Genomic DNA, 136,625 nt, shown 5'->3' with positions numbered 1-136,625 from the left:
TTTGAAAATATGACATTAACCACTAATCTGCATTGCAAATAAATACACACACACACACCACAAAACCTCATGCTGGAATCCATTTAACTTGAGTGGGAATTTGCTGGTATACTTTAGAATATACTTTAGAGTATTTGGTGTCAAGCTGCCACTTTGAAATTTGAATACAATCATACCTTAGATATTGAACGCCTTGGTACTTGGACGGTTGACTTCTAAACGCCGCAACCCTGGAAGTCAGTGTTCTGGTTTGCGAATGTTCTTTGGAACCCAAATGTCCGACGGTGCTTCCACGGCTTCGAATTGGCTGCAGGAAACTCCTGCAGCCAATCAGAAGCTGCACTTTGGTTTCCGAATGTTTTGGAAGTTGAATGGACTTCCAGAATGGATTCCGGCTGACTTCCAAGGTACAACTGTACTGATTCAAATGTTGATTTGATCCCAGACATGGGCATTTTCGTCCTGATCCACAGGTCCAAAGGAGGACCTATGTGAGTAGTCTGATGAAGGGACACCCCTATTCCTTCTTAAATCTGAGAGACCACAACACAATGACTTGCATTTGCCTCTAACAAATTTGAAAAGTATAGATCAACAAAAAAGCAATTTAAAAAGCTGTAACAATCAAGCCTGAATCTGTATGACAAAATCCCCACTTTTTATTCCTTTCTAATACACTTCACGAAACAGTGTCTCTTTGCTTTTTTACTAAGCTGTTGCGATTTTCAGAGGCTTGGAAGAACATAAAACACTGGGCATGTGCCCAACCAATTTCAGTCTCGCTGAAGACTCAAGCAATTGTAAATCAATTGTATTAAAAATATTGTAATGTCCAGCTAGGGGACCATTCCAAAACCATTTTAATATTTGTACAGCAACATATCCACTTCAGATTTGGAGCAAATGATTAAAAAAAATAAGCTATGTTGTTTACCACATCACGATTTAGCTTTGGGCATGGACCACAAGATTTGCACTGATACAACTCAAACAGACCTGTTAAAGAGGCTGGATCCATCTTTGTGGCTTGATGACATCAGTTTGACAGAGGTTAATGGGACTGCATGCGTTACTTAACTGGTTTTCAGTAATATTTAGCATGAAAGAACCAAATGGTTTGCAGCAGTTGTGACAAACACTTGGAGCAATGGCACACGGCCTCATTTCCCTGGATGATTAGTTTGGTTGGGATTAGCAAGCCAAAAATTCTCTTTTATTAGCTAAAAGCAGAGATGAATGGGAGAACAGGGACATATACTGAAGGTGTATGAGAAGCTGCTGGATGAGCACTTGGCCTAAATCCAGGGAGAGATTTGTGCTTTCAGTATGACCTAAACATCCTCCCAGGAAGAATCTGTATGACCTGAAATGTGTTGGATGTAGATTCTGGCTGCATCTTAGATCTGTTTTCCGTATTTTTTAATACACAAGCCAAAACAGAGCCATCTTTTGAAATTCACGCTTCTCTGAACTTTGCAGTTTGGTTCCCCAACCAAGTAATTTTTCTTTATATTGAAAATGAATATACTTGAGTTAAGTGTCCATGAGATTGCACGTTTTAGCAAAAACAACACAAAGATGTGCTATGTTGGAGAAAAATATTTTTTAAAAATGTATTTTAAGTTAAACCACATACAAATTTGTATATTGTGAGAAATTTGCACAGAAATGCTGATGAATTTTCACGAGGATTTAACACAAAATCACAAATGGATGTGAAAATGTGAAGAGCTGAACTTAAGATGGAGAAAAATGAGAAACTAAGAGAAATCAAAATGGACTGATTCACTCATCATTGGTTGCAATTACACTTACATGAGAGTAAGCCCTATTGAACTCAGTAAGACTTATACCATCTTTTTATAAGAATCCCAAGACAGTTTACAGCTGTGGAAAAACACAGCAAACCATGCATTAAGACAAGTAAAAGCACAGCAGGATTCATAAAAATATTAAAATATAACAATAGCCGTAATAGGCAATCAATCTCTCAAGGTTGGGTTTCCTAAGACATGGAAATACTAGGAAATATATATATTAGGGGGTACCCAACTAAATAGTTTGGCCGGTGCAAGAACATTTATCTCCCCAGTAAACTTGCTCACCCTTTCCTCTTACTGCATACACTGTGCCCCATAAATTATTCCAGAGGCACGGGGACCCCTGAAACAGATTTAGGGGTCACATGGGGAAAGGAGAGGGTAGCTAAGTTCCATAGTGATTTAACTGTTTAGTTGGATACCAACAGGTTGTTTTTTTTTTAATGAATATTCACCATTCAAAGTCCCCTCAGGAAATATAACCTGAAAGCACAGCTTTCAAGCTGAAAACTGAATAGGTGAACATTTGCTACAAGCCAAATATACCAGTATTGGCACTATGACTCCTTCTGTTGTTAATAGTGCCATGATAAATTATCTACTGTGCTTCCCTTTTAACTGCCAGCTTTGCTTTCTTCTGAAACAAAAGTTCTTCAAACATGTCAAAGGCACTTGTCCTCCTTCAGGACAAGATCATGGCAAGTTTGAAGTTTGAAAGAATCTATTTCTGAGTTATCGAAGTGCAAATATAGTACTTTAATAAGAGTTTCTAACATGAGGGAAGGAATCTTTCAGCACTTCTCAGTTACACAAGCATATGATAGCATGAAATTGAGGATGGGAATTAAGAGAAGGAGTGAGAAAAAAGTTTAAGGAAGTTCAGGCAAGTAGAGGAAAATGTTCAAAAACACACACCAGGGATTGGGTGGTGGGACAAATTTTGAGATGCTTAGAAATTTAGATCTTCATAAATTTTTATATTTATTTTCCTAATCTGTCCTTCTCAGACCCAATGTGTGGACCAGAACTTAGCTACTAAATGGATTTCACACATCTCCAGATGTTTTGACAGTTCCTGGCAAATTTTGAGAGAAAATGTATGTCTGAAAATGTATTTTCTGAGGAAAATATACATTGAAACATGTACTTTTAGGGGAAATGCACATTTACATGTGCACTAAATTAATATTTAAATATTATTTTGATAAGATTTCAGATTAATGTAGAAATGGGATAGAATGTTGGGTAAGAACAGGTGACAGAGACACAGACCAGATATAAAAAGTTCCTTCCATCCTTGGTGTGTGTGATGATACCCCACTGATGTCATCAGAAGACTCCCTGTGAATCAACTATGCAGCCTAGAATAGGTGTGAGCAGTGGCGGAGCTTCAAGTTCTGGTGGGGGGATGGAGAGCAGGAGGGGGCATGACTGGTGTGCATCCCAGGGACATGGTGCGACGCCTGCGGGGGCATGGCACCCAGCGTGGGGGGGCAGCCATGATGGCACCGCACCAGGATCGTGCCACCAGGGGCGGGGCGGTCCCTCCGCACCCCTGTTTCTTCGCCAGTGGGTGTGAGGAAACTCTGGCCCTCTAGGTGTTGCTGAACTACAACTCCCATAATTCCTTTTCGCTGGTCATGCTTGCCAAGGCTGTTAGGAGTTGTTGTTGTTTAGTCATTTAGTCGTGTCCGACTCTTCGTGACCCCATGGACCAGAGCACGCCAGGCACTCCTGTCTTCCACTGCCTCCCACAGTTTGGTCAGACTCATGTTTGTGGCTTCGAGAACACTGTCCAACCATGTCGTCCTCTGTCGTCCCCTTCTCCTTGTGCCCTGCATCTTTCCAAACATCAGGGTCTTTTCCAGGGAGTCTTCTCTTCTCATGAGGTGGCCAAAGTATTGGAGTCTCAGCTTCAGGATCTGTCCTTCCAGTGAGCACTCAGGGCTGATTTCCTTAAGAATGGATAGGTTTGATCGTCTTGCAGTCCACGGGACTCTCAAGAGTCTCCTCCAGCACCAGAATTTAAAAGCATCAATTCTTCTGCGATCAGCCTTCTTTATGGTCCAACTTTCACTTCCATACATCACTACTGGGTTAGGAGTTGTAATTTAGCAAAATCTGGAGGGCCAAAGGTTCCTTACACCTGGCCTAGAATATGTCCTCAAATACTCTGTGACTGACACAGAGGGTGTTTCTGGGAGAAGTGATAAAGACAGAAAATGATGAATAATCTCTGTATCAGAACATAAGAGGTGAAGTAATCCTCAGGTGGTTCGTCTCTATTGTTTTTGCAACTTAGTCATGCTCTGTATCTATGGAAGCTGTGGATGTAAGAACTACCTGTTCTCCCCGCTTTCTTGTGCATTTGCAAATGCGTCCAAGTCAAAGGACTGTAATGATAGCAAATCAACATGGCTTGCCAACAAGGAAAGGTCACTCCCCCTGTGAAAATGAAGGCTCGTCATTTTTGTCAGACATATCCACAAAAGTGACACTAGAGTCTTCTATTAGAAATGAAAAAGACTGTGGCATTTACTAAGAATCTGTTCATAAGCAGCTACAGTCCCAGTGACTGTGTGCTATACTCGAATGCATAAGTGAGCAAAATACAGAAGCAAAGGAGTTCTTGTGTGGATGAGGATGGTCTTAAATTACTATACAGAAATAACTTCGAATAAAAATAGGATTTTTCTTAGAAGACAGTGCCTTTATAGCAGAATCATAGTGCAGCTGAAGTTTTTTTTCAAGGAGTAAGGCTTAGAGAATCATAATCCGATGGAAATACTTGAAACAGCATAAAGGGCTTTATAATAATAATAAGAGTTTTATTTAAATTACTTAAAGCATGCATTAAGAAAATCAGGGGAAAATCTTTAAATGAGTACACCTAACAATGATTATTTCATTTCACAACCAAAAGGGCTAATCTTTGCAGTTTTTCATTGATTTTTCCATTTCCTGACTTTTTCAGTGCAGTCAATGGATCTATTTTGGCTGTTGAGAGTGTTCTCAGCCATTCTGTGGTATGCAATGGACATTTCCATTTCCAGTGATTTGCGATACTAATCTTTGAAGCTCCCAATACAGTTCTAACAAGAACCATATGCTCACCTACATCAGGGTGGGGGGTTTTTGTTTTAAAAAATTTACAATATCAGAAAATAATGTACTGTCAGCTCAGTCGTAGTTATTATAAAAATATATGTAACATTTCCACCCTGACATTCATTAAACAATGGGCATTCCCATCACATGTGCATGAAGGTACCAACCTGTGCTTGACATTTCCAGTAAGTAACTCAAGTTATGTTATGCAGCCTATTGAATTTTTATGGTGTCAGGTGCCATATATATACTATCTTGGTGGACCACAAGCTTAGCATGAGTCAACAGTGTGATGCAGCAGCAAAAAAAAGCAAAGGCTGCATCAACAGAAGTATAATGTCCAGATCAAGGGAAGTTATAGTACCAATCTATTCTGCCTTGGTCAGACCACACCTGGAATATTGTGTACATTTCTGGGCGTCACAATTTATGAAGGATGTTCACATGCTGGAATGTGTGCAGAGGAGGGCAACTAGGATGATCAAGGGTCTAGAAGCCAAGCCTTATGAGGAACAGTTGAAGGGACTGGGTATGTTTAGCCTGGAAATTAGGAAACTAAGAGGAGATATGGTAACCATCTTCAAATATCTAAAGGGATATTCACATGGAAGTTGGAGCAAGCTTGTTTTCTCCTGCTCTGGAAGGTAGAACTCAAACCAACGGCTTCAAGTTACAAGAAAGGAGATTCTGATTAAACATATTATAAAACTTTCTGACAGTAAGAGCTGTTCAACAGTAGAATAGTCTCCCTTGGGAGGTTGTGGACTCTCCCCCCCCCTCCCTCCCTCCCTCTCTCTAAATTCAAAAAACATATATTCCAAAGTTACAATACAGTTACAATACAATACATTTTCTATCAGTGTAACACCTCTGTGATGATGGACATCCAACCTCTGCTAAAAACAACCCCTCCAAGACATTAAAATATCCTGTTCTTCAGTAAAATATTGTAATGCCTTGGAGGTTTTTAAGCAGAGGTTGGATGACTATATGTCATGGATGCTTTAGCTGAGATTCCTGCATTACCCTTGGGGTCCCTTCCAACTCCACAATTCTATGATTCTACCAGTCGTCCTAACTTAACCCAAAATGACCTAAGCTGTGAGGGAAGTGCAGCTGGTGTGTACTGCCTCTGTACAGCTCTCTGACTAGTCTGATGGGATGCAGCAGCATCAGGACCAGTAGTGGGGATGCATGAAAGTGATGCCCTCAAGGATGCTTCAATGCATGCATAGCACTGGGTAAAATGTGGTGTCTAGAGGCCAAAGAGACAGGTCCCATTGGCAAGGATACAGAGGAGGATGGCGAATACAGGAGTTGGAGGAAAGCAAGGACATTGCAAAGTAGAGAAGAGGTATAGACAGGGAAGTAAGAGAACAAAGGAAGGAGGCCTGACTAAGAAAGGGATGAGGAACCCGGAAGGGAAGAAAGGAAGGGGGAGGAGGGAAGGGTCTGGGGTGATCAACCTAAGAGGTGAGCTAAGAGAAGAGAAAGGGGAAGAAAGACAGATTATAAGAAGATAGTATGTTGACTTAGAAAGAGATTCTATTATGAACTTAGTAACAAAATTCTCTAAGACCACCTAATGACAAAAAACCACCTGAGGATCTTTGGAACCTTAATACAGGGCAACCTTGACAGCTGCCTCTTGAATCACTGGTGCAAAAAGTGAAACATCTGATAATAATCCTTTTTAATCTTGTTGGAGGAACTCTTTTGGAAATGTTTGTTCTATTTTGTTTTATTCTAGTTGGTCTTAAATGTTTGACACGTTCTTTGGTATTTTATCATTTTAAAATTGCCTTCAGACCAATCCAACCTCCGCCCCCCCCCCCCCCGCCCCCGGGCTGCTCTTAGGAGGAGTTGGATTCAGATGAGGTATCCCTTCACCCAACCCACCCAAACCTCTGCCACCCACCCACCACTAATGGGGGGGGGAGAGATGGCAACAAAACCCTAAAATATCATCTAGGTAAAGGTCAACTTGCATTGGGAATTTTGAAGCACACACAGAAACTGACTTTTTGCCTGTTGGACCCACTATTGGTCTCATCCACTCAATCCACCAGAGCCTGTCTTCACATGCAGGGGAGGTCCCTAACTCACCAAGAGTTTGAGACCCATCAGCTACCCTCACCTAGTTTAGCTGACTAGTTGAAGCCATTCCTAGGTGTGGCTGCTGTTCCATGCTGACAGCTCCTAGGAGCCTCAGGTGAGAGCTAAGCGCAGTGTGGAGACCAAAGGTGGACAATCTACCCCAGAAGGAGCATGATGTGTCCCCCACCAGAGATACTCCCCCTCCCCTAACGCCCCTGTCAGCTGTAAACATGGGGAAATGACTGGGTGGTGATTTTCAAATTAAGTTGAATGCCTCTTTTGTAAAGTACAATATATGTACAATGGCTAATAAACACAGGAATGGTGCAGTGCAGTGGGATGGGGAGAATCAGTCTAAATAAATTACCATTTAACCAAAAAACAGGAGGAGGTAAAAACAGAAGGGCTGATGTTTAGAAGTGGAAATGAAAGTTACAAACTGAGTTTTTCAGACTGGTGAGCTTATCATCACCTAATTATAGCTCATTGTCCTCTGGCAATGAAACTACTGATAAGATAAGAAAACCTAATCAGAATCCTTTCTCCACCCCTGGAGCAACCCATGCTTCTTACATGCTCTCCTCTGCCAGTGTATCCAGTAACTACAATCAGCTCCATCCAGCTTAGTTAAATCCACTTGAATTGGCGATCTGCCTGTGAGCAACGGATATCAGAAAGACTCCTTAATAGTGCATTCCTATATAAGTTTGCTCATAAGTTAATCCTGTTGAGTTCAATAGGAATTACTCCCAAGCCTATATAGACTGGCAGGTCTAAAGCTACACAGCAACTTTAAGGTAAAAGGTAAAGGTAAAGGTACCCCTGCCCGTACGGGCCAGTCATGTCCGACTCTGGGGTTGTGCGCCCATCTTGCTTAAGAGGCCGGGGGCCAGCGCTGTCCAGAGACACTTCCGGGTCACGTGGCCAGCGTGACGAAGCTGCTCTGGCGAGCCAGCACCAGCGCAGCACACAGAAACGCCATTTACCTTCCCGCTATAAAGCGATACCTATTTATCTACTTGCACTTAAGAGTGCTTTCAAAGTGCTAGGTGGGCAGGAGCTGGGACCGAAAGACGGGAGCTCACCCCGCCGTGGGGATTCGAACCGCCGACCATGCGATCGACAAGCCCTAGGCACTGAGGTTTTACCCACAGTGCCACCCACATCCCGCACACAGCAACTTTACTATTCAGCAAAGAATGACTGGTAAATTACCAGAAGGTCTCAAAAGGAATTAATGCATGCATAAGTAACTGGAAGATAATTGGTTGGAAGAGTTGACAGAGTTGTTAATGTAAGTTTTTATTCCCTGTTCTGCTCCTGTTACACTCTGTTCCATCCCCACTGTGTCCTCTTCTGGGTCCAAAAGGACCCGAGCATCAGTGGCTGTGTGTCAACTGGCCGCATGCAAAATTGTTGCCGCCTGCATGTATTTTGCAGTTTGCAAAACAGCAGCTAGAGATGGATGCCCAATTGCATTTCCATGTCTTATTCCAATTCACGAATCTGTCCTGTTTCTGCATTGGTGTGTGATTTATTTTTTGAAAAATAATCTGCATGAAAATTGGTACTTAAACACATCTTTATATAAAACTTTCTCATCAACATATTGTCAACAAAAACGCAAAAGTTAAAATGCATCTCAATACAGTTTTGGAAATGCATCGGAACACTGAAGAAGTGCAAGAGCCAATGCATGGCTATCTTCTGTCCACACATTTGTGTAGATCAGGCCAATTCATACTGGTATCGGTAAATATCAAATTGCTCAAACATCAGTAAAAGGAGGTTTATCAAGTCCCTTTTGGGCCACCATTGAGATTTTGCGAGAACGCCAGCCCCGCAAGAAATTCCATTACTCTTGTTCACATTATTTTTACTTCCCTCAAATTTTCATGCATGTTTCGCCAAATTTGCTGCAGATTTCGCTTTGGAATTTGGTGCGTCTCGCCATGATTTGTACTTGGCTGGTAGCGTGCATTTTTTTGGAGTTGCATGAGTTTTTCAGGCCTGTGTTATTTGCAACTACAGACCATCATTTAAGGAGCTGTCTTTTTTTTAAGTGTTGTGAATGAGCAATATGATTTTTTTTTTGTTTATCAGCTAACAGCTTAACAAAAAAAGAAACCCTTCTGAAAAACAAAGACATAGGTGTCTACCAAAAGATATATGAGCCCATCAGAATTGTGCTTTAGTAATGCATTCTCAAAATATGTATGATACAGAACCACATTTGGATGCTTGTGTGAAAAGATGGATGCCTCTGCTATGCAGGTCTCTTTTGGATGCTTGTTTTATTTCAACAACTAATGGATTTTGGAAAGGTTTTACCTGAAGTAAGCATCTCACTCTAAGCTTTGTTTTATAAATGAGCATCTACTGTGGGCAACCACGCAGAAGTAGCAACCCACGGAAATCTTTCCCTATCATGCGTAAATTTCAACAGCAGAATTTCTTTCCCTATGCCAAGAGAATTAACATGCTGATATAGCACATATACGATTATGGTCGCAGTGCCAACCTATTTTGTACTCTAGGCAAGCCAAACTACTTGCACCCACCCCCAAAATAATAATTGCTAACTTCAGCGTTCAGAAACAGATGTCTCATCTCACAGAAAAAACCCGAAAAGCACAAAATTTGAAAGTGCTAAAGTTAGTTTACTTTACAAGAATATAATACCACAATATTTGATTAGCTTTCACTAATGCAAAAGAAAATGTTTTAGCACACAAATTATTGTGAATAATCTTGTGAACTTTGATGTTGAAATTTAAGTCTCTTAAGTTTCAATTTCAGGCATATCAAAATCTCACTTTGTGTGTCTTTTCCTTTGCAAATTAAGTCACCAATTATTGCAAGTCAATTGCTTATTAAGTACATGTTCAGTTAATACAGTTGCCGAGCCAACTAGCCTGGAACAAGGCACATCAAAAGAAACATTTTAGAAAAATGTTTTGTAAACCTAATATTGGGAAATCACGTTGCCAAAAGACAGAACTCTACAGCACCATCTGGTATCAAAGTGTTATAATGCATTTAAAACACTAATAATAATAATAATAATAATAATAATAATAATGAATTTATTATTTACTAATGTAGCTAAGTCATTAGTCTAATTAATTTGTTGATTAGATTAGATTTGTATATTGCCCTTCATCCAAAGCTTTCAGAGCTATTCACAACAGAAAAATACAAAACTAGAATACAAATTACATTATAAAACAAAAAGAAACCAATCTCCCCCACTCCTACAAACACATTTTCAATGCCATAGTATGTCAATCAGCCCAATGTCTGGTGCCTAAAGATATGGAATGAAGATGCCAGGCGAGTCTCCCTGGAGGCAGCATTCCATAAACAAGGAGCCACCACAGAAAAAGGCCTGTTCTCAGGTTGCCACCCTCTGGACCTCTCATGGAGGAGACACGTGAAGAAGGGCCTCAGATTATGATCGCAGGGTCTGGATTGGTTCATATGGGGAGAAGCGGTCCTTGCAGTGCCATAGTCTTGATCTATTTAGGGCTTTATGGGTCAAAATCAGCACTTTGAATTTGGCCTGGAAACTAACTGGCAGCTATTACATTCAGGCCAGGATCAGTGTAATATGCTCAAACTTTCTTGCTCCAATGAGCAACCTGTCTGCTGAATTCTGCACCGGCTTAAGTTTCTGAACCATCTTCAGGGGCATATAACATATAACATGGGTAGGCAAACTAAGGCCCGGGGGCCAGATCCGGCCCAATCACCTTCTAATTCCAGCCTGCGGACGGTCCGGGAATCAGCATGTTTTTACATGAGTAGAATGTGTGCTTTTATATAAAATGCATCTCTGGGTTATTTGTGGGGCATAGGAATTCGTTCATTTTTTTCTTCAAAATATAGTCCGGTCCCCCACAAGGTCTAAGGGACAGTGGACCAGCCCCCTGCTGAAGAAGTTTGCTGACCCCTGACATAAAACATGTTGCAGTAATCTAACCTAGAGCATAGACAACAAAAGTTAGACTATCCCTGACTATCTAGCTGGGCCACAGGCTGGAGCTAATGGAAGCCAGTCTGCACCACTGAGGCTACCTGGCTAACAGTCTTATCTGTCTTATCTGGTCCCACCCCAGTTTTATTGCTTGTTCTCAATGGGAAATGATGGAAAGTTCAGTCAGATTAAATCCTGAGAAATGGCCATGGGTTGATTATGTACTGTATGTATTAACTTCCAGAACACTGAGAGTAACTGGGGATTGTATATAAGACTACATAAAAGCTGCAAGGTCTAGTCTCAGCCTTACAGTCTAATTGGCCACATAGTAAGAAAAGAGAAAAAATATATATGAAGGGGAAAGATAGGGGAGGAAGATCAGTTTTGAGAGTGAAGAGCTGATCTTTCAACTAACACATGGACTGGTCTCCTTTCCCACACTAGATCCAATCAGTTCATTTTAATCGAAAAAGAAATTTTGCACCAGCTGCTGATACAAAGTGCTGACCAAAAAAATGAACGATAATGAACCATGCAAGCTTCTTAATTTACTTAGCTTACATAATTACATTTCTACCTCCCACTCGGCACAATAATTGCATGGATGCCCTGCTTTGGAAGAAGGAAAAAGAAAACATTTGTGGCACCTTAATGGGAAGGTTTAAATGATGCGGCCCCGCTATGGGACAAGATGCTAATAACAGCGATCAATAACGAAGCTTTGGGCTTGTGTTTGTTTTAGTTAAAACCATACCCCTGGTTGCAAGAGCATTGCAGCTCTAATTTGGATCAACGGTAATTGCCAGCTCTCCCAGGTGTTGCAGGGATGAGAAGAATTGATTCTGAAGATTTGGCAGGTTAACGCAGTCAGGAAATCCTTTCTCAATTTCCTACCTTTTGTTTAGTCTTTGGTCTCTCTATGTGTAACAACAAACAACCCCTGTGGTGCTTTTGTAAATATTTCTCTGGTTGCAGAGTTGCTTTTGCAAAGTAACAGCTTGATGATACACCAGGAGCAGAAGTCATGGGTTCTCATCTTCAAAGCCTTGAATGGCCTGGACCCTGTATCCTACCTACCTGTCCATCCCTTTATCTCAGATGTAAGCCTCCTTTGTGTCATTGTACTCACAAGCCTTGAGATTTGCCTGAGGATGGTCTGCCAGCCTCCAGGAACTAGAGATCTAGGAGACACACCAAGCTCCATTAACTATATGTTCCACTACCAGGTAAATATATTTATATGTAATTGACTGTAACACCCACCAAGCCTTTTCCCTCAAAGTGAGTCATCAACTACAACATATCTGACTTGTGGAAGATTTCCAGCATCTCCTAACTGGTAATCAGAGAAAGCTTTGCATTGTAAGCAAACTCTGAGCAGCTTGCTAAAGCTTTTGACAAGCCTCCTGTTATAGCATTTTGCCAGCCTCCTAATCGACACAAACTGTTTGTGAGAGCTTTCTTCGAACCGTCCTCTGGCAATCCTGCATCTCATCCTCATAATTCCAAACACTATGTCACCTGTATGTCTCTCATGTAGGCTGCACCAGAATGGGTAGAATATATTGCATCAAACATGGCATCGCCTGCAGGTCCCGCAATATAATTTATATCTGTCAGAGCTGCCCCTAGGTCCCAGCTCACAGAGGACCAACGCCCGATCGTCGTTATGTACAAAAGTCTTTATTGAAGTTCAACTTCCATTCCAAAGCCGCAGCGCGCAGCCCTACGTCTTAAACCCTAGACCGGCGAAATCCCGTCTGAATCTCCTCCCCTCTGACACCAGTTTAAGATCCTAGCCCTGCTCCACCTTTTCCGTTGTTCTCTCCTCCTCTGGGTCCTCCTGCCCGCCGGGGCTTTCCCCTTTCTGGACTCTTCCGACGCTGAGTCGGCTGACTCCTCCCCCTGTCTCCGGCGGGCTTTAGGACCCGGTTCCCAATCCTCATTCTCTGCTGTCCCGCGCTCCTGTACATTTGAACTTGCCTCTCGCGCCAACCCAGTGACCTTCCTCCTGACCGTCACACTGCTTCTGTCACTGCTTCCCTCTTCCGGGATACTGCCCGGATCTGACCTCCCCTCCGTTGTCTGGCTCTCCGATGGAGGCGTGGCCAGCCCTGACTTATCTTCACTCCCTGGTGTGGAATCCTCTGCCCTCGATACCTGGGACTCTTCCCCCCCACTATGCTCTGGTGGGGAAGCTGGTCCTGATTTCCAACTGCTACTCTGGGAGTCCCTGCTGGCCCCTTGCTCCTGGAGTGTCCCCCTTGGGAATCCCCTTGCCCTGGCCACTGGCGCCCCCTTCTGTGAATTTTCCGATTCGCTGGAGAGGCTCATGGAATCTCTCGGGCCACTGTCATCTTCTCCTATGCTGCCCTCATATTCTTCCCCTTCGCTCTCCATCTCCCCTCTTCCCTGTGCTTCTGCTCCTGAACCCCTGACAATATCATTGAATGGAAAAATCCCAGGATGATGTTTTGCTTGTCAGTGTGAAAAGGGGAGGAGGAAAGCATTTATGGAGTTTCTGTTAATTTTGCATTTCAGGGGTTTTCTGTTTATTATTAGTTTGGTTGCTACTGTTTTGTAATTTTGATATGTTTTACTTGAATGCTGTTGGTAGCTTTTACATTTTAATATTTGTACATCACTTTGGAGATTTCTTTTATAGAAAAGTGATCCATATATACCATTTGTAATACATAAATTCAAATAAATTATGGTGCTGTTTTTGATTTACACCCAGTTAAGGAACTGGAGGGTCTGACTCCACCTCCAACAGAATATTTATCTGTATTTACCCCACCTGTCATCAGATTTGCATGTTATCCAAAAGTGAGTCAAGTGGCCACATATTTCTGCCATTAGAAAGGAAAGTGAGAGAAACCTGGAAGCTCAATGAATGGGGCAAGACCAGCAAAGGATTTGGGACTAATGCCAAGCTCAGTGAAAGAATCACAGGTTGTATTGAAGAGAGGTGAGGGAGAACAATACACATTTTTCTTGAATTATAATATAACCCACATTTATGGTACCTCTGTTCCTTTTTCATGGACCCTAAATAAGAGAACCCTAAATAAGGGGTCCCTATAGAGTTAGGGGCCAGTCCCCTGTACTTTCAGTCTATTCATTCAGAGTTAATTTCCCAGCAAATTTCATGGTGTGGTCTGCAAAACTATTGGCTGCTTTGAATAAAAAAAGCAAAGTTATGAGGTCACCCTCCTACACATTAAAAGAGCAATCCTTTTGCCTTACTGGCATAGGATGCCTGCCTATTTCTGGCCATCTTTGACTGGTGATTAGAACTGAGAAGTTAAAAGGCGCTTGCAAACCTTGAAGCGTAATGTACTCTGCAGGAGATGTTTATAATTGTACGTCTTCTTGCCTCCAACTCTGCATATTTCACTAGAATTGTTTCTTTTGAAAGCAGCAACAGCCAAAACTCATTCTGTGCTAGGTAAGAAAGGGGAATTGAGAGAGAAGGTAAATTCCACAAGCTCAGGGTGTTTTGAAAATTACTAGCTTTATTAAAAATGAGAGTTATTGTTTGCAGGCAGTGAAAAAACCAGATACTTAATGATGAAGCCACCTCCCTCCTACCCTCCCACAAATGCATTTTCTGTTGTTTATTCCTGCTGTGTTGACCTTTTCCCCCAGCCTCTCTCTTGACCCCTTAAAATCAGGCTTGTGTACTTGACTGAAATTGCCCTCATTAAATTTACTGATTATATTTCCACTTCAATCACTTTCCTGCCCCCCTGCTTTTTGACCTCTGTTTTCTTCCATACAGTTCACTATCCTCTTTTGCTTCATGACTTGGGTTTCCACCATTCTGTTCCAGGCTGCTGCTGCTCCCGCTTTTCAGATAGCTTATTCCATTGGCTATTTAGCAGGTGCAAGATTACAGTTGCAGTCGCCATTTTAACATTGCCAGCAGCACAGTACAGTGGTACCTTGGCTTACAGGCGCTTCAGGTTACAGACACTTCAGGTTACAGACTCCGCTAACCCAGAAATAGTACCTTGGGTTAAGAACTTTGCTTCAAGATGAGAACAGAAATTGTGTGGCAGTGGTGCAGCGGTAGCGGGAGGCCTCATTTGTTAAAGTGGTACCTCAGGTTAAGAACCGTTTCAGGTTAAGAACGGACCTCCAGAACAAATTAAGTTCTTAAGCAGAGGTACCACTGTATCTTTTCCTTTTTAAAATATTTTATTAATTTTCCATTTTATAATATTTAAACACACCTTCATTATCCACTTTACTTATTTTGCTCATGCGAGCCTGTCAACTTCCCTCCCTCCTCCCTCATGATTTTCAAAATTCATTTGTATATCATAGCATTTATACATTTTACGTTTCACTCATTCACAATTTTAAAGTAAATATAAAAGGGTAGTAACAATTATCATTACAAGTCTTTTTATAACCCTGCTAGTGTTGTTAAATGCTTGCAATGGTCCTTCAACTATTGTATAAATTTACTTCAGTCTTTTTGGAAAGCTTGATCACGTTGGTTTCGGATTTTTCTAGTCAGCCTTGCCAATTCCGCAAAGTCCATCATCTTCATCTGCCAGTCTTTTTCCGCTGGTATTTCTTGTTGTTTCCATTTTGGGGCTAAAAGGATTCTTGTTGCATACATAAACAATTTTTTTTTTTTATCTCCCTTTGGTATCTTTTCACCCACTATACCCAATAAAATTGCTCCCGGCTTTTTAACAAAAGTGTACTTATACATTTTCTTTAATTCATTATGTATAATTTCCAGTAGTGCAGCATCTTTTCCAGTGGTTGCTGTGGGAAGCAAGGGAACAAGGCAGACAAAAACATCAGAGCCTGCTCCAGTCAGACTGGTCCCTCCCATTGTAGGGCCAACAGACACTATCTGCCCTGTGGGGATCAAGTGAGGCAGTCAGGCAACGGCCTGTTCTGAGAAACAATGGGAGATACATGTATGGTGGCTTGGCAATGACCTAAGGCTTCCCTTCTCTTTCTGTGACCAATCAGGATGAAGCCTACTATAACAGGGCCAACAATGAGTTTTACTGGAGAATGCAGCTAGCAACCTCCAAGTAGTAAGCAAAGAAGGGATTATTATTTTTTTAGTAACCCAGCTGGAGATTTTCCTCAGGCCACATAGGCATCTTCTTCTTCTTCCTTCTTCTTTGGTGATCACTCATAGCCGAGTAAGATTGTCTTCCATAAACACTGTTTTAACAACGAGTCTGTAAGTGACTGTGGAGGCCAATTCTGGATCCACACATCCTTCCACAGTGGGGACATTGGTTTCTGGGTGGGAGTTGGTCATAGTGTGGATTTGCCAAGCGTGCCTTCCTCTTAGCACGTTTCTCCCTTGCATCCTGAGTTTGAGTGTCTTCAAAGCCCATGACACCTTTGGTAAAGGCTGTTCTCCAACTGGAGAGCTTGCAGGCCAGTGTTTCCCAGTTGTCAGTGTTTATACTACATTTTTTTTTAGATTTGCCTTGACATAGTCATGGACAATTGCTGGCCCCTAGCCTGCAGCATTTATTCAGTGAATTACGTTAATAGTTTCACAAGTTGTACTAAGGAGCTGTTAGCATGAACTGCTGAATTAGAATTGTTTGTACTCAAAACCACCTATTCTAAGGACTCAGCTACATTAGTAGAGCAAAAAAATTCTATGTGATTTTTACATAGCATCCCCACCCCCTTTATGTTATAATGATTTAATTTCTGGGATTTATAGTGGGCTTTTTCTGTGTGTAGATCCAGCCCCAGAGTTTGCATTTAAGTCCCTCTTTGGTGAGATATTTTCTCCTGGAGATATTCACTGGTTCACCAGGGGACAATATCTCATGAAAGAGTGACATAAATGCAAACTCTGGGAATATGTGGTTTTGAGTAGATATATATTTAGTATACTGGATAAAGCAGAAAACCTTCGGTTTGCATTTGCAAGTTTCTATCTTTTTTTAATCAAGTGATTTTCAGATTATGCCTCCTCTCACTTTCTAAACAGTTGATTGTGGCAAAATAGAAAAGATTGATTGCTATTTTAGAAATGGCAAAGTATGTCTATTTTTATGGTGTCCGTAAAGATGTTCCAGTAGGCAGATTTACTCTTGTCTGCCATCCAATGGCTCTGTATCTATTTTTTAATACTATTAAGGTTTAAAAGAAGAAGTGCAACAAAACAATGTGAAAACAACAATACAACTGTGGGGGTGAGCTTGAAGAATCTAGTCTGAAGGACGCCAGATTCCCTGGATCATATTCCCTGGATCTCTAGAACAATCTGGTCAAGGTCACAGACTCATTTTTCATTTTCATATATAATTAACATGTTCTAAATCATTCTACAGATAATTTTCCAAGGTTTTGTTATTGGGCGGCAGTTTTTCAAAATGGCAGTTTACAGGTGAGTAAAACAACCAGAAGTGTGAAATGCAAGATGACTCAGAATTTCTCAAATGTTTTTCTCAAGTTCACTTAAATACCTGGCCAAGAAAATAGAAAAGAGATTAATGACCTTTTATTGTACTGATAACTTTGCCTTCTTATTTTGTGAACTGACAAGAAATTCTACATTAGGAACAGATGAGCTTAGGGTAATAAAATCCATGCTGGTTGTGTGTGCTGTGTCAGTCACAAAAACATACTCCCCATCAACAAATGAAAAGAAAAATCTGTATGTTTTAACTCCATCCTCTTCTTAGTGGTTCTTAGCATTGAGAAAATGTGATATTAACTGAAATGTGTTTTACCTGCAACATTTCTTCTGACCAATGTAACATCACAATGATGCAATTTACATAGCATAATGTGTGCAATTTAAACCACTTTTTAGTGGTTTTAGATTAAATTCCTGGGAATTTAATCATTATTATTAGGGAAGCAATCCTATGCATAAGAAACTGGGATAAAGCGAGCCAGTGTAAATTAAGCTCAAGTAAAGTTACCCTATGGAATTAGCCTCGTCTTGTGTCCCATGATGTAAGAGAAATGTGATATTAATGTTATAAACTTATATTTTATTGCAAAATACACTGGTGTTTGTTTTTTGTTCAAAATATAATATTGAATGTATACATGGACCTTTGGGCCCTTGCTGTGAATCTTAATCCCACCCCAACATTGAAATCTCTTTTCATTTTCATATAGCAAACCTTTTTGGAAGCCAGGAAATGTTGATCCATCTTTTGTATGCATCCAAAATGGAAGCTCTCGGAAATGCATTTCATGGCTGCTTCTAATCCATGAAATTGTTGTGAGTCTGCATGAATGTACCATTGATGCTGGCCAGCTTGTGTGTAATTTTGATAACAGATGTTCCCTAGGATAGATGTTTACAGCTATCCAGGTGCACACAAGCCATTATAGACTTGGTGGAGCTTTGGGGATGGGGAAGAACCTAGAAATAATATAACATTGATACCTGCACGTTGAAAGTATCTGCTTTGCCAGGTTCTCACGATTGCACTTGATCGCACAAGCACCAAACAGTATTTTTGCAAGTATTATGTAAGCAACATGATAGCATACTATAGAATTTGGCTCAGATGGGTGCCTGTAGAGAATTTAGCTTCTACTTCACTTTCAAAGAGCATGCAAGAGAAAACCATGTAGGCGATGTATCTATGGTTGTAGCCCTAGTCCTGCAGTCAGGCCAGGACAATGTTGCTTCTTGGGCTCAAATTGATCTCCTTGGGCAGCTTTCATGGCAGATGAAAAATGATGGACTTTGCAGAACTGGTGAAGCTGACAGGAAGAATTCAGAGTCAGCAAGACCAAGCATTCCAAAAGGACTGGAACAAATTTTATATTTGAAAGACAACTGTAAGCAATTAACATCATTAGCAGGGTTCTCTGAAGGGACAATTGCTACCTATTCAGGTTGAGAAATATAATATTTTAAGCAATGATATAACAAGGACAGGAAACAAAGCGAAATGTAAAGATGTAAAGTTTAATTTTGTAACCCATCAGACGGGAGGGAGGGAAGTCGTTAGACTCAGTCGAGCCAAAGAGATAAAATAAGAGGGTACGGTGTTACGTAATGTGATTATATGTAATGGAAAGTTCTTTTGCTATACATTACAACAATGACCCTTGTTTTGTTTTTTAATAAAAAATAAAAAAATAATGAATGCGTACAAAGCATGACAATAATAAGAATAGGCATTACCTCACCTTTTCTAGGTCACTTCCTGTAGAAACAGTCCAAGAGACACTGGTGCAAGTGGCAGAGTATCTCTGTATCTCTAGACTCCTGGCTCTGACTGGTAGCTCCAGTCCATTTGCTGTGGGAGATAATAAAAACCAACTGGGAGTTGATTTTGCAGCAGTAGTCCATTCAAAACAGCTAGTCAGATTATGAAAACTTGCATCATACGCAGAATATGGAATGATGCTTCTTGGATATTAGGGATAGGGGAGAATTTTGTTTGGTCCACATTTTTAACCAATCCTACTGAAATATACAGAGTCCTGTCATGATTTCATGCTCTTTATTGCAGCTTGTAAAACAGTGATTGAATTGCCCCCAAACCTCAGGCTTTTATATACATTATTTACACAATGAGTCCCATCTGATTGGCTGATTCTGCTTCCCTCCTGGAGCCTGATTGGTCTTTTCCTGCAGGCCAATCAGTTGTTGCATTCTAGGATCCTACTTGCCTATTGTTCTAGGATCCAAGCTTAGTACATAACACCTACCTATCTAATTTGCAGCTCCTGGATTAATACATAGGTCAAAATGCAGTTGTTCCTTTGGACTGCACACTTCTTTAAATATTGTGGTGCAGCTTCTTCTTCTTCTCCTCTTTAAAAAAGCCTACAAAAATGTGTATTTCATGGGGGAACTGCATGCAGAAATGTATGTTTTAGGAGAAAATAAATGCAACTTAAATGTGGATTAACTGCGTGGTTTTTCTTTTTAAAGACTCTGCAAAAAAGGGGGGATATTGAATGGGCTTTTGACTGCATGCTGATTTCTCCAGCCCTATTCAATAGCCCTTGGAGCTATAGGAAACCCTGCTTGTGGACCATCATTCCAGAGTTATGGCAATGGGAAGTTTGGTCTCTCTTACTCTAAGCTTCCCATGAAAGAAAGGGGTCATTCCAAGAGCTAGAAACAATAAAGTGTCTCTCTCTCCCCACTTTTTTTTTCTTGCCACCCTCTGAGGAATTTGCAGAGATGCACTCTGTGAGCTTTCTACCATGCAAAGATTGCTCCTGTGCTGGAGGAATTCCCAGATAACTAGTTAAAGCTGACGTTATGGCCTCTGGGCTCTACAAGACTGGAACGATTGGGGCTTTATTTACAACTGAGAATTGGGCCAATAGTAACCTGGAGCTGTTTTCAGACAGACAGCTCTCTGCGTTTATGCTTGCATACAGCTGTTTTCTGTAGCTCTGGGAGGTATAAACTATGCCCTGCTTGCGCTGTCAACTATTCTTGTTTTAAAACCATGTTTCCTAACAACCGTGAAGGCTACAAATGGCAAAAGAGAGTCCAGAGAAAAAGATGTATAGTGGGAAACTTATAAGCACATCCTATGTTCTATTCATAGGAAATTCATGTAAAAGCATATGTTTTCCCCTTCAGGCACAATGAGATTACGGTCTACAGCAGGCCTGTTCGATCGGTGTTCTTCAAAGATGAATACAGCTCCACTATGCCCATTTTTGGACCTGCCAGGTGCTTAATAATCTCCCTTAGGCAGTCCTTGGTAGGGAGGGAAAACAGCAGAGGCCATGATGCAGTGCTAAGGGACTGTGCAAGGGATATAGATACACCGAAAGAATTGTAGATCAGTGGTAGAATATATCCTTTATATGTAGAAAGTCTGAAGTTACTCTCCTGACAGCTCTTCCAGGTAGGGATATGAAAGGCTTCTGTCTGAAATCCTGAGGTCTGTACACCATGAACTGCAGCCTTAAGCCACCATGCTTACCAGCACAAACCACAGAAGTAGACTGAGAGTTTTTTTATGAGCATGATGCATCAGAGCCCTCTAGCCTCTGCTTCTTGCTTACCCAAACTCCAACTTATTGAGCTGTCCTAAGCTCTGCCTTCTGTCGCCATCCAGGCACTAGCATTTTTGAAATTCAAAGTTCATAGGCCTAGTCAAAAATAAGCAATTGAGCATCAGCTACTGGACCATCTTCATGGCAACACTGATACATTGTACATTACAATGGTATGCCTGTGAGCAAGGGCGGCAGTACTAGAGCAAGGGCGGCAGTACAAAGCAGCACCAATAGGAAAGGGTGCAATTCAATGCAGGAAGTTGACACCCTCCTGCCACCTCCCGTTCTCTAGTTAAACTCAGGGTGTACTCCAACCACATGGGAAGCCATTGTCATTGGTTGATGTCTGGTCAGCGCCTCAATGAGTGATTGCTTAGTTGTCCCATTGTTGGCACTCTGGGTTCCATAATGAAAGACAGGCAATATATAATTATTATTATTTTAAAGAAAATGTAAAAAAAAATCACTATAATAATAATACACAGCTATTAAGATACGGGGCTTAAATAACATTCAGTGCTGCAAGAGCAGAAAATAACCAACTGTCTTGAGTGCAATTTGTCAAATGTGCTTTTTCTCAGTTTCTTATTTTTGAGTTCATTTCTGCAGCCTTCACTTCATTTCTGCATCAGTTGGCATTTTTTTTTTGTCCTCATGAAAATTCATCTGCATTTTAGTTATTTCCCCTAATACACACATTTTCCCAAGCAGTTTCCCAATCATTTAAGGCATTTTATGTTGTTTTTACTAATATATGCTTTTTATGCACACTTTGCTCATCATACACATATTTTTGTACACATTATTTGGTTGATGAACTGCATCATAATATTTGGAGAAGTGCAAATGTCAAAGCAGTGTTTCAGTTTCTAAGTGCAAATCAGACAAATTCTCATTCAAATTCAAATTGAGCTGAATTTCTTCCCCAACCCTACCTGTGGGATAGCAGTATACCAGTGAGGCTTGGGGCAGGGTGGGCAGGTGCTCAACTGATGATGCTGAAATTTAAATCTTCGCTTCGCTTCGCTTCCCAAGCATGATGGATTTCTGAAAGAGTTTAAGCTGCACATCAGAACTACAAATTCTTTCCTTGCCTTCCCTTTGGAATATGCCCACCAGGGAGCAAACATTACATTTTAGTGTTTAGTCTTATTTTTGAAACCAGTCTGAATCTCTTGAGGTATTTGCTGATCCTATCAAGAAGGCAAAGGTAAATGGACAGTGACTGATTCAATTAACCGATAGCATCTCTTACCAACTTGCCAAACAATCTACTTGGGGTAAGTAGCAAGACAAGTAAACAGAGAGATATACGTATGCAATTACTTCTTGGAATTTTCCTCCTTGATTTACGTATCAGTCCAAGTTGAATACTTATATATAGTGGCATAAGGAGGGTGGGTTTTAAACACAACAACACAAAAACAACAACAACACCTTACATAAAAATGTCATTTTCTTCTTTTTATGACACTAGGATGCTCTGGAATAATTTACTGTATTTATCAAGATGTATAGAGAGTCCTGTGGGACACGGGTTGCGCTGTGGGTTAAACCACAGAGCCTAGGGCTTTCCAATCAGAAGGTCGGCAGTTCGAATTCCTGCGACGGGGTGAGCTCCCGTTGCTCGGTCCCAGCTCCTGCCAACCTAGCAGTTCGAAAGCACGTCAAAGTGCAAGTAGATAAATAGGTACCGCTCCGGCGGGAAGGTAAATGGCATTTCCGTGCGCTGCTCTGGTTCGCCAGAAGCGGCTTAGTCATGCTGACCACATGACCCAGAAGCTGTATGCCGGCTCCCTCAGCCAATAAAGCGAGATGAGCGCCGCAACCCCAGAGTTGGTCATGACTGGACCCTTTACCTTTATAAAGAGTCCCACAAATATATCTTTCCCTATGAACTATATGTGTCTAATTGTTTTCTCCCGCTTTAAAGAGCCTGTTAAGTTGTGGGTTGACATAGCAGACGACACAGCGATTTCTCCAAGTAGCTCTTTATTTTGTAAGCTGGAATAGAACTGACTGCAAACAGCTCAGCCGGCCTGCTTTTATAGGCAGCCGGCTGTCAACATTGTAGCAACAACAGCCCAGAGTTCCCGCCTAAAATAACTGACGTGGACCTGAGTGAAAACTATCTACAGACCTGAGTGAAAACTATATACAGTATCCCCCTGCTGGCCCAGGGTGAAACTTCACTACATAACACCCCTCCCCACCGAGATAAGGCGTTAGTTACAATCGTAATTGTCAGGGACTCAGCGGGAGTGCAGGGAGCAGAGGAGATGGAAAGCGAGGGGGAGCAATCCGAGGGCAGCGTAGGAGAATATGACAGCAGCCCGATAGATTCCATGAGCCTCTCCAGCGAATCGGAAGATTCACAGAAGGGGGCGCCGATGGGCAGGGCAAGGGGCGACCCAAGGGGGACACCCCAGAAGCAAGGGGCCAGCGGGGACTCCCAGAGCAGCAGTTGGAAATCAGGACCAGCTTCCCCACCAGAGCGTAGTGGGGGGGAGGAGTCCCAGGTGTCAGAGCCCACATATGCACCACCAGCGAGAGAAGATGAGTCAGGGTTGACCACGCCTCCATCGGAGAGCGAGTTAACGGTCAAGAGGAAAGTTGCAGGCTGGGCGCGCGCGCCAAGTTCAAAGGTACAGGCGAGCGGCACAGAAGGTAGCCCGGATAGGGAACCAGGTCCTAAAGCCCGCCGGAAGGAGGGGCAAGAATCGTCAGGGTCAGCGTCAGAGGAGTCCAGGAAGGATGAGACCCTAGCGGGCAGGAGGGCCCAGAGGAGAAAGGAACTTAGGAAGAGGTGGAGCAAAGCGAGAGTCTTAAACTGGTGTGGAAGGGGAGGAGACTCAGACGGGACTTCGCCGGTCTAAGGTCGAGACGTAGAGCTGCACGCTGCGGCTTTAAAATGGAAACTGAATCGCAATAAAGACTTTTGTACATAACTACAGCCTAGCGTTGGTCCTCTGTGAGCTGGGACCTGGAGGCAGCTCTGACAGTAATGGTTTCCTTATATACAGCACTACGCATAATGGTTCAATTAGGCACAAAAGCATATCGGTTACATTTCCCATACTTAGACCAACAGTGATACATGTCCAACAACATAGTCCTTTAAATAAGTTGGGCTCTTGGGAACTCTGCCAGACCGCCGGGGACTGGTAGCCAAGTCCGGAGGGCCACACAGTTCTTGCTGAGGCTGTGGTGTGACCCTAGGTGGCGTTGGAACCAACTCCCCTGGATCCGCTGCTGTGGGTGGAGCCTCCGCAAGTGGAGTGGTCTGAGTCTGTGGTAAGTCTGGCAGACCCTCTGAAGCGGCTTGGTTCGGCTCCACGCTGGCAGTTTGCGAGGGAGGTGTAGGTGGGGCCTCGCCATCTGTACGTGTCTCTTCTGGAGCCGCAAGCGCAGTTGGGGGCACCTCGGTAGTGTCCAAGTCCCCAACCCTGCGCCTAAGCTGGTCTATGTGCCGTCGCCACAAGCGTCCGTCTTCGAGTGCCACCTGGTACGAGCGAGGTCCAGTGACTCCCACTACTGTGGCTGGCACCCAAGGAATGTCCCCCACATAGTTCCGGGCAAAGACCTGGTTTCCTGGGACAAATGACCGTGGCGCGTTGGCACAGCCTGGGGGTTCAGCCACGGCAAAGTCCGAGTGTAGCCGGTCGAGCGGTGACCTGAGGCGGCGGCCCATAAGCAGTTCAGCAGGACTCCGCCCTGTGGCCGCATGAGGGGTGATGTGTTGCACGAACAAGTATTCGGCGACCCGCTCATGCCAGTCTCCCCGGTCCAGGCGCGCCAGTGCCTCTTTTGCCGAGCGCACCATTCTTTCCGCTTGCCCGTTGCTGGATGGATGAAAAGGTGCCGTTAGGGCATGGCGGATGCCCAGTCCCAAAAGATACCGCTCAAACGTGCCTGACGTGAACTGCGGTCCGTTGTCAGAGACAAGGACATCAGGACACCCATGCGTTGCAAACAGGCCTCGCAGCACCCGGATGACAGCTTCGGTAGTGGTGGAGGGCATCAGGGTGATCTCCAGCCATTTGGAATAGGCGTCCACCACTACCATAAAGGTCCGGCCGTGAAAGGGGACAGCCAGATCGATGTGCACCCTCGACCAGGGTGTCTTTGGCGTCTCCCAGGTGTGTCCCTTAGCTGCCAGTGGTGCAGGCCTCGACTCTTGGCACGCTTGACAGGCGGACACCCAGGCAGTGATGGCATCGTCCATATTAGGCCACCAGACGTAACACTGAGCCAACGCCTTCATTTTGACAATTCCCGGGTGGCCAACGTGCAGAGCCTCCAGGACGCGCTGACGGAGTCCCTGGGGAATCATGACGCGGTCTCCCCACAGCAGACAGCCGCGATGAGCTGAGAGTTCATGTTGTCTGGTTGCGAAGGGCTGGAACTCCGATGCAAAAGGCCCTTGTGGCCACCCCCTCCACACCCAGTTGAGCACCCGGCTGATGGTGCGATCCTGGACAGACGCGGAGGCCACAGTGGCAGCCGATACAGGCGCTGCCGGAAGATCCTCAATCAGAAGGAGCGATGAAGCTGGAGCCGGGTCTTCCACAAATGCTGGAAGAGGGCAACGGCTGAGGGCGTCGGCATGGCCCATCGATTTCCCCGGGCGATGGATGAGCCGGTAGTGGTAGGCAGCCAGGAAAACAGTCCATCGCAGCATGCGTGGCGAGAGGACCGGTGGAGTTGGACGATCACCGGCGAGGAGGCCCAGGAGTGGCTTGTGGTCAGTGATGAGGTCAAAAGTCCTGTCATAGAGGTATTCATGGAACCTCTTCACTCCAGCCACAAGTGCCAGTGCCTCCTTGTCGAGCTGGCTGTAATTCCGTTCCGTCGGAGATAGCGTCCTGGAAAAGTAGGCGAGCGGTGCTTCTCTTCCGTCTGGAAAACGGTGACTAAGGACAGCACCGATGCCAAAAGGTGAGGCGTCGCAGGCAAGGACCAGCGGCCTGGATTCACTGTACTGTACCAGCACACTGTCTGATGAAAGGAGAGCCTTGACCGCGTTGAAGGCCGCCGTCTCCCGATGACCCCAGGCCCAAGGCGTCTTAGTGCTAAGGAGTCGGTGAAGAGGCTCAGCCACTGTGGCTTTGTGGGGCAGGAACATGTTATAAAAGTTCAGCAGCCCCAGGAACGCCTGCAACTCCATCTTGTTCTTTGGGGTGGGGGCCTGCTGGATAGCGTGGATCTTGGATGTGGTCGGGTGAAGGCCGGAGGCATCGATAAGATAGCCCAGGAACTCTACCTGTGGAACGGCGATCTGGCACTTCTCCCTCTTTACCTTGAGCCTGGCCTCTTGGAACCTGGTCAGCACGGCACGGAGGCCCTCGAACAGCTGCTGGTGTGAGTCTGCAGACACCAAGACGTCATCAAAATATGGTACCACACCCGGAAACCCTTGCAGGAGACGCTCCATAAGGCTTTGGAAGATGCCAGGAGCCACACTCACCCCGAACTGCAACCGGCGGCAACGGAATGCCCCCCGGTGGGTGACGATCGTCTGGGCTTCAGCAGTGGCATCATCGACTGGCAGTTGTTGATAGGCTTGGGCAAGGTCCAGCTTAGCGAAGACCTTACCCTCACCCAGGGAATGCAGCAGGTGTTGGACAACAGGAACCGGATAAGCGTGCTGCTGAAGTGCCTTGTTGATCGTGCACTTGTAGTCAGCGCAGATTCTCACCGACCCATCTGTCTTGACAGGCGTGACGATGGGGGTTTCCCACTTGGCGTGGTCAACCGGCTCCAAAACTCCTTGGGCGATCAGTTTGTCCAGTTGTTCGTCCACCTTAGCCTTGAGAGCAAAGGGAACCCGGCGCGGCTTTAGCTTGATAGGGGCGACTTGTGGATCAAGGCTAAAGGAGATGGGTGTACCTGTATATTGCCCCAAGGTGCCGTCAAAAACCTCGGCAAAGTCTTTGACCAGACCCTCAGTCTCTGCGTTAGAGATGCAGTTGATGCCGGTGACTTCCAGGCCGAGGGCATCAAACCAGTCTAGCCCTAGGAGGCTTGGCCGCTGACCTTCGACCACCACCAACCGGAGCAGGCCCTAAAAATCCTTGAAGGCGATCTGGAACCGGCCAACGCCTACCACGGGAATGTCGTTTCCCTGGTAGTCTCTCAGGTGTACGCGGTGAGAGTCGAGTTGCCTTTTGGACACTCTGGGTACCAGTCTTTTGATGGTGCTCCATGACACGATGGACAGGGCAGACCCGGTGTCGATCTCCATGTCACATGGAGCTCCTTCAATGAGCACCGTGACGTTCAGCTTGCGTCGCGTAGGCGAGTCGGTTTGGCCAATCGTGGTTCCAGACGGGCAGCGGCAGTTGGTGAGAGCGAAACAACTTTCCTTGGCAGACTGGAGTGAAGACTTGGACTTGCGAGTCGATGAAGGGGGGTGTCAGACGGAGCCGATCGGCAGACCTTAGCGATGTGGCCCCTTCTGGAACACTTCCTACAGATGGCGTCTCTGAATCGACACTTGGCACGGGAATGGTTGCCTCCGCAGCCGGCACATTCCGGTTGGCCCTTGGACTTCTGTTGGAACTTCCTGCGCTCTCGCTTTGTCTGGTGCACATCATCGTCTTCACTGGAGGATGCCTCATCACTGCTGGCCTCTTCATGATGCACCGGAACTGGCTCCCTAGCAAGACGCGGGCTGCTGGACTTGCGGATCTCCTGGGCGGAGCGTTCAGCAGCTTCTGAGGCCACAGCCTCCTCAATGGCTTTCTGTAGCGTGAGGTCTGGCTTGGCAAGGAGATGCCGTTGCAGATGGATGTCCCGGACCCCGCAGACGATTCGATCCATCAGGGCATTGTCTAAGTCTTAGAATTTACAGTGCATTGCAGCCTGTCGCAGGGCAGTGGTGTAGTTGTTGATTGACTCCCCCTCTGCCTGGTTCCGGTGGTAGAACGCATGGCGGGCAGCAATCTTGGACGGCTTTGGTGCGTAGTGGTTGCGGAGCTTCTCTTGGATCGTGTCCCATGGTGTTGCCTAGACTGCTTCAGGCGCAACCAATGCTCGGGCCGTCTCAAACACCTCAGGCCCACAGAGGCTGAGAAATAGGCCCCGCTTCTGATCCTTTGATACTGCTGTCAGCTCGTTGGCTTGGAGGTAGCAGTCGAACCGAGCGAGGTAGGAGTCCCATGATTCAGAGGCTGGCGCAAACGGCGGTAGAGGCACAAGTGAAGCCATGATTCCGATGCCGGCGTGAAGGGCGATGGATGGAACACAGTGCTCTTAGCCAGAACAGTCAGCTCTGAATTGGTTCTGTCCAGTGATTTCGCTTAGTGATTTCGCTCTGTGATTCAGCTCAGTGATTCAGCTCAGTTCAGAGGCTGGCTGCATCTGGCTGTGCTCTGATGTCCATCAATCCCATCCTCGTCGCCAGTGTTAAGTTGTGGGTTGACATAGCAGACGACACAGCGATTTCTCCAAGTAGCTCTTTGTTTTGTAAGCTGGAATAGAACTGACTGCAAACAGCTCAGCCGGCCTGCTTTTATAGGCAGCCGGCTGTCAACATTGTAGCAACAACAGCCCAGAGTTCCCGCCTAAAATAACTGACGTGGACTTGAGTGAAAACTATCTACAGACCTGAGTGAAAACTATATACAGTATCCCCCTGCTGGCCCAGGGTGAAACTTCACTACATAACAGAGCCATTAGTAACTTTGTGGCATCAGCCTAGCCATCCCATCAATCCCTGCCCTCATCTCACTCTTAATTGTATACTTCGCAACCAACAACCCCTGCACAAAAGAAATGGACAAAACCTGCAAGGTTTGGATTCAAAGGGCCGAGAAATCATGTGCTCTCCTCCAACAGCTGCAAGCATCTCTTGGGCTCAAAAGATCTCCACTCCGAAACTACAATTATTAGGGCTTCCTCGTAAGAGGGAAAAAATAATTCAACATGATTAAGGCAATAGTATAAAGACGCCTGTGCCCAAACACATTTCATTTAACACAATAGCAACAGTGTGCTTGTGAAGTTAAACCATTTTCATAGCAATAAATATTGTAGCTTAAGCACTTGGAATATGCAGCAACTGAAGCATAAGAAGCACGCCTCAAGGGGAAAACCTATTCTTATACCTAGGATTACTTTGTGAGCACACATCACACAGTGGATCAGGCTGTATGCTTTCTGCATTTACTCGACAAGTGACCATCTTGAAGTACAGAGTGGTCCTAACTCTGTCCTGAGCTGGATCTACACTGACCTGTTTAACGTTATTAGAACGATATTAGATGTATCGTTTTAAAACATCACAGGGCATACTTGTGAATTAAATTGTTGAGGTTTTTTTACCTTGGTTTCTTTCTGTTTCCCTGCTGCCGGTTTCTGGTTGCTCTGCAGTGCCTGTCACATTTTAATAATGGACGTTAAAAGCAGAACATAATGTGTCCATCTACATTATGAAAACCAATCCTTAACCCTTCCTTAATGTTATAACCCATGAGTGTAGATCAGCCTCTGGGGTTGTTCGGTTTGGCATAGTAGCATCAAAAGCCTTACGAGCTCCTACCAGTCTCTTTCTCTGTTTCTCTCTCTGTGTCTCTCTCACACACATTTTGCAATGCCTGTTTCAGGTTGCTGCAACAGAAGGGCCAAATTGAGATCTTCTCCAACAAATGGGCTGGCTTAGGGTGCAGCAGAACCTTGGCTGGCCCTATTCTGCTCCTAATTTTTAGACAGCAGCACAGTGACAACTTCAGCAGGTTCAATGAGACTATTCGTGGTGATAAAGCCATCCCCACCCCCCAGCTGGCTGGGCCCATTAGAGGAACACCTCCATTGCATCCTAAACACACCCACCCAGCAGTTGTGGATTGGGGGTTAGGATACCTCCTTTAGCTTCTGCTGCAGCTATGTTAGCAAAATGACCATAATAGTTCTTGAATATGATGTTTCACCTCACTATGGGCCACTATTTATGACAGAGCAGCTGCAGCTCAAGCACGTTCAGCAATAATTTTCATCTACTTATGAGGTTGTGGGTAGTGATCAAACAACAGCAATACTGTAGCTTTTTTTTTTTTTTTTTTGCTTCTGAACAACCAAGATAGGATCTCTTAGCCACAGCCTGGGTTTTGGTAATGTGGTTTAAAAATAAAGAGATGGTTTGGAGGTTTTGTTGGGTTTTGGTTAAAGATATTCCATAAAGTACATAATTACTCCACAATTGCTACTTAATAAATATGAGCATTTTTGCATTGTTGCAAGTGCAATAGTAATTATATCCTAGATTGCATGACACACGTTTTCAGACATCTTCTAAAGTTGCTTTAGTGTTCAGGATTATGTCATGCCATGCATGTGCACTAAAACCTTGTTTGCTTCTCTTTAAATCTTACAGATGTTTTGCCCTTGCAGAAACTTTTAGACTGCAGCCAAACTTTTAGGTATGATTTTTGCAGCAACTATAATTTCACCTCCAAAGGAAGTGGCTTGGCACAGGGGATTGGTTAAGGGCCAAGTTAAGTGTTCTGAGAACTAACAGTCTGAAACCATTCACAGGGTCAGGCACTCTGGGTAAATGTCCCAATTCACTGTAGGCAAGCAGGTACCGCAAAGCAGCACTGATAATTCAGGCTTGTATTAATTCCCAGTAAACACACACACTTTGAGAAACGAAGTTTGGTATCGTGCCAGTTTATCTTTAATGCATTTTATTTCCAGCATTTAAAGCTAAGTATTTAGGAGTCTGAAGGGATTGAAATGTTATTCAATTAGGTTTTAGGGATCAAAGTGTTATTCAATTAATTGGTGTGATTAAACGATTAGTTGATAGATTGCATATTAAAGACTGAATGATTAATTGGAGTCAGCCATCTGGACTTTTAGACTGCTCTTACTAGAAACCTTTCCTGAATATCAGTTTGTACTGCAAGCAATGCACAGTTGCAACATACACTCAAATTACCTCTTTATTCGGGACAGTTGCTATTTTTCTGGAACTTGTTCTTGCTAAATCACTGTCCTCACCTTGTCTTTCTGGACAGATTTTGGGAATGTTTTTTTAGATATTTTATTGTTAAACCTCTTGAACCACAGTCATGTGCATGTCTACTTAGAAGTAATCCCATTGAGTTCAGTGAGCTTTACTTGGTGCTGTGGGTTAAACCTAGGGCTTGCTGATCAGAAGGTCAGCGGTTCAAATCCCTGTGACGGGGTGAGCTCCCGTTGCTTGACCCTAGCTCCTGCCAACCTAGCAATTCAAAAGCACGTCAAAGTGCACGTAGATAAATAGGTACCGCTCCGGCGGGAAGGTAAATGGCGTTTCCGTGTGCTGCTCTGGTTTGCCAGAAGCGGCTCAGTCATGCTGGCCACATGACCTGGAAGCTGTACGCCGGCTCCCTTGGCTAATAAAGTGAGATGAGCGCCACAACCCCAGAGTCGGCCACGACTGGACCTAATGGTCAGGGGTCCTTTACCTTTTAAGTGTTGTATAGCAGGAGTAGGGAACCCCTTTCAGCCTCAGTACTGAATTTCTTTGTAGGCAACCTTCCAGGAGCCACATACCAGAGGTGTATGGAGCATAGCTGTCAGCTGTCAGAATTAAGGGAAATTCCCTTATTCCGAATAGGATTCCTCGCAAGAAAAGGGAAAAGTTGACAGTTATGGTATGGAGCCAGAGGCAAAAAGTATGTGGAGCAATGTTATGCCAATATTAATATCGTGCAGCATGAAGCAATTGGATGCATAAAAGTTGACCCCTTTTGCAATAAAACTTGCCCAGGCCCGTAAATATTATTCAAAACTTTACTAACCAGAACTTCTCCAAAAAAGGTACAAAACACTCATTGATACATCCAGATAATTGCATAAAACATATGTTTATCCATGCATAGGTTCTTCTTAAATATATATAGCATAATTACCATTAGAGTAAAAATCAAATCTCTGTCCCTCCCATAGCTTGCATCCTGATTAAGGTTATGTAGTTCCTGGAGAGGAATCTTATCCATCCTTCTCTCACTGTACTTGGGGATAAAAGAAAAAGGGCAACTCCCTTCAAAATGGCAAAGTTGAAATTGAATACCTTAATCACATCATCTAAGGTTAAACACTCAGGTGAAAACTAGCAGAGAACAGTTAATTATCAACTCAACTAGAAGCTTAGAGTTCTTTCTAGCTGAGTATACTCCAGTGGAATTTTCCAATGTTAAATTTTAGCAACATACATACAGGCATTCTGTGTTTCACTGTGCAATTAAACAATTATACTTAACAAATGTATGTGACTTTTATCTTTGTACAACAGGCTACATTCCAGAAATATAAAAATCAGAGGCCTCCCTTTTGTATACATGGCTCTCCATCCAGGTGAGCAGTTCAAGGATACATTCCATCTAGTCAAAAGCACTTGAGGAAGGTGCAGAGCAGACTAACGAGGGGTGTTTCCTCAGAAGAGAGTATGGGGTCTGTGGTTCTTCTCCCCCTGGTATGTAGGATTGCAGCCTTCAGGTTACATATGCTTCAGGTTACATACGCTTCAGGTTACAGACTCCGCTAACCCAGAAAATAGTACCTCAGGTTAAGAACTTTGCTTCAGGATGAGAACAGAAATCGCGTGGTAGCGGTGCGGCAGCAGTGGGAGGCCCCATTAGCTAAAGTGGTGTCTCAGATTAAGAACAGTGTCAGGTTAAGAACGGACCTCCGGAATGAATTAAGTACGTAACCAGAGGTACCACTGTATGTGAAATTAATTTTGATCCCAAAAGTCTCCTTAAATATTTTTCCCTGTACAAACAAACAAACAAACTTGATGCAAATATTTGGGAAATATTCACCGAAATTTTACTATATTACTATATCTGATCTCTATTTGTTTCTAGTATTAGATATCTGACAGTATTTGGAAGTTGGCATGTAATATTATTGATATCTGATAGAAGATATATACAAGCATTTAGTAGTTGGTAATTGTGGATAGTTATCCAGAAGGCTTTTCTTCTGTTCTTATGACAGTTATTAGCCTTCATGTCTTCTTCTTTGCTCTAGGTCAGGAATAGACAAACTCGGCCTTCCAGATGTTTTGGGACTACAACTCCCATCTTCCCTGACCACTGGTCCTGTTAGCTAGGGATGATGGGAGATGGAAGGCAGAGTTTGCCTATGCCTGTTCTAAGTCTTTCAGATTAATCCCATACCTGTCTACTCAGAAGTAAGTCCTTCTTTGTTCAGTGGGGCTTACTTTTAATGCAGGAGATGTAGACTGACAAACTAAGGTACCTAAAATTTGATACAAAAATTTCACATTCCAAGTATGAAGTTTTGAATTAAAATTTGAATGAATTTGTGGAATGCTGAGTAAATTGTCAAGTTGAAGGGCTCATTATGAATCTGAGAAGAACACAAATATAAGAAAGATAAAATGGTAACATATACAAAGCTTCAGGGGTGGGGGCTTGGGGCAAGAAAATAAAGACTGGGCTCTACACAGAAGACGCCTTTACTCCTGCTTTTTACTGACTGACTGCAACTGACAAAATGGAGAATGAGCGTGCCAGAAGATAAATTTGGAGAGCTATGCACCAATGGCAACCCCCAATGGGTTGCCATACATGGGTTCATCAACTATTTTTGATGGTAGGTTTCAAGCTGAACAGGCCTGGTTTAAACTCTCCTGTCACAGGGACATCAGAAGCTGCCTTAGGCTGAGTCAGGCCACTGCTCTAGCAGAGGGACTTATTGGTAGTGGCACCCACTCTGTGGAACGCCCTCCCATCAGATGTCAAGGAAATAAACAACTATCTGAATTTTAAAAGACATCTGGAGGCAGCCCTGTTTCAGGAAGTTTTTAAATGTTTGATCTTTTATCATGTTTTTAAGGTTCTGTTGGGAGCCACCCAAAGTGGCTGGGGAAACCGAGCCAGATGGGTGGGGTATAAATAATAAATGTTGTTGTTGTTGTTGTTATTATTATTATTATTATTATTATTATTATTATTATCTCAGTATCGTCCACAGTGGCTGGCAGTGGCTCTTACCAGCCCTCCCTGGATCACAGGATTTATTTATGATTAAAAATGACAAAGCAGTATCCAAACAAACAAACCTGATGCAAATAATCCAAAAAATGTTTTAAATATAAAGGGTTTAAAAGAGAGTGCTGTCCTTAAACTGTGAACACTTAAAGGCCTGAGAACCATGGTACATTTGAGTGTGTGTTGAGTCATTTCACTTGGATATAAGTAATTTGAGCACATCATTACTGAAGCAGCTGGGGGCTCGGTTGTCATGGTGACAAACACACAAAATTGTGTATAGTTTCACTGGATCCTGCAAAGCTTGTCAATTAGATGAGTGTTCTTGAAGATTTGAATGAAAACAGACACTTGTCACTTTCTGGCAGCGGTCTGAAATTATGCATTTGAAATATTTTTTGTGGATGTAAGGGTGCTTCAGCCGTTTATTTTAAGTTACTTTCCCTGAATGGATCTGACACAGTGGATTCCCCACCCACCCACCCCATGCCTTCCCTTAGAAAGGAAGAAATCACTCTTGTTGAGAGAAGCATAATTACTACAACCATGAATGATATTAACATTTAGAGGTGTACATAAAAAAAAGGTAAAGGACCGTAGTCAGCACGAAATATTAGAATGTAGGTGTTGCTCTGGGTGAGTGTTCCGGATTCTCAATCATGCACCAAGTTAAGGATACTTTTTATTACTTTTAAAAACTGAACATCAGCATAACTAATAGTTTATCTTCTTCCCACAGTCTTACTGCTGAAGCTGTTCCTTGAACATATGCATATTCAGGGGGGCTCTGCAATGATGGCATGTGTTTAGGATTCTGCCAATGAGCAGTCTAGGACTGTAGATCCATGCCTCAAAGCTCTCTTTGGACACTGAAGCAAAGATCATCCTCTGCTATTGGCAGACAGCCTCTGGATTGGCCAAGTAAAATAAAAAGAGATTGGCCTTTCTCCCTTGCTTGTTCAGTAAAGCAACACCTCTGGTCTGCCAGTTTCCAGCAACTGACCTCAAGGGCCCTGTTTTGAATATTACATGTTCTACAACTTGGTTGGGAGGAAGATGTCTAAAATCCAAGTCTCCGTGGTGGAACCGTAGGAATCCTGTGAACATCTATTTTCTGCTATTGATGACTGCTAATAGCTGAAATGCTGTCATTTAAAGAGCCAGTACATGATGCCAGAATAAAAGTCCAGGTTTCTCAATTAAACTGTCAAGCAAGCAAGCAAGCAAGCAAGCAAGCAAGCGCCAACCTCTTACAGAACTTGCAGCCATTAACTTATCTCATACATACCTTCAGCTACTGGTGGTGATGCTCACCAGCACACATTGGAAGCTGTCATTTATTTCCTGCTCATTTTTAAAAGATTCAGTGTAATTTACAGGAATGAAAAGTTGGCAGTGAATGCCACAACTTTAGGGCAGCCCCTGAGAATGCTTCACTGTGCATTTTTCTGCAGGCATTATGTTCTGCAATGAAGATACTGACAACATGATGCACCCAAGGTTTGGTGGGTTCATGCTAGCCCATCCCTAAGGACCCAGGTTGTGTTAACCTCTAGCAAGCAGCTTGAATTTCAACAAGAAATTAAGGCACCTATGCAGTTGCCAAATCACTGGGTGGCGTTCAACTAACTTTTACTCAAAGCAGACCCACTGAAATTAATGAACCTCAGTTAGTAGTGTATAGTAACTTCAGTGGGTCCACTCTGAACAGGATTATATATATATTTCCCAAAAATTTTACTAATTTTCCACATTTATCACAAAAACAATACGACAATACACACTACAAACACTAAGCAATTCCATTCCTATTATTCCAAGTAGAAAGGCTTCTGGTTTCTTAATAAATGTATTTTTCAACATTTTCTTCAACTCATTATAAATCTTTTCCCAGAAGTCTTTCACCTTGGGACACATCCACCACACATGATAAAAGGTACCTTCTTTTTCTTTGCATTTCCAACATAGATTGTCATTTGTGTGGAAGATCTTTGCTAATTTTACTGGGGTTAAGTACCATCTATACATCATTTTCATAATATTTTCTTTTAATGCAGTACATGCAATAAACTTAACCCCTCTCTTCCACAGCCTTTTCCAATCATCAGACATTATATTGTGTCCAACATCTCTTGCCCATACTCTGAACAGGATTATAGCACCACATACAACCCATTGCTTTTATATGTTCCCTACAGCCTAATGCCATGAGAAGGGTTGTTGTGGCAAATGTACACATTTTCATTTTTTAAAATGTAGTTTTGCCTAATATGCAGGCTCTTACAAAACAATGTTCCCAAATTTAATGCATTTATGTATGTTATTTTTGCTAATATATGCATTCCTATGCACATTTTACCCTGGTGTATGCATTTTTGCACATATTACTTGGCTCGGAAACTGCACTGCAACATTTGGAGAAATGCGAATTTCAAAAGATTGCTGGGTTCAGTTCATGCACTGTTTCAGAAAGTGCAGAATGGGTAGTTTCATATGCAAACTTAATCAAATCTTGTCCCCATTCCTATCCCTGTCATAAATGGAAGTAATAGTACATGCCTGCAAATCCAAAATTGGTCTATACTTATCATTCATATTTTTAAAAGCACAGTCTTTAAAAGCACTAAAACAAGAGGGATTTCCACCTTCTGATTCAGGACTTGTGGCTGCAAACCTAGTGATTTATAAACAACCATGACAACACCACAAAAGCCACCATGGAAATTCAAAACAAGACAATAATGAAGTCCAAGCTAGGGAAACACATTTGTTAGTTGGTTTATTCATGCATGTGCCTCTGATATGTTATTGATTGCAAAATGTTCCTTCCTAGAGCCTCTTCCACACCTCAGCGAAGTTGCTCATGAGTCATGGATCAAAGAAACGTAAGAAAGAACCGACAAGCAATAAGGCTCATATCACCACCAACATATAAATCAGTCAGCAGGAAAACAACAGTTCAGTCTGTGTCAATAACAGCACTTTAAGGAACGTGAAAATGACACATTATCACGGTGAGCGCTGAGGAAGCAAGCAGCATCAGAGAACGTTTCAGTGTTTTTCTACTAAAGACCTTGTTAGAGAGAGCACATGGAAATGAAGGAGCCAACTGCTAGGAATACAGCATTGCCTTCGCTCAGGTCACTTGCCAGTGATTTTATTGCATATGAAAATGGTTTTAGTGCTGGCGATAAAAATAAGGATGTTGCAGAGAGTTCAGCTGGCTTCAAGACACTCAGAGCTATCCCTGATTTCCTGCACGATAAGCAGAAAATTAAAGCAAAGACAGTAGCGTGGAAAGCTTGCCGCCCTGGTAGGTTTATTATCAGGACATGGGCTCTTGCTGAGAGAGCCTTCTTCCTGATTCAGTGTAAGGCAAGATGGATTAATTCAGTGGCATTATTCCTTGAGCTGGTTTTCCAGGAGTATGTTGGGGGTGGGTAGAAATAGATTGCTGTACAGTTGTACCTCGAGTTAAGTACTTAATTTGTTCTGAAGGTCCGTACTTAACCTGAAACTGTTCTTAACCTGAAGCACCACTTTAGCTAATGGGGCCTTCTGCTGCTGCCGCGCCGCCAGAGCACGATTTTTGTTCTCATCCTGAAGCAAAGTTCTTAACCTGAAGCACTATTTCTGGGTTAGCGGAGTGTGTAACCTGAAGCGTATGTAACCTGAAACGTATGTAACCCGAGTTACCACTGTACTAGGGATGTGCTACAGCTTGGTGTAGGGGCTGAAAAATAACACCAATTGTGGTGACTGTGGGGTGTCTTTCTACTCCTGAGTCTACCAACAGAAATATCAGCAGCTCTTCTTCATTCACAACCTGGGCAGACAACAATTAAGGCCAGAGCGGACTTTTAAAAAAGTGCCACGATGCCTATTAAGTGTTTCCCCATATATGAAATTGGGTGATAGCCAATTCTGGAAAGCAGCTTGTCAATATGTTTTAGACTATTCCAGAACAGAGCTCTGCTTTGACCTTGGATAAGTGGCAGCTAAGGAATTGGTACTTCTGGATAGAAACCAGAAGGGACCTACAACTAATAAGAAACACAAAATTTCCCCCTTGGTATCCCCTCTTGAGAAAAGGGATTTTAGAGCTAATTGTCTGACCAAACGCTCACCAATTTCCTCAAGAAATGCCTTTATTGAGCTGTGTTTCCAAGTGATGCCCACAGCAGTCTTGGACGGTCAGTACAAGGTCCCATAATCTTTGTATTTGTGGACAAACTCAGTTGGAAGACATGTTAGCCTGCCCTTATATAGAGAGCCAAGAGATTTCTGTCTCAAACCTTTCTGCACACAGGCAAACAGGCCACCCCACCAGAAATGGTCCAGTTTCTTTTGAGTGACAACACTAGCTTCATAACACACAGGGGAGCTTGTGCACTGGCTGCAAAATGGTGCTTTAGAGGTTTAATCTGAAATCAAGCTGGATTTGAGTTTGTTGATGTCTCTTTTCTCTCTTATATCATGTATGTGCTTATTGAGCTTGGGGAAGGAGGCATGAGGCTCTGACAGGATCTTGGAGCCCTCCTGCCTCCTTCCCAAAGCCAAGCAAGTGCTTATCAGGCGTTGGGAAGGAGGTGTGAGTCCATGTCCCAATTTTTATTAGCAGAAAGTTGGAGGGCATGTGATACAACAATATTGGCCTTTGCACCTTGCAGTAAGGCTATTTGGATGTTATAAAGCCACTGATCTGAAGAGGAATGGGGGAGCTAATGTGCCCCTTGGAAGGCAGATTAATAGCTAGGCCAGGCATAGGCAAACTCCGGCCCTCCAGATGTTTGGGACTACAATTCCCATCATCCCTGACCACTGGTCCTGTTAGTTAGGGATGATAGGAATTGTAGTTCCAAACATCTGTAGGGCCGGAGTTTGCCTACGCCTGTGCTAGGATTTTGTTTCTAGGAAGTGTATGAGATAGCAGAGCCACGAAATTTAGAAGACACGCACACTGCTTCTTTTCCTTGCAAGTGAAATGCAACTTTTTAAAAATTCAAGCATTGATTAAAAGTTGGTAGGTGGACAAGTGGACCAGTAAAATTACCTTGACAGCCACAGCCAGTGTATGGACTGCCTGTTTGTCCATCCCAAACTCTCAAACTCTGAATGGAGTCACTGTTCAGATGTCATGCTTTTTCCCATCTATAACCCCATTTATGCAGCATCAACCTACTCAGTTCTTTACTTCCCCATGCTATAGGATTCCACTCTATTCTTGATGGTATTTGAACATGTCCAGCAGTGACTGAATCTATTTCTGTGTGGGAAGACCATTTCAAAGGTCCATCTAATACAGAAAAAATAGTATCCCATTATATGTTTCATTCTGTTTTGCAGATGGAAAGCAGAGGTTTTTATTCCCAAAAGGAAAATATCTGGATTTGTTAATATTCACTGCAGTTATTAAATACATTGGGTATATTGGAATATCAGCCACACTGGGTACGTGTTATGGGTAGGAATGGAAAAGAATTTTGCCTGAGCCAGATGCAAATATGGCTTTGCCTCATTTTGCATTCTTGTGATCAATGCAGGACTAAAATCTGTAGCTGTAATTGTTCTTTCCTTTCTGGGGCATAGGATTTTTTTAAATTGCAATGGTAATTTAAGAAGTAACAGTAGTTTTCTTTTCTATACGTTCCTATACGTTCCATACTTCTGTGTTCACTTCCTGACTAGCCTGCCACTAGGATGCCAGTGTGCTTAGAAGAAAAGTGTTAAGCAAAATACCTAAACTCTTTGTGTGTGTCAAGTCTACCTAGGGTCCAGTCCCCTCCTGAGTTTTAGATCTTCCTGCCCCATCTTTAGTAGTGTGTTGCTAGATGTGTGGGGGATAAATCATAAAATTATCATTATGGAATGGGAAGTCCCTACTTTCATCAGAGAAATGTTGGCAAGTATGCACTTGGGAACATAGGAAGCTGTCTTATGCCTTCAGACCATTGATCCCTCTAGCGCAGTATGGTCTACTCTGACTAGAAGTGGCTCTTTAGGGTTTCAGACACAGGATATTCCCAGTCCTACTTGAAGATGTTAGGAATTCTGCAATCTTCTGCGTTTACTGTACCTCTGAGCTATGGCCCATATACAGGCCTTGATATAAGAACCCCTCAGACTTTCTACAAAAAAACATAGCTAAGAGGGGAAGTGTCCACACAGTCCACACAGAAAGATGCTATCTACTTATGGTAGGGTTGGGGAACTTGTGGCTCTCAGAATGTGACTGAACTCCAACTCTCATCAGCCAAAGTCCAAATTTACAGTTTTTGATTTGATCCCAGAAGGTCCCACTTTTCTTTCGGATGTCCCTATTTTCATCAGAGAAATGTTGGAGACCCCAGAGCCAAGGAGATAAGTAATTATACAACCTGTAGAAGACATCTGAAGGCAGCCCTATATAGTTTTATTGTGCTTTGATATGCGTTGGAAGCTGTCCAGAGTATCATCATCATCATGGAATAGGAAGTCCCTATTTTCATCGGAGAAATGTTGGAGGGTATGCCAAAGGCCAGGGCAGGGCCAACAGGAATTCTGGGAGCAGGACTGGTGTGTGCACCTCCTTCACACTTCAATCATACATGTGCACTTTGTATGATCCTGTAGGTCCTAAGGTTTAGGTAACATGGTAGACTCTGGCTTCTAATAACAGGGGCAAGGTGTCCATGATACTTGTTGCCTGAGTCAGAAGCCAATGGGTGAGCATGCTCGGTATTCCTTTGACAGTGAAGTCCATGGGATAACAACTAATGCTTATTAACAGGGTAATATCAGACTACATTTTCTCAAGCTATGTTCAGTGCTAGGGACTGAAGTTTTACTACTGGTTTCTCTCTCTCTTTTTGTTACAAGCGGCAAGAAATTGAAACATTCCACCCAGTCACTGCTTAAACCTGGCTGTATGATGGGTGCTGTATCTGCATCTAGTAATTCACTGCTAGATCCCACAGTTTTTCTTCTGAGTGCACTTCCCTGAGCTTTCTGTCATGCCCAACTATCAGTAATAGAAAAACCAGCAGTGCAAAATGTTTCAGAGATGGGAAACTCTGCAGAAAAACACACTGGCTAGGAGAGACCGCTGTTGGAAGAGTGTACGAGAAAATTTGCATTTGATTTGTCAAGATTGACAGGGTATTTTATACTAGTTATTATCACATACATATGATTTCATCATAATGAATTCAAAATCTGCGACAGGCAGATGAAACTAGGATGCCTCTGCCAGTCATGTGCTGTTAGTGCCTCTTGAGCCTCACAAAGCAGGCAAGATGGAATGTCACAAACACATTGGGTGCGTTTGTCTTCTCCTTTTATAAGAGACAAAGCCTTTCTGTAGACTGTCTGAGACAAAGGTTCAGTTCATACATGATAGTTTGTTGGATCCAATGCTACATGTGTCTCCACTCATGGGGCACAGCTTCCTTTTCCTCTGCCTGTGCCCCCCAAACATTTGCTCCACTGAATAAGACCTTGAGGAGGTGCAGGAGAGAGGAGGGGAAGTTCCATTATATAATTAGAAGTCTGTTGTGCATGTGGAACAACAGTGTATCCAGGTGATTTTCTCAGGATGCAAGGCTGCCATCATACCCATGACCAAAGGAACTATTTATGTGACCTGTGTGAGGGATCCATGTGTGGCCATAATTGTTTCTGTTACAGTGGCAGCTCAACGTCCATCAGTGTCATGAGCCCTGTGACCCTGTCAGGCGCCAGTATGGCTTGGCAGGCTCAGACAGGAGTATGAGGAGGAACCGGGGGGCAGGGAATTGTGGGAGCGAGGATGGAGGTTCTCCCCTTTACCTGCAGAGTGAAGAGCTTCATTGGGTGGTGAGGAGCGCATCCATCAGGCTCTGGTCATGGCTGAGCATGAGGCCACAGAGGCCAAATGAGAGCAAGAGTCAGAAGGAGCTGCCACAACTTTGTCACCAAAGACTAGGTGCCACCTATGTAAATAGGAACAGACTCACCCACCCAGACAAAGTGTGTGTCTACAAACTTGACATTGGCAAGAGTGTTGCGGAAATCTGGTGTATCTCCATTGATTCCATCCAGTTTTGATCTTCTGTCCAGACCCGGAACTCTTGACTCCTAAGCCTCCTGCAGAGTCTGTAGCCATTACTTGTCTGGATAAAGACTTCTGTATTACTTGCATGTAAGAGCATCTCTCATTGTGGGAGATAGGGCAGCCAGTGTTCCTGAAGGTTTGGTGGCAGATGCAAGGCTCATGTGGAAGCCTGGGTTCATACCAATGTCACCTCCATAGCTCAACCATGACCACAGCTCTGCCATAAGTGGCAGAAGCACATGGAAATTCTTTGCTTTGACCGAACCAGAAACTGCAGGTGAGGGGTTCCATATTTCCTTGTTTAGAGCAGACGGGAAAGGGGGGGGGAAAGCTTTATTAGTCCATTTATTTCATTACTCAGTCATCAGGATGGCATTCCCTTGGCTCTTGATTCAGAATTCATTTCCATGTTCCCTTTCAGTTTCATTTGCCATTGATTAGAAAGGGAGCCCCGGACAGATTTCTGCCAGCAATTCCATTCTCACTTTTCTTTTTAGAGGTCTCCATCTTGTAATTTAAAAAGTCTTCCAGAATTGAGACTGTTTGAAGGGCTCCTTCTTCTGATTTGGAGTGAAAGTGAAGCACTCCCCCTTTCTCACACTGTCACTGATCTTTGCAGGAAGCCAAAGTGCAGAGTGACATCCAAATGGAAAAATAGTTAAAAAGAATAACCCACTATATTTGATGGAACAGAAAAGAGAAGATTTCCACCATGCTAAGGTGGAAAGAAATTTACAGTTTCACTGATAATGCTAGGAAAATAAATTGTCATCGGTGAAGTTTTTTAAAGCAGGTTGTTGGTGTTTTGTTTTGTTTTGTTTTTAATGTATCCCGCAAAGCTAGAGACGTGGGAGAAAGTGTGTTTTGCCTGCATTTCAGTGCAGGTCTACCAAATTAGCATGTCCCAAAATAATGCATGAACTGAAATATAAATGTTTTTTGAAATTCACACTTCTCTGAAGTTTGTGGTACCATTCTCCAATCAAAACATATCTACTAAAAAAAGGATGCTAGAGAAAACTGTGCCTAAAGATGCATTTGTTTGCCAAGATAGCATATAAAAATGTGTATATAGGGAGAGATGCACACTGAAGCGCTGATGGGTTTTCCTGGGAACTTTTCATAAACAAACAAATCATTCAACAAAGTAAACTGATGCAAAACATTGAATTGATGTTTGGAAAAAGGAGAAACATAAATTGTCAGGTTTACCTATTTCTGCGGAAAACCTTGAAAACAACAATGCGCATACGCATGCAGAGTGGCACATGTTACAGACAACTCCTCTGAATGTGGCTGGTACGGGCAAGAAAAGCCTAAAAAGAGGCAGTTAAAAATGATAAAAATTAACAGAAAAGAGAAACAGGGTAATCCTGTTGCTAATTTGAGTGAAAACCTGAGCTTGGGATATTCAGCTACATCCCCCCCACCACCGAATATATACTGAAATTGTAAGATGTGGCAGTTTCAATAATGTATGTTCTCAATTCATTCTTTGCTTTCTTCCACAAATTCTAGGGGAGAAAATGGAGAATTGGATCTGTTAGCAATGCAAATGAATGCAGAAAGAAAGTGTCAAGCTGACTTCCACAGGATTTCAAAGAGCTGTTTTACAACCGGACAGCATCGAGGGCGTGCTAGTACGTCAGTCGTCTTGCTTATCGCAGAGCAAGTATTATACATGCCACTTAATGCTATCAAAGAAGTATTAATGGAAGTCAGGCCTCCCTGGCATCCAGAGACCACTCAAGCAGGATAGTTTCTGAAAGTAACATGTTGTTAATATGCAGCACTGCCACTTTCTCCTAAAAATTACACCTGAATTGACCCCCTCTGGCCAAATCCCATATCCTCCAACATTTTTTCAATGAAAATAGCAATGTCCCATTCCATACTGATTAAAGGTAAAGGTACCCCTGCCCGTACGGGCCAGTCTTGACAGACTCTGGGGTTGTGCGCCCATCTCACTTAAGAGGCCAGGGGCCAGCGCTGTCCAGAGACACTTCCGGGTCACGTGGCCAGCGTGACATCGCTGCTCTGGCCAGAGCCAGAGCCAGAGCCGCACACGGAAACGCCGTTTACCTTCCCGCTGGTAAGCGGTCCCTATTTATCTACTTGCACCCGGAGGTGCTTTCGAACTGCTAGGTTGGCAGGCGCTGGGACCGAGCAGCGGGAGCGCACCCCGCCGCAGGGATTCGAACCGCCGACCTTTCGATCGGCAAGCCCTAGGCGCTGAGGCTTTAACCCACAGCGCCACCTGCGTCCTCCATACTGATTATTTTACTATTTATACCCCACACATCTTACTGGGTTACCCAAGCCACTCTGGGCACCTTCCAACATATATAAAAACATAATAAAATATTAAACTTTTTTTTTTTTAATCCCCATATAGGATTGCCTTCAGAGGGCTCGGGGTTGGGTAACTCCATAGCCTCCAATTAGAAAAGGGACATCGTAAGGAGAAGTGGACATTCCAGGATCAAATCAGAAACCAGGATGGCTTCTCTAAATCAGGGATGTCCCTGGAAAATAGGGACACTTGGAGGGTCTGCAAGTGAGATGACATAGACATCCTAGTAGTGTGTTCATTGCTGAATGCATCCATAGGTGGTGGGGGAAGCAGGATAATAATAGTAATAGTAATAGTAATAGTAATAGTAATAGTAATAGTAATAGTAATAGTAATAGTAATAATTTATTATTTATACCCCGCCCATCTGGCTGGGTTTCCCCAGACACTCTGGGCGGCTTCCAACAGAATATTAAAATACAATAGTCGATTAAACATTAAAAGCTTCCCTAAACAGGACTGCCTTCAGATGTCTTCTAAAAGTCTGGTAGTTGTTTTTCTCTTTGACATCTGGTGGGAGGATACAGTCTTGTTAGGAGCTGGTAAGTCACCCCACATTTCCATAACACCAGAAAACAAAGACAGATTCTGGTTGTGATTAATTATAGCTTGGCCCAAACTTCCAGGGTGACATGTGATTTCACAGGATGTTCTAGTCATAGGGGCAGCTGTGATAACAATCAAATAGCAGACAAGCATTAAGATATCGCTCTTGTCTGCATGCCTAGATACCCTCCCTGGTTCCAACTGTTTAAAAATGGCTTCTGGTTAGAAGCATATCATATCATAGCATCTGTATCTTATCCTTTGAAAGAAGCACAGCAGATCACAGATGCAATTAAGGTACTTGAATCACCAGCCTGGTAGATTTAAGGGCAGTGATAAGGTGTCTCACTGTCTCCCCGACTGAATTAAGCTGAAGGCCTGCTTTGCTATTCATTTGTGTGTAATTTCATCAAGGAGAGATGGATCCAGTCTCCTTTTGAACACAAGTCCTTTCTGCCAGCCAGTGGGTCAGACGAAAGCATTCATTCAGCTAATACATATGCTAATGATGAAGCTTATATAGAGTTTTAATGCAGTACTACTTGTGGGCTAGTTGGGCTCCAGAAGCACAGAATGTATGTATTATTGATCCAGAGGACTTGCACTGGTAGGCTGACACTCATACTCATGGCAGTAATTGTGCATGTAAGCTATTGCTAAATTTACTCAATTTTTGGGGATCCTGTCTTCTTCCTCACCTGGTAAAAAGCGTACAGTGTGAATTGGACTTCATATGGTCAACATACACTTGAATTCTGTCTATTTCTGTGATTGCAGCAACCTTTTCATTTGGGTAAATTGCAACCTGCTGGAGACGTGGACAATATCAAGACGATTAAGTGTGTCTGTGGTGACATTGTCCTTATATTGACAGTTACTGTGGACAGCTTACAGACCAGATCAAAGAAATAAAGGACATGTCAGTTATAATAGATCTTAAACATATTTGATTATGTCAGTATCTTGGAACAGAACAATAGACTGGATTAGTATATTGGTTATTGATGGCAGCCAAGCGTTTAGTACAGGTATGGGGATTTTTTTGACCCATCAATTTTTGTTATCCCATCAGCTCCAGCAAGCATGACCAATGGCCAGGGATGATGGATGTTGTACTTCCGCAACATCTGAAGGGATAAAGGTTCCCCATGCCTAATTTGGTAGCTTGACATGGGAAGCAGGTGGATAGAATATTGGTTAAAATTTGGTAGTGCGAATGTTGGGGCATTTTCAGAATTTTGAAATTGGCATATCTTATTGGATATGAAGAATTCGGAAACCCTTCCTAAATGTTTTGGTAATGTAACAGACAGATCTCAAATGTAGTTGGATCGAGATGATGATGATGATACAAGCATGAAAATACAGTATAGAATAATATATTCTTACATAGAATCATGGGAAGATTGTTTTAGATTCTGCACAACTGTTTTATTCTGCATGTTTCTTATTGTGCATGTTTAAAATTTATCAATAAGAAGGCAAGGGTGTGGAGAATTTGTACGCTGTGATCGCATGTACAAGAGCCAATAGCTCTCAGCATGAACCACATAACACCGGTCCTGAAAGACCTACATTGGCTCCCAGTACGTTTCTGAGCACATTTCAAAGTGTTGGTGCTGACCTTTAAAGCCTCAGCCCAGTATACCTGAAGGAGCGTCTCCACCCCCATCATTCTGCCCGGACACTGAGGTCCAGCGCCAAGGGCCTTCTGGCAGTTCCCTCACTGCAAGAAGTGAAGTTACAGGGAACCAGGCAGAGGGCCTTCTCAGTAGTTGTGCCCCCCTTTCAGATGTCAAAGAAATAAACAACTATCAGACTTTTAGAAGGCATCTGAAGGCAGCCCTGTTCAGGAAAACTTTTAATATTTGATGAATCATTGTGTTTTAATATTCTGCTGGAAGCCACCCAGAGCGGCTGGGGAAACCCAGCCAGATGGGTGGGGTATTATTATTATTATTATTATTATTATTATTATTATTATTATTATCCCTAAGCAGTGCACTGTAAAGGAGAAGGCTTTGATTAAAAGGTAGAGTGTGTCCTGCACCCAAACTGATGCCTTCCAGAAATTTTGGGCTTCAGCTCCCACCAGTCTCAGCCAACATGACCAATGTCCAGTGATTGTGAGAGCTGTATTCCTGCAACATCTGAATGGCACCAAGTCAGGGAAGGTTGAGAGAGATTGGGAAGGCGAGGGGGTGGAAAGCACTCATTAGGTCATCACTTTTCTCAGGCAGAACTCCTAAACCTTTAGTAGCTACAAGCTCAGTTCAGATTTACTGCTTATAACCATAGGTCATCCCAATATCAAAACAGTGGAGAATGGCACTATAAATATATTGAGAAATAAAGCAAAATTAAGCCTGCATCAATAAAAACGAACTTAATTAAAACCTGGCAGCTGATCCAATGAACAGAATAATTGCTAAGTCCAGCTCAGCCAGTTAGGTATTTTTTGGCCACAGTAAAACACATTAAAAATAAATTCCAAAAGAATCGAAACAAGCAAGCTACCTTTGTAGTGTATTCTATGTTCGCCTTGTAAACTTTGTCTCTGGCCTTGGCTGATGCTAATAAGGAGGTAGCAACTTTTCGCGGTATCCTGATATCCTTGTAAAAAGCTGAGAAACAAAAGTCATTTTGATACACTGGTCAATTGGGGCTGTTATTTTAAAAGATCAGCAAAGTATTTTCCTCTGACACTTTGTGACAATGAACAATTAAACAGATAACGGGAAATAGCTACATGTTGGGTTGAAATAAACGACAGACGAATGACAAGTGTCATATGGGAGGCATCTCTCGAGCATGTCTCGGGGAGTCCCTTTTATTGAATATTACAGCATTGCCACATATGTGCTTGTTGCTGATTGGTTAACACAAATACAATGCAAGGGTTGCATATAGGCATTAATCATCAATAGATTAAAGGTTGGGAAAGGGAACACAGAATTGGACAGGTATGAAAACCTCCTTATTAAACTATTACTAGGGATTGATATAGCATGACTTAAAAGAACATAACTATCGCATTCCGTAGATGTGGTTAACCATGCATTGAGAACAGGTCAGGATACAATGTTTCATGAACTCAATGTGAACTAAACATTCTAGGGTGGGTGAGGAAGGAACGCTTCAGCTTAGAGCGGTTTGCCAGAGTCATGTGCAGAAGCAAAACTTCCCATCAGGGCTGGCTTTTCCCATCAAACAGTACTGAGTTCACAAGCACCAAGAAGTGCATACCTTTCTTGATGTTCTCTTTCTTTTGATTTCCCTCCCCCACAAATACGTCTTTAATTTTATTCTCACAACAAGCTCTCTGAAGTAGGGAAGGCTCGGAGAGAGTGACTTGCCCAAGGCTGCTCAGTGAGCTTCAGGGCTGAGCTGGGAAATCAGCAGTATATTTCACTATTTCTTTTGAAAGAATGTGTGGCTAGACAAGCTATTAAAATAAATCTCTGGCAGAAAATATAAGGAAGGCAAGGACTCAGAAGTGGTTCCAGGGTCCATACAACCTCTCTCTGAGGATTTTGGTATTTTTGCATACCACCCCATTCTCCAGGGCTTCCAGACACTCACCCAGGGTTTGTGTTTCCTTTTGGGAATGATGCACTGAGGAGACTGTGTTGTCTTTATGATATATGGTGTATTTACACATGTATACAACCTGAGCCTTTGATGGAGGGGTTCACAGCATTAACAACCCCAAAAAGGTCTTGCCCACAGCCTGGGATTCAAACAGAAATCAACCATTGTACTGCCTCTCTGGTTCTTCAGCGTGATGCTTTTAGGTCACATTACTGCCAATTCTCCACTCAAGACTTAGGCTTTTGTCCTTCTAACTATCTAAGAGTTGGAGGAGGGGTGCCACCCTTCACAGAGCTCCCTTCATTTTGATCTCTTAATCACCATTTGTTTGTTTACTTAATGGCCCATCATCTCTGCAATTACCTCGTGAAGAAGAACCAGGCAGAGGACCTTTTTGGTAGTGGCACCCTCCCAGTGGAATGCCCTCCCTTCAGATGTCAAGGAGATAAAGAATTACACAACTTTTAGAAGACATCTGAAGGCAGCCCTGCATCAGGAGGTTTTTAATGCTTGGTGTTTTTATTATGTTCTTAGATATGCTGTAAGCCTCCCGGAGTGGCTGGAGAAACCCAACCAGATGGGCAGGGTATAAATGTTGTTGTTGTTGTTGTTGTTGTTGTTGTTGTTGTTGTTGTTGTTATAGCCTGGTTTATATTTTAACACTTGCTAGATCAGTAGGCTGGATTAAATTCAAACTCTTACTGTCTAGGGATTAAAGGTGTCTGATACCCACCAATTAATAACACTATTAATATTACCACAGATCTCTGGACTTAGATGTGTTCAACCTAAAAAATGCATTGATGTGAGTTTTCCCTTGTTATTAGGGACTAACAGGAGAATCCTAAACATGTCTGCTCAGAAGTAAGCCCTGCCGAATTCAGTGGGGCCTATTCCCAGGTAACTGGAATTGTATTGCAGTCTAGGCAATCTCCTGCCATTGACCTGATTTGATACCCTTTGCTCCCCTATGCATTCAAGTTATCCTCAGTTCTATGAAGCTGTATCTGAATCCTTAATTTTGGATTCATTCATGTGTGTGTGTTTTAATCTTGTCCCCTTTTGTTGTTGCTGTCCCTTAGCCATATTTTCAAGATGTTTTCCACTCATCAAGTCCATGCCATTCTCTTTGAATAAATAATGTTCCTCAGAGATTGATGGGGTTTTCTTGGCTAATAGAAGTAAAACTATTCCATTTCAGAAGCAAACACTAGATATACAGTAATTAGAAATGTATACCCCCCCCCTTGTAGTAACAGGAAAAAGGTATGCATTCCAGTGTCATACAAAGTGGGATATGCCTTGGGATAAGTGGTTTTTTGAATCTTTTTATTTGGGCTGCTTTGTATATATTACAGGCAAGTGACCATGTTGAGCATCCTCTTGAAAACAGCATTGCATTCTGACCTTTGCAGAGATGAGCAAGTTGCCCACTTGCACACAGTCTTTGGATGTGTGGGATGTAATCCACAGGGAGCAGTAAAATACAACATTCCTTGTTTTCCTAGAGTGGACAGGCAAGGGGAAGTTTGGTCCAGCCAGTCAAAACTTCCTTGTTCCTCCTGGGCTGGAGCATCCTTCCTTTTGCATGTGACTAGAGGTGGGCGTGACCTTACCTGTCCAGGTAACAAAAGGACAAGGCATGCTGCCACTCTCTCTCTTTTTCACTTCCTTCGTCGTTGGACCAGCTTGTTAGCTAGAAATGTTCTACCAACTTCTCAGCTAGCAGAAGCACTGGGATTATCCCCCCACATGGGGTAGATCCACATGTACATATTTGTAACTAAGTCTGCCTTCAGGGATCCAACTGTGAACTGATGTGAGTCAACTTCTTTTATTGACTTTAAATAAGATTGTTGTGTCTTTATTCTTTTAAGGAGGGTAAAAGGGAACTTACCAGGAACATACAATTCAATACTGAATTGTATGATAGTGAGAGGCTTACACAAGGCTACAACCAGCTATCTGCTGTGCATGTAAAAGGGGAATGTAAACTCTGCTAAGTACAGAAACTCGCTGGCACAAGTTAGGAAGGATATTAATAAACATTATATCCTGTCCTGCACCCCTGAACATTCCCACAGGATGTACAGTGGTACCTCGGGTTACAGACGCTACAGGTTACAGATGCTTCAGGTTACAGACTCCGCTAACCCAGAGATAGTACCTCAGGTTAAGAACTTTGCTTCAGGATGAGAACAGAAATCGTGTTCCGGTGGTGCAGCGGCAGCGGGAGGCCCCATAAGCTAAAGTGGTACCTCAGGTTAAGAACAGTTTCGGATTAAGAACCGACCTCCAGAATGAATTAAGTTCTTAACCAGAGGTACCACTGTACAAGGGGCTTGGAGCAAGGAGCAGAAAAATAAGAAGTCCCGCCATGCAAGGCGATTTCCACTGTGCAGGCAGCAGGGCTGGCCCAAGTCATTTGGACACCCTAAGGTGAACCACAAAATGGCACCTGCTGCTGCCAGGGAAGATTGATGAATGAGGATCTACATTAGGAACAAGGGGGGGGGGGAGAGAATGAAGACCTACATCAGGGTGGGAGGTGACCAGTAGCTTCTCCTATTTGCAAAGAGGCCACTGTAGATGCAGCATGGGGGGGGAGGCCAAGGATGAAGCAGATCCAGCCTCTAAGGAGTGGGCCTCAGTTGTTGCTGCCACTACGGCAGCAGCAGCAGGTGAAGCATTCCTTGAAGGCTGGATCAGCTGTCCTTCTGGATCCTGCCACCAGAGGAGGCTGCCTTAACATGCCTCATGGATGGGACAGCTCTGGCAAGCAGGCAGGTGTCATTGGATGTGCCTGCTCTGGTTTGATATTTTGGTTTAAGTTTGTTATAATGTTATAGAAAAGTCAGCTAATAGCAACAGGAAACAAAGATGGAAATGTGTTTTAAAGTCTGCTGTTGTATATATTCAAAGCCAAGTTGCAAAGAAGACAAACAATTATATCTTAAGAGCATTTGTTGTGACTATTTTTAATAATAAGCACAAATGTGGGAATTTCTTAATGAACGGACTGATACACTGCCCTTGCCAAATGGATCTCCCGGGCGCAGCATTAGCCTTTGGAAACTTCACTATTAATTTATGGTTTCCCTCTGTGTAAGTCCAAACAGTGTAATCTTCCATGCCTGCTGGAATTAAAGATGGCTTCCCTTGTTTCTTCACAGATGTTGCAAGGCATAATTAATATTTGCAAATCACTGCCAGATTCTTTCAGGAAAGGCATATTCTTAATGCAAATGCTTCTACTTTCCCCCCAGTTGCCAGACTTCAAACACTTTTAATAATCATACTGAGAATTAATTAATCTTGTCTACACATTAGCAGCTACCTACCACCCCCTCCCAGTACTCTGTAATCATTGTTAATAGAAACTCAAAGTGGCACAAATACCGACCAGATTCTGCTGTGACCCTTTTATATTAAATGTATGTGTGGCAATAGCAAAGATACACTAGAATCTGGTTCTAAGGAAACAACTATAACAGTTGTCGGGATGGTTACTTTATTACTGCAGTCCTTTCCTTAGGCTGTGTTTGCATATCATGCTAAGTCAAACCATGGCTTAGCACAAAAATGCCAGCTCCTCAAGAGAGATCACAGCCATTTTGCACTTTTTAGGTCAGTGTAAAGGCTCTTCCACATTTGTCCCATGCCTAGAATACACAGCTCTAAGATGTTTTCTATTTGTCCTACTGCTTTCCCTGGGAAAACCTGCTTTTTCCTACTGAATCAGAACAAATATTGATTTGCAGGAAAACTGATGGACATTTGTAGCAATTCAGCAGTAAACAGCAGGTTTTCCCGGGGGAAGTGTTGAGAGAAGCAGAAATGTGGGCACGCCCTCAAAGTATTGCCCAAACCTAGGCTCATGGTTAAGATTTCTCCTCCTTCACCGTGATCTGTATCCAAGGTTTGTTATAGGTAGGTTTTTGTTTTTGTTTTTTTAGTATTTTATACTGTATTTGCTGGTGTTGCTTTGTGAGCCTCTGCTGACCGTTATTGCCTGGAAGCCTCTCTGAGCTGCAGAATGAAACTGTTGCTTAACCAGCGTTGCATCTGCTGAGACTCAGAACCTCAGTTCAATCAACAAGTCAAGCACACAACTCTTTCTGCAAACTGACAAGCTCTTTCCTATGCAAAATGGAAATAAGGACCCAATTTGTTGTGATGAGTTGGCACATGAAAGTCCAGAACACCTGCATTTTTAGCATGGAGCTTAGATTATGTTTACTGAGTAGTGAGTGATGGTGCCAAATGTATCTTTCAATAGAAACTTTTTTAAAATGCACATTTGAATATGTATTGAAATGCATATTTTCATACACTTAAAAAATATATATCACAAATTAATGCAGAATTCTGATGGACTTACAGGTGGGCAAATGTGAAAGTGGTAAGGGCCAAAAACAGACTGACCTGAATTCTCCTAAGTAGGCAAGCTTAGATTTGCAGCCTTATTGTAATTTCCACACTGTGATTCAATTGTCATTTGTATGTGAAATGTGCCTTTCCTTCAATTAACTAAAATTCCTCACAATTATATTTCGAGAATCGAAATAATACTTAATACCTACCGAGTTTTTGTTTCAAACATTTTCCCCACTTCTGTGACCAACTCTGTTTTATTCATATTTTTGTCTTTTTTGTCTCCAGAAAGGGGAGATACGCTATCTACTTGTGTACATTTTGAAATCATTAGGCGTTCTGCAATCAAATGCTTTGTTTGCGATTATAGGTTACAGCAACAAAGACTTTAATGTTTGTTTACGAGGACACATGAAGATATTTATCATGTAGCAACAAGTCCTCCAAAAGCTCAGATGGCATCTTCAATTGCACATGGATTACATTATTGATCTGGTTATACCTGCTGATATAATAGGTGTTGGCCATAGCACACCCCTCTCCTGATCTTCCTTAGATGCATTCTCTGTATCTGCCTTTCGAATATTCATTCTGTGGTTGCTAGATCATCTTAGATAATCATCTCTCTTGCTACGACGCTCTCATGAGAAAATAAATGTCATTATCTTCTCTATCTGATGGAAAGTGGTAGGGGGAGATAAGTCTCCAATGAAAAAAGGCAGAAAAGGAAGACACCTTTGAAAAAGAGCTCTAATGCTCAGAATCCATTTAGCTCTATTGGAAAAGAAAACTAGTTTTCTACAATGCCTCTGGATAGTGTCCTCTTTTCCATGCTACGCATTGGTGCAGCTTTCCTATTTCTGGACTGTTAGGGCCAAATTAAAGTTACATTAAAAACCATTTTTCAAAATGTGGATTCCCCCCCCCCTTTGAAAATGAAAATGATCAGGTTAACGTACAGTCCAAGCTTTCAACTTGTTAGGCTAAAGGAGATTTGGATGAGGCAGTGGTTTGGCTCAGCCTAGACCTACCCAGGTGAGCTCCACCAGTTAGAAACTCCTCAGTGTGCCCACTGAAAGAGCCAGCTGGTGGTCTCCCCACCAGCAGTAGCCACTGGAAGCCCCCTGGGCTGGGGAAGGGGTGGAGCTGGCCAGCAAAAAATCTGTTGTATCCTGAGCTAATCCTGATGGCAATAAGCCCAATCCAGGCATCTTTGCTACACCTGGCAGGGAGGTGCTGCAGCAAAGTGGTTTTTTCCCTTGCCACTTCTACCTCCCCGTTGAATGCAAGCAGCAGCTCCATGGAGATGGCGGTGGCTACAGTGGCATAGCGTAGGTTGCCTGCGCCCAGGGCTGCACGGAGGTGGAGGAGTTGGAGGGAGGGACACATACAGAGTACACATGTACATCCAACTGCCTGTCCATGTCCCCCAGGAAGATAAGAAAAAATAGTCATTCCATTGTCTGGAGAGGTCTCTTCCTGGTTCGCAAAGAGAAACCATTTTCAACGGAGCCCAGCAATGGAAGCACACAGCTGAACTGAGGCTGCACCAGGTGTTGAAATTTTGCACCCCTATCAATTGTGTGCCCAGGGCTACCACCCCTGTGCCCCCACATGCTACGCCACTCGGCAGCTATGTTGCTCCATTAAGTCCCACCAGTGCTAGCCAAGGGTTTTGATTGTTCTGTCTGGCATGCTGTTCAAAATTTGTGTTTAACATGATTGGCAGTTCGAACCTCCTTCCTTTTGCAACCTTGCTGCATACAGAGCAGGGATGGAGAAGGTGTGGCCCACCCAATGTTCCTGGAATCCAGCTCCCATCAGCCCCAGACAGTATGGCCAGTGGCCAGGAATGATGGGAGTTCAACTGAAAAATGTATGGGGGTAAAGCTGAGTATATATAGGTGGGCAAAAGGCCTACCTCTTCAGACTTGCATCTCCCTCCAGTTCCATCAGGCTCTTCTCCCTATTCCTGTTCCAGTCAGGGTTTTTTTAGAGATGCTTCACTGACCACCAATCAACTTTGGAGCACTTTCAGGTACTCTCCTTGACCATAGCTAAAATTTTATTTTTAAAGGGATGGAGCTGAAGATATGGGTTGAAGACAAATTGGGGGGGGGGTCAAGAAAGATAGGGTAGGTATCCAACTAACATGTCCCATCATCACAGGAATGAACCCTTGTATAGATTTAGGAGGTAGGTTGGGATTGGAGAGGAGAGATGTCTCATTGTGCAAGTGGAAATCCTTGCACTTATGGAATGTGTGAGTTGGATTCCGCCCATAGAGTTTATATGTAGATTGCACTGAGGCCCATGGGATCAACTTCAAATCCTGAGCCTCAGGACCAATGCCTGAGATTTGACTGCTAAATATGCATATGATTGTGCTAAACAGCTTGTGCTTAAAAAAAAGCAGCCCTCAAACATGGTGCATTCTGTTTTTTCCGCCTTTTCTTTTAAAAAGTATGTTTTCCCTTATTTGCATCATCACTGGAAAAACCTTTTCAGCTTGTTTCAATAATTCCCCTTCCTTTTACGCACACAAGTTCAGCCATTACAAATCTGCTAAACGGGTATTTATGTCTGACTTTAGATTCTATTTATATCTATTCTGGAAAGCATTCATTTGCTCCCTTTCCCCCCTTTCATTGGCATGAAAGATTGTTGATTAAATGTAATAATAGTAATAATGGAATGGAGCAGAGATACAGCTTCCTTAAATGCCATTTCTGCAGAGTCCAATTTAATCCTTCCCTGATAGCGGCACTTCATTATAACTCTATTTGGCAGTAAATTTCACAGGAAGAGCATGTGTCACAGTTACGAAGGCAAATTTCGGAATAACACATCAGTTATAAAGACCACTCATGGGACACCCACTGCCCATATTCTGTTAGGGATGCAAGCACAGAGTTGGGGAAATGATGTTGACGTCGTTTTAAACCCAGCCTTCAAGTAGGGAGATTCTGAGGATAAAACTCCTGGCCTGGCATTGGGGAGTCCACAACTCCCTTGTTCCCATGACTTGGGCCTTCTTTCAACATGGTCCAACCACCCATTTCTTTAATGTTCTGAAAAGGCAAAGGCAAAGTCTTTCCATGAGGCTTGTCCAATTCAGAGGCTTCAAACTTTCTGGCAATTGCAGGGGCTGATGTGTACACCCCTGCTCCTTTCCCTAACTAAACAAGGGTTTTGAAGCCTAAACACATGCTGTGCAAGGTAAATCAGTCTGCTGGTTCCCAGTCTTAGACCTGTGTTATATACTGAAGTTCTCACCCTGGGCCAGCAGGGGGATACTGTAGATAGTTATGCAAATAAGGGATCGAAAGTGACGTTCAGTGATTGGATAGTTTTAGGAAATTGTTACAGTTACGTTGTACTGGAGCTCTATATAAGCAGGCTGACTGAACCCTTCAGTTCAGTTCTGTTCTGCCTCTGAATAATCAAGAGCTGTTTGAAGAATCTCTGTGTCGTCTGATATGTTCACCCACAACTTAACAACCTGGATGTTTTTTCTTCAATCTCCTGACACTGGGCTACTGGTGTTGGATTGGTCATGACCAATACATACTGGGTCATACTGGAGAGTCATTGTCATCCCATCAGGCAGATGTGTGGAATAAAGCCATGGAAAAGAGGCTACTGAGCAAGTCCACAGACACTTTCAGAAAAGCACCTATGATATGGCCCCAGTCAACTGAAATCAGCACCAGAGCTGGGCTCTATTCATTGAATGGGTGGGGTAAAATTGAGACCTCCTGGAAGACTGGGGGACAATAATGTTTCTTAGATTTTCAGAGTGAGATTGCTGGTTACCCTACATAACCTTACAAGGTAGCCAAAGGTTTTCCATTTTTCTTGCTTTTTTCACTTTATAAGGGAAAGCTACTCTGCTCTCAGCAATACAAGACTGTCCCCAGTTTCACACTGGCTGCATTTCCTGGAATGCTCTGGGAGTGATGCCACCTCACGTTACATCACACAGCTCCACAGACATCCCAGAAAGTGTGGCCAGTGGGAAGTGGCATGAGGCTCTCTCACAGTTTCCGACCAGCACACTTCTTGTGTTGCCAGGCATCCCCAAGGCGTTCCAGGAAGTGCAGGCAGGAGGAATCTGTTGAGAGACTCTCATGTTGCTCTGAGTGGTTCGAAAAGCAAGTGGGAGCACCCACCCCAAAACCCCCAGCCACCTTGTAGAGTTTAGAAAGGCAAGCAGCTACACAGCAACCCTCCTGAGAATTTCAGAGGAATTTCTCCACATCCACCCACCAAGAAAACAACAGAAAATATATGTCTATTTTTGCAAGGGGAGAATATTTTCATGGGGAATTTTAGCCCAGCTTTAGACTGTGCAATCTGTCCCCAAAATTGGTGCCCTTCCCAGAATACCTTCATACACCTGGGATTCCTTTTGAATTGCCTTCCTGTTGTCTTTCGTGCAGCTAACAGTTATGTCTGTCCTAAAGTCACTTCGCTCCAACAAGTCCTCCCTATTACTCAAGTCCCATAAGATGAATTTACATCACATTTCAGATGAGCCTAATGTTTCCCGAGTGTGGGGCGAAAACTCTTCAGACAGCCGACAGTAGCTGTTTGCCTGACATGCTATGTGTCTTGTCTTGGGCTGGTTCCTTTCTGACACATTCAGAAAGGCGCCTTTGATTTGTCCAGCTCTTTTTAGCCTTTGCAGGGGCATTCTCAGCCCTTTTTTCGGGGGGGGGGGAGACATATGGGCTACATTATTTCTTATGTCTGTGCAGGAGACGGAGGGAGGGAGGCAAAGTTAGTAAAGTTTCAGATAGCAACAAACAACAAAATGTGTGAACATCTGTGGCAGCTGTTTTAATCAAGACAGGAAAGATTAGCTTTAACATGCCTTAACCTCTGCATGACAGTGTGCATTTTCTTATATCCTTAGGCTATGTGACCTCTGGGTTCTGGTAGTCGAGAGTGGAAGAAGGAATTTTCAGTCTGCAAGCTGACTTGGCGTTGATCTTGCCTTGTAACTTGGAGCTATTTGATGCAGGGTATTAGAGGCTGGAATGAAGAGCTTTCATTCATGTTCAAGGATACAGACCAAACCAGGAAAAGAAAAGAAAAGAAAAGAAAAGAAAAGAAAAGAAAAGAAAAGAAAAGAAAAGAAAAGAGAGTAAAGTAATTTTGGGTTATCATTGAGTCCACAATATCTCTGATCATTAACATGAATATATTTTCCTCAGAGGTGTACCAGCGAAATGAATGAAACATCTCCAGAACTTACTTCTGAGCAAAGGTACCTTGGTACTCGAACGGCTTGGCTCCTGAACAAATCAGCTCCCGCATGCCACAAACCTAGAAGTAAGTGTTCCGGTTTGTGAACGTTTTTGGGAAGCCGAATATCCTGACGCGGCTTCCACTTGAGTGCAGGAAGCTCCTGCAGCCAATCAGAAGCCACACCTTGGTTTTCAAACGGTTTTGGGAATCAAATGGACTCCTGGAATGGATTAAGTTTGATAACCAAAGTACCACTATAGATTTGCGGTAGGTTTTTAACAATATTTTGTTATACATTTACACCCCATTTTTTGACAGAAAAATCATTTCAGTCAAAATCTCATTAATCATAGCAAATTATTGAAATGTGAACACCAATTAAAATCCATAAAAATCAAAGAAGCCAAATTAAAGCAACAAATTTGCACACGTGCTTAAACACACACACACACACACACACACACACACAGAGCAAGTGACATTCAAAACTTAAGGAAACAGGATGGAGTTTGCCTGATGCCAAAATGATAGCAACATGCCCAGGAAGACGATTCCATAGTTTGAATGCTACCATTGCAAGGCCCTCTTACTTCTTTTAATAGTATCTTTGATCCTATGGGAAGGGGTCCTATGGGATATTTCATTGACTTGGAGCTAAATGTCCCATAAGACCCAATCTCTTTGAGAAATTATGCTCTTCTCTCTTTCCCCTCCACACCCTCAAAACTACTTGGATGTTTTGCCTGAGGAGACATCTCCACATTCGGCTTGAGTTTTGCTGTAGGGGAGATTTTGGCGGCAACTCTAATAAAAATCATCTGTGTCAGATTCACATCACTTCCCTTCATCAATCCTCTTCTTACAGATGTCTTGTAAAGTTGCTAGTGAATTTAGCCCAAGAGAGAGAAACTTCTGCTCAAATAATATTTTTCTTCACTTCTGAGTCAAGTTAAAAGAAATCTAAAGAGATGGTTGAAATTGCTCTCTGTGTGCATGTGCACAAGGACACACTCTAACAATAACAATTGGTGCTAGTCTGGACTATTTGCATGGTTTATTTCTATGGATCATAGCATCAATATAGCCAAATGAGGCCTCCTAAACCTCTCTCAATGCCACATCCCTCACGCGCCCTGCATCCCCCCCCCCCGGTGAACTTTGTCCTTCAACTCTGACCATACCTCCTGGGTACTTGCCTGAATGGAGCATAGGGAGGGATGTTTGTGTATGCACATGTAGAACTAACCTACTATATAAAGGCAAAAGTTACATTTGTTTGTGTGTAGCCCTGCCCATTTCTGTCCCGTGGCCCTTGAAAAGTTGACCTGGAGGAATTGTGTCCCTAAAGCTGAAAAAAGGCCTACCTGAAGTAGGGCTTTTTTAATGTTCTGGTTACAGTGGTACCTCGGGTTAAGTACTTAATTCGTTCCGGAGGTCCGTACTTAACCTGAAACTGTTCTTAACCTGAAGCACCACTTTAGCTAATGGGGCCTCCTGCTGCCGCTGCTGCACGATTTCTGTTCTCATCCTGAAGCAAAGTTCTTAACCTGAAGCACTATTTCTGGGTTAGCGGAGTCTGTAACCTGAAGCGTATGTAACCCGAGGTACCACTGTATTTGTTTATTTTATTTTATTAAGGGGAAAAAACCTGTGGTAGGCGTCAAAATTCAACATACTGTGGTAATTGTTTTCACTGCTTTCCAGACCATTATGTTATTTATTGACACCACCAGTACTAGAGGTGACATGGAAGGAAGGAAGGAGGGGTAAGACTTCAGATGACAAGCCGAAGAAGGAATCTGTTCCACAAGAGTTGCTTCCTTACTACGTCCCTTGATCATGCTTGTCAACCAAATTTCCCTCAGGCCTTTTGATATTTCATTCCACTCTGAGGATCCTTTGGAAGAGAAGGGGTGGCAGGGGTGGAGGGGAGAGAGAGAGAGAGAGAGAGAGAGAGAGAGAGAGATTTGTAAAGTTTTTTGTTTTTTTTTACATGATCACTTTCCTAACACAAGAACGGAAGGAAGGCCACACGAAGCCTTGTATGTGCTTTCTGGGTGAGCTCAGCATCAGGCATGGCTGCAAGGGATGAAATGTAACCTTTGCAGAACATAAGGGATGATGGGAAAAGATGATCATAAAGTATTGTGTAATCCAATGTAAAAAGACAGGCTCCCTGGTGCTGGATCAGAAAACCAGGCTGCAAAATTCATAGAGGAGTCCCGCAAACAGACTTTCATTCTTCCCCTCCCTTTCATGCATGTTCGGCCTTGGCTCCTGTCAAATTGGGGACAGAAAATAGGGAGACAGGAGCAATCTGCAGCTCTATTAAATCCATGCCACACTGTGATTCCTACTGCACAAAAGTGGGCAGCGAGAATGAACCCATTCACCCTGCCCTGTCTTCCATCTCCCTGTTGCCCCCCCTTTTTTTTTTTGCAGCCCCCCACATGTTGGTGTCTGAACTTCTCTTGCTGCACTCAAGAAGACTCAGCACGTGATTCAGAATCTTGATCTTTCAGGGAGCCTATTTGAATAAAAAAAGGCTCTCTGGCTAGAGAAGTTCAGTCACCAAAGTGTGGGATAGAAGGGGCTATAGGAAAGGAAACAGGGATGTGCAGGAGGGGGCAGTGTCAGAATGCTGAGGGAGCTCTGGAGATGAAGAATGAAACCCAGGAAGCATCCAAAAGAGATACAGTAATGGGTAACTTCAGCTGCCCTCACATAGACTGGTGGCATATGTGTTCCAGTCATGACAAAGAGGTATCATTTCTTGATGATAGCCTAGAACAGTAGGTGTTGGAAATGACCACAGGAGCCATCATATGGAAAGCATAACTACTAGCCGTTCCAAAAGAAAGAAACACAACCAACTCTACCCACCAAATGTACAAGCATGGATGTATAAGTAGCAAAACCATCTCACTTCTGATACTACCTATCCAAGTTCACACTCAGATATGCACTCCTTACCCTCGGGATTCTCTGCTCTCACCAGAGAGCATCCAGAATCATTCCTCACCCTCACAATATCCATACAAATAAAGACCAAATTGGTTGCTGTTTCTTCATTGCCCCTCCAAGCCAAAAGAGGGAGCCCCAGGCACAGAGTGATCCATTCACTGAGATCCTACAAGGTCTAAGGCTGGACCTACCCTCAGAAGGAGGTAGCAACCTCGGGCAACTGACTCAGGGAGTTAAGGAAAAGCAGCAAATAGTTATTTGGTTTCTTGTTCTCAGTTGTTAATAAATCTATATATGCCATATTTACTGCCCATAAAACCAAACTCTGCTAAAATTATCAACAAAATTTATCTTAGAAAATGCGCACAAATTTCCCGGCAGCTGTGGCATATAATGCCATCATATAAATAATATAAATAATATAAAACTAGTTATCTAATAATTACTCTGTCATGCTATTTTAAAATATATATAGCCCACATTTCTATTCGTAATAAGCACCCAAAAATAAACAACATTCAAATGAGCAATAAAAATAATATCAGAGCAGCAGAGACGAAAAATTCAGTCAAGTCAACAGAGAGATAACCAGGGCAAAAGCAAATTGATCCTCATAACCCCTCTGAGACAAGAGACCAACATCCACCAATAGCTCAATTTATCACCTGTTTTAGCAGGTTGCAGAAACAATAGCATCAAACCTTGAGTTGTGAACTTGTCTTGTTTCAATAAACCAAAGTTGCGGCCAATAAGCTGTTATAGGAGCACTCATGGTTTCCATTATTTATTTGGTGTATTCATACCAAAGGTGCCATGGATGAGGTTCTCAGATAGTCCCCCATTCACAATTGACCAGACCCAGATCTGTGTAAGTTCAGCAAGGCGTATATATCATGTGTTCTGACCCTGCATGATTGCTGAAAATTTGAAAACATTGCCTCTATCTTCCAAGACTAAGAACATTTGAGAGAGATCCGTACCTGAACACGTTACTTTCAGGTAATAATTCTGAAGAACTGTCTCAAATTGAAGTGCACATCAACAGGAGGGAGTTTCAAAGCAAGTGAAATAAAGCTATCATGAAGACTGAATGAAGTGCCAAAATGTTTTGAAGGATCTTGACCTTGAAATGGCTTTAGCCCTGTGGCATTTTAAGGATTAACAGATTTATTATGGTACAGTTCAGTGGAAGAGCTACAGAAAACACCCAACACAGGGGTGCCAACTGGAATAAAATATTGGGGAGGGGAGGCAGGTAAGCCCCACCCCACATAATTGACCCCATACACCATTTGAATGGCAATGCTCATTAATTTGGGGGCAGGGCTCCTCAAATATTTTATTGGAGTGCTGAAGGGACCTCAGCCCCTAGGAGTTGGCTCCTATGACCCAACATAAGAATAAACCCTAGCATAAGAGGTTGCCAGTCATTTAGAGGAGAAACCCTCCTGTGGGACATTCCTATTATCTCCTTCGTTCAACATCTCCTCTGGAATTCTTACCTCTCAAATTCTTCCTTGTGTTCTGCACAGCAGCATATTGAGGGTTAAGGAAACTGTAACAGGCAAGCTTTAAAATGTATCAAGAGGTCAGTATTTCCTTTTTGCCTTGGGTGCTACTGGTGGTGGAGTAAGAATTTGGAAGAATTGTGCCAAATTTTCTATACGTCTTATGAAAAAGCTGCTGCATCTTTTCCCTAGTGGATCTTTTCTTGGCCTGACAGACTGTATGTTGCTGAGAAAAAGAAAGAAAGATTGCCCTCAGTCTTTCACTTCATTAGTCTGGCTCTCCCTTTTTAGACACTAGGCCTAATTAAAAATTAAACTACAAAGACACTGATCGATCCAATGATTAGAGAACTATATCTAGACTGTATTGCACTTCTCAGATTCCAGAGACATGGTTAGGAGTCTTAATAACAAATACTTTGCTTTTGCTCCATCTTTCCATCCTCACTAATGATGAGGGAGTCAGAAAAAAACCCCTGAGATATTTTTGCTAGCTTTTTTGAAACACCTTGTGCTCCCTTCAAAATCTCTTAGATGTTCACCAGAGGAACTGCCAGTTTGTACCAAATTCCATGTTAGGAAAAATTCTGCACAACTGAGGAGTGTGCAAGTTGTATACTGAGGAATTTAAATTGCCCAGATTTTTCCATACAATTCTTCAGGTGCCTTGCCTGAGGAGGAAACCCTCATTCATCCATACAAGACCTTGTATTTGGAGATTTGAGCTCATATCCTTGATTAGACACGAATCAGGGAATTGTTCACAGCTTATGGTATTGCTGCGCTGTTCCACAATTGTTATTTCCTGTGTAGCAAATCATAATCTCACAGATTCAGTCCTCCATTTGTGAAAATGATTCTGTCAGTAGGGATGAAGGAAAAATTCCATTCAGCTCACATTTAAAGGCAAACTTATCTACTTCACACTTTTTGAAACAAGATGCAGAGAAGAGCACAGCAATCTTAAAAAAAAATCCACTACTCTGAATTTTGCAGTGCAGCTTTCCTGCCGAGTAATGTGTGCTAAAATGCATAAAAAAGTGTAAAATGTGCACATAATTGTACATATTAATGAAACTAGCATACATGTTAGGGGAAAATGCTTGCAAAAATGTGTATATTAATCAAAACTGCATATAAAAATATGTTGGGAGAAAGTCACACTAAAATGCTGGCGAATTTTCATTTTTTATTAATCCCCCCCCCCCCCGGCAAGTGTGTATTCTGCATAGACATGTCAAACTTCTGTGTACCAAGAAAAGCAGCACATTATTTACCTTCATTTATACTTGTGTAGGAACATTATGAAGGATTTCCCTGCAACCCATGGATAATGATAGCCAGCCATCCTCTGTTTTCTGAGATTTACAGGGCAATCCTTTGCTTGTCTAGCCAGACCTAAGCCACATTGAGTTGAGTGGAATTTGCTTCCAGGTAAGTGTGCCTAGAACCACCAATTTGAGCATTATTCTGTCATCATAAGGACTGGAAAGGTGGTTTCAAGAAAGAAGAATGCTAGGATTCTGAAAAGCTGAATGGTGTTGCCCAGTATTACATTCTGTACTTTCCCTCTGCTCCTGCAGAACGAATGTATGCATTTGCAAAGCCCAGCCTGCTGGGGAAATCCGCAAGCTAAACCTTGTTTCTAAACATAATTCACCCTAGTGGGATCTGGAAGATGGCATCAAAACACCACCCACATCCAGACAGATGGAGCTTTGTGAACACTGACAGTTTTAATTTTAGGATTTCCTTTCACATAATAATAGAAATTGGGCTCTTGAAATGCTAACAATGAGCCTCCCTTTCAGACGTTGGAGTGGCAGATTCCTCTTATTGTTCTCTCAGACAGAATACCGACCATTGGAGGAGAGCAGCAGGTGTCACTAGACTCCATCTTTTGCCAACCATTATCACTGAGAAAGGGAATTGCCTCTCTCCAGTCGGTATTTCCTGAGAGACAATGCAGTGACTGTGCACTCAGAAATTTCACCAAAGGAGGAATCTTCTTGTTAACTTCAGTTTCACTAGGAATATGCATAATGAATTCACCTGATGAATTCACGTGTCTTATTGAGGCTATTTTCTCTTTCCTGAATTCTTTAGAGCTTTAATTTCCTAACATCCCTACAACAGATACATAGGAATACATTGTCAGAGTCAACCGCACTGGGTGTCTAATGCAGTTTGAAAAGGCGTTCATTAAACAATTAAACATATTTAATTTCCTAACATCCCTACAACAGAAAGGGATCTAGATGTACAGATCCATAGAAATACATTGTCAGAGTCAAGTGCATTGGATTTCTAAATAATCTTCTCCATGATGCACAAAAAGGATATTTTTAAAAATAAAATAAAATATAGATTCTGTTTATTGAAAACACTGTGTTTGAGGAGAGGGATGTGATGCCTTATGAAAGACATGAAGGTGAAATTGAACAGGAGTGTCTGGACAAAGGAGACCCAAGTGCTGAGGAATTCTATAGCAGAAGTGAACTTTAACCCTGGAGTCAATCATGAAAGCAAATGGCTCAGTGTAAAGATCCAGCAACTACAATACCATGAAAGGCAGAGCACTACCTTCTTTCACTTCTCACTTATGCCCTTTGGTGCCTCCACAATTTATTTATTTTTTAAAAAAGAAAATCTATGAATGGTGAATGCCCATCCTTATCTGCATTCTCTTTCAGAACCGAGAGAAGTTTCTTCACATGTCGAGTTATGGGAAGAGATTCTGTACTTGCATTTGAGAGATCTGGCTCCAAACTCTTGTTCAGTATTGGCCCCAAGTCAAGAACATAAGAACAGCCCTTGTGGGAAAGTTAAGAATCAGGGCCAGATTTAGGTTTGATGAGGCCCTAAGCTACTTAAGGTAATGGGGCACTTTATTTGTCCAGCTGTCCTTTGTCAACAAGAAATTGTCACTGTTTTTTGTGTTGAATATATGCTAGATGGTAATTTATGGACCTAATAGGTATCTAAAGCCATTTGCACATAACAAAATATGTATTTTATCAAAGTAATTGTTGAACTGAAATACAATTAAGAAGTATATTAATAGTGAAATAATTATGAAGCTCTAATTTAAAATGATTTTTTATTCATAACAAACTTAATAATGCAAACACATTGGCATTTGGCAATAACAAAAGTTCCTTTAGAAACACAATTAACAAAGACTCATAATTTTTTTTGGGGGGGGCAAGAGAGTGGGGCCCTAAGCTATAGCTTGTTTAGCTTATTCGTAAATCCGGCACTGTTAAGAATTATAGGAAAGGATATGTTGGATAAGTATTATCCTTCCTTCACTCACACTAGTGAAGTGATGTAGCAGAGCAGATTGCCCTCAATATAGCTGGAAGCTAGTTGGCAGATTCGTTTGAATCTCTTAGTTAAGTTTATTTCCTGGTGTCCCCTTTAATCCCGCTTAAAAGTATAAAGACACGAGTCTTTCTGAGTAAAGTTACAAAAAGTTTACTCACATTTCAGTTCACGATTAGATTCCTGAAAGGCAGACTTTACTTTTCAATTACATAATAAACTGTGAATTCATCTCATATGGAGAGTGGACTCATGTGCTGCTGACTGCAGGAGAGCAGCATGGCAGCAAGAGAGAACAAGATAAGACAAGACAAAACCACAAGACAAAACAGAAAGACAAAATGGCTGCATGACTCGGCTCTTTTATGGAGTCAGCCAGAGCCACGCCCATGTCCCAGATCACATGTAGGGGGAGGAAGCTCCAGACCAGTGGAACAGAAAGTTACACTGACTGGATGTCCCCCTGCCTGTGCCCACTCTAGGGAATTAAGGAATGTTGCGTTTGACTGTATTAATGGATTACATCCCAAAGCCTTGACGGATCAAGCCAAAGGCCTATCTAGCCCAACTTCCTTTTCCACTGCCCCCAGTGTGGGGTGTAGCCTGGGAAAAGAAGACATGGCTTGCGAGGGGATATGGCCTGGGTAGAGTCCCCATGGCCATATTAGAGAGGCTGGGAGGCTCACATGTGGCCACCTGGTTCCCAAACCCTACAGAAAAAAATCAAATCACCGGGCATCTGTGTAGAGATCCACACACAGCAGCAGTTCTGGAGGAACAATCCAGGCTTTCCTCAGCATTCCCAGAACATGACTTGCTCTGCCCAACCTAAAGAGGAATGGAAGATTTAGAAGAGAGGAAAGAAAGCACTTGTTGCTCCTCCGGGAGGTAGTGGTGACCACCACCTTGGATAACTATAAAAGACGATTGGACAAAATCATGGTGGAGATGTCTATCAATGGCTACTAGCCAGGGTGCCTCTACCACCACGGTTGGAGGCAGCAAGGCTTCCCAATGCTGGAAACAAGTGCTCTTGTGCTAATGTTCTGCTCTCTAGTTTCCCACAGGCATCTGGTTGGCCACTGAGAGAACAGGATGCTGGACTGGATGGGCTGATCCAGCAGACTATTCTTATGTTCTTCTATGTGGTGCACCTGCCAAGTGGGGCTGAGCTATTTACCTTGAACCAGCTATTTGACCAGCTATTTCCTGGTCATCAGTTTCCCAGAGGAACTTGGAAGCAGAATGCTGGAGTGGAGGAACTTTTCGTCTAAACCAGGACAACAACTTTTGTGTGGTTCTATGGTCTCTGTCTGAAAGTGTATCTGCATATGTGTATGTATGTATTTGTATTTGTATGTGTGTGTATTCCACTCTTTTCTCTTGATCAGGCATAGGCAAACTCGGCCCTCCAGATGTTTTGGGACTACAACTCCCATGATCCCTAGCTAACAGGACCAGTGGTCAGGGATGATGGGAATTGTAGTCCCAAAACATCTGGAGGGCTGAGTTTGCCTATGCCTGCTCTTGCTAGTAATTTATTTTAACTGATTTTAATATTGTATTTTTAAATTCTTGTAACTCAGTAGGCTGAAGGGCAGGTAAGAAATCTAAATGACAACAACTATGGCGACGACAATGGCTAAAGGTTGCCAAGCAAGCAGTTACTATTTTACTGGATACTTTGCAACCATTGGGACCCTTGGATATAGTAGAGCTTGCCTGTTGGTGACCCCTGCCTTTTCCTTCCCCTTTCCTCCTCCATATTTAACTGTAACAACACTAATAGGGCCCCTGTGTGCTGCTGCTTCCTCTGTGCCCAAAGATGGCTCTGTGCCAGTGGCCTCTGTGGCTTCACACCCAGATGCCAGCAAAACAGCACTTGCTAAAGAGCCCTTACCGGTGCTGCAATAATAAGAGCACTGATTTATAGCACCGGGCTCTATATCAGTCCTTCAGCTCTGAATTTGAATGTCAGTAGTGTGCTGCGTACATATCTCCTCTTACATGTCCTGCCCTGCCATATGACAGTAATCTGATCAGATTGTCCTCTTCTGTATTCCTCCATGATCCCTCTTTGCCTTGGTCAGATAGCCACTGGGTTTGATGGGCATATTTCTGTCTGATCTGCGTGTGTTTGTTTGTGTGAGTGTGTTTGTGAATGTCTCCCCAGAGTCAGACAGACAAGGGACGGCCAAATCACACAGGCAACCCTGCCTTTATTCTCACTTACTCAGTGCTTTGGGCATGAGCTTCTTATCTCATACATCATTATTCCTGGCCTGCCGCAGTGATTCCACAAAGTCAACTCAGGGCCTTAATACAAAGAGAAGTGGAAGCAAAATAGATGTTGTTGTTACTGCTGTTTTCATGGCTTGGCACTTTTGCCGGCTTGAATTTTTTAGTACAGCTGTAACGTCAGCTGCCTTCCTTTGCAAACAGATTTCGATTTGCCCAGTCCCCAGGAGAAAGGAAATTATTTAGGCTGCAATCCTACACATACTTTAGCTCAGAATAACTCTCACTGAATTTAGTGCAACTTAATTCTGATAGATAGGGGCACAGAAAGACTGCTTCATACCAAATCAGACCATTGCTCCATCTTGCTCTGCACTCATGGGCAGTTGCTCTCCAGAGTTTCAGGCAAGAGATTCTCCTAGCCCTGCCTGGAAATGATGAGTAATGAACCTGAGACCTTCTGCCTGTAGAGAAGATGCTCTACCACTATGTTACTGTTTATCCCATAAGAAGGAAAGGTAGGAGGTCCCAGGACAGGGTACACAGGAGACTGCCTTCTACTGAGTCAAACCATTGATCCATCTAGTTAAGTGTTGTCTATACTGACTAGCAATGGCTATGCAGGGTATCAGGCAGGTGTCTCTCCTGTACTTAAGAGGAGATGCTGGGGATGTAACCTGGGAGCTTCTGCAGACAATGCAGATGATCAGCCAATGGGCTACGGCCCTTCCCAATATGATACATGTATGATTGCACTGTTAAAATTCCATACTCTCATTTTCACCATCTGAGATCTTTATTATAATGTTATTCATTGTGCTTCAAAGAGAAAACCCAGTGTGAAAATTGCTGAATTACAATTTATCAGGAAATTCAATTCGGTCATCTGTTGTCAGCCACGTTCCTTCACTGACAGGGAATGAGAACCCTGGCATAGAGACAGAGCAAATAAGAATGGAATGCAGAGGGGAGGGAGAAGTGGCAGGGAGCAGCCGTAACTTGATCTCTGGGCACAGGGATAACGGAAGGCAGTAAAGGTAAAGGTAAAGGTACCCTTGCCCGTACGGGCCAGTCGTGACCGACTCTAGGGTTGTGCGCTCATCTCACTTAAGAGGCCGGGAGCCAGTGCTGTCCGCAAACACTTCCGGGTCACGTGGCCAGCGTGATGAAGCTGCTCTGGTGAGCCAGCACCAGCGCAGCACACGGAAACACCGTTTACCTTCCCGCTATAAAGCAGTACCTATTTATCTACTTGCACTTAGGGGTGCTTTCGAACTGCTAGGTGGGCAGGAGCTGGGACCGAAAGACGGGAGCTCACCCTGCCGCAGGGATTCGAACCGCCGACCATATGATCGGCAAGTCCTAGGCACTGAGGTTTTACCCACAGCGCCACCCGCGTCCCCAATGGAAGGCAGAGCCAGAGTGAAAGAATGCAGCTTGTCAGCCTAGACAGTAACTCAGACCCAGGAATACCGGCAATGCCCTCTCCAAAATCTCATAGGATCACAAGACTTTACGAGAAGCATGGAAAGGAAAGAAAGAGGAGGTGGGGGTTTTCCTGTTAGGGGGAAAGGGAGCGGAGCTTAGTTCCAGCAACTGTGCTATCTGAGGATGATGAAGATTAGCTTAGCTCCGACCTGGTTTGTTTGTTTGAACAATAAATCTGAAATAATTGACTGCCAGAGTCGTCTCACGTTTGTGGGAGAGACCCAAGCCATTACACCTGTGGTCTGAATTAATACTGCAGGTTTTTGTCCCGCTACATGTGCTAATGCCAATACGTCTCTCTTATCACCAGCAAAATTGTGTTAATTGTCACTGTAACTATTTTGATTCTTTGTAATTCTCACTGTCTGTTCCTTATGCAGTTCATTTCCCTCTGATTTCACTTATTTCTATTCCACCACCACCACATACATATATGCCTACCAATCAAAGAATTGTAGAGTTGGAATGCAGGAATCTCACCTAAAGCATTCATACCAGATGACTATCCAACCTGCAGGCTTACAAACCTCCAAGGAAGGAGAGTCCACCACCTCCCAAGGGAGACCATTCCACTTTTCAAGAGCTCTTACTCTCAGAAAGTTCTTCCTAGTATTTAGTAACAATCTCCTTTCTTGTAACTTGAAGCCATTGGTTTGAGTCCTACTCTACAGAGCAGGAGAAAACAAGCTTACTCCATCTTTAATGTGACAGCCCTTGAGATATTTGAAGATGGCTATCATATCTCCTCTTAGTCTCCTCTTTTCCAGGCTAAGCATACCTAACTCCTTCAATTGTTCCTCATAAGGCTTGGTTTCTAGATCCTTGATTATCTTGGTTGCCCTCCTCTGCACCTGTTCCAGCTTGTCAATATCCTTCCTAATTGTGGTGCCCAGAATTGGACACAATATTCCAGGTGTGGCCTGACCAAGGCAGAATAGAGTGGTACTATTACTTCCCTTGATCTGGACACTATACTTCTGTTGCTGCAGCCCAGAATAGCATTAGCCTTTTTTTTTTTTTTCTTTTTTTTTTTGCTGCTGCATCACACTGTTGACTCATGTTAAGCTTGTGGTCCACCAAGACCCCTAGATCCTATTTGCATGTATGACTAGTAAGCAAGGTATCATGGGATTGTGATGTGCAATCATAGGATTGTGTTTCACACATTTAATGAAGTGAACTCTGGCTTGCAAATGCTTAGGCCATAATAAATTTGCCAGTCTTTAAGGCACTGCGAGCCTCCTTGTCCTTTCTGCTGCAACAGACTAGCACAGCTTCCCCCTCTGGAAATTGCTAGAAAGAAAGGGCTCATCCTGCGTTTGCTGTGCATTTGGGTCTCCTCCAGTGGAGCACTTAAATACACTTGTAGTCCCCTGTGTGGTGTCATTCACTCTAATGGGTCTGAGGATAAATCTAATAGCACCATCTGAAGAGAATTTCCATCAGAGTCAAAGTTGATGGGATGTATGATAGTGAAATAGAATACAGGCCGGCCGGTTTATAGCATCATTCTCATGCAGTTCTATGAAGGTAGAGAGATGGAAGACAGCCATTTCCTAAAGCTGTCAGTCCAGCCCCTTTCACGCCATTCATTCACTTTGACCATAAGAAAGCAACTGCCACAAGGAAATCCTTTACTGCACATTGAACTCTTGAGTGATGCTTCAGAATTGCACAAAAAAACCTTACAGTCCTTCAGGATGGAAAAAATCTCCTTATATTTCTACATGTTATTCTCCCGCCTTTGTTCCAAAGCAAGGTCAAGCTAAGTAATTGAAAGCAGTGATGTGCGGTGACTTTTTCAGCAAGGCAAGCAATGAAAAAGACACACACACCCCAATGTACATATAGGCCGCGATCCAGAACAGTGAATGCCATACACAATAGCACATCCATTCCACTCACTCCTGACAGTTTTTACTTCAGCAGCTCCCCCCACCCAATTTTTTAAAATCCTTCAAGTTTTAAAAAGTAGTAGGGACAGAATATCAAAAGCAAAAATGGCATAAAACCTTAATAGACTGGACATAGGTAGTGAAATCATGGGGATATGATGAAATAATTTAAGGACTCAGCTACATTAGTCAAAAAACAGCGTTTTGAATGCATTATAAACATTTCTTTAGTTTGGGGACTGTTGTTCTTTCAACATCCTTGCCAAACAGCAGCTCCTGGGATTTGTTAGGGAAAGCCATGATATTAAACAGGAATAAAACCTGTGAGGCTGGAATGTAGCCATGCCTGTAGAAAGGGCATCACTCAGATGGCTTGCATAGTTTTGTAGAAGCGGACATTTCAGCTTGCATGATAAGCTACACCTGCTGAAATTCCTTCTTCTACAAATCTATTCAAGGTGCAGGAGCCCCATCCTTGTTTACACCTGGCCACCCTAGGCACTACACCAGGATAATGAAAGGATGCTATTGCCTCACCTTTTAAACCAGGAAGTCTTTGTCCACGCACAATAGCCTTTGTGGTACCCAGGTCACAATGCTTTTGTGGGTGTCATAAAGCATGCTCCTGTTCCAACTGTGTCAGCGTTTTGGTTCCAGACAAAGATGACTTTTCCTCTCTGGCATTTGGATGGCACCCACAATGTGATATTGTATTTTTAAAAGCTGTGCTTAACGTTTATGCAATTGTTATTGCATCCCCCTCCTCCCGCTCTGGTTGTGAATCATTTCAACACAGAAGTGTTGTATATATTGAATAAACCTAACCGAAACCTCCCCAGCCCCTTCACTGCAGGTAGATTCATAGGTGGGGGGGGGGATTTGCTTTGTTACAGTTAGGGAAGTAGACATAGCTGATGATTAGAACTTGCATCATGTGACCTGGCCAATAAGAGAAGAGCACCTGTAGGCTATCTAAAGCCAGTAGCCTGTCTCCCTGATGCATCTTTCAGGCACCGAGGGGGCCAGATATGATTTCCTGTCCCCTCAACCCACACTGGAAGTAAGGAAGGGTTTAAAGAATTTATAAGAAGATACTTCTTGATTCTAGCTCTTTGTCTAGTTAGCTTGATTGGTCAAAAAGCTACCCGTGTATGTTTATTTATTACTGCCAGTGCACTGGTGAATCCACTGTATATTCCTGCACTGCAAAAATAGGGATCATAACATGGGACCAGGGAATAAGACAGCAAGATAAATGCTTCAGGTTAAAGCAGGGTTTACCAAACTTGGGCCTCCAGCTATTTTTTGACAACTCCCATAATTCCTAGCTAGCCCGACCAGTAGTCAGGGATGATGGGAACTGTAGTCCAAAAGCAGCTGGACCCTCAGGTTTGGGGAAACCCTGGGTTAAAGCAAGGAACTCAGCCAGCTGAGCAACTACCTTTATGGGGGGGGGAGGTACTGTGGCAAGAAAATGGTGGTGTAGGAGCACCCATATCACCTAAAGTGAACAGCTGATAAGCCACATTGCCATAGCTTCCATTCTCTCCATGCATAACTCTGATATGGCTTGTGTGTCACTAACTGAGCGTACGGCAAATGCTCTTCAGGTGACCAGACTTGGGTACCAGGTCTCCAGCAGCTGAAACTTGCTCTACCCCAGGATGGGGATGCTGTGATCCTCAATATGTTGATAGACTATAGCCCCCATTCTCCATAACCTCTCATGGTGCTGGCAGGGCCTGGTGGGCACTGGGGTCCGACAATGGAAGGTCACCGCTTTTCCAGACCATGGTGGTTATGTAACCCAGTTCCTTCTCCAGTGAGCAAGGAGGGAGGAAATAATTTCCCCTCATCATACAGTGAAAGCACTTCAGCTCTACAAACATAAGCTTAAACAAAATCTGTATGTGTCAGGCATTGTATGCCGGTTTCCAAGGAAACGAGCAAATCGTGCATGGGGTAACAAAGATCCTGGGAGTGTGAGAACGGGTAGAATAAAACCTTGAGAGTAGTCCCTGTTCTTATCAGTTTTCTCACTGATTAGGAATATAAATTAAGAACTTTATAGCTTTCTAATGACTCTATAACTGGGAGCCATTTACCACCAGCCCCTGTGGCTGAAAGCTACCATCATTGTAAGGGACTGATAAAGCGCCTTCCTGTTTGGGAGCATTTCCTTTGATAAAGATGTGCAGTCAAGCACCATATTATGCATCGCGACAAGGAGCAGGGAAATATGCAGAGCATAATGCCACCATCAGCACATAATAGCAGCTCCCAGCAGGTTTTATTTCTGAAAGAGAGATTACAATAGGCCCGAGCATTTAAAGCTGCATTAGCCCTTTATAACAGGCCTAATTTTGTCAACATTCCTTGAACATCACCTTTGGAAAGAACTCCATCTGAACAGTGTGAGTGGAGGGAACAGCAAACTTTTAGAGCTGGAAGGATATCTTAGAGGTCATGTAGGATGCAGAGTGCAGGATGCAACCACAACATCCACAGCATTTTGTTTGCTTTCGGCTGACACAACTTCTGATTTGCTGAGCAGCCCACCAGCCTCATAGCGTGGCCTGCAAAGTGCTTGAAAACTCATCCTGTTGTTCAAGAAGGGACAACGAAAGCAGGTTTATCAAGACCACCAGAAATGACTTGTGAACTGCAGCTTTCATGGTGAGTCACAGGTTGTTAGGGCTGGAGGGGGGGTGGAATCAGTTCAATTCACACAGAAAATAATAACAACAATATAATAATTTATTATTTGTACCCCGCCCATCCGGCTGGGTTTCCCCAGCCACTCTGGGCAGCTTCCAACAAAGATTTAAAATGCATCAAAATGCCACACATTAAAAACTTCCCTAAACAGGGCTGCCTTCAGATGTCTTCTAAATGTCAGGTAGTTGTTTATCTCTTTGACAGGGCGGGTGCCACTACAGAGAAGGCCCTCTGCCTGGTTCCCTGTAGTTTTGTTTCTCACAGTGAGGGAACCACCAGAAGGCCCTCGGCACTGGACCTCAGTGTCCGGGCAGAAAGTACCAAATTTGTACTTTCTAAAACAAGATGCTAACCGAAATGCAGCCATTCCTCGAAATTCACTCTTCTCCGAATTTTGCAATGCAGTTCTGCAGCCATGGAATGTATAAAAAAATGCATATACTAGGGGAAAGTGTGCATATAAACGCATATGCTATTGAAACTAACACAGAAATGTGCCCTACATATGGGGAGAAGGCTTTGCAAAATGTGTATATTAGTCAAAACTGCACATACAAAAACTAAGAGAAATTCACACTAAAATGCTGATGAAATGCAGATTTCTTTTTTCCATGTAGAAATAAAATTATGGTCTGGAAAATGAAAAACTCAGAGAACCAAAACTGACAAATTTATCCATCCCTACAGGTTGTGCAAGTCAATTTTAGAATATCCTGTGAACACATTAGCCACATGTCTAGGACAGGCTTGGAATTGTAGGCAAAATACCAGCTCTGTTTTAGGGCCCCTTCACAATGGTGGTTTTGTTTTTTCAAATGCATTCTGCAAAATGTGCTTGATGCAGTAATGGTGTATTAATGGTGGTTTTACACTGCACCGCCAACACATAAATCCACTGTATTCGTTGTACTGTGATGCTTCTGCAGTGTTACTGCAACATTGTCCTGGAGGGGCGCTCTTGCATCAAAATAAACCAAAAGCAGGACAATATACACCCACACCCAAGAAAAAAAAATATGTGGTGGAAAAATGTACATGATTTCAAGAGGAAGTTGCAAGACATGCACTGATTGAAAATGGAGAAGTATGTCCAACCCAGAACTTTGCAGGGGCAAACAGTATTGACAGAGGGATTGTGTAACCATCCTGATACCACCCTGTACACAAATATTCATAGACACACAATAAAAAGGATGTCTAGAGGGGCTCCTACTGTCAAGTCTGGTGTAATATTTTTACACTGGCTGGATAGCTTTTGGAATGTAGATTTCATTCTGTGTTTGTGTGTGGAAACAATTGACCCAATCCATTTACTCATTCCGGGGGGAGGCAAAATTACCTGAAGATATCGTCATTTACACTATTCAAGGATAATGCTATAAACTTAAATTGGACTAGAACAAGAAGCAATCCTATGTCCTGTTTCCAGAATTACCGGTAATTTGAGCAAGTTGTAGGGATGAACCATACTGATTTATTTTTTAATCCACCAGCATGATGCAGTGCACATCTTTACATGTGTGTGAAACACAGGAAGATGACTTATATGTAGTGCTTTTTTCTGTGGGGTACGCAGGGATATGCATACCCCTAAACATTTTGTGAATCTAATGGGAGAAGAAACTATTTTTTTTATTTTTTTGGTTTCTTCTCTAGCACAGTGAATCCTAAGTTCCATTGAATAGCACGGTGACTGGTCAGTTTCAATGTTACCACCTCCGATGGCGTCTTCATTTCCTTTCCTGGTGTTTCCTGAGTCTGAGATGGAAGCGAGCATTTAATATGTGAAGCAGTGTGGAATGTGGATATGTGGTGTTTTACTGATGGAAGGTTGGCCTCATTGAGGGGCAGTATTTCAATACAGTATGAGCTGTCAGCCATGTAATATGAGGTAATGCATATTCTTTTATTTTGTCCATTTACTGTATTTATTTTCCCCATTTGAAATGGTGATTTTCTTGAGTCAAAATGAGAGCACTCCTAAATATATTTTTTTAGGGGGAAAACCCCCCACTGCTTATATCAAATGAGGTGACTGATTGATCTATCTCTATGCTGAATGTTTCTCCACAAGTTTCCAAAAGGAAAGGTCATAGGTTCAGGCCTTGGCATCTCCTGGAAAAGCAGGGGAAATTTCCTGTCTGAAACTCTGTGGCCCAATTGCCAATGAGCTAAATTGACCAAAGGTCTGGGTAACTATAAGGTAGTTCTGTGTGAACACAACATAATGTGTTTCTCACAAAGACCTGTATGCACAGAGCCTCAGGCCACATTCTTCTCCTCCCCCATAAAGGAACAGTTGTGTGAACCAGGCATGCACCTCTATGTGGTGGAGAAAGGCTAACCCCATCCCCATCTCAAGCATAGACAGAGGCTTGTTGGCTGAGTATGTATGTGAACTAACCTCTTACATAACTCCCTAGAAGGGTTGCAAAGCAAGCAGTGTTGAGTCTGGTAAGGCTATTCTGTCAAAATCACGCCGTCTGATTCCTCTATGTGCCTGTCTGAGCCAACCCTTGAGACAGTGACAGAGGCTTTGAAGCACAGTTCAACAGACGTTACTCCTTTAAATTCCCTCTCCACTACACTGATAGACACCAAGACCCTAAGTCTCTTAACAGATCACTCCAAGTCCATGGTCTGGTGCACAGTTTTTTATTGCTGTGTTTGCTGGCTTTGAAAAGAAACATAAAGAAAACAAAGGGATTGACTGTCTCTAAGCTCCAGTTAAAAGGAAGTCACTATCATAGCTACTTGTTCAGGACTAAAGACGAGTCACTCTAGAGTGTTTTTTAAAAAAGCAAAAAACACCTCTGGCTACAGAGGTTTTGTCACCCCTGTGACATCATATGAGGGAAATGATTTTATCAGGGTTTTCTGCACAGTCCACACATTTGCTTCTATCTGAGGTTGCCAACTTTCTTTTTCTTTTTGCATGTTTTTGATAGCAGCTCGATCTGCAAATTTTAATAGGTTATAATGCTCACCTTGACATTGAAAAGCTTCATCTGATTATTCCTGTGCATCAAGCTGCTGTGAATGGCACAAAAACAAGTCAAACTAGGTGGTGTTTTTTTTGGTCAGTTGGCAGACTGGCAAGGGCAAACTGCATGCAGAACCAGCTTAGTACATGCCCATCTGATGCAAATTCAGTTGTGTACACCTGAAGTTGCAATGCAAACAAGTGAGTAAATAATACCTGGAAAACAAGAGGCAGATGCCTGGTTTTGGTTAGCATTTGCTGAAACTCCCTTAATTCATTTTTGTCCCCCCTCTCCCAGTCCCTTCTCTCGTTTATAGGATTTTACAACATCTGAAATGACAGCGGCTGTGGACATCACGCAACATAAACATCACACAGGATGTTATTGCACCGCAGGAAAAGATGTTGGAAGGAAGCAAGCAGAGAGAGAGGCGGGAGGGGGGGAGGGAGAAGTCAGTACCTCTGCAGGAACACCTTCAAGTTTTATTCTATGATCAAAGCTGAAGGGCCAATGGCTTTTCTTTGCATAAGGATACATCAGTCAAGGTGCCACACCTATGAATGGCAGCAAATTACAAGGTCAGGTTTGCTGAACTAAATGAGAGATGGCTTCATGCAACCTCAGCCTCTTAAGGCAGGGGTGAGGAACCTTTCTTTAAGCTAGAGACCAGAGATTCCCTTCCAGACAACCTTCTAAGAGCCACATGACAATATTAGATTGGTCCTGAGGCAAAAGTGGATGCTGTGTTTTTGGATCCAGGTAGTGCCAAAAGCAAAATTCAAAATGAATGGATGAATTCCTTCTTAGGGAAAACATGTAAGGAGTCTTGAGACAGGACTTATCCACATTTACCTTTTGCCACTCTCTTTCCAGGCAGAGATCTGCACTTTAACCCTCCGTTTCTGAGCATGGGTAATTTTTATTTTTATTTTGCCTGAGTTTTCCCCATAAAAACCTGCTCTTTAAAGCTGAATTGGCGCAAACATCAATTTTGTTTGTCCTGTCCACACCACCTCACCATCTGCTACTGTTGGTGGACTATGCAGATCCTGCTTGATGAGGGAAATGTGCAGCCAGAGAGCATCTCTGACAGATTTTGTTCCATGAAACTGGTTGGTAACAATGCAGTGCACAGAACAGGACCAGTTGACAGTCCTGAATTCTATGCTTTGCTGTTGGCTACTGCACAGTAGAGCATAGAACCAGGGCATTTTTCTATGAGTTAATAATATATATTCATGCAAATCAGGGCTGCAGAATCTGTGGCCTTCCAGAAGTCATTGGAGTACCATTCACATCATCACGGAGTCCTTGACTATTCACCATCCTGACTGGGAGGGCTACAGGCTCCATTTCCCTGATATAGATGTGCATCTATAGTGTTTCCATAGTCTCCAAATATTTTACCCCAATGGATGGCTCCTTCGATACATTTACAAATATGAACTATTCTTTTGCCCATTCAGAGGTCAACAGAAGCTATCTCAGGTGTAGACTTTTGTTATCCATGCTTTCACCTGTGCCCTCATTTTAAGCCCACTTCACCACAACACATTCTCTTTCTCCCTTACCTGACAGTTCTATTTGTAGCCCTGTTCCTTTCCTACTGTAATGTATTTGCTCTTTCTCCCTTTCTCCTGCAACATCTATGGTTGTCACATTATTCCTCAAGCCTGGAGGAGCACAGTGACTTCTGAGGCAGGTGTCACTGCCGCTCTGTGAATCAACCATCAGGAGGTATTTATGGAAGTAGTGAATGCCTGGCTTGAAGCTCTATAGGAAGTACAGCTCAGGTCATACTGCTGGGGGGGGGCAGTGTAACAGGATGCCTAGTGGGTTTCACCTAATGAGTAGATTATCTAAGTCAAGTGGAGCTCACTGGAGCAGAACTGAAACTTCTACAGTTTAGGGTTCATTTTGAGTAGTTCCACCCTCCCATCCCGAAACAACCATCAGATTTCTAAGCATATTTTTTTTAAAAAAGTTTGTTTGACTTTGGCTCATAGCCCCATCCATTAGGTACTACAGAGTCTATATCACTAAGTTTAATTCCCCCTTTTCCATTTAGTGGTCCTGTTATATTTTATGTAGTGCCTGTCCTTTATGTTGTTTGTATTTTCACCTTTATTTCAAAATGCAATGCCATGTTGTTGTTGCTTGTTAAGTCTCTAAACAGTGTGTGCTATTTTATGGACAAATCTCTCACCAGATATCCTTCCGTTCCTATCCCAGGATTTCAAAAATGTTTTTACACCTGCAGTACAGACTCCTTCATCCCTCTTGATTAAAATGAAACACACACAAAATTGACAAGGATGCCATGTTTCTCAGACTTCTGATAGCTATGGAACTCTTCCTTTTGAATTAAAATTGGAGCCACATTTTCCCCAAACACCCTCAAAGTCTTAAATAGAAGCTTTGTTAAATATGGAAGAGTATGAACTGCCAGCTCTCAGATGACTCCCTTTCCCTTGTGTTTCTGTAGCCATTTCCTACTGATTTCCCATGCCAGGGGCACAAAAGTCAGCTTCCCACAAACCCTTGGCCTCCTGCCACTCTCTCAACTGCCCCGCTGAGGTGAGATTCAAGGTTCGTCAAACTAAACTTTGCAATTCTACCATGCCCTCTTCTTAGTCTATACATTTTCTCCTTCCTAATCTAAGAAGCCCCAAACAAGCCTTTCCTTGTAGGGAAGGTGCTCCAACTCTATGACTATTTTATAGCATAGCACATGTCTATTCAGAAGTCCAACTGTATTTAATGAAGCTTGCTTCTAAGGGAGCAAGCACTGGATTGCAGCCTTAGATCCCCTTTGGGGTACTTATCCTCAACCTCATTGCAAGTGAACTCAATATATTCTAAGAAGGGTGCTTGTGGGTTGGGTTACTGATGAAGAACTTGCTCTTATTGGTGTCCCCCAGGCTTCCCCAGAGTGTGTTTCCAAGGAAGATCAGAACTAAGGACCGAGTCATGAGAATCCTGTTTCTCTCAGGGCTACTGATTGACATCACCACTTCACCTGTGGACCTAACATCTTATTTCTATCTAGGATGCTTTTTCCTTCCACATCTGTCTGGTTCCTGGTATGCCTATCAGGTGAAGGGGCCACCTTCCTGAGCCCTACAAGCTGTGATGAAGAAGACTCTTTCCTTCTGTGGTGTGATGAATTGTACTTTTGTTTTGCTTTGCACACTGCACAATTAAGCTGTGGGATTCACTTCCATTGTGTCATGATGGCCACCAGAAGAGGATGAGACAAATTCATGGAGGATAAGCATAACCCTGCTGGTCACTATATCTGTATGCCACCTCTAATTTCAGAGGCAGCAGAAGAACACTGTTGTGGGCCTCACATGGGTGTCTAACTGACCACTGGGAGAAGAGAATGGTGGACTAGATGATAGGCCTTTGGACTGACTACTCTTTGGTTCTTATGAGGGAGCACTGGTCACATCAGAATCTAAGGTGATGAAAATGACCAACCCTATGTGAAAGAAGCATCTGAACACGATCCCAAGGGATATGTGAGCAGTTGACTGTGGATATTTCTGCTTGCTTCTTTTGGTGTTGCAACAGAGAAAGAGACTTTTTCAAGATAAGAAGACCTTAGAATCAATATGGCCCAATTTGTTAGTCACATTCTTCCCTCAGTGAGAAATTGGCTGCAAAGATTGACATCCTGGCTGTATTATTCTGCTCATTACATGTATTTTAATTTGGGGCTAATATAAAATATTTAAGGGAAGCCAGGAAAGCAAAAAAGAAAAAAGAAAAACACAAAAACAAAAAAGACATGGGGAATTTCAGTGGATGGGTCCCCTGACAGAATTCCTTCCAGACATTATGTTCACTTTGATTAAACAAAGCAGCATATTTGCTGATATAAAGAAAATACTTACAAACTGAGAATCATAAAACACACAGTTTTCTCCCTCGGGGCCCCAGGTGTCTTTTGTAGGACACAATTATCTCTTTACTGATGCTTCCCTTAAATAATACATATACCCACTGCAGCTCTTTCTGTGGATAATCAGCTAGTGGATTGGTTGAACTCCACTTCACCTAGGGTGAGAGAAACTTTCTGCCACATGGTTGCAGCAAACAGCACAACTTCTCAACATAAGAAGATTTTCAATTAAAAAAGAATCAAAACATTGGTTTACAACTGCAGAGTTAAGCCTGCACATAAGCCAAACCATAGCTAATGGTAAATGAGTAAGTGTTGTTGTGCACAGAGCAAATATAATGGCTGCTTTGCTTCTCTTCCCTGGTCCTGTTGCTGCTGCACTAGACTAGAACTAGTGGGTGGAATTTGCATGATAGCAGATTTTGGCCAAGCATTATGAGAAACTTCTTGACGGAAAGAGCCATTCAATGGTGGAACAGATTTTCTTGGGATTAAGTGGTGGGCCTTGCAAAAAGTTGGGTCAGATGTTCTCCAAGACCATCTTCCAAGTCTATGATTCTGTAGCACTTATTTCCATATTAATGGTTTCCAGGGGGAAAAAATCCATTTTAAAATCCTGTTAATTTGGAAAATAGCACAAGTTTTAGGTTGTCAAAATTTGGGGTGCTGTGCCAGCATACAGTTCTTAATGGAACTATCTCCCATCTCCTTTTCCTCTGTCCTTCTAGAACTGAGGGTGCTGCATGTGGGCTTGACAGTAGACTTGGGGCAGTATATTGTCCTTCAGGTGGTAAATCAAGCCACAGGCCACCATCTCCTCCTCCATCATATACAATGTCTGTTCTCCCCAGGACAGAGAACAGAATTTCTCCCCCTTGCCTCCACAACCACCAGCATCCACTGGCAACCAAACGATGCCCTGCCCAGTTGAACAGCGGGAGGCAGTATCCCCAGGTCTTTGGGAAGGGAAACAATGTCACACACGCTTGAGCTTTCCTTTAAAAGTGTTTCTCCACAGAAAAATCAACCAGTGATTTTCAATTGAGGAAATCAAGAGGCTTTGTCGCCTCTTGCAAATGAGTTAACTGAAGAGAAGAAAACAATTTCTCTCATAAATTGCTGCAGATGAGAAAGTCTAGACAGTTGTGGGGGGTCATGGAGAAGGATGCAAAACAAAGGTCTCTTTTAACTGTAGCCCGGATTTAACAGATACAAATGTTTGATCCAAGCCAATCTGGGTAATGTTGCAAGAGCAAAGCAGAATACGTTGGCTGCTGATTATTATCTGCTTCTAATCCAGAAGCAGTCAAATCAACAGCTCCTACCAGAGCACAAATGCTAGAGTTTAGCAGTCCCTGAGGGCAATAGCTGCTTGTTGAGAGACCTCATGCATTTCATGGTTGCAAACATAGATTGCCATCTGACTTGCTTATTGTACAAAAATTACAGCAATGTCCTTTTCCATTCTGTTTATTAGTTTTGGAGCCTGTATAGTGCTGACGAATAAGGTAACTTGCTTTCCCCAGGCTTTAAAGCCCTTCAGATGTCTTTGTCTCAAACTCCCATCAGCCCAGGCAGCATGATCAGCATAGTCTGGCAACATAGGTTAGTCCCCACTGACTTAAATCAACCTCGTCAATAGGTCCTCAAAAGTATCAAGCCAACAATATCCATTCAGGCTGATGTATGTGATTTGATGCTCATCAACAGCCTTTTCCCAATTTATGACACTTTCCTGTCTTCCTCACCTCAAGGCAACTCGCCATAAGTGAGTGGGCAAATAGCAATTTCCAAGTTTGCCTTAAAGAAATCATAGGCAATAAGGAAGCAGGAGTCTCTTCTTGACAAGAACTAAATGAAGTTGGCTCCATTGTTTTCCTTCATTGCCAGTTGTCAGCAGTGAATATCCAGTGTTGTCTGGATGTGTGAATATTGGGTGAATATTTGATATTCAACATCAGTATTTGGCTTCTGAAGATCATACAGCAGCAGCCAACATTTGACACTGTATGACAGTTGGCATAATGTAGCAGTCAGCATTTGACAAAGTCCCCTATCAAAGTCTCCTGAGTAAACTTGGCAGTGATAGAATAGGAAGATGGGTCTCTTATGGATCAGTAACTGGTTAAAAATTTGGAAGTGGAGGGCAGAAGTATATAAACAGTTCTCCCAGTGGAGGAAAGTAAGTAGTGAGATCCCCAAAGGATCTGTGTTGGCAGCAGGGTTTGGGGAGAAATTTGGCTGTGCTCACATTTTCATGTGAAAACCCCACTTCCCAAAACAATGTGAAAACCAAAATGTGGTTATCTGTCTAAATTTGTACTTCTCCAAATTTTGCAATACAAGTCTCAAACCAATGTTTATTTCTGTTTTTATTATTTACATTTCTAGCCCATCTTTGCTCCATTGAGTTCAAAGTGGTAAGTTTCCTTCCTTCCTTCCTTCCTTCCTTCCTTCCTTCCTTCCTTCCTTCCTTCCTTCCTTCTTTCTTTCTTTCTTTCTTTCTTTCTTTCTACTGCATTTATAGCCTGTCTTTCCTCTGAGGAGCTCAAAGCAGCGGACAGGATTCTCCCTCTGCACACATACCTCCATTTCATCCTCATAACAGCCCAGTGAGGTAGGTTAGGCTGAAAGACTGTGATCAGTCCCAAGGTTATTCAACAAGCTTCATTGTGGCCAAGTGGGGGTTTTGAACTCTGGTTTCTCATGTCTTAATCCTACTCTCTAACCCCTGTACTACACTGACATATATCTTCATCCAGAGCTGGATCCTAGCATTTTACAGAGGTTTTCTTGAGCTCTTTAGCAGCCAGGGTGTCACTTCTCAGACGTAATACAGTGGTACCTTGGGTTACAGACGCTTCAGGTTACAGACTCTGCTAACCCAGAAATAGTACCTCGGGTTAAGAACTTTGCTTCAGGATGAGAACAGAAATCGTGCTCCGGCAGTGCGGTGGCAGCGGGAGGCCCCATTAGCTAAAGTGGTACCTCAGGTTAAGAACAGTTTTAGGTTAAGATTGGACCTCTGGAACGAATTAAGTTCTTAACCCGAGGTATCACTGTATAATGATCCTGATCCTGATCAAGCTGACAGTGGCAACCAGGTTTTGCATCCCTGCCTCTGTATCTTTTCTCCCAAGAATTGGCCATCATACCCTACTTTGCAGTTTCTCTTCTCCTCTCTCCACTAATTATCTTCCAGACAACTATATTACTGGGCTGGGGTATATCATGATCTGGCTCACCAGGCTGCTCCACCCTTTCCCTTTTTTCAGAGCCTGCTTTCTGTGCATTGGCATGCAGTGGTAAGAGAGTTTGGGGCACTCTGTGGCTACAAGCAGCCGGCACAGTCACAGTAAAACCTTGCCATTGGCCCTGAGGTACACCCCCCCCCCCATGATCCATGGAATGGTTTGGTCCCCTGAGACATACTTAGAGTTCATTGGTTAAAAGGGAAAGGCATTATGACCAGTTGCAGAAGGAGGCCACCAGCTAGGCTGCAAGCCCGACTGCTTTTTCCTTTGATTGCAAAATGCTTCTGAACATCATGCTACTTTCATTGCTGCATGCCAATGTCTGCGTATATTTTGCTTTAAACTTTCATTGCAATCACTTAGAGGTGTCATGTCATGTTACACTACAGTGCATTGTATTACGGAAATGCACAACCTTATAATGGAACAAACATGGTGTTCCCTTTAAACTACTGTTGCCCCCTTTCCATTATTCAGTAGCACTAACTCTGGGTTTTGCAGGAATAATATTTTAACAAGTGAAATTTAAAAGTTTACAGTCTTTCAGGTGCTTTTTAAAGTTTAAGCTAGGAATATAATGCTCTGTGTGTGTCCCCGCGTGCATCTTTCTCCCTCTGAATCTTTATAGAGGTACATTTACCTTGGACTTGATCAATACATATGTCCTACACCATATAGCAATCCAGTATGGATCCTAGAAGTAAGAAGACAGAGGACTTAGAACCCCCTCCAAGATTAGTTGTGGAGCGGAGCTAAACCCCCAGCCCCGATGATTGGAGTTGGAGGAAGATGAATGTTGTAGTCAAGGTTGATCAATGTTGTCTATTAGGGGTGGGCAGATTTCAGACTTGTTGAGCCTATGTGAGTGTGTGTGTTTTCTTTTTTACCATAACCTCAATTTATACCAACCAGAACCAGGTATAAAACAGCTGGTAGAATTTAAATACAAAAGCAAACAAAAACAAACCAACAGCGTGTGTCAGCACATTCCAAGTTTGGGAGTTTGTTTTCAGTAGCAGAACTGAACCAATGCTAGGAAAGTTCATTTTTAAAGGAACTAGTTCTAGTTCATCTTGCCCAACAAGACCAATAAAGACCTAGCTCCAGTTTGTCCTGTTACAAAGCAAACTGGTTTAACGAGGGAGTTTATGTGAAAATGAACTGATTTAATTTCTGTCCCATTCTAAGTGTAGGGCAGGCAGATGCGCTGGGGGGGGAGAACTGTCCTGGGGTTAAATTGGGGCCGATGATGGGCCTAACTACACCTGTGTGCGCCATCTACGATGACTTTTCTGAAACTTGTTTCTTGAGGAATTTAGCACAGTGAATGCACAGGGGAAATGTACAGAACTGAATGTTCCACAGAGAGGAAGATATGACAAATAATGTGCAGACTGCATCTTTCGTAGTGCTGGCCCAATATATTTTGCAGCGTGAGATGAACAAGATGGTGTCTTCCATTCCATGTGCATAAGACAACTGGACTTGCAGTTGAATATTGCTTGGCATCTACTAGCTCTTCTAGCCCCTCAGCATCTGCTGCCTAAGGCAGCTGCCTCACTTTGCCCAACGATAGAGCCAGCCCTGCTCACTCAGCTGCTTCCAGAGGCCTCAAGTGCAAATGCATCAAGGTCAAATGAGCCACTACTCTAAGGAAGCTGTAGCCTAAAGCCTTAATCATACCGGCGCCTTTGTTGTGATGTAATTAATTGGAAATTCCCTGCCGTGACTCTTAGTGGCTGTTTCTTTTCAAGAGGTATAATGCTTTAGGCTGAGTGAGCAGCAGAATATTTATCAGCCAGTGGCCAAAACCTCCAAGGAAAAAGGATGAAGATGGACAGGTAGCTTAGCACTTGTATTTGGGATATGTGCTTGTAATATGTATGAACTCATTCAACATTCTTACATAGATCTGCAGTTATAGCTCCTTACCTGAAGTGTCCCAACTTGTCTAGGAATTCATAGCAATATTAATAAATATAGTTTGAATTTTCCAAACTTAGGGCAGACTCTTAGGTTACCTTAGTGGTCTATTGCTGCTTCCCCATGGCTGGGACGCACACTGCTCTAATTATGTTTGAAATGTGGAGACCTCATGGGAGCGGTGGTTATTTCCCACATCAGCCCCATGCCTCCCCTGGGTAAACTTAACCCCAAATTTCCATCATATAAACAAGATCTAACAAATGTGTCTTCCACTCGCCATAGGCCAACCGGGAAAAGCAAGAGCGCTGTAGTTTGTCCACACAAATCTCATGCCAGTAAGTACCTGTTTTAATGAGGTACTTGCTTTAACATATGCCCAAAACAGGATGTTGAGGGTCAGTCAGGAACAGGAAATGGAATGAAATGCATCCTGCATCAGTTCCTTAGAAGAAGAAGAAGAAGAAGAAGAAGAAGAAGAAGAAGAAGAAGAAGAGGAGGAGGAGGAGGAGTTTGGATTTGATATCCCGCCTTTCACTCCCCTTCAGGAGTCTCAAAGCGGCTAACATTCTCCTTTTCCCTTCCTCCCCCACAACAAACACTCTGTGAGGTGAGTGGGGCTGAGAGACTTCAAAGAAGTATGACTGGCCCAAGGTCACCCAGCAGCTGCATGTGGAGGAGCGGAGACATGAACCCGGTTCACCAGATTATGAGTCTACCGCTCTTAACCACTACACCACACTGGCTCTCACAGTGGCTCTCAGGCTACCCTGAGTGGCATATTGCAAAAAATAAATAAAATAAAATAAATGGGTTGTTAAAAGTGGATATAGTGAGTTGCCAGGTTCATACCCAGTGATGGCCATAGGAGTCATGTGCATTGTTCATGGCAGAGAGAACTGTAAAGCATTGAAGCTGTGTACCCCAGAAGCTCCACGAAAATGCAAAGGCCTTTGACAGGCTTGTGGAAGACTACAGCGGTACCTTGGGATACAGACGCTTCAGGTTACAGACGCTTCAGGTTACAGACTCCGCTAACCCAGAAATAATACCTCGGGTTAAGAACTTTGCTTTAGGATGAGAGCAGAAACTGTGCTCTGGCGGCAGCGGGAGGCCCCATTAGCTAAAGTGGTACCTCAGGTTAAGAACTGTTTCAGGTTAAGAACGGAGCTCCAGAACAAATTAAGTTCTTAACCCAAGGTACCACTGTACTCTATATTTGCAGAGAGACGACAGCAGTGCTTTGAAGTTAATGAGATCCTCTATAAGGGAATGGGGTGTGTGACGCTGCACTGCTTGGTTTATGGAGATTACACACACACACACACACACACACTATAACTTCAGTGTCAGTGCTACAGCGAAGCAAGACTTTCAAACAGATAAATGCTCCTGAACCATTTGTGTGGTTGCCACACACAACCTCCAGTCGTCTTATCCATGCTTATTGCGGAAAGGTTCAGGTTGCACAAATGGAATCAGATTGAAGGTTAATCTCGTTCCTTGTTTGCTATAAGAATTAAAGAGCTCGTCGGAACACTGTGCCTTTAAGGATCAACGTAACGATGCACTAAGAGACACATGGCTTTCAGTGTGCTGCAGAAACTCAGGTTGCACAGTGATTCAGCGGGCAAACAATGGGCAATGTGTCTGCAGCACAACACAGCCCATCTGTGAAACAGTCATAAATCTTTGGCATGGAATGGGATGCCTTGTCCCTGCTCAGGCTTTAAGGTATGTACTGCAGGCGCTCCAGTTATAAAGGGTAGATTAGTTGTACTACTGCATAGAAATCCTAAATCATGGTTCTACCTGGGCATGCGATTTCTTCAAAGATGTTCACACAGAGTGAGAGGTTTTGTTTAGAGTTTGTCTATTCCCACAGATCTGCCTGCCTTTGAAATCTAGTTAGCAAAGCTCTCAGTAGGTTCTCTCTTTTTGTTTGTTTTTTAAAGTAAAAGGAAAAAATAATAATAAACAAAGCTGTGAAGGTCTTCAGGTTCAAACTCTGACATCTCTAGGTAGGGCTGGGAAAGACTTCTGTTTGGGAAAGAGCCCTGGAGAGCCACTGCCAGTCCTAGATAGACAAAGGGTCTGACTCAGTATAAAGCAGGTTTCATTTGTGTTTTCCTTTTGCACACCTTTTATGGAAATCCCTCTCTGCTGTATTTTTAGTCTGAAACACCTATATAATCGTATTTTGGTTTTCGAACAGCTTAGTTCTCAAACATTTTGGCTCCCAAACGCCACAAACCTAGAAGTGACTGTTCTGGTCTGTGAACTGTTTTTGGAAGCTGAACATCCGATGGGGCTTCTGCGGCTTCTGATTGGCTGCAGGGGCTTCTTGCAGCCAATCAGAAGCTGCACTTGGGTTTCCGAATGTTTTGGAAGTTGAACGGACTTCCGGAACGGATTCCCTTCGACTTCCAAGGTAAGACTGTATATCTGATGATTGTAAGTTATAAAAATAATCAACCACAATGTTAAATTACAGCAGGTGGAATTCAATGTTGATCTCTTCCAATTGTTCTGTCTGTGCAAGCATTTCAGTTTCCCAGATGTAGTGCCCCCTCTCTCCTGCTCATGTGTACTGCTTTGGGGCTTCTCCCAACCTCCTACCCTGAGACAATTCCAGGGGTATTGGGGGTCTGTGGGAAGGGGGAGGGGAGGGAGGAGCCCTTGCACAGGGCTTCCACTGATGAGTCTGGTTAGGTGCTGTTTTATTTTGGCAGGGTGACAAATCATATTTAGAATATACTCAAGAGTAGTTCTTTGTTGTCTCCCAGAATATCTTTGCCTCACACCAATGAAATGCTACCTATGCAGCCAATCTGTAACACACACACACCCAGCCCCCCCCCCCAACTCCTCTTATTAAACAAATAAAGTAAAATGGAAAAATACAGGAGCCAGGAACATTGGCTCTTTCAATCTCCCACTAAGAATGAATCATGAAGGAGCGAGATCTGTAAGATGTTGACTTTTCTGTGGTTAACATATAATGAGAGGCTTATTCCATAATGTGCCTTTATTTATTATTTAGCTGAGTTGGTGATCATTTACATTTCAGGGACATAATTTAGCTGCAAACAAGGGATGGCAGAGTTCCCCACTGAGCACTTGCTTTCAAATGTTAACTTCCAGAAGCACATCTAAGCTATATCATTGCTCCCAGGATTACCTTTGCTTAAATTACAGGTTCAAAAGGAGGAAGGGGGAGAAAAGGAAGAAAGACAGAAAGAAAGAGTTTTACATTCATCTCCCTAGCTTCTAGTATTAGTTGAACTTGGTGTCATAATTAGCTGAGTGAGACAATAAAGATAGCAGCAGCTGAAGTTACTTTCTCCCATCCTGGCTAAACTCCCGTCCTTTACTCTCAGACCACAGTTTGACTTGTGGGCATTTGGGATTTATTGCTATTATGGGCTCAGCAGGGTGGAGGTGTCTGTCAGCAATCAAAGGAATCACATAACCCTAATGGGTTGCATGCCAAGGCACCTGAGCCACAAAGTTCCCAGAAGAACAATAAAGCACACAGACACAAAGTATTTTGATTTATGGGTTCAAACAGGCCACAACTTTATTGGTTACAGATGTGAGCGGTTTGGCTTAGGCATTGGGGTGAAGCCAGGCTATAGCTTGACTCCTGCCCATCTGCAGGGAGTCCACTTAAAGGTAAACCACCAATAGGGGCACCCTATGACTTTCATCAAATAGGGGCACCCTGAGGGCTCCCTGTAGGGGCTGTGACATGGCCATAGCCCACGTCCAGGCTTCAGACAAGATTCACACCCCGGATCCCTTTAACAGGGTACCCTTACTGAGGAGGGGCAGGCAAAGGCTACAATTTCCCCCTCCATCCAAACAAAGGCTTACCTAATGCCTAACCTCACAAAAGTTGTGACAATTGCTACTAGGTAGGCGAAAACCAATTGGCCAACTGGGAAAATTCCTACCCGGCCCCAACAATAATGGCGACTGACAATTGTCCATAGCAAGGTCATATGCTCAGCAGGGTGGAGGTGTCTTTCTGCAATCAAAGGAATTGGTTGCAATGGCAGATTTTGGCCTTTCAAATTTCAGCAGCGCCTTGTGCGAGTCAAAATTCGGTGCCCCCTGCCTCTCACTTTACATCCTGCTTTCAATGCATCATAGCTGGGACGTTCTGGGGCGACCCCTAGGCTCAACACCCAGTGCAGCGGAAATGTTCACGCTGCCCTTAAATTCACCTCTGATGTTCGAAGAGTCCGAGCAGACAGAAGGAAGTGCTTCTCCATGCAGCACAAAGCTGAACTATAGAACTCCCTCCCACAGGAGGCATTGATGACCCCCTGGATGGCTTAAAAAAAGGATTGGACAAATTCATGAAGTGTAAGGCTATCAGTGGTTACTAGCAAAGGTAAAGGTAAAAGGTAAAGGACCCCTGGATGGTTAAGTCCAACCAAAGGTGACTATGGGGTTACGGCACTCATCTTGCTTTCAGGCCAAGGGACCTAGCATTTGTCCACAGGCAGCTTTCCAGGTCATGTGGCCAACATGACTAAACTGCTTCTGGCACAACGGGACACCGTGACAGAAACCAGAGCGCATGGAAACTCCGTTTACCTTCCCGCCACCTATTTATCTACTTGCACTGGTGTGCTTTCAAACTGCTAGGTTGGCAGGAGCTGGGACAGAAAAACAGGAGCTCACCCTGTCGCAGGGATTCGAACCGCCAACCTTCTGATCAGCAAGCCCAAGAGGCTCAGTGGTTTAAACCACAGTGCCACCCACGCAATGCTGGTTGGTGCTATGAGAACAGGATGCTGGACTATATGAGCCATTGACTGGATCCTGCAGGGCTTATTATTCTTATTCTTATTAATTATTGTTCTGTTCTTATGTTTGGATCGCTTCTCTTTTTCTGCTGTGTGACATAGACACAAATTCATAAGGAGAAACTTTTCCCATCGCTTTACCTTTATGTTGTGGGGGCGGGGGCGGGGAGCCTCCCTGTTGTGGAGTTTCTAATAATAATATAACCCTGCCCAAAATTTCCTTGGAAAACCATTTCTCCCTTACTTTATTATGAAATGAAAGTTTTCATTTTAACCTCACTCACATTAGTTATGCATCAGGTGCTCTTTTATAAATAGGTGTCTCTGATCTCAATGAAATTTGTAAGGAAGGGAAGTTGGCTTACCAAACATCCTCCCCCCCCCCTTCTCACACAAGGGGTGTCGTTTCAGATGTCTTTGAGAGGGAGCAAAGAGATTTCAGAGAAGTGGGGAAATTCACTGCCAGGTTCAAAGCCATCTATTCTTGGATATAATTGAGATTAAATTCCCAGGGGAAGCATAATCTTATGAAAAAGTGCAAGACAAATAAGCAGGTGAGGATATTTAATTTTAATAGCACACATTGGCATTACTATTTATTGTTCTTATTTTAACCTCATCAGACCTATAAACATTTTGCTGGCCTGATTCTATGCTGATTTTGGGCTGATTTCTATGCTGATTTCTGAGTTTTGTATATTGCTTATATTAGAATTATTTCAATACGATTGCTATGTGTTTCTGTGTTTTTTTGAAGCCACTCAAAGACAATGGTGTGGCTGTGCAACTTTAGGCCAGAACTGGGGAATCTGTGGCCCTCCAGACATTGAACTCCCATCAGCTGGTCAGGGTCAGGGATGATGGGAGTTGTAGTCTAACAACAGCTATACAGACTGCTTGCTCAGAAATAATAACAAATAAATCTCTAACTTGGTTTACATGAAAAAGCATAACATTTTTATTTAAAATTGCAGATAAAGTCAGCAATCTGTTTTCACTAGTCAACTTCTGCATAGGTGTAGACTCTACAGCATAAACCAGAGGTTCAAGAGTTCCTTAGGAATACTAAGATACAACCTGAAAGAATTATCTCCACTCAAATGAATCTGCCCCATTGTTCACCAAGTCTCTGCTCTATGTGAAGCATTGTAGAAGGTGTGAGGTGCAGAGTCCCAGGAACAGGATATTTTCAAGAAAGTAGAACTCTTTGCAGAAGCTCCCATCTTTGCTTGGCTTCCTACAGGCAGGGAAGATATTCTTTCATTCCCCCCCCCCAGGTGTTTTGTTTTTAAAAATCATACAACCCTCACACTTGCTCAGAATCATCTCGACAGAACTGGTAGTTAATAAAGAAATGTGGAAAGTCCTACAATGCACTTTGACAAAAGACTGAAGCAGCCCCCGGCGCCTTAATTGTTGCCTCTGCAAATCAATTCACATTTCTGCTTTGTCTGTTTATATAGATCTGAGAGGAACATCCGGAAAATTAATGAGGTCATTGGTTTCCAGAATCCTAGGTGCCAAACATGCTGAATAAATAGCACTTAATAGCTGAGCTTACGTCCAACAATCAATACAGCAATTTCACCACAGCCACCTAATTTATAGATGCAAGGTGCTACACATTTCAAAATCAAGATGTGAGCTGAGGTTTCAGAGGCTTGCCCTGCCCCAAATAACCCTGGACACACCAAATTATGAACAAGGAACCTTCATTAGGAATGGGTGAAACTTCATAGTGCCTGGAGACAGACAGTCAGGTAGAGCGTCCATAGGAATGACTTCTGAGAGCACAGAGAGAAGAAACGCCATGTTGCATCTGCAGCAGCACAACTGGATGCCTTCATCTGCCCCAGCTTCCACAAAACACATCTTTCCTGTATCAGTCTCTCCAACCACAGCAGGTGCTGTAACCTTAACTTCACTCCCAAAGGCACACTCCTCCATTGTCTCCTGAGGCGGATGGACATCAACAATGTGTTCAAACACATCGGCAGTTCCCAAAGTTATGCTTCCAAAGCTAGCTGCTGCTTTCTTGAGCAACACTGTCTGTTGTGGGACTTTATTTTCTTGAAAGAAAAGTGGGAGGAGGGTTAGGCTAGTAAGAAGCCATCACAAAACATAGGTTGCTTCTAGTCGGCCTATTTATTGAGCAAACAACCTGATTTGCTTGCGCAAAAATTGCCAGTAGGTTAGATGGCACCAGCTGTTTATTGAGCATTCTGTTTTATTTGTTTCTGGGGAAACTATAACACATTGCGTCAAGCAAGTATTATTCCACATTTTCCTGTGCAAGTCCATCTTTCCGGGGAGATGGGTTTGTTGTGCAAGAGCTCCAAATCAACTTTAATCGTGCCACCTGAATTTGCTGGTATGTGACTGAATCTCATCTGAAAATAGCAGCAGTCTGGAAGTGCCCTTAATAAAGGGTTGCATTGGGAAGGGAAGGATCGGCAGTAAGGAAGTTAGCAGACTCCCTTAATAAACAACCAAGAGCACAGGCAGTCTTTGTAGATTCTGGGAAAAATCACAGGGAAATGATATAGATTTAGCTAATCATAAAAGAGGCTGTTAAAACCTCAAAGGTCTCACTAGTGAATTATCTCACAGCCATCAAATATTTAATTGGCATTGCACCCTGCAATCCCGCTGAGCTCTGTACCTCTAGACAGAAATATTCCGGCAGAAATGTTGGGTTTGGACGACTTTGAGGATGATACTAAGTTGCTGTCATGCGGGGGGGGGGGGGGGTTGCCCTGAAAATTCATGGTTGTGCTTTGCGCATAAATCAGCAGTAACAACCTTGGGCAGTAGTATTGAAGATGCTATATCTTCCGTTTTAAAAAGTCACAGCAGAGGATGCAGGCAAAAGAGAATTGCCAAGAAAAGAGGAGGGGATGATTCCCAAATTTCATGACAAGCCTGACTCCAGAGTAATAGCTTAAATGATTCGTGGGTTGATCCTTCGCCATCTGTACCCCCAAAGACAATGGGGGGTAAAAGAGATGCGGTGCAGAGATAGATGCAGATGGAATTCAGACCAAGACATCTTTCTGCCCTCAGCTGTGCACTAAAGACTCCCTTGCTGTGTGGACAACCCACCACAATAATTCAACTGTCATGCTTATGATTGTTTTCTAAGCAGAGCAATAAATTCTCTATAAAACTTGTGAGTTTTGTTCTAACATAAAAATGTTCCAGACAAGACTGAACATTGAACAGAACACTGAAGCAAAGGCAACTTGTATTGCTGGGGGAAGCTGTATAACTCATTCCTTGTTATAATGTACAAGTCATACATGCATTTGGCACCCAGCCTTTCTTGTTTTCTTTCCATATTCCTCATGTTGCTATCAATACAGATGGAGGAGATTTTTTATTTTATTTTTTGGCGGAGGTGTTGCATTTTATTGCAAACCCACCTAATTCACATTTCCTGAAATTGTATGTGAACCGAAATGCCGCTCAAAATTTTTGCTTCTCTGAATTCTACGATGCATTTCTCCAATCAAATAATAGGCTTAAACAGGTTTATAATAGGGAAATGTGAGAGAAATGTTGTTGTTGTTGCTGCTGCTGCTGCTGCTGCTGCTGCTGCTGTTACTGCTGCTGCTGGTGTTGTTACTATTTTACTCATCCTTCATTCTAAGGTCCTGGAGCAGGTTACAACATTTAAACACAATATTAATAACAGTTTTAAACAACTTGCAATCACAGAAATAAGGTGGATCCTAAACTATATACCTCAATGGTCAAAAGCCAGGCTAAAGAGATGTGCCTTCAGCAGGCTCCTGTGGGAATTCCATAACTTTGGGGATGCCACAGAGAATGCTCTCTCCCACACACTGTTGAGCTTCTGAGGGAGGAAGAATCTGCTGATCGGAGCACAGAAGACCATTTGTAGGAAAGGAGGCAGGTATTTGGGGCCTCAGTCATTTAGGGCTTTAAACACTAATGTGAGCACCTTGAATTGCATACCCTCCAACATTTTCATTCCCCAAATCAGGACATCAGGAGGAGAGAGCCTTCTAGCGCATCACTACGATGCTCATCAGCAGAGTATACCACAGCTCTGGCACGACCCTGTGCCCAAGTGAGCATGTTTTGGTCTAGCACTCTGGCGCAAGGACTCACACCAGAGTGTCAGATTTTAAAAATGGGGCATTCTGGGATGCAAACAGAATCCAGGATTGGCTTCTTAGATTCCAGGATCTCTCACTTAAAACGGGACAGTTGTGGGGTATGAAATTGGATATGCAAATGAACTGGCAACCAGTCTGGTTCTTTTGAAGCAGGCATTAAGTGAGATCTAAATTGAACCCCAGCCAGTATTCTGACTGCTGGATTTTGGGTCAATTAACATTTCCGAGTCATCTTCAAGAGCAGTCCCCCACCCAGCGCATTGCACTCATCCAAACTGGAAGTTACCAGAGCATGGAGTATGGTGGCCAAGACATCTCTGTTGAAAAGGGGGTATACCTGGTGAACTAGCTGTAGCTGAAAATGGCACTCCCAGCCACCAAGGCTACCTGAGGCTCCGGTGGCAATATTGAATCCAGGAGCAACCTCTAAGCTGCAAACCTGCTGATGCCAGGGGAGCGCAGTCCTGTCCTCTCAGGCGGCAGAGGAAGCAATTCCCATGGCAGGTTGCCTGGAATGGATAAGACAAGGAAATGTTCTTACCATCTGCTTTTTATTCAAAATTTACAGAGAGAGGCTTGGAACACAGCCTCTTGGAATAATGGTGTTCTCCCGAGTGACTCTCCACCCCCTTTTTCTCCCACTTCCTCACGCGTCATCATCTCCCCTATGGGTGGCGCTGAGGGCCCTTTGCTTCTGAGTTCTTTGCTCTACTACTTAGACACAAGGAATGCTATCTTTCTCACTTTTGGATGGGCAGTATCTACTGAAAGGCTCACTGGCCAGTTTCTTTCACTTTTAGGTGGGCTTCATGACCATGAAGTCCACAAAAGTCAGTATGCTTCAGCTGAGCAGCATCAACATGAGTTCACAATGGCCAGTCTTTGTCCTTCAGTTGGGCATCAGCAACATGAGGTCATAATGGAAGTCTCTCCTTTAGTTAGCAGCAACAACTGAGGTCACAATGGCCAGTCTTCCTCCTTTAGGCAGGCAGCATCAACATGAGGTCACAATGGCCTTGCCTATTCTTCAGGTGGACAGCATCAGAATGAGGTCACAACTGACACAACTGTCAGTGGCTCCCAGCTGTTTGCCCAGGAAAGTGTAAAGACAAGGGAAGGTTTCTTGCTGTCCTTTTTTATTTCAATATTGACAAAGAGAGGCTATAGAACCCAGCCTCTTGGATAATGGCAAGTGAATCTCCTCTACCCATCTCTCCCACTTCCTCATTTGTCACTTCTATGGGTGCTGCTATGTGCCCTCTGTCTTTGTGCGTGTTGTTCCTCCTATTTTTAAGGCTCGCCGGGTTCTGGGAGATGGAAGGTCTGGGATGCTTTCTAATGACACTGTGTCAGCCAGCTGCAGCTCCGGTTCTGCCTCCTCCTCTCCCATGATTTCCTAACTTTCCCCCTCATCTTCCTCTGAGCTGTGACCTCCCTCAAACCCCTGTTGTAATTCTGAACTGCCTTCTTCTTCTCTGGAAGGGTCAGGCTGGGGAGGCGGTCTCTACCATTCCCCCTCTGCCCAGTCCCTGACACTTACACAGAGATTAGTCCATGTCCTTTATTGAATATTTGTTCTGATTTGTTTGCCTAATATACACTTTTCGGCAAACCCATTTCCCCATATATAATGATTTTTTGTATGTTATTTCCACTAATATATTCATCATGTATGTGTATTTTTGTGCACATGGCCGGAAAACTGCATTGCAAAATTTGGAAAAGTGTGAAGGATGGCTGAGCTTCAATTCAGACATTTTGTTTCAAAAAGTTGAGTTATGTAATTTTTTTAAGATTAAATAGAAAAAAGAAAAACAAGAGAAACTGAAATGGACAGTTCCAAACACCTCTAAGAGGACTGAAGAATTTCATGAAACTCTTTCAAGGTAACAAAATGGGTGTGTGGTTATTTGAATGAATCTGTATCAGTGGCTTTTAAAATGGCCTTTGTGGTTTCAGGGTAGACAAACTGGCATAAATAAATACCACAACATCAGCAGTTCACCTCCGAACACATTTTTTTCTGGTAAAGCCAGTTCACAGTTCACTGAGCAGAACTGATTTAAGACAAGAGCCTTTGTATCCCGTAGTTTGTACCACCTGTATTATTTATAGTAATATGAATGGCTCTCAGCTGTTAATTTGCTTGAGATCTTCATCTTAAAATAATCAATTGTTGTTCTGGTAAACCTATTCTAAGCTTGTTTGGTTTTTTTAATGGAAATTTCTGATAAAGCTCTACTGAAGGATTTAAACCACATATTAATGATACTAAGGTTTCTGAATTCTCATGACATTAATTTTTGTTTAAAGATATTAGTATTGTATCTCTTATTTCTAAGCAACAAAACATTTGTATATCAGGAGAGGGGGAACTTTTCTCTGTCAAGGGTCATGTTTCTTCAGAGCAATCTTTCAGAGACCATGTGCAAGGAAAGATTGGGACTGGAGCCAAAACTGGGTAGGGTCAGAGTCAAGAGAGAGGGACGTAAGAGCATAAGAAGAACCTATTTGATGAAGCCAGTGGCCCATCTAGTCCAGTATCCTGTTCTCACAGTGGCCAACCAGATGTCTATGAGAAGCTCCTAAGCAAGATCTGAGCACAGTAGCACTCTGTCCCTATTTCTATTGGAGAAATGTTGGAGGATAGGTCCTTATTTTCTATTTGCAGATTGTTACAGATATCCAGAAGCATGCTGCAGAAAGAAAAGTAAAGTTGGTTGCAGGAGGAATGGAGATGTGGATCACACTTGAGATCTGTGTTCAGCTTGCAAACCAAAACGTATTTGTCTTGGTTTTTATTTCCCCCAGAGACCACATTTCCTTTTTGATTGTAGGAGAACTACCAGCTCTGAATGCTGCAGCTAGATCAAGCAGTTGTTCAAGATGCCTTGAAAAAAGGTCAACATCTTTAACCCTTTCAGCCTCCATAATCATATGCAAATACACTATTGATGTGTTGAAGGGCCTACACCAGATTACCCCGCCTTGAGATCATCTGTGATTTGTTGTTGTTTTTTAAACATTAGTTTTCATTGGGAATGGGTCATGACAAGTCACTCATGCCTTCACTTTGTTCTCATGCATGTAACCACATTTGGTGTACAGAATTTAGGAGGGATGGAGTGGTGTCAGAAGCTCATAAGGCATCTGCTTACCCTTCATCAGAGCAAGTTGCTTGGTAAGAGCTGTCCATGGTCCTGCAATCACCAGTCTGTCCTGCCAACCTTCCTTGCTCCTTTGCCTGCTCATCTCACTGTCTTGCTGCCTGGTGACTGGGTCTCATGAGTACCAACTACAGATAGATTGAAAAGGGAGGAATGGAGACCTGGTGTGGCATAGGGGTAGGGTTAGCCCCTGGGGCCCTCCAAACCCCCCATCATGCATTCCTTGCAACTGTGGGAGTCAACTGAGTCCCCATCTAGCACAAAACAACATCAGTGGCAATGTAGCAGGATGCATACCCCCCATACCCTCCTTTTAGCAGAGGCTTTTAGTCACTGAACAAAATTGCCAGTTTCCCTGAGCTGTTGCATCAGATATTTGCCAGAGCTCCTTCAGGTAAATGAGTCATTCTTCCAAGAAATGATTCTCAGTTGCTTTCTCGAAAATCACCGTTTCATAACTAAAACGGACTCTCTGTGTGCGCAGAATGATGCCATTACAACTTTGGGCTTCTGAAAAATGACAAAGGTGCTCGCAAAGCATGCTTTGGTCCATTAGAGAGATATGGGTTTGGCTCCAAAAGCAGCAGGAAACTTATAATTGTTCATGTTTCCAAGAAGCCTAAGTGGGACAGAAAAAGATGCCAGTTTAGCCTGCACTCTCCTTGAAGACCTGAATCTGAGGCTGCATCTGCACTATGCATTTAAAGCTGTATCATACCACTTTCAACAACCATGGCTTCCTGTATCCTGAGAACTGTAGTTAGTTAAGGGTGCTAAGAATCATTAGAAGATCCCAGTTCCCTTCACAAAGCAACAATTCCCTGAGTGGTATAAGTCAATACCTCTTCCTAGGGAACTCTAGATAGAACAGTTGGGGCTTATATATCTCGGTTCACAGAGAAAAGGGGTTTATCCAAACATCACCCCTTGGGATAGTAGCACTTCAGTTGCATCTATTTCCAACATTTTGCCTTGACACAAAGGATAAACTGTACTGACACTTACTGTCAAAGAGAAAAGCAGCCATTATACCATTTCCCCAAGAAACCTGGCAATGACTTGTTTGCACAGAGAAAGAAACCGATGATGCGAAGGAGCTGATACATTGTGAAACATCTCCCTTCGATATGAACTTTCTCTCTCTCTCTTGTCTAAACGATTGTCTAAAAACATCATCACCATCACTTATACAAAAGCTTAAAGTCTTGTTATTTTGGTTGGTCCTGCTAAGGTTTTACCATTCTGGGGCTTTTAAATTTTCTTCTGCTGGAGCAACATGGCCACCCAAATTTTGGATAAAAATACAAGAAATCTGGGTTGTATCAATGCTGCCTTTCCACTTACCAACTTCTGTGTGCACAATGAAACTTCTACCTTATGTTCTTTTCCGTCAGCCCACCCTCCCACCCTCAAAATCTGCTCCGGAGGGTTGAAGGACACTCTGAAGCAGATTTTTTTTGGGGGGGGGGTGTCAGAGAAAGGAGAAGTCCTGCTGTGTGAGCAGAATACTGCTGACGTCGTATTGGATACAACCCCAGGTTTCTTTTTATAACCTTCGTTTCAAATGATAAATAGACTCCAGGATAGATTTATGTGCTGCTGTTTTTAAAAAGCAAAGGGAACAGAGGCACTATATCATCAGAAAAGGAATGGTTTCATCTGTCTTAGATCCCTCACATGTGTCTAGCAGGCTTTAAGATATCTTGGAGCCCATAGACCTGGCCAGATAGGAGCGTGATTGCTCATAGTACCCCCCTTCCACTGATAAGAGCCTAGGCTTCAGTGATGAGCTGGTTGAGATCCAAGAAACTAAAGTTCAATCCAAACAATCTGGAGGTGCTGTTGGCTGGTGGTTTATCAAGCCGTAGAAGGAGGTCTGGCCTGATACATTTCGGTGCCTGAGGCAAAACATCCCATCACTGCGCCCATGATGTGGGGGACTTGATGCTCCACAACAGCTTTCTTTCAAGTACAAACCCTTGAAAAGCTTTGTGACCAGGCTGGGGCAGGGACCAAAGTCTGCAAAGGCTTCTGGAATGCCTCTCTCTTACCAAGAGTCATTGAGAGGGAGGCATTCAGGAGAGCTTTGCCACTGGCCTCTCTGCACCCCAGAGGTGGAGGAGACCAGCAACAATGCTCAGCAATGGAACAGTGTTGCTCTGCCACCACCTCCCTTACCTGGGTTGCTTCTCTGGTAGAAGCAGAAGCAATGGGGGTGAGATGCCTACAGACAATGCTTTTTTCTGGGGGGCGGACACAGGGATATGCATGCCCCTAAACATTTTGTGAATCTAAGTTTGGCCTCATTGAGGGAAAGTATTTCAATATGAGTAGGAAAATGAGAGTACCCCTAAACATTTTTTTAGAAAAAAGCACTGCCTACAGGGGTGCCATCTCTTGCATTTTTACTTCCTGAGGTTGCTGCTGCACCCTGCCTCATAAGTAGTCCAGCTCTCAATGGCCTTTGACCCGTTCTAATAAAAAATCCTCCTCAAAGATCAGTTTCATAGCTTGCTATTAGGTCCACTGTTGTTGTTGGAAACATATGTAGAGCATGATGCCTACTATCAACTTTAGCTGTCTGTGCTCCTTCTGGGAGAAAGATGCCCAGAACTCTGTTATCCATACTTTAGCAACATTCATGCAGAATTACTGGTTTTCTTGTTTTCATGGAACTAACCTTTATAAATGAATAAAGTCACACACACACACACACACACACACACACATATATGACTTTTTGCACATATCTATGGGGGGGCGTATTTTATGCTTGTTTCATGTTTTAATCAACAAAACAGCAAAGCTATATCATGGATGCTTCGGATGAGCAGTTCAGCTCCTGCAAAGCCCATCTTACTTATGTGATTTGCTAATAATAACCAGCATGTGTTAGAAAGCTTTAGAAATAAACATGTTGAAACCAAGCATTGCCTGAAGTGAAATACTAACGTGAATTTGGAGGTTCCTGATTGGACAAAACATCTACAAAACGTTGAGGGAACTGAAAAGCATTTTGATAAAACTAGTGACATTTCTGCGTTCTGCTCCTCCCTAGGTTGTCACCAGATTTTGAGAAAAGCAAAAAACATTAGGTGACTTTGGAGGTTCCTTTTTAACTGAAAGACTGAGAAGAAAAGTAGAGAAGCAAACAGGGATCAACAAATCACCAGGTTTCAATAAGATGATATCCAGGAAGGGCGTGGTTCCTCAAATCCTGATTCAGAACCGGCATGATTGATCTACACCCGTGAGGGATTTCTGGGACCTCTTCCATGTCTGGGTGCAATGCTTGTTGATGTCTCTGTTAGCTAATTTGTATTTCATCCTGTTTCTCTGCAATCAGGGAATTCCCTCCAGTCAAGAATGGCTTTGTGTCAACAGCATGTCAAATAATAAGCCCTGGCAACCATTTCCCTCTCCAACTGCTGTACTAAACTTGACAGATGGGTGTCTCATCTTGAGGAGAAACAATAAAGAGTGACTTGCTATACAAATATGACTTGTCAAGGTCATGGTTTTTGACAGCCTGAGCAATGCTAAACTGAAGCCCCATTTGCTTTCATACACAGCTCCATTTTTTCCCTTCTGTCCAGCATATTAAAATGTCAATTAAGCATTCTGGACTCCCCTCTGAGCCCCCTCATGGTTGCACATCTATCACACCTTTAATTCTCCTAAGGCTCATCATTGCACACAGGAATATGTACAGAGCAAAACCATTTGCTACTGGTACCCATGACACTTTTATCAAATATGTGTATACCAACCCCTCATTATTATTTCTTACAAATAAAAAATTGCTCACATACATTACAAAATCAAACCATTCTCATCCCTCTTTTTAGTACCTCAAGCCCACTTTAATTTATTTGTCAACCTTTCCACCAAAGCTATACTCCAAACCTTTTAATACCAGAATTCTTTTTAGCTCCTTCCAAAAACAGGCAATCATGAGTTTTAAAGCTCACTTATCCACACCTCAAATTCTTTATTATTGGTTAATTTTTGAAGCCTAGTGCTTGTTTCTTGCCTGGTTAGTCTCTAGAAGATTGTGAATTAACAAACTCACAAGAAGTAGCTACTAGGGCAAACAGAAAAGGTCATAACTTGGATTTTAAAAGATTTGTTTCTACCCCAACTTTCCTCTCACGAGCCGAGAGTAGTGTGCATGGTCCTCTGCTCCCCATTTTATCCCCATAACAACCCTGTGAAGTTGGTTAGGCAGCGAGATCATGCCAGGCCCAAGATCACCCAGTGACCTTCATGGATGGTTAAATGGGGATTTGAACTCTAGCCAACACTCTAACCACGATACTACTCTGACTATAATTGCTTTCATGTTGACATTTGAGCTGCAATCCCAACATTCAGTTTTCAGAATTTTTTATAAAAAATCATATCAACATTTGATTGGATACATGTATGGATAAGTTAACATATTATAAAATTCTGTTCCAAGTCATCTCTTTAATACTATTAAATAGAGAGACTGCTACAATCTATCAGATACCATCAAATGTTGATTGCAATATGTCAAATACTTACTGCTCCTGACCAGATATTGTCAAATGTTGACTGCGCTGTCAAAATGCTGAAAATGAAAATGAAATACTTTCAATATTCAAACATCTAGAGATTATTTGTCATGGAAATTCATGAAGGATAATCTTTAAAGTATATCATTGCAGCAAATTGGTTCCAACTCTTAACAAGGACAAACTACCATTCACACTATTATTCAAATATTATTGGGTATTATTGCCCTTGTCATATTTTAATTCAAGACTTTTTTCATGAATACGCTTTTGAAAGCTTGATATGATTGAGTTGTTTAATAATTTCCTAAGAGTTAGAGTAGTTCTTCATTGACTTATAGATGATAATACTTAGGCTACAATTCTAAGGTCCCTGGGTGGATGTTTAATGGTGAAGAAGACGAAGAAGAGTTTGGATTTGATATCCCACTTTATCACTACCCGAAGGAGTCTCAAAGCGGCTAACATTCTCCTTTCCCTTCCTCCCCAGAGGAGGAGGTAGATTCAGAGGTAGAGTGAGCAAAGAAGACTCATTCTGAGGCATTCTGAACCATAGGATCAACAGTCCTTATATCGCCTGACATGCCATAGGAACGGAGGACAAACTAGTCCACTCTGGAGGTGGTGCTTCACGAAAACAAACTGGTATTTGTTTTCTTTTTTTAATAAATGAAGGGAAGGGAAAGGAAAAATACCCACCCACCTTCAGTGTGGAGGAAGGGGGTGGGGGCAGCTATGGAATACCTTAAAGGCCTGTCTGCTCACATGGTTCCATTCATCATTCTCATCAAAGGGAGTCCTATGCATAACCAACCACTTTCAAACATGATATTCTGCTGTGAAGTAAAGCAATACCTTCCCTGAAATGCAACTACAATTTGAATTTATATATTTCTAACTCCCTGGGGAGCACACAAACACACAAAACAAATAAACCCAATTCCCAATTTTAGATATGGTTGAAAAAAATTTGTTCTATATGTAAAAGTATTAGACTTTACAAGCTGGCACATAATTACATCCACCAATGCATCGTTTTGGGGTTGTTGTTTTTAAGCTTCCCTGGAAACTAAGTTGTTAAAAGCAAGATTTAAAAGTGTCCAAAATGCAGGAGACATTTTGGGGAAATTTCAGATTTCTGCAGTGTTTTCTTTCAGCTCTATTGCTTACTTTAAATATGCTCACATGCTTTCAGGTTCTGCAAACATCTTTGAGACCAAGGAACCGGCTCTTAATTGAAAATAATAATGATTAAAAAAAAAATCCCCAGAGTTACCAGCATTCTATTCCAGAGGCCACATTTTGTCTTCTGGGACTGGTAGTATTTCACCGCATCCCTACAGACCTTTGTAAGCATATCTCCCTTTTCATGCAAAGCACTGCAGAATGATCTGTGATTTACAACCTGCACAGCCCTAATTAATTTTTTAACGCAGTGCCTTCAATGAACTCAATTCTCATTTCTTCTTGTCCATATTTTATTAGACAGCACAGATATTAATTTATTTACTCATAGAAAGCTGAAGTAGATCAGAGGCAACATCTGGTTATTATTTGCAATAGTGTACAATTATTTTTTCAGCCATCTTCCCCAGCTGTGCCTATTTGTACACAGGCTGAAGAAATAACACACGTAAGTCAGGGTGAAGTAATCACTCATCTGCAGTTCACCTGCACAGTCTCTCTTCTAGGTCTTTATTGTGGCTCTAGGATTATGCAATGCCCTCAGATCAAGACTAAGCCTCAGGAGAATTGTTCCCCAGGAGAATAGGGCCAGCCCAAGACAATTTGCTGCCTGAGGCAAAGGGCAAGATGGCACCCCCACTACTGGCAGTTTAATCCTGCTTCAACAATGGATGCCTTCACTATACCTGAATGCAGCACATTAGCTAATGGGCTGCTGGGTAGACAGAGGGTGCCAGCACAATTCCAATACCTTGCCACCACTCCTTGTCCTTCATCATCTCTGACATGAGGCAGGCACCAAACCTTGCCCAATGGTAGGGCCACCTATGGCTAGTGCCACTACTGGTTTGACCTGCTGATGAGAACAGTAGTCATTAACTTTCCACTTCCAGTGATTTGTCAACTGAGGTGCAAAAAGAGCTATGAAGAGATAGCCAGGCCACATCCAATGGACCATACAAAGCCCACAATGCATCAATGGAGACACCTTTCGAGACCTAGGTATAGGCAATTAGTGGTCCAGGGGGTCCTTGAATGTGCCTCAACATTTTTGGAAACGAACCAATGGGCAGAGCCACAATGGTTAGCCCTTCAGTCTTTGCTCATTTTAAAATATAAGGCTTGCAAAATATCATTGATCAGGACTATAAGCCAACCACCAATGTGTTGGAAGCAAAGTAGAGCTCTAATAATTCCTGCAAAACCATTAGCCCTTGATCTTTTAATCTGATAAGACCCACCAACTTCCAAGGCCACACATCCCTTTCTGCTTATAAAATGCCCTTTAATAATAATAAAATAACAATAATCCCCCTCCCCACTTATGGTAAGCAATGCAAATGAAAGCAAAGAGGACTACAACATTTTCAAATAATCTCTACCCTCCTGCTGTGACTATCTATTTTGTGCCACTTCTTGCATGTTTAACTGTTATATACCTGCACCTCTCTAAAATGATATTTCACAAAGTTTATGAAAGCACACTGTCCTTCGGAACCATTGAAATTCACTGCACGCACACAATTCAGAATCCTCAGCACTATACACCCAGCTGCTACGGTCCCTATAATAATTGTGACTCAAAGTAGGAACCTGTGTTTCAAGAGTGGCTGAATTCAGGGGAGCACATCTGGGGAACACCAAGCAACAAAACAGAAACTTAGAGCATTAGTCTTTTGCGATTCTCATCTCAATGTAATACGTATAAGCACTTCAAGAAGAGTCCCTCTGTTGCATACTCTAAAGCAGGGGTTCTCTAAATTTCTAATATCCCAGGTTCGTTTGAGATGGCTGAAAATCGCTGAGGTCCACCAGTCACAAAATGTTGGTGCAGGGGCCGAGCCTGTCACAAAATGGTGGCAAATGCAGACAAGAGTTTGGCATAATCAGCTTCCCTGGCTGTTTGCTTAGATCAGAGTGAGCTATGGTTAGTGTCCAAGAGTGAGATGAAAATGGATTTAATTAAAGACACATACTGGGCATGTGTGGAATCGTTTTTTGCACTCTGTGCTGTAGTGGAACTTTAAGGCAAATTGCATGAAATTTGTAATGCATTGGAATATTTCATGCTGGGCCAATTCCTATTGTGAACCAAGCCCAGACTATCAGATCTCCTGTTTAAGCAAAGGACAGGGGCATAGGAAGGGGGTGCAGTCTGCCCCGGGTGTCACCCCTGAGGGGGTGACAAAATGGCACACCGCAGAGGGTGGCACTTGTCAGGAGTTGAGCCTACACTCGAGTAGGACCCTGGCAGAGACACATGCCCGACTGACATGTTCTCTCCCTCCTGGTCAATCGTTCAGGAGCTTCAAAAGCTTTTTTCTGCCCAAACATCACAGCTACCAATGCCAACCGACACCAGCACACTTAGGGATACAGAGTTTGCACAGTTGCGTAACAGACCTCAGCAACTCAGCATTTTGGCTAATCTACTTTATTTACATATAAACACACACACAGAGAGCACAGCAACATGGCTCCCTCTCTCTCTAGCATCAGACAGCAAAGAGAAAAAGAACAAAGGACAATAGTCCTACTTCACGGAACACAGTAACACAAACATCCTGTTTCCATCACATCCCACTCTGTGAAATCAAAACATACACCGTCATGTGAAAGACAAAGATCCCATGACTGCAATCATAGAGCAGGAATTCTAACAGCACTTACCGCAGGGCCTGACCTGCAGCGCCTGAGCCACGTGTCTCTCCTGGGAGTGACACAGTGGCTCGGGGCCTCACGCTGCCCAAAATGGCAGCGTGGGGCTTGTGTCTGCCAGGCAGACTCTGTAGGCAGCTTGCCGCACCGACACCCTGGCAGGATCAACACAGCGCCCCTATGTGGCGCCCCCTTGCACGGATCGTTGTGGCTTGCCACGCTCCTGCCACGCCGAGTGCTGGAGCAGCTAGCTACGCCCCTAGCACTGGAGCCATTGACACATGCATGCACATGGCATTACTTGAGGTTCCTGTAACCAACTTACGAACATGTATGTATGCCACACCCACACCCTCCTTCATTGCTTTTCGCATGCTTCCTAGGGGTGTTGATGTATCTGAGGCCAGCCTTTGCTACCACCAACAGCACTTGAATTCTCTGGGTGGGTGGACGCCAGCGTTCTCCAAGCTTAAGTGAGCCTGGGCCTTCACGCATGATTCAGTTGTAACTGTGACTGAGAGGCTGTGCTCCACTCTCAGGAGAACGGGGCTAATGGAAATCCAGCTAACCCAGAGAGTAGTCTGATGTAAAACACTTGTACAGCACAAAATGATTTTGCATCACCTGCAAAGAGGGCTGTAGAAGGATATGCTTGACTGGTAAGGAACGACACTTATGAAAAGGAGAGAGAGAGAAAGCGAAGGAGCAAAAGTAAGGACAGACATGCAAGCGCTGCGAGCCCCTAAGGCACAATGCAAACCAGACTTGTTTGCTTTTGGAAACAAGCAGAGTCCAGCCCCTAGACAACTATGCTGGTGTATTATGAATAAGTGTCTTAAATATAGCTCATTGTGTTTGTGGCAAGTTTGCAGAAAGCAGTAGCTAAGTGGATCATGGGCCTCTGTGATAAATATGTGAGTCAAAACATTCCTGCTCAGGATATGGTTAAATGGGAGCTTTTAAAAATATTGATTCATCTCTATCTGGATTGGAAGATTGGATGTGAACAAGAAGAATCCCTTGAAGAAACAGCAAGCCTTTCCCCAGGATGTGGATGCTCCTATACCATAGGCTTAATATGATCCCTGAGCCAAGGAGATAAGTAACTACCATATTGCCCTGAATATAAGGCGCACCTTTAAAATCCAAGGGGGGGAGACAATACCTGAATAAAAGCCACTTCCTTAAAATTCCGCAGGCACTCACACCCATTCCGTTTTACCGTATGTCTGTTTCAGCAGAGATATCGTAAAAGCCAATTTTTGTAAGGTTGCGAATTTAAGCCCCACTCTAACTTTTCACGGACAGAATTTGGGGATGGGGGGAAGGTAATGGTTATATTCAAGCCAATGTAGTATTCAACGTTTAGAATACATATGGAGGCAGCCCTGCATGGGCAAGCTTTTTAGTATTTAATGTTTTATTGTGTTTTTATATATGTTGGAAGCCACCCAGAGTGACTGGTGCAACCCAATCAGATGGGCGGGGTATAAAAAATAAAACTGTTGTTGTTGTTGTTGAAGAAGAAGAAGAAGAAGAAGAGGACATCCGTATCTTCACTGGATAAATGTTACAGGGGATGCCTTTGGTGAGCAGGATACGGCATATAAAATTGCATTCCTGGCCCAGCTCCAGCTGAACTCAGCCTTAAAACCTCCCCCTGCCTTTCAATGCTTTTTGCAAGTTAGATGGATTCAGTGAAAGAGAGAACACACACATACACCACTCACTACTGCTCTGCATGGCTGGCAATAATGCCTTGTGAAGTGCTTTAATTCCTCAGACTTGTGATAACCTTTCCTTAAGAACCTCACACGGAATTTGGGGGAATGACTTGGAGAATGAATCCTTTAGAAGACTCCCTGATGCCAGCTGGCAGACAGCAGCTGGAAAAGCAACAGAAATGAAGATGACTTTGGAGAACTTAGAGACAAAGCTTTCCCTAATGAATCTCTCTCCTTCAAACTATCCTAGGGCTTTAACACAAGAAAGTCTGACTTGTTTTTTTGTTCTTTTGAACTGCTTTTCTGTAAGGTTTTAGCAGCCTAGTTTCTAATAACACAAATGCCTAGGCAAGGAGACTAATTGAACCCTAAAGATTCCCTATTAAGGATTCTTTGTATATGAGGAAAATATCATATTTATCTGTTCTGCAGCAAGAGGCTTGCTCAAGAAGCATTCCTATTGTGCCTTTGTTTATTTTATTTATTCATCTGGAAAATAAAGTTGTGTCCCCAGTGTTTTATATAAACTCCAGGTGGCTTAGAGTAAACTAACAGAATCCAATTAACTCACATTAAAAATAAAGCACCACGGTTATAATGCACAATGTTAAATGACAGAGTTAGTGTTAAGTTCATTAGTATGTCACCCTTCCTCCAAGAAATTCAGGGTGACGTAAATAAGACTGTCCTATTTTAACCTTCAACAACCAGCGAGGGAGGTTTGGGTGCGAGATCGCAACAGGTCCAAAGTTACCCAGCCCTGATCAGAAGAAATTTCATTTGTTACATCACACTTAGATAAAACTTATGGACATTAAGAGCCAGTGGGGTGAGGTGGCCAGAGTTCACGGGAACCAGAGTTCACATTTTCACTCAGCCATAGAACCCACTAAGCTTGGACCAGTCACTATCTTTCAACTTGGCTTACCTGAGAGGGTTCTTGTGAGAATAACCAGGGCATAACCATGTGTGGCATCCTGAGTTCCTTGGAGGAGCGTCAAAGAAACAATTGTAAATAATGAATCATAGCAGTAAATGCTAATATAGTCAGCATTGCATCAGTTTGTGTCAATTATTGGCCTAAAGCAGGCAAGTCCAACCTCAAGTTGGCTGTGATCCAGCAACAATTATCAAAACTTGGCAGTGATCTACCACCCTCTGACGTCATTTAACTTTATAAAATAAATAAATAAATAAATAAATAAATCTTTATTTCGCAGATACAGTAGTTATTTTGGATATCATTGTGACAGATGAAAATAGTTACTAGATGGACAAGTAACTAAACAAGTGAGAAAAGTCAAAGTATATTTTATATTAGTTTGCACAGATCTGAGGAGCTAGCTTCTGTGTGGGTATGTGGGTGTGGGTGTTAACTCTTTCCCTTCCGAGTTGCTTCATTCCTTGCTCCGTGATTCTCCTTCCCTGCTCCCCCCCCACACACGGTATCCTCACTCTCTCCCTCCACCTCAGTCTTTTCTTTCTCTGCCTGCAATCGATGAAAATCAGTCAACATTCCCCAAGTTGATCGCAATCAATGTGTTGGACATGCTTGGTCTAAAGGTTTTCCCTAATTATTTTGGAAACATGGGCAAAAATGTTCAGGAAGGACACACCTTTTTCTTGTATCACATCCACAGGCCCTGCTGGTGAGAGGGCAGGGACAGTAATAACCTGACTTTGAATTTTAGTTCCTTCCCAATCCAGTGTTGCCAAGCTCAGGGCATTGTGCTCATCTTGGAAGTTGCCACATTTTGGTCCTATCTAGACGAATCCGCTCTTTGAAACACTACCAGAACAACTGCATCAGTAGAAACAAATAATTCTGAGAGCCCCCTCCCCCCACTTTTATAGCATGTTATATCATAGAGACTATAAGTAAAGGCCTGAAAATACTAGTGAAAATACTAGAGAAACCAAAGAAACAGCTAGCGTTTTCAGATATCATTTCTCTTCATTTATTCTCCCTTCCTGAGGAGTGACAGAAGCTGGAACATTTAGTCTCCTGGGATACTCCTGGAACCAAGGCCAAAGACCCCAGTTCTTCCTTCTGGAATAACTTGATTTCCAAGAGCACAGTTTGACAGCAACAACTGCTGCTACTACTACATTATTTTTGTTGATGCAACATTAAAATATTTGCAACAAGCTCATATTATAACTTTGCATAAACTGAACTCTAATGCAAGGGAAGAGAGCATGGAAACTTCAAATAGAGGCACAGAGCTTTATAAAGATTAGGTGAGCAATCCTTCTCAATGCTGTATCACGGAAGCAGGGAAGAAAGCCCACTGGCAAACTGCAAGGAAGCATCTATCAGCATGTATCAGGGCTGTAATGATGTTTTCTAAGTGATAGTGTTTGGGAAAGCCGGAGCTTTGATTAGGGATAGATTCATGATGTGGGGGGTGAAGAGGAGATAAGAACCTTGAATTATGAGGAGTCAGATATTTCCAAACTCACAGGGATTGAGTTAATAGACCTATGAATATTTATCAATAGTCAGACAGATAAAACGAAAATTTAGTTGCTTCGCCATGGACAAATTTTGTTAGCAAGATGCTTTTTTTTCTCTCCACAGGCTTCTATTTATAGCTGTAAAACCTGCTAAATAAATAAATAAGGGGCTTCTGGTCTCATCTCTTTATTTTACTGTTTTAAAAGCCAGAAAAGAAACTATGTTTAAAGAGTTAGCAGCGGGAGCTTCTTGTATCAGTTTTCTTCTTCCTCCAGGAGGGTCCAGGGTTGTCTTTAAAGCACCATGGAAGCTACATGCTAGCTGATACTGGAAGCATCTTGTGGGTGAGATGGATGGGCTAAGTTGGAAGTCGGAGCTAAGTCAATGTGAGAGTCTCTTCAACTGTTTATTCCCTATTTTGGTGCATTCCTCTCACATGCACATGACACATCAGCTTTCAGAGGGAAGAAATATGATAAAATTGATGAAAATTTAAATAGAGGAGACACAGAATTTATTTATTTTATTGTTATTAATTTATTAAATTTATATACCGCCCTTCATCGAGAGATCCAAGGGCGGTATTAGTAGTAGTAAAGATATTACCCTGCCCATCTGACTGGAATGTCCCAGCCACTCTGTGTGGCTTCCAGCATATGCACAAACATAATAAAACATCAAACATTAAAAACTTCCCCATACAGGGATGCCTTCTTCTAAAGGTTGTATAGTCACTTATCTCCTTGACATCCAATGGGAGGATGTTCCTCCTTCTACCGAGAAGCCCCCCTGCCTGGTACCCTGTAATCTCACTTCTCGCAGTGAGGGAACCGCCAGAAGTCCTTCAAAGCTAGATCTTAGTGTCCAAGGCATTGTGAGTTTAGGGGCACAGAATAGCAATTCAGGGAAGCTAAAGAACTTCAGGTTAAAATTTAGGTGCTGAAAAGACTTGGAGAGAGACTGTATGCAAGTGTTTATATGCTAATGCTAGAGGCCTGGCCAGGGCAGTCGTCCTCTTATATACCTGCTGGGATTGACAAGGCATCTGGCCCTCACCGGAATCTCATAACTCTCCTGACAGGTGATTTGGTCGGCAGCCACAGTGTGGAAAGAAAAGTATGAGATTGCCCACCAGATACCAGGCACTCAATTTTAATCTAGAATTTAAATTCTCAGATCTTTCATTGTTCATTTGAGCAAGTAAACTACTGCTCTCACTTCATTACAAACAGTGTTTCTACCTGCAACACACTTGAGCAAACCTGCTACTCTTCCTTTCACAGATATTTTGTTGCCATTTTGCAACTGTAGCTGCCTCTGATTAGTTATAATTTAACTCTTGGGGGAAATAATTAGTATCACACATCATGTGCATGGAAGTTGCCAAACCAATTATCCAGCTAGAAGGATTACTGGTAATAGCACCAGTTTTCCTATAACTTGAGATTGCTGGATAGTTTTGATGAACTGCAAAAGCATTTTTAGTTTGCTTTCTGTTGCCACCCTGGAACTTTTCTTTATTAGTGCCTTTTTGTTTTGTACAATTCCTTGCAAATGAAGAAAAACAACTTTTCTGCTTGTATATGTTGATAATATGATTTTGGTCACTGAGAACAAACAAGATTGTACAAAAACAAGATTGGGTGCAGGCCTGGCCAGAACATAGGCATCCTGACTGTGACAAAGGTGGCCTGTGTGCTTGTTTGATTAACAGCTGTTGGGAACTTCAAGGTCCCTGCTCTCCCTTCTTATGGTCTTTGTACTGGACATGGAGACTCCAATAGAGAGCATTAGATGTCAAGAAGGAGGCCAAGTGGGCATCCTATCAAATGACAGGGCAGGAGCTACACAGAGCAGGGCCTTTTCACTGGTGGTGCCCATTGTGTGGCTCACTCTTTCCAGACCTGTTCTCTTTTGGCCTGTATTTTGCAGCTTTAAAATTTAGGAAGCCTTTGGAAGAACTGGTTGACAAGTCTTATCAGTCGCTGACATATGAGTCGATTTTATTTGCTGCTATTCTGGGCTTCTGGTGCACCAGGCTTTACACCAGAGCCCTTGCATGAAGTCTTGGGTTTGCAATTTTGGGAGAGGGGAGGCTGCGGCACTGGGGAGCGGGCATGCTGGTGAGGCCCCCTAAATTTAGAGACCCAAGTTGTCCTGCCCTCGCATGAAGTCTTGGGTTTGCAATTTGGGGAGAGAGGAGGTTGCCTGCTGGGGAGCAGGCGGGCTGGTGAGGCCCCCTAAATTTAGAGGCCCTAGGCTTCAGCTTACTTAGCCTATACATAAATCTGGCACTGGCAGAGAGCAGAGAACTAGTGCAGGGCTGCTTGCTCCTCTGTTAACCAATATCATTCGTATCTTTTCAAATGTTCATGAGCATTTTAAATCAAATACTAGCTTTCAGGCATTTTTCCAGAGAGTTCTTGGTTGCCTGTATGGCTGCCTATATAAATATGACATGTGTGTGGTGGTACGAATTCAACTAGTTCAAAAGAAAATTTGCAATTTGCAATTATTATAATAATTATGAAGAGAACGTAACAGTAGATCTTCGTGGATGCAAATCAATCGATATTTCTAAATTACCTAAAATGCACCCTTCCATTCCTGGATTGTATCAGTCATTTTCCCACCTTTTAGGCCTAATTGTTTCTGTATCCGATTAGCTCTCCCACACTCCACTTCTTCCCAGCTCTCTGTTCAGCCATTTGTCTTCTAATCCTGAGTCCTTGGATGCCAAATGTGATATTTAAGCCAGTAGCTATCAGCTGCACTCTGATACAACTGGCAGCTCTGCCCATGTACCAACTGCTAAATCTGGACTTTTTAAACAATAGGATGTGGGTTTTGCTAGGTCCAAACGAGCTCTTGATAGAAATAAATCGGTGCTCTTTGTGGAACAGCCAAGGACAAAAAGGAGCAATAGGTAGCACTGCTGTCCAGATCATAGCCTCAGTATATTGGTTGGCAGCAGAATGTGAAGAATGTTGGCCTGTCATTCAGGCAGGCTTTACATGTCATGGGCTGAAGCCTGGCCTCGTGTTCTATAATCCGTATTGCCTGAGGTTTTACACAATCAGAAGACATTTATTGTCTGTGTGAGAGCGAGGGGTGGGGGAGGGAAATGAGAGAGCCGGGGATATTAACTTTGGACTAGGGCCACCTCTGAAATATTTTACTGCACATAAAGCTGAGGAAAAGCTAGTCACAGGGGGTTTTTTGCAAACATTTTCAGCTGTGCAAGAAGCCTTGTTCCAGGTGCAACTGAACACAGGGTAACTTCATCCGATAGTATGTTGCCCAGATAGCAGTGAAGGAGACAGAGTTTCTCCTCCTTATTGGGTTCTTGTGAAACCTCTTGGGATGGGATCATTCTGTGGGATCTCGCAAGGGGAAGGAGTGGTCAAGGTCTTTAAAAGGCCTCACCCACAAAGTTTGGGGTCCTGTGAGTTTCCCACCCACCTTTGGGTTAGAGCTATTTAGGTCACTGGTTGACAAGGCCAGAAATGAATTTTTCCTTCCAACATTCATTGGCTTCTGGTCATTGCTGCTACAGTTGTTTGCCTTTCACTCAATAAAATATCGCTTACTCATTTACTTTTTGGCAGTATTTTGCCACAACTGTAGGCTGGGCAAGATCAACATAGTAAAGAAGGGGCCTGCCCAAGATTTCTCCAGTGAAAATAGGGATGTCAATAATAGCAACAACAACAACAAAAACATGTACAGGGCTGCCTTCAGATGTCTTATAAAGGTTGTATAGTTACTTATCTCTTTGTCTTGGGGATTGCATAACTCCATACCCTCCAACATTTCTCTGATAAAAATAGGGATGTCCTAAGGAAAAGCAGGACATTCCAGGATCAAATTAGAAACTGGGATGGCTTCTGTAAATTCAGGACTGTAAATAGGGACACTTGGGGGGTCTGTGAGGGGAGAATTAGCTTCGACACATTTCTGCTGTTGACACATGAAAAAATGCCACATAGACAAATGGTCAAAGTATGGCCTTTTCACCATTTTGCCTGGTGTGTCATAGTTAGTTACCCCACTAATAGTTTTTCCCCTGTAGGTGGTTTGTTTATATTAAGTGGCCCATAGTTCAACCTACACATGTTGTCCAGCTCTTTCTTTCTGCCTTCAGATTGCAACTGGTATGAAGAGGTAGGTGTGCAGCCTCTGCACATGAAGAATTCCAAGCTGTTTTGTGTGTCCTGTCAAGTTCAAGTTATGAGTCAGTGCCAGCCTGTGCAGATTGTAGTATGTAGTACATAGCACAGTGGTTTTACAAACACCTTGGGTTACAAACACTTTGGGTTACAGACTCCACTAACCCGGAAGTAGTACCTCTGGTTAAGAACTTTACTTCAGGGTGAGAACAGAAATCGCACGCCGGTGGCGCAATGGCAGTGGGAGGCCCCATTAGCTAAAGTGGTACCTCAGGTTAAGAACGGTTTCAGGTTAAGAACAGACCTCTGGAATGAATTATGTTCATGACCAGAGGTACCACTGTACTTTAGTGCGGTTTTGCCTCTTTCGAGCAATGGACAGCAATAAAACAAGGTAGAGGCCAGGCAGAACCAGACCAAGTTTATATCCTTGCGCCCATCTGGGCATCTCAGAGCTCCTGCTCATCTCTGTGCCACCAATGTCACAGGCTGCTCATCCCTGCTGCAAGAGCTGTTGCGTGCCAATGAAATGATTTTCAGGAGAGCTCTTGAGAAAAGTTGTGATTACTGGATTGGGCACATTATTTCCACCTTGTCCTCTCTTTTACACCTTAGTACAAATGCTATATGCAAGCCAGTATGCTTCAATAGCTGGATCCATTTCTCATTGGCTCTCCTGTCTCATATGACAGCATCATTTTTTTAGTCTACATGATACTGACAGCTGAATTGACCCAGTAGGGTGCTCCATGAGAGCAGCCGTCTCAAATATTCATTACACTACTAATGTATTCCTGCCATCTTTCTCTAGGCAAATGTCCTCTTGGAAGAGGTATGTGTAGATTTAAAGGTACTTCCATACCACTTCTGCAATGCAGGGCACAGTTGCAGGGATTTCATGAAATGTTATTTTAGAGTGGGGAGTGAAATGAGACTTTTCTGTACCTGTTGCATGTAAAACACTTGTCTCTCTCCACTATCCAATTAATTACTAAGTGAATGAGTGATGAGTTACTGCCGATTTCTTACTCTGTAATGACTTGTAAATTTTTAAAACAAATTTCACTTTTGCAAAATTAATTACACTCATTAAAAGTATTTACTAAGTGAAGTTCTTTATAAGGCATTTGTTAAATGTCATGTTTATTTTTTCTGCTATTAATCAATGAGGTAGCTGAATCACTTTTAATAAATATATCACTCTTGTTACTGTGTTTAAAATCTAAAAAGGAAAAAGAAAGCTTCATGTTCTCACTTTTTTAAGTTTTTTAAGTTTAACCTTTTCAATTATTTTGTTTGTTTGTTTAGATATATTTATTTTAAAAAATGGATGGAATTCAATGCCACACTATTACAAATGTCTGTGCAAGCATATTGACTTGTCAAAGTGATCCCCCTCCCCTCCTGTGCTGTTCTGGGGGAACCTCAGACCCCCCAAAACATCCAATTTCAGGGGGCACAGAAGGTGCACAGGGAAAGGAAGGGGGAGAGTACAGAGTGCAAAATGAAGCCCTTGCACGGGATGTCCACTGATGGAGTTGTTAGGTGAACCCTACCCATTTTTTTATCATTATATATGTCTTTATCATGTCTCCCTCAGTGTTTTCCTTTCTAGGTGATGGATCTATACCTATTTTGCTTTAGCAAAGCTGAGGCTATAGCTGCTCCTGGATCATAACCTGGGCCTCAGGTATCTTCCATTTTTTACTATTCCTACATGAAAACATTTTGTATCTAATGGTGTCCCTCCAATGATGAAAGGAATTTTGATCCATCTGAGGCTTCTATTAGTGTAATCGGGAGAGAACTAATTTTTGGCCAGTTCCTCCTATCCATACCCTACAAAGTGTTCCAGAGACTTGTGGGACCCTTTGGAAGGTAGTGGTGCGGCTGCAGGAGGAACTGGTCAAAAGCTCTGCCCTCCCATTGCATTGACAGAAACCTTCCTTCCATCAGCAAAGGGATGCTGTCAGATATAATCCAAAGTATTGACCAGCCCAAGAAAGCTAAATGGGGTAGGAACTTTCAACAGAGAAAAGCAAGTAGTTGATTCTTGAAAAAAAAATTCCCAGATCCGTGAAGACAACCCCAGATAAAATTATGACCTCACATACACAGGTCATGGTGAAACTCAGGAAACTGCTTCTCTATGTACCTTGGGGCAGGTAATTATTAGCATATTGTTTCATATCAAATTTCTCATTGCAGTAGGTCCATAACAGGCCCCTCTGCTAGAAGAGGGTATAATAATAAATGTTGACCGCTCATTCCTAAGTGCATCTTGCAGTGCTAAGAGGAAAAAAGGGTGGATATAGATATATAGACACATATGTGCCAATAGAGATCTTCCTGCATTAATAGCACATTAATGGTAGCATCAGTGCATTGTTAATTAATTAAATTTGTATACCACCCTGTACCCGCAGGTCTCAGGGCAGTTCACAACATAAAGCCACAAAGTAACAAAAACAAAAACAAGAACAACTCAGTAATCTGCCACATTTTAAAAGGGCATTGGATATCATTAGTAAGATTTATCGCTGTCAATGCACAATTTGTCAACAAGAACAAATAAATTATGGTACATTTTATTCAGCAACTACAGTGGTTCCCAAACTGTGACCTGGGAAGGATTGGTGGTCCCTGATACACTTTCAGTAGGTCATCAAGAACACATCAGTTTTGCAAAAAACAAAACAAACAAGAGAAAAATAAATAAAAACAGAAACTTCAACTTGGGAGCTGAAGGATAATATTCAGGAAGAATAAACTCTTTCACAATAGAGTGATTATTACTTGTGAAAATTTTCCAATGCATGTGAACTGTAGCTAACCACCTACTGTATGTGTGGAGGGGGTGGGGAATCCATCACAATAAGCAAGAAGACTAATTTCTTTCATTCTTTTTAGATTTTAGCTGAAAGGCAGCACCACACAGAGGCGCAGCTGCGCAGCTCAAACTTCTGCCTCTTCCTGTTGGGATCCCGATGAGGCAGAACATTAATCTGTATAGCAAACGAATGACTACCATTTACATAATTACATTTAGCCCCAACTTATAACATATTCATAAGCACAAGAGAGAAAGAGAGAAGAATGATGCTTTTGTATAGATCAAAATTACAGATCAGCTTGAGTATGGGGGAGGCAGATCGCCGGAATTCAGAGTTCTTACATTAATCTAAGGCTGAGCTGAATTTTTGTGTGTTTCCACACACACGAAAACCACCAGGTAATCAATATGGGAGAATCATTTTGGGGTAGGGGAAGTTTCTTGCCTTAAAAAAAAAACTTGCCTCGGGAACCACTTTAAGAGGATAGAAAGATGCAACCCTGGAGTGAGACAGATCAAACTTTGATTGCTTAAGGCCAAAGACACTCAGATCTATGCAACAAATAATATTTGCAAATGCAAATACAATCATACCTCGGAAGTTGAATGTCTTGCGAGTTGAACATTTTGGCTCCAGAACGCCTCAAACCCGGAAGTGAGTGTTCCGGTTTGTGAATGTTCTTAGGAACCTGAATGACTGATGCAGCTTCCTGCAGCCAGTCGGAAGCCACATCTTGGTTTCCGAACGTTTTGGAAGTCAAACACACTTCCGGAACAGATTTCGTTCAACTTCTGAGGAACGACAGTACTAAAAATACTATGACAGAAAACACTGAAAATAAAGGCCAGAACCAAGGATTTGTTGTTGTTGTTTCATTGTTTAGTTGTGTCCCACTCTTCGTGACCCCATGGACCAGAGGACGCCAGGCACTCCTGTCTTCCACTGCCTCCCACAGTTTGGTCAAACTCATGTTCATAGCTTCGAGAACACTGTCCAACCATCTCATCCTCTGCCATCCCCTTCTCCTTGTACCCTCAGTCTTTCCCAGCATCAGGGTCTTTTCCAGCGAGTCTTCTCTTTTCATGAGGTGGCCAAAGTATTGGAGTCTCAGTTTCAGGATCTGTCCCTCCAGTGATCACTCAGGGCTGACTTCCTTCAGAATGGATAGGTTTGATCTTCTTGCAGTCCATGGGACTCTCAAAAGTCTCCTCCAGGGGCTACGCCTGCTACACCTACAAGAGCTCTCTTAAGCTGCATCATTTATATACATAAAAATGAAAAAGGATGCATGAAAAATTGTATGCATTTGTCTCAATATATGCAAACAGCTGCCAACCCAGCAGTTCAAAAGCATACCAGCGTGAGTAGATAAACAGGTACCGCTGCAGCGGGAAAGTAAACACTGTTTCTGTGCGCTCTGGCACCTGTCTTATTTCCTTACAAGTCAGCATTTAAAGTTTCTGATTGATTTCACAATTTTGCCAATTTTCATCATTTTAAATACCCCACTGAAAACTAAAAAGCAAGTCTGCACTTTTGAAAAAAGCAACAACCTGCGATAACCAATATTATTTTAGATTTTAAGATGAACAACTTTGTTTCATTAATTTTTTCTATTACAGCTAGGGATTGTAGGAAAGTTTTACCCAGTAGCCATTTCCCCCCCATGATGTCCAGAAAACATAAAATTTTGTTACAAGACATAAGAGACCCATATTGCATGTCTTTGCAATAATTTTCACCATTAAAAACTTTTGATTCCATCATGCTGAAAATTTAGGTTTTCTAAACCTAGTTTTTCCACAAAAAAACTACATTTATATATATATTTTTAAGGCATTTATAAAAACTTTTGAGTGCTGGTGTATTTTTTCCTGAAATCCTCATCATGTTATTGAGCTCTGTGTAAAATTTCAAAGAGATATGATCATTGGTTATGGAGCAAAAAAAAAAAAAAAAAATGCACACAAGGCTGAGGATCTCAAAAGGGACAGAAACACAGATTTCATGAAACTTTGAAGTGTTATCCATTTGAGATGGGGGGGATTAAGGGGGTTTCTTTCAACCATAAGGGAAGGGTGTATACCAAGTTTCATCAAAATCTGAGATGGCAAAACCCTTGTTTTTTGCATTGATTTGATGTGGAATGACCCCTTAACCATCCAGGGGTCCTTTACCTTTATCATATGTAAAGAATTTCCCCCTAGTATAATGCATGTTTGTATCCTATTCCCCCCCCCCACACACACACAGAGACACGTGTATATTTTTTGGGTTGGAGAACCTCATAGCAAAATTTGGAGACAATTGAATTTTGAAGTATATTGGCTTGGGAAGGGCAGATTAGGTAGGTGTGCATCACAACACAAAGTAAATGAATTGATTTCCCCATTTTCTAGTATGTGACATGCTGCAGCAGTCCACTTACTGCTTTTGGGGATAATAACAAAATAACAATGGTAGTGACTGAGTTTTAATCAGAGGCCCTTCACATATCATCCTAAGTAGTTGACTGTATGTAAAATAAGAAAATGTGGTGGCTTGCAAAAGAACAAGCCATCCAACACAGTGCTTCTCACTTTGAGAACCTCTAAAAATACCGTATGAGAAGTTCTTATACTGTTTTTTGGTCGTTGCATTGTCACTGGAAAATAGATTTCATCCATAGGATCTATTACTTACCAAATCCCAACCTATTCAGTCAGATCCTATTATAACAATAGCTGCCCCCTGTTCTGCTTGATCTGACACATGCCATTTTTATATCATTTATATTTATATTATATTGTTTAAATTGGAATATGACACAAGCTTCTGATGTGAAAGGACTGTTGCTTGGAAATTGCTGAAGTAAACAGGGCAGTGTTTAGCCAACAGAAAATATGCAAAACTATCTGGATTGTAAAATTGTTAACTTTTGACAAAGGGTGGATCTACACATGGGGGGGGGAATGCTATGAATATGTCAGAAATAAAATCGTTATAACGAAAGAAAAAACACTATGTAAAAATCACATAGAAATTAATTTTGCTCTTTGGTGCCATCTGGTGTTGCTTGTTTATAACACATTCAAAGCGTTATTTTTTGACTAATGTAGCTGAGTCCAATGTTCCCTCAGATCTTGAAATACACTACATAATGGGGGGGTGTCAAATTTTCTAATGCAGTATGAATAGAAGTTTGCTATCGACTATAATCTTCCCACCCCCACTCAAAAAAATGATGTAGGATAACTGATGTTATCCTGAATCAATGATGTCTGAATTAGTTAAAGACAAATTAACCCTTGGGATGACCTGGAACCTTCAATGCTACAAGCATGCTCTGTTATCTAGTAAGTAATTTGTATGTTGTTCAGAGTTGGTTTGAACTTTGCAAAGTTCTAAGCTACTTCCAAACAAGTTTGAGGTTGATTTGTCCAATTTTCTGCCAATGTTGGGGAAATAGGGACTATTTTGTAAAGTTTATAGACTCAGTATGGCAAGTGGTACATACCTCTTTGCATTCGCTTTGCTAATGAATGGCCAATGCTGATCAATGACTTCACTCCCTTCCTTAAACTCAGCAAACACAATACGAACTTGGTTCTGTCAAACATGTTTACTTCTCACTCTTTCTAATCTTACCTTACAATATACACACACATTTGCATGATTCTAGTATGTTCCCAGAAAGCTTGTTTTCTATGTGGGCTCAATATATCTAAAAAATACAATTGAGGGGGGTTTCTTTCATGTTGGGAATTATTCAGTTAATTTTTGCTTGACTGACAGATCTCATTCATTATGGAGCCAACTGGTGGGATATCTAGAGAATTCCAATTCTTTGCTGCATATAATTTAGCTGCTGCTACAGACAAGCTTTTGATAGTTTCTAGTGGCACAAGGAAGGAAATATTTTCCAGCTTTGATTTTGCATTTGAGGATCCTTGCATAAAACAACAGCATGATGGATTCTGTTATCCCAGTGTTTTGATTGTGATGCGTGTCTTTGTTTATTTGTTTATTTGTTACCATTCATGTCATCTGTCATGAAAAATCCCAAGGTGGTTTACATGCGAAAAGCATCATCCTAATAAAGAATTCAGGCTGATTTATGATTCCAACATGAACATTCGGCTGTCATCTTCTAGGATAGCTATTAACTAATTGGTTTTTCAAAATGGTAAACAAAACTGGGAAGCTGGACATGATCCAGCAAGAACAACTCTGATTCTTTTTCATTCCTACACTTCAACATCCTCTTAGGTCAGAGACTGGGACCATGAAATCCTCTGGATTTTGTATGACTACAATTCCCACCATCCCTGACCACTAGCCGTGCCAGATGGGAGTGTGAGAGCTGGAATCTGAAAGCATATGCAGGCCACAACTTCACCATCCCTACCATAGATGATGCCCAACCTATGTATTCTTAGTTTTGTTCACCACAGTCTTTTGCTCAGGTGAGAGGTTTGCAGAATCAAAATCCTTGTGTCACATTTTTTTGCTAAGAACTCTTCGTTTCCACCTGCTTACTAATACTTAATAGCATCTCTGCAATGTTAGGCCAGATGGAGTGGGGGGAAAGAGAGTGGCGGGAAGATAGTGGTATATCTAGGGTGAGAATTCAGGACTGGATTCAAAGGTTGGGAAGTGAACACACCAGAGGTGAACCCACTGACAAAAGCCTACTGTCCCGCTCCTCCACCATTGCATTAACTTTTTAAGATTTGGGGTGAAGAGTTGAAATCTAAAGAATTGCAAGTCTGGTCCATATATAATGCCTAAAAAGCCTTCCCAAAGCCTGTCCAGGAAGGCAATGATTTAGTGATGGGGACAGTGATTTAGCAAGGCCAAGAGACCTTCAGTCCGAAAAAGGCCCCCAAGCCCTGACCTAGATGTTGCTGAGCCAGACCTACAGCTTCTGTTTTGTAGGGGTCAGCTTTGCACTGAGCATAACAACTAGTTTAGTCCTGTGCTGATTTGCAATGGCAAACATAAAGAGAGAGGAAATGTAGGCTTTCATTGTGGATTATAGTTATTTAACAAATTATGCACACACAGAAGATAACAATCAAAAACGAGTAACAGGAGAAGAGCACATTGCAAAAACTAGAATACAAGAAAGCAAGAGGAGGGATTTCATTTCCGACCTAAAGTCACGATTTGCAAATCTGCATACGTCGGAGACAGGGAGAACATTAATATTATCAGTACAAACCCAACGAGAACTTTCATGCAACAATAATTGTTTCTGCTCCACTCTCACCTATCCAGTTTGCCCTGTTTGGTTTATAATCATAGTGCAGTTGTTCATGAGGTCAATAAGGAGTAATTTATATAACAGGAAAAAATGGATAGAATTCCTCTTCCCTCCCTCCCTCCCTGTACTGAGCTGAACACAGACTATGAGAGAACTGACAAAGTCCACCGGGAAATATTTTCCCTTATACAAGATTCAGCAACAACCCATAACATCTGGAAGCTTAAAGACATCAAACAAGACATTAAAATCAAAGTAACACACCATGTTTGAACTCTCTCTGCTTCTGAAATTCTATATGCTCAGGAAACCCATCAAAAGAAGAAACAGAAGCCTCATTCCCAGCAAGGTTGTAAACATGTGCCTGGGTTGTATTACCTTAGACTGCATGCATGAGGTCCTGTGACTGAGGTCCACACTGGAAAAAAAAAATCCTACACACAGAAGCAGAGCATGCCAGGGAGCAAGGTGGCTACAACTCCACAAGATCTACACCTCTCTTGCTCTTCCTGGTGCCCTCCAGATGCCCTGTGCTGCAAATCCTATAAACTCTGACAGTGCTAGCTGGGGCTGATGGACATTGCAGTCCAAAACATTTGAAGGTCACCAAGCTAGGGAAGGGTAGTCCAGAGAGTGTTTCTTTAGCAGTGGTCACACAAATATGTCCTTCAAAGAGGCCTGCAGGGCTGCATGGGGTCCTGACATTGCACCCTGACCCCAGTTCACTCCTAGCAGCATTTCCAAGCCCCTCACAACTTTCCCCACAAGGCATGTCCATGTCCCCTTGTCCAGCCATGGAGGTAAGAATACACTTGAGCCTGTAATGGCTCAGCAAAACCACTAGGGAGAGAGGAATCACTCGGAGGAATTTCACCAGCCTTATTGAAACGCTACTGATAATGGAAATGGTTTACTGAATATTTTACTGAATATTTACAAACAAATTGTAAACAGATAAGGATATTGGCAGGATTATTGTAATAACCCACAGTTTTATAAGAGAATATATTTAAAGCAGATGAATAAAAGAATAAGTTAATTTAGAATATGCAGGAAATATAAAAAATAAACTGAAGGAATCGCAGAAAGAGGAGGAAAGAAGGAGTTTTGAAATGTTAGAATGATTGTAAAACTATTGAAATGTATGCAACTGAAAATCATAATAATAATACGTTTCTGAGCACAATTCAAAGTGTTGGTGCTGACCTTTAAAGCCCTAAACGGCCTCGGTCCAGTATATCTGAAGGAGCTTCTCCACCCCCATCATTCTGCCTGGACGCTGAGGTCCAGCACCGAGGGCCTTCTGGCGGTTCCCTCACTGCGAGAAGCCAAGTTACAGGGAACCAGGCAGAGGGCCTTCTCGGTAGTGACACCCTCCCTGTGGAATGCCCTCCCATCAGATGTCAAAGAGGACAACTACTACATCTGAAGGCAGCCCTGTTTAGGGAAGCTTTTAATGTTTGATGTATTATAATATTTTAATATTTTTTTGGAAGCCGCCCAGAGTGGCTGGGGAAACCCAGCCAGATGGGTGGGGTATAAATAACAACAACAACAACAACAACAACAACAACAACAACAACAATAATAATAATATGCTACTAATAATTCCTCAGATCTTATACCTCGGAAAGAACCTTCCAGTTCACCGGCATTGTCCCTTGATATGAATTGTGTGACAACTCAGTTACAGGCAGCCCATTTTCAGAGAAGGGGACTGTGGCGTTTGTACGGAGCTCCCGGTTGTCTCGCGGACTATTGACCCATACACCACTAATCCGCTGCCTCCAACCAGGTCCTCCCTGGTAAATCACTTAGTCTCAGTCAGGTTCTTAAGTTAACAAAGAAGAGTGTGTAGTTTATTGCAAATACAAATAAACTTTAACTGCATTCAAAACATTGTTACTCTTTACCTTCTTGGTCTTATTTTATCCTGTCTCTAACTCTTCTACTTCCCCTCACACAAGAACCCACTGCACTAACTGTCTCTCTATTTCCAACTGTCTGCCAACTGCTTTCCCAACTGCCTTTCCCAACCAACCAACCAACCAACCAACCAACCAACCAACCAACCAACCAAAACCAGCAAACTACCCACTAACTAGCTAACTCAAACCTCAGGCTAAGCCCTTTTATAAACAGGTAGGCTCCACCTCTGGCTTTTCTATTGGTCTACCTATTAACCCTTTCTCTCCCCCAGTACAGACATTTTCAAAAGAACGGGAAACACCACAGGGACGAAGGACTTGCCTCCACCACACTGGTATTCCAAAATCCTGTCCTTTACTGTATCCTAAGGGAGTGAATGGCTGTCATACATTAATGTAGACAAAAGTTATGGGGTGCACAAGATCAGAGAGAGAGAAGCAGCTCTAGAGGGATTTTATTTTATTTGTTTAGAGCTTGCTGGCGAAAGCTAGAGGGCTTACTTTGCATCCGGGGCACAAGACGTGTGCTTCTTTGCATATTGCCTTCTCTCCATCTGCAAGCATAATATTACAGAACACCCACAAGTCCTTGGTAGAAAGGAAACTGACTATTTAAAGCTGCCCAGGGACTTCCACTGCTCAAGAGAGTGTGAAACAGTACATTTCACTCTCTGACCACAATACCCTTTGGCAAACGGTTCCTAGGGCTTGATGAGAAATGACCAACATCTAGATGCATTGCAATCCGAACAGCGAAGTGTGATTTTCACAGGGACTGTATAAAGGCTAAGTACAAGCATGCCTAACATTTTCCACATGGCCAACAGGCCACAGAAAAAGAAGCTTGGAATATCCAGTATTTTTCTGCATGCTGTCCTGCGTGGCAGATATAAATGCTGACGTATGTATTTTGACTCCTTCAAAAATATGTAGCATAATTCCAAGCACATATAATCATAGAATTGTTGAGTTGCAAGGCACCCTAAGGATCATCTTGCCCAACCCCCTGCAATTCAGGGTCTGCACCTGTCCTATATGGGGATCAAACCTGCCCCCTTGGTGTTATCAGCACCATGCTCTAAGTGAAGGCCCTGTAACTCCCAACCCCATGCTCTCCACAATCACATTGCCTAACCCCACTCTTTTGTCCCTTTCTGTCATAAGTCTCATACACCTCTCTCACCACACAGTTGTCCTAATTCTCAACTCCACTCTAATGGCAAGTCCTACAATGACCCCTCAGGTTGCTTTCATCTGCCTGCTCTTTGTCTTCTCTCTCGCATGCCTCTAGGGGCAGACTTTGGTCTTTCAATTCTCAGTGGCACCCTGTGCAAGGCCAAAATTTGGTGCCCCCAACTTGTCATCTTCTGTTCTGCTCAAGTCACTATATCATAGCTGTGATGAAGCCCTGTGACACTCCCTAGGCTTGATGCCGAGTGCAGTGGAACTTGCGTGATGAAGCCATAGGCCCCGCAGTTGCCTTAGATAATAAACACATGGACACGAATATATTAGGTCAAAGGGATAAAATAGGCCACAACTTTATTGGTTACAGATGTGAGCGGTTTAATAATGTTTTTGGGTGGCATGCATATTTGTGGTATGACAAGGTCAAAGCACATAAAGTGTTTAAAAACCATATTGTCAGGAAAGCACTGTTTAATATCGGGATATGATATAAGGATTTGCTTGAAAACAAAACTCCAAGGTGGTTGTCACCAATGGAAGCGAAGGCTCAGAAAAAGCTCAATATGGAGGCCAAATGGCCGAAATATTGGGAAATTTTGGAACAAGAGGGAGATAGATTAAAACTGCAAAGTTTTGAAAAACTAAAAAACAAAGTGCGAGATTGGCTTCATTATTACCAAATAATGGAGGTTTACAATTTGGACAAGAAAATTGGCTTCCAGGTGGAAAAATCAAAATTGGAAATAGAACTGTTAGATCCCAAAATTAAGAACTTGTCAAGAATGTATAACTTGCTGTTGAAATGGGGCACTCAGGATGAAACGGTAAAATTGGTTATGATTAAATGGGCACAAGATGTTGGGCATAATATTATGATGGCTGACTGGGAACAGTTATGGACCACAGGTATGAAGTTTACGGCATGTAATGCCTTAAGAGAGAATATAATGAAAATGATGTATAGGTGGTACATGACACCAGTCAAGCTTGCAAAAATTTATCATTTGCCCGAAAATAAATGTTGGAAATGCAAAGAGACTGAAGGTACATTCTTTCACCTATGGTGGACATGCCCAAGGATTAAGACTTTCTGGGAGATGATCTATAATGAAATGAAAAAGGTATTTAAATATACCTTTCTGAAGAAACCAGAGGCCTTTCTCCTGGGCATGGTTGGCCAATTGGTGTTAAAGAAGGATAGAACTTTCTTTATGTATGCCACAACAGCAGCAAGAATACTTATTGCAAAGTATTGGAAGACACAATATTTACCCACCTGGGAAGAATGGCAGATGAAGGTGATGGACTACATGGAACTGGTGGAAATGACTGGCAGAATCCGAGACCAGGGAGAAGAGTCGGTGGAAGAAGATTGGAAAAAATTTAAAGTTTATCTACAAAAACATTGTAAAATTAAGGAATGTTAGAAGGATGTTGGAATGAAGCTACGTGGTTTTAGCAGAAATGTTATAAAGGATTAAGTAAAAATGGATTGGTAATTAGTGAAAGAGGAGAATGTTAAATTATAGTATATTAAGATAAATTGTTAGGATAAAAACAAAGATGGAAAGGATTTGCTGAAATATCTAATTGAACTAGAATACAAAAAAGGGAGGTGTGAGGAGGTCAAGGAAATAAGCAAAGGAAAGAAAGTTATGTAAAGGTTGGATTTGTGGTTTTTTTTGTTTGTTTGTTTTTGTGCTTTGTTTGTTTAACTTTTTCTACTTTTCTTTCTGTAACCTTCAAAACTTAAATAAAATCTATTATAAAAAACAACAACAGATGTGAGCAGTTTAGCTTAGGCATTGCGTGAAACCAGACTATATCCTGACTCCTGCAGAGAGTCTCACTAAGGGTAGGGGGAGCCCTATGAAATAAGTTAAATCGGGGCACCCCCAGGGTCCCTGATAAGGTCATGGCATGGCCCCAGCCCATGCCCAGGCTTCAGTCAGGATCCACACCTCCAGATCCCATTAACAGGATACCCATATTGAGGAGGGGCAGGCGGAGGCTACAACCTCCCCTCCCATAAACAAAGGCTTACCCAATGCCTAACCTTACAAAGTTGTGACAATTGCTACAAGTTAGGTGAAAACCAAATGGCTGGTACCCATTTGCCAACTGGAAAAATTCCTGCCTGGCCCCAACAATATGGCGGCTGACATTAGTCCTTAGCAAGGCCAAAATCATAGGAACACATAAAAAGAGGGAGGGTGGGCTGGGAGATCCGGTGAGGAGGTGAAAGGAGGATGTCCCCCAGCCACGCCGCTGTTTAAACGGCAAGTGGCCACACCTCCGGCTGCACCAATTAGTCAGCCAGGGACGTGACACAGCCAGGAATTCCTATGACGTGGCTGGCATACCTCTGCCCTCTATCTGAGTCACTGGGAAGTCCCGGATGCCCCGCCACAACACCGCCCACTGGGGAAGGTGAGTGGACCTGTCACAATGCCCTGAATCTGTCTCTGATGCCTTCATAGTCTTTGTTTACATGTGCTGGAAATGGAGTGAAACAACACATGTATGGTGGGGATGGATAGAATTGTGTGTGCTAGCTCTGCCCACTATTCTCCTTACCCTGGGTGGTTATCTGAAGCAGGGAGCCTGCTTCTTCTCATGGAGGCTCCCTTCTCAGTGTAGAACCCTAGACATGTGGTTGCCATAACAGTCAAAAGAAGAGTGACATTTATGAAAATCTGCCTGGTTACAGTCCACCTCAGGGTTGCACTGTACAGTTTGGGTTTCTTGTCTCTTTGGATGATGAAATTGTATTAGGGGAAGCAAGAGTTGTGTTGTCTTTCCCCAGCTTTCAAGTGCCAAGCTGACTATGAATACTTAATAAGTAATCAGTGCAAGTAAAGTGAGCAAGCTGGAGATCCGGGGATAACTTGCTTTTTACTTATTGCATGTGGCTTTGGCAGGCTTAGAGGTTATATTAAACTGCCCCAGTTTTTGCTGGAGAGGATTTCTAATAATAAAAAAGTCAACACTTTTTAATAAGTTATAAACGCAAGAAGCAATGTTCCAGGAGAGGGGTGTAAGGAGCTTATCCATCTCTCTCCTTTGGCTTGCACAGTTTGCTGAGATGATGCCTCCGCTGGGGAAATGGAAGTTGGCAAGTGGACAGCATCCCATCGGATGATTGGAGGAGGATTGAGTCAAATACAAAGGCAAGAGATGGGTGACGGACTGGCTTAGAGAAATTGTGAGGGCATGAGAGGAAGGCCCCTTTCACTCGGATCAATCTTCCACCTGTAGGGGTAAAGAAATCTCTAAGTTTTGGTTTTTCATTTTTGCAACCTTAAATTTGGTTCTCCACATTTCCACATCAGTTTTTTTTTTTTTGGGGGGGGGGGGAGGAATTACATCTGCACGAAAATCCATCATCCTCATATTCATGTTTGTATGTGATTTTGCCTAATATGCACATCTTGCAAAGGACTTTCCCTAATATAATGCATGTCAATGGTTGTTTTTTTAAAATCAATATATACATTTTTATGCACCTTAAACCTAGTATGTGCCTTTTTTCTTTTACATATTGCTTGGCTGGAGAATTGCCTTGCGAAATTTGAAGAAATGTGCATTTTGATGGATAGTTGTCCTTTGTGTACGTATTGTTTCAGAAAGTGCTATTTAGGTATATTTGACTTTAAATGTGATTGATCCCAACTCCTCAGTATCTACCCGGAGGTCCTCCAGTGGATTTTGTTAAGGATGAATTTAATTCAGTGCCTGCCCTTTCCATCCTTCCATGAAGAAACCACCCAAGCAAATTATGTTTGCCAATTGGTTTCATACCTTCTGCCAAAAAGCACTTCAGCAGTCATTCAGGGATCTATGCCAGGTGCTTTTTCTTAGCTTTGCTTGTCCACCTTAGTGAATTCATCCATAGCAAATGAACAGCAATTGATGGAAAGATCAATTGGAGTAGGAGGGATACTCTTGTTAGAGTAATTCTCTAATGTCACATTGTGCAGTCCTTCAGAATATTGCCTCCATTGTAGAAATAATTCATTCGCATTCAGTACTGGGCCAGCATCTCTTCCACTCACCTTTGCTTCTTCCTGTTTGTTTGTTTTTTAATGCTTCATTCTTTTTATCTTTCACTTTATTTAGCCAATTTCTTTAAATCACTTTTATAACAGCATACAAGGGTGTAAAAAGGAAACGGCAACATAAAATGAATTAAAACATAAACATGAAAACTCACTGACTCAGAAATTCCCACAAAATTATACGGAAGGTGTGAGGGATTTATGCCATTTGGTTATACAATGACCCCAGCAAGGGGAGAATTTATGGCACTACGGATCTTGTAAAAGTTCTGGGCTCAAATTTCCTCTCTGGGAGAAATGAAATCAAGAGGACCTTGGAAGAGGCAGGGGGTGGATGGAATAGTGTGAGGGCAAACTGCTTCAACAATACCTTTTCCTCATCCCATGTTTCATCACCCAAAATGCTTCCTCAGCCGTTCTGTAATGGAGCACAGTAACTACATCAGCTTTGCCCTTCACACTGTTGTTCCTGTTGTTCTGTACAAGTTGGAAAATGATGGTGTGGGGAGTCTTTCAGGGTTCTTAAATGTGAGGGAGGTCTCCTTGAGTATAGAAGACTCCCCATTTCACACAAGTCCACTCACCCTCTCTGGTGCATGTGATTGCGGGCTGGCATTACCCCATGCGCTGTGATCTGACATGGGAAGTCCCAGGGACTGTTTCCCAAGCAGCAAAGAAAGCCTTTGGGCTGAGCTTGCTTTCTGGATAATTGGCTAATCAGCGAATCGCAAACAAGCATGGGCCACCAGGTGTGTGTGTGCTTAGCCCGCCCCTCCAGTATATTACATATACTGTATATATTGTTGCAGAGGGGAGTGACTAAAAATCAATCCTCCTGTCAGGGAACTACCTCCTCACTCACCCAGTGTAAGATATTCCACATTCTCCTTCTTTAGCAGAGTTTGTCTTCTCATGCAGTGAAGTAAGCAGCTCACGTATATCTTTGAAACAAAGCTTTAATAGTAGAAAAACGTAACATGGTTACATACTGACAGAGAGAAACGAAACATCTTGAGGCAAGTGACAGTTAGCTTCTTAACTGACAAGCTGAAGGGAGGGGCCAATTCTAGAGTACAGCATAAAAGCCCCGTCCCCTAGTGGCCAGGTATTCTATCAATCAAATTAGGTATCAATGCTTTGCCTACACATATTAAATATACATAGGCATGTGGCTTGCTCTGCAGCCAATTTTTTTGTTGGACCACCCACACTCCCACCCTTTATTGATCATTTGTGATCAATAAAGTTGTGGCTTGATTTCACCCAAATATTGGTTGTCAAGTCTCTTTGCCTTGGTATTGGGGTGGATCGAAGAGTAGGGGGGGATGCCTGGCCTCGCAATTGCCCTCCAACTGTGGAAGGTGAACTGGGGCAGGGGCAATGCTAGCACTGGTCTCTGCTGTCCCAAATCTGTCCACTTTACTTTCTCGTTTTTCCCTGTCTTCTTGTTCTCCACCTCAATTTGGAAATGAAAATGATGAAATCCCTCAGCATTGCAGCTCAAAGTTCTCCTAATGTACACTATTTTGTATTCTATTTCCCCTAGTATGAATGTTTTTGAAAATTAATGTTCTTTAATAGAATGCATTTTTGCATGTTATTTTCACTAAGATGTGCATTTCAATGCACTCTTTCCCCTAATATAAGCATTTCTGAACACAGGATGTGGCTGGAGAACTGTGCTGCAAATTTGGAGATGTGCAAATTGTGCGTTTCAGTTTGTGCATTGTCTTGTAAAGTTTGAATTAAACAGAGTCACCTTTAAATGAGAACTGAACTGAATTTCTCCACCTATCCCTACAACTGCTGCTCTCCCTTGACTGTTAATGTACACAGAAAAACCAGGAGAAAGTTCATGTTCCCAGGATTCTGTCAACTCTTCTGGACCTCTTCCCAAGTTCCTTTTGACCCTGAGACATGTTCACCATCATCTCATTTTCATACGTAGTAGGGACATTCACATGTTAAATTTAATGAGAGTGCAATCTGTAAACTATCTAGCAGAGCTGTGCACTCCCAGAGTTATTCAAATGTAACTTTCAGTGAGTGAAAAAAAATTGTGGATGGATCCTCTGGGCTGAATTGGGGGTGCTTATATTCATTTGAACGAGACGTGGGGGGCGCTGTGGGTTAAACCACAGAGCCTAGGGCTTGCTGATCAGAAGGTTGGCGGTTCAAATCCCCGCAACGGGGTGAGCTCCTGTTGCTCGGTCCCTGCTCCTGCCAACCTAGCAGTTCTAAAGCACCTCAAAGTGCAAGTAGATAAATTTGTACCGTTCCAGTGGGAAATTAAATGGTGTTTCCATGCACTGCTCTGGTTCACCAGAAGCGGCTTAGTCATGCTGGCCACATGACCCAGAAGCTGTATGCTGACTCCCTCCACCAATAAAGCGAGAGGAGCGCCACAACCCCAGAGTCGGCCACGACTGGACCTAATGGTCAGGGGTCCCTTTACCTTTACCTATATTCATTTGAAGTGGGTTTTATTTTACTTTTTAAACCCCTGTCTTCTGAGCCATTCCTCACACACCCTTTATCATTAGCACTTCCTTTTTCTTCCCTTGGCTTCTTGCTCTATCATTTACCCACCTGAAAACCACCTACCTGCCAAATAACAATGTGTTTTTAAAAAGAAGACACCTTAGCATGAGTTGGTTGGCTTGTATTATTAAATTTTGCATCTGGCAAACAGATGTGAAATCTACCCAGGAAGGCTATTTTTTTCCTTGCAATTAACATCCAATGACTATTTAGCACAAAATATATGTTTGAATACCATAAAATCTCATTCAGGTAAATGTTTTATTTGTCAGACAGAGGGAAAGACAGAGAAACCACTCGGGGCTGACTGTTGCAAGGCGCGGGGGGGGGGGGAATCAATTTTGCTCAATAGGAAATACAGAAACTGTACTGTATATTTCAAAACTGTAACCAGGGAGCAGTGGCTCCAAGCCTCCAAACGATGGTAGTTTTTGCAAAGATTTTGAGCTTTGCAATTTAGTGATGAATACGTCAAAGAACAACTCTTTCAACTTTGCTGTGAAACTTCCTCCATGAAGTTCACTCAAATAAAGGCATAGATGGCTTCAGAAAGGAGGCAAGTCTACAGCACCCTCAACTGATACCCACAGGTGTCCTACAAAGGGGGCGGCAGCAGCAGCAGCAGTGGCAAGAGCGAGAGGGAAGCTTAACACAAGGTTACCAGACGTCCCCGTTTCCTGGGGTACAGTCCCCGGATTTACAAATCAGCCCCCATACAAAATCCATTGAAGTTGAAAAGTTTCCCTGGATTAATTGAAAAAAATCTGCTAACCTTAGATTAACACCTCTCTCCCCCCCCCTGCCCCCACACCACAGTATCTCTTAGCTGCCCAACTACTGTGTTTAATTGCATTTTATTCTTGTATTTTTACAATAAGTTGCAAGCTACCTTAGGGATCATTTGATTGAGAGATGTAATTATTTAAAATAAATAACCATCCCTAGCCATAGGGCTGCCACCTTTCACTTGGCCAATCATCGGCAATTCAGAAACTTTTTGCATCAGTAAGAAAAGAATGAAAACTTCTGGCAGCCATGTATCAATATAATCTTGTAACTTTAAAAAACAAACCAAAAACCAACCATTTACATATACAGTTGGAAAACAAGTCACTGGGGCCAACACAGCAATTTCTGAGTAAGCAAACAAAATAATGTCACACATTATATTTCTTTTAATACTGTACTAGCTATTCTTTGCTGCTGCCTAATCCTTAAGAGGATCAATAAAAATGCCAAGTCAGGGGTCCAGAGGAGCTGAAGCATAGATTTAGAAAGAGGAATACAAGAGGAATACACAGGCCAACTGGCACAGGATACTTTGAGTGTAACAGGGCAGCCCCCTCAAAATCAGAATCTGGTTACAGCCTGCCCGCCAGGTCAGGAGGAGAGAGAGAGTCATGTTGTGACTGTGGAAAATGATGCCACAACTTCACAATTAGAACTACCCCAGATCTCCTCACAGCCTCTGTCCACACAAAAAACAAAAACAAAAAAATGTGTTGTAGTAATGCCTTTACTTACATCACATCCATTGTCATTTAAACAGCTTTCTCATATCCTCCTTTGGTGGGGCTTCACACTGATAACACTGCTTCCTGATGTTGTGTTAGTCCATTGCAGCAAACATAAAAAAACCCCTTAAATGTGATTACCGGTAAGAATTTTTTGTTTAGTTTTTAAGGAACAGGTTTCCTCGCCAACTCCCTCCCCACAATGTTTTAAGGAGAGCACACACATTAGTTGCTTTTAGCAGTAGTAATGACCTGCAATTCATGTTAAAATAACAAAGGTTTTCATCATAAATAACCCATCAATCCCTTGGCAACCGCCCCATGAATTTTTCATGAGCTTGTCCCTTCCATTTTCACTGTTGACTCTAATCTATTTATTCTACAATATCGTTAGCATTTTCTGCCTTTGTTTCTCCCCACCCTTCCACTGCATCAATGAACATTTTTATGTTCCCAGGTGACACTTAAGTTTCTTTGCCCCACTCCCTCAGCACTGCCACAGCGGCGCACTTTTTACCTAGTTAACAAGCACAGCATTCTAAAAATTAAACTTGGCAACACTTCTTGGGGTCCAACAGCTTTCTAAATCACTGCAGACACCTGCCGCAGGGAAAATATTAGAGACTGTTCTCCCTATAATAAAACAGCTTCACAGTGCCACATCATTTAAGGGAACTACTCACCCATTTTCACCCCTCGTACAATTGTGCCAAGAAAACACAGCTTCCTCTGCTAATGGTTCAATAGTGATGCCACATTCATTTGCTTGATTCCAGCCTGTTGGACCAGCTGTGGGGAAATATTGCTGCAGCAAGGAGGCGGCGACACCTTGGGCAATGGCTGTACTTCAGAAAAGTCAAATCAAATGCCAGAGATGAGAGCTAGAAGGCAAACATCAACCTTGCTAGTTGCTATGCACACGCTTTAAAGCATAAAGTGAAATTGATATGCAACAAAATCTCCAATGAAAAAAATTCCCATTAACTCTAAATTGCGTGTGTGTGTGTGTGTGTGTGTGTGAACTCCAGAGGCCCAATATTTCCACCCTAATGGATGACTTTACACAGCTAAAGGGCTCGATTTGAATCAGGGCTCTGAAATTCATTTGAACCACACTGTTCTTCTTGACAGATGTTACTAAAGTGAGTGGCATGGGATTCAGATATGCAAATGTAGCCCCCATGTCATTCCAGTAATATATGAATCACCCCATAGCCTCCTTGTGGACTGCCCTCAGTGGGGTGGGTGGTCCATGCAACAAGCCGTTTGATATATCCCATCTTGCCATGATGACCACATTTTCTGCAGCTACAGCAGTGGTGCTCTAAATGTTCCCACAGGAAACATATAAAGTCTGAGGGGTGTATGTACTTTTCTCAATATATGGGGCCACCATATGGGTTGGTTGCAGCTCTGGCCAATATCCAATCCAGCATATGTTTCGACACAACCATCTACCCTTTGCAACATATGCTTTTGTGGTGGGGCATTGTGGTGAATTGCAGCAGCATAGACCTCATAGCTCCTAGCCCTAATGGTTATATAATACCTCTTATACTAGACGGGGAACATAGGCATCATGGCCAGGAGGCATTGATGGCCTTGCCCTCCATGATTTTGCCGAGTCCTCTTTTAAGGACATCTAAGTTGGTGGACATCACTACTTCTTGAGGGAGTGGATTTCATCATTTCATGGCCAAATGAGAGCTACCACCGACAGAGACATCACCATCACTATTGGTGAAGTTTTCTGTAAGCATTGTGGGACCTTCTGTGGTGGACAGGGCCTTCCCACCAGCAGGGCACTTTTTGGTTGGTGAAGAGGCAACCTATTCAATCCTATCTCCCTCCAGCTAGCAGTTCTGAAGGCCTGGGATTGCTTCATATATACTGTATCCAGAATCTGAAAGTTGCACCAAATTGTGGCTTTATAAATATGCAAGTTTTTAACATGTGAGTTTAATTGATTAATTAATAAATTACTGAGTTAGAGTCAGGTGATTGATCAACCAACATGATTTAATTATTTGACAACCCCCCAAATTAAATACA

The 136,625-nt window shown here is 42.7% G+C and overlaps 1 protein-coding gene and 1 long non-coding RNA gene across 3 annotated transcripts; one reads left to right on the top strand and one right to left on the bottom strand.

Annotated features, from left to right (window-relative positions):
• Nucleotides 1-28,818: 28,818 nt before the first annotated feature.
• Nucleotides 28,819-131,728, bottom strand: LOC307215935 (uncharacterized protein). 2 transcript variants are annotated; one of them, XM_079975773.1, is made up of 5 exons: nucleotides 129,038-129,539; nucleotides 103,082-103,127; nucleotides 31,908-32,009; nucleotides 29,335-29,385; nucleotides 28,819-28,908 (listed from the first exon to the last, which is right to left on the bottom strand). In XM_079975773.1, exons 1-5 carry the CDS (start codon nucleotides 129,121-129,123, stop codon nucleotides 28,828-28,830), a joined length of 366 nt encoding a protein of 121 aa, XP_079831899.1. In that variant the 5' UTR covers nucleotides 129,124-129,539; the 3' UTR covers nucleotides 28,819-28,827. The 2 variants fall into 2 exon arrangements, 1 of the variants encoding a protein (XP_079831899.1); XR_013838716.1 differs by lacking the exons at nucleotides 28,819-28,908; nucleotides 29,335-29,385; nucleotides 31,908-32,009 and adding exons at nucleotides 99,954-101,213; nucleotides 131,381-131,728 and having other exon boundaries at nucleotides 129,038-129,712.
• Nucleotides 124,995-135,564, top strand: LOC307215974. Its single transcript, XR_013838828.1, has 3 exons — nucleotides 124,995-125,486; nucleotides 129,537-129,720; nucleotides 135,350-135,564. It is a non-coding gene; the product is annotated as an uncharacterized lncRNA (long non-coding RNA).
• Nucleotides 135,565-136,625: the final 1,061 nt, after the last annotated feature.

The sequence above is a fragment of the Podarcis cretensis genome (assembly GCF_951804945.1).
Source record: "Podarcis cretensis genome assembly, chromosome: 5".
NCBI classification, from domain to species: Eukaryota; Metazoa; Chordata; class Lepidosauria; order Squamata; family Lacertidae; genus Podarcis; species Podarcis cretensis.
This window is presented reverse-complemented; position numbering and strand designations above follow the sequence as displayed.

Coding starts and splice junctions, on each gene's coding strand:
- LOC307215935 (XM_079975773.1), bottom strand. CDS start 129,123: ATGGCAACCACATGTCTAGGGTTCTACACTGAGAAGGGAGCCTCCATG. Junction 103,128..129,037: donor GCTTCAGATAACCACCCAGG/GTAAGGAGAATA, acceptor TTTCATTTTCAG/CATTTTGACAGCGCAGTCAA. Junction 29,386..31,907: donor ATTTGATTTTTACTCTAATG/GTAATTATGCTA, acceptor AAAATGTGACAG/GCACTGCAGAGCAACCAGAA.